Genomic DNA, 128,261 nt, shown 5'->3' with positions numbered 1-128,261 from the left:
CTTTATTCATGCTCTTTGACCTGTATGGAACAGCTCAGCATGATACATACACTGACTGTAAAAAAAAAAAAAAGAAAAAGAAAAAAAAGAAAATAAGGGTCTGTTTTCAATAATCTATAAGTATCCAAACAAAGCCCATTTTATCATTTTTTTATAATATTATGAAACAATAGGTATGTGTGTGACTACCCGGAAGTTATGCGGGTTGGTAACACCTAGTGAGGGTAAAACAGAAACGACTTTCTGGCTGTGACAGCCCATACAACCAAACAGAAAAGTCCTATCTGATTGCATTAAACAACGTTAAACAAATAAGCTCACTTTGCCTCTATGCATACCCTCTACAATTAACATGTGTTCATCACAGTGTTTCTTTATTTTAAAATTGTCAAACAGTGCAAAAGCAATCCATCATCACCTTCCCTCATAGATTAGCCTGGCTAATAAACCAGAAGCGAATCAGCCGTTGTCAAAAAAAAATGCAGTGTGATTTGAGTCTGGCTTATTAGCCAGGCTACTCATAGATAGCCTGCTGCCTATAGAAGCAGGTGAGGACAGCGGCTCACCAGGATGAATGCGTGTTCATGGTGCAACACACGCACGCACGCACTCAGACAACGCGCGCACACACACACACACACAGTCATACACACACACACACACACACACACACACACACACACACACACTGCACTCACACACACATGCCACTTAGCACCTCCATCTCCCTCGGCAGGCTCTTCAGAGAAGCCATTATCACAGTCACATGGATAATGTAGGATAGCCATCGATGGTCCATCCCGATGCATCACACTATTCAGACTTTTCGTGGGCATAAAGGTCAACTCCACAGAAGAGGACCCCTCCCTGTGTCACCACAAATTGTCATCTCAGAAATTTAGAGTAGGGATAACATGCTGTCCTCTCTCTGGCTGCTAAATAGCCAATCTACTTTTTCTTTAATGTTAAACTGTCCGCAAATCAGTTTTTAATTCTTATTTATTTATTTAGCCTATTTATTCATCCATCCATCCATCCATCCTCTTCTTTCCAGTTGACCTCTTTGAAAGCCTGCTCTAACAGATCCACGTCCACAGTCAGTTACAAAAGCTACTTTCTGCATTATGAAGTTTCCCCTGCTAATCATTATTATTTTATTTTTTTAATATATCTTTTATCCCACGATTTTGTAACCCAGTTTTCTTTTCACCCAGTGCCAATTATCTAATGTAATCCTGGGCGCTACACTTCCTCTGCCAACCTGGGGGGGCAGCGGACTGACCTCATGCCTCCTTCTATGCATGAGGAGTCCAAGCTGCTTCTTTTCACCTGACAGAGGGGAATTTCCCCGGCCGGACGTAGCGCGTGGAAGGGACACGTTATTCCGACCAGTTCCTTTCCCCTCCATCAGGCGCTCCGGCTGGCCAGGGGGAGGTAGTTTTAGAGACCAGGATTACGGCATGTTTTTGTGAGGGTATCTACCCTAGGGGACACGGGGAGAACATGCAAACTCCACACAGAAAGGCCCTATCACCAACCCCCGCCTCGGGTATGGGCAATCAATCAATCATCAATTATCTAATGTGATCGTGGGCTCTACACACCCTCCACCAACCTAGTTCCCATATATGGGGACATGGGGAGAGCAACGGACTTGAACTCATGCTTCCTTCATGCCTGAGTGTCCAAGTTGCTCCTTTACACCTGACAGGGGGGAGTTTCCCTGGTTGGACGTAGCGCGTGGAAGGAACATGTTATTCCAACCAGTTCCTTTCCCCTCCATCAGGCGCCCCGGCTGGCCAGGGGGAGGCAGTAGGGTACCTACCCTAGGGACACAGGGAGAACATGCAAACTCCACACAGAAAGGCCCTTTTGCCAACCCCGCCTTCGGGTATGGGCACTGATGACGCGGAGGAGGAAACACGCCGCCAGCACCCACAGCGTCCCGAGCGGGAATCGAACCCAGGACCTTCTAGCTGTGAGGCGACAGCACTACCAACTGTGCCACCGTGCCCCTCTAATCATTATTTTCATGATTTTGATAGACAAACAACCGCACATATACCCCACCCTCCCCGGTTCCCTCACAAAAGAAGAAGACCATGAGGATTTAATCAAAACTGAAATCCTAAATTTGGAAGTGGACGAGTGTTGCTCCCTTGCCGTCCCCTTCCCCTTCTCAAGCTAAATGAGGATAAGACAGAAGTTCTCATAATCGGTTCTAGTGAGCAGAAAAGATCAATAATAATCAGACTTGGCAACCTGACTGTATAAAGTAACAGTACAGTAAAGAACCTGGGGGTCATTATTGATTCTGAATTGAATTTTAATTCACACATTAATCATGTTAACAAGATTGCCTTTTTTCACCTTAGAAATATTGCACGAATCAGAGCCTATTTGTCTGGACGATGCAGAAACGCTAATCCACTTTGTTTTTTCTCGGCTTGATTAATGCAATGCACTTTTTTTTGGACTGCCTAAGAAAACAACTGACAGATTACAACCAAAATGCAGCAGCCAGAGTTTTAACTAGAACTAAGAGAGAGAACATATTACTCCAGTTTTGGCTTCACTGCACTGGCTTCCGGTTGTTTTTAGGATTGATTTTAAAATTATTTTACTTGTGTATAAAGCTCTCAATGGTCTCGCACCTTCCTACCTACATGACTGCCTGCCTAAATATGTCCCAAACCGCCCCCTAAGGTCTTCCACTGCTGGCCTGCTCGCTTTGCCTAAAAAAATGGCAACAAAAAAATACGGGGAAGCAGCAACTCCCACTGTACCTTCGACAGGCAGCCTCTGTAGACATTTTTAAAGCACAGCTCAAGACCCACTTCTACAACATTGCTTTTAATTGATCTTTTATATTTTGTTATTCATGTCCTCACTGTATTGCATTACTGCTTGTTTTTTAATGTCTTTGCCTTGCTTTTCTTTTTTTTCTCCATTGCTCTGTAAAGCACTTTGAGCTGCATTTCATGTCATGAAAGGTGCTATACATATATTATTACATCATATATTAGAATACTGATATATTATTGATTTCAGCCGTTACAATTCCAAACATGACTCGCTTTAATTACTAATGACTACTATTAAAATGTTGTCTTTTTGTCCAATGTATTTGTATATTTAGTTGATAAGGTTTGGTTAACATAACTAACTAAATGCATTTGAAATGAAATAAAAAAAGGTTACTTTTCAGGATTCCAATTCAAAAATAGCAAAAAACTATTCAGGATTTCAATTCAAATATAGCAAAAAATAGCTGCTCTACAAGCTCAAAATGCGTCGCAATGCAATGCGTTTTCAGCTTGTAGCTATTTTTGCTATGACAGTATGGCCCTGTGGAGTGAGTATGGAAATATAGTGGCACTCTCCATCACCAAAGTTGTCCACCCCTGTACTACATGATCTCAGTATACAGTAGGCTGCATTCTGTGCATTGAATGATCACGGCTACTGTTTTTACAGCGACGCCGACGACGCGCATTGTCCGACATTACTAAACCTAACACTGAATCTAACTCTAACCCTAACCCTAACCTCAGTCTTAACCGGCCATGTAAATCCCCTAACCTCATATCAGTCTTAACCGGCGCAATCCCTGAAACTCCGTAAATCAGTTGACAACGTCACTGTTAAAACAGCAGCCATCAACTCACAGAATGCAGCTACTGAGATCATGGTAGGTCAGTAGACGGCTACTGAGAGCAGTCAATGCTCTGATTAAATGTGATGTTGTCCCTTTCGATGCATTGATAGCATTCAAAGCGGGAGTACATTGCCTGGTACTTTTGGCCACAGAGAGATTGTGCTGTTTGACTTCAAATGTGTGATATCACAATGGCACCCATGGCCTTGTAGCATCACAGTGCTCAAGATGGAGTTGCTATAGCAACGGATGATCAAAGGGTTATGTTTCTGCTTTTGTGAACATATACAGTATAGGGGATGACAGAGAAAAGACCATCATGTTATAATAGCACACCAATAGACGTCATCATTTTAGACACAGCAGCAGGTCTTTAAAGGCCTGTATAATAATTAGCGCGCGCGCGCGCACACACACACACACACACACACACACACACACACACACACACACACACACCCGATACGGTTTCCTTTTAAGTTTCTATTCTCACAAACAGCTGAACATTTTAAAAATCTAAGTCATTACCTCTTCAGTGGCTCTTAGGGATACCTTTAGTCAAAGCTTAATACATTTTGTGTTATTTATACCAGACCCCATTCAAGGAAATAATTTCATGACATTATTACCTAAGCCATTTCACATCCATCATGGGGGTAGGATGAATGTTCCCATTCAAATTCATCACAGCACTTAAAGACCAATTCATGTCATGTGGATTCCTCCTGGGGCTTGCACTGACAGGAAACTTTTCAGTATTCCACAGCACATGCAGAAATAAAATAGCAAATAATAACTTTATTCGTACTGCACCACAGGAGGCAGGAATTATGCCCCACAATGTTTGTTAACTGACAGCAGAACAGTGTGGCTGACAAGAGACTAGAGCAGCGGTGCCCAAACCTTTTTGTCCGTGCACCCCCTGTTACCTCCCGACCTAGCTGATGCACCCCCTGTTACCTCCCGACCTAGCTGATGCACCCCCTGTTACCTCCCGACCTAGCTGATGCACCCCCTGTTACCTCCCGACCTAGCTGATGCACCCCCTGTTACCTCCCGACCTAGCTGATGCACCCCCTGTTACCTCCAGACCTAGCTGATGCACCCCCTGTTACCTCCAGACCTAGCTGATGCACCCCCTGTTACCTCCAGACCTAGCTGATGCACCCCCTGTTACCTCCAGACCTAGTTGATGCACCCCCTGTTACCTCCAGACCTAGCTGATGCACCCCCTGTTACCTCCAGACCTAGCTGATGCACCCCCTGTTACCTCCAGACCTAGCTGATGCACCCCCTGTTACCTCCAGACCTAGCTGATGCACCCCCTGTTACCTCCAGACCTAGCTGATGCACCCCCTGTTACCTCCAGACCTAGCTGACGCACCCCCCGACATGGAAATATAAATTGCATAAGCTATATAGAGACATATATTTCCTATTTATCCACATATATGCACATATATGAACCTGAATATGGAATATATATGCAGCATAGGCAATATTCTGCATATACTTGCCATATATTGGCATCATATGTCAATACATTTAATATAAAACCATAGCACCACCATTAGCCTTTTCATGCCACGCACCCCCTAGAAGGCACTCGCGCACCACAAGGGGTGCACGCACCACAGTTTGGGAACCACTTGACTAGAGAGAACACAAAGAGAACACAAAGCTTTGCCAAAAGACACTATACTAAAATGAATGTTACACTTTATAGTATGACTTGTCTTCATCATTGTTTGTTGAAGCACCTTTGTTATTATGCCACAAAAGAGACAGTCACCACAATATACAGTAGGACAGGCACACAAGCAGCCAAGGTGTATAGCACTGTTTTACCACTGAGCACAGCATTGCCATTTGTGCGACTTAATTCATAAAGTGCATACATGCAGTATACCGTTGTCTTTATAGTTTCCATGTCTAGACGTTGCGTTTTTGTTCACAGTTTGTCCAAAGCTTTCAACTATATTAAACTTATCTGAATAATGTAATCAATGTTGACCAAACAGCTGTGTGGTTAATTGTGGTTAACAAGTGATGGGTGTTTGAATTGAGTTTGTTCCGCTTTTCCAGGCAGTGGATTACACTATCTATGATGAATAACCCGCTTTAGACTAAACATGCCAAACCACTCTGGGTGCCCCGTTTGTCCATTTGTACAACACTGGTCTCAAACACTGGTCTCAAACAAGATATTGTTTATGTTTATGACGTAAATCGTTTGCCAGCCAAGTCTATGGACTTTGAGGATATTACAATGTTTGTTTAGCGCAGTTATGACGTAAATCGTTTGCCACTGGCAAATCATTTGCCACTGGCTCCAGCTCATGAGGCTTCATACTGTAGAATAGATGATCCAACTTGAACTACTTCCACATCACAGGCGCTTCAACAACAGAGCTAGTACTTCACAGACAGATGTTTCCATGACAACATTATTTGATGAGTTCTCACAAAGTGACCAAAAGGGGAGCGTGCAACTATTTAAATAAGTCATAGGCTGGTGAAAGAAACCCCTTATATTGTTCTGAACAATTTGATTGTCAGTTTCTTTTACACAATGACAACGGTTTAGGGCAATTATGCCTTTGTACAGTAGATGAAAAATCAATGGCATTACACTGCAGTACACTGCAGTATTCTGTTCAAACCAATTAAGGCAGTGGCACTGATGTACTCCCATAAACTGTCACTATGCCTGTACAGTAGTAGATCAGTTGTTCTCCAACTTGTCAATGTCTCTTAAATTACTGTATGCATTTTGTATTTTGGCTACAGACTCCCATCTGAAAATAATTTGTGGCAGGGACACCCCCATACAAGATCTTTATAGGCAATCTACAGGCTCACGCGCTGCATTGTAACAGTAACGTGTTGTGTACTGTAGGGTTAAAGTGGTAAAAGTGCTTTTGATGCTATACTCATTTAGCTGGGGACCCCGTGGATCCGCTGTCCAGAGCCGTGCGTGTCCAAGGACAAAATGTGGACAGGAGGAGCTGGGATTCGAACCGCCGACCCACGTATCCTTGGACAACCTGCTCTACCTCCTCAGCCGCCCATCAGGCTTTTGTGAACACCCCGGACAGTTTTTAAGTTGTTTGATTCAGTAGGTCTATATATTTGATATTCATTTTAGCTGCCCCACCCCCTTCCTATACAAACTTTGTACTTCAAACTTAACCTGCATGATAGATTAATCGAAAGTAATTGAAAAAAACACGGCCCTTCATATTAGGAGGGAAGTATGAGTCACCAACCAAGGACAGGTGTTTGATGAATCTAACATGGTTAAAATAGAGTTTGAAGTTACAATGGGTTTGTATAGGAAGGGGGCAGCTAAAATGAATATCAAATATCTACATACTGAATCAAGCAACTTAAAATGTTTTCCTGGGTGTGCCGAGTAGACGATGAAAGGACCCAAACCTTTTTGAAAGTGAAATATCACATTTAGGTTTGGTATTTAACTTTTCCCCCCCAAATGTCTTGGTTGTTTGTTATGTAAATGATCTCTCCTTCTTCTACATCAGCTCTATGGTACAGTTTATCTGATACGTTATACCAGAATTACAGGAAAGCTACAGCATATTAAAGGGATCGTGACATAAGAAAAAGTTCAATTGCACCCAAAAAAACGATGAACCTTTAATATTCAGTAGATTTTCTGTGTTCTGGGGTTTTCTGGCTCAAACAAGTGCTCTGATTTGCCTGTGGACTGTAAGGTAGGAGTCCACAAATCCCATACGGTATATGACATAAGAATTTGCCAGCATCTCATTGTCATTGTTGAGGGATTTTGCCTGTTTTCATTGCAGCTCAAAAGGCTTCAGAACACACAGAGAAAACCCCAGACCACAGAAAAGCCATTGAATGTTCAAAGTTCAGGTTGTCTGGGTGTAATTGAGGTCATAAAACCTAAAAGAAAAACGAAAAATAAAAATGAATGAAACTTAATGTCATGAAACCTTTAAAGTTACAGGTGGTAAAATGCATGCATGCTTGCAGCATCTCATGGTGTGATCGATATGGCATACTGTAAATGTCAGCACAGTGCATTCAAAACCAATATCCATTAATGGAGTACATCTGTACAGTTGTATTACAGAACAGAGGTTCCGCATCAACAATTTAATGTACTGATCAGATCAAAGCACCTGATGCAACCATGGTAACCTATGGAGATTCTAGGTTCCGTCATAACACAGTTGCATAATCACTAAGACTTAGACTTCTCTTTACAGCATATATTTGGACGTGCAATAACACTAATGCTATTCAGTATTGCGGTGCAATGCATGCAGGCAGATGTCTGCAATACCGCAATCGACATCGTATACTGTGTGTGAATTTGCAATCTGTGTTTGTGTGAGCTTCTAGGTAGTGTTTATAAATGTGTGGGTGTGTGAAAAGGGCGAAAGGGGGATTATTCAACCTTAAAACTTTGTTAAGTGTCTCAACTGACTCCTTTGGCAGAATGTGGCAGGTTTACATTCATAGACGCCATCTGGTTCTTGCAGTAATACAGTGTATTTGAGCTCCTTATCATACAACACAGAGTATAGTACATTGTAGAGAGAGAACACATTGCCGCATTGAAATAAACGGATATGGAAAGAGACAGAGAGGGTTGGGGGAGAACACTTGAATCGATGGTGTGCAGAGAACAAAATATATTAAAAAATTGCATTTTAATACACCTGCTGACATATGCATTTAACTGTCAAATGATTTAATACAAATCTGTCAATATATCAGAGAGTAAATGTGATGAATGATTAATAATTCGTTTCTTCGGAGTTACGATGATGATGATCTGTGCTAGTGATGATTTGATATGATTGATGAGTTCTTGCAGTTGACCACTTTGGGTATACTGTATGCAATGGATGTACAATAAGAGTCATCCATGCATGGGTCTTTGACAACTTTTACAGCACACATTTATGTCTGTATGTGTGTGCATGCACATTTGCGTGTGCATGTGTGTGTGTGTGTGTGTGTGTGCTTGCGTTTGTGCGTGTGTAGCTGGGCGCAAATTTGTGTGTGTGGTTTGTACTGTACGTGTGCATGCATGCGTGCATGTGTGCGTGTTCGTGTGCGTGTCTGTGTGCGTGCGTGCGTGCGTGTACTACAGGTCTTCAGAGGTGAAGAGGAAGTCGGGGGTAGAGGAACCAGCATTATAGGAGAGGGCACTTTTTCTGCTACTTAATTACCCACAATTCCTCAGAGAGAGATCTACATTTACACGCCTCTCTATCTCCCACACTCTGCAGCTAGCCTGAAACTACCCCTCACCCCTTTTGTCTCCTGCTCTTTTAATTAAGCTGCAGTGCAGGAGACAAATTCTTCAATCGCCCATGCTTCCAAGAAAAGCAATGAATATTTCAGTGTGTTGGCGATGAGGCAGGGGAGTGGTCTCTGCGTGCCTGCATGCCTGGGTAGAGAGGTGTGACACGGCTGGTATAGAACTGGCAAAGAAGAGGTGCTGGATCAGCACTTCAGCCCCGCCACCCGTTCTCACCAGCCACCGCTCTGCACTGTACTACTGCACCACGCCACACACATACTGTACACTCACTCACACACACTCACTCACTCAGCGCCACACACACACACACACACACACACATCCACACACACACACACATACGTGTGAATGCTAGATAATTTCACATTCAGGTTGTGTGCTATATGAGTCTTGAACAGTCATTCTCAAGATTTGTCATTTCATTTCAATCCAATTAAATTTGATATATGCATTAGGCCACGGACCCCCATTTGATACGATTATGTCTGTTAATTTAGTTACAGACCCGAATTGACACGGTCAATTTGGTTCCTATAGGAGCCCAATGCAGGGACCCTCTCATGAGGAGCCATGGTCTAGAATAGCGACTAGCCTACATGCAGGCTCCGGCAGCAGAGTTGGGTTGCCTGTGGACACGAAACCATAATGCTTTATGCTTCATAATGCTTCATACTGTCAGGAATTCCATATGTCCTTAAGTGGAATCAATGCGTGAGCAGGTTATAGTGATGATGCTATATCTAATCAATATCCATTTCCACGAACAGCCCCTTGAGGTAAGATATAACTCAGATAAACCCCCCCACACACACACACACACACACACACACACACACACACACACACACACACACACACACACACACACACACACACACACACACACACACACACACACACACACACACACACACACACACACACACACACACACACACACACACACACACACACACACACACACACACACACACACAGGGGGAGAGAGAGAGAGAGCATGCCAAGAGAGAGGGTTCCATATGGTATTCCTAAAGGCTACATAGAATAGAACAATATATTTGTTGCCTCTTCTGTCATAATGCCACCTTTGCTAAACAGCATCCGTGTGCAACGGATTCTTCCAATATCAATCACCAGTCAGGTGTGACTCAACACTATCCCGTTCCCGTCAATCTTCATTGGTCAGTTAATCCAATCCACCACCATGGAGCCTCCATGTTATATTTAAGAATGCAGATCCCAGGGGTCTCTTACTATAAAAACCACACGCATGCACGCACACGCATGCACGCACACGCACACGCACACACGGCAATGAGGAAAGAAAATATATTCTGTCCAGCTAAGAGCATGCTGTTTTCTAGTCTGGGAGACAGAACATGTACTGGTGATGTGAGTATGATCAAATGGAATAGAAAATGCAAAAATGAAAGGGAAAATATGTACAGCAGTATGAGTGACATCTGAAGTTATTGTTGCCTGCTATCCTGCTGCCTAGCTCCTGTTAAGAGGTTACATACATACATGCATACATTAATGAAAAATACACACAGGCATACAGTACACAAACACCAAAACAAATCCACACCAAATGCAACCATTATAATCTAATCACAAGCACTAATCAGTCTTTATTCACATCAATCCTCTCTGTTCAGCAATTAAAGTTTAGATATTAATTAAGATGCATGGATACAGCATAGTCACCAGCCAGGAAGTCATCTGCATTGACTTATGCAACCATTAATCAAGTGTACTGTACAGTAGCCTATATCTGTCTGTGTATTGGGCAAACTCTGAAACTCAGTCCTGCAGTCTCTGCTCAGGCCAAAAGCACTTCCAGGCAACTTGCTCAGGACTACAGAAGGGGCGAGGTGGATGTGTTGGGTAACGGGTTGTAATTCTAGGATAAAATGTATCACATACATATTAATTTTTTTTGGCTTCTTCTGCCTTTTTATTGATATAGGTTGAAAGTAGACTGGCAGCATTCAAATCCATATAGTAAGTCCCAGAGAAGGAGAGGGGGGGGGGAGATTATGACTGGCTGGTAGGTTGATTGTTTCTGACCCATTTGACGCCATGTCATCCACTAAAGTCTTTGACATAAATCTGTCAACAAACATACAGTATATGTACCTAACAATCATTTGATTGATTGATTGATTGATTGATTGAGATTCATTGAATACTTTAGCCATTGAATACGTTAGCCGGCAGTTAACATAATCTATCCATTACTTCCTTAATTGGCCTAGTGGGAATATGCGTGCAAAGTGTCACGGCAATCGGAAGCTGCGTTCAAGACTTGTGGCATTTTACTCAAAATGGGCCATTCCTGCAAACTTTCGAACTTTCGAATCTTAGCCAATCAGGATGGAATACGACAAATCGGACAGATACATCTTGATCACATGAATATAGAGCTAATGTGTACCTATTTGCATGAGGTTTGAACAAAATCTGTAGGAGTAATATCAGAAAATGTGTTTCACAAAAATCGGCCTCGTGGTGGCGCTATAACAGGCTGATGTGAACAATTCAGGGCAGAGGTTCTGCTCTGGCCTCCAGGGAGAATGCATACAGTTTCTTGCCGATCAGTCCAACAGTTACACCCGGACGGATGGGGGCGAAAACATATTCTCCGGCCTTCGACCATTCAGCCTGGCGGACACAATTAGTGATGCACTGATGCCATATCTAACCCGGCAGCTTGTACACCATTGCTTTGGGCTCTGACTGAAGCCACTGTGATTCGTCATCACTGAAAGGCTAAAACACTGAGGGAAGCTGCAGTTCCACAAACACTACAGCAGCTTAGTCGACGAAGCCCCAGGGTGAGCCATGTCAGTCAGCAGCAGCATGCAGAGAGCAGAGACCCATTGGACCTCAACACACTCCCTACTGGGAACATTACAAAACCCAAGCCTTGTGGCTAGACAGACATGAACACACACTCTGGTTAGAACAGGAGGAAGAAAACAGGATATTGGGGAGTGTTGGGCGTTTTGAAAAATTCAGTTCCATGCTGGCGAGCGTCAATTGTGCAGATATTTCCGATTATGGCTCAGTATGAGCACAGACAATAATTACTCGCACTGATTGAGAATGCACTGATTCTGAAAAAGTAAGCACTGGATTTTGTAACAGGGGATATAGAGAATACATCCATCCTTTCAGGATACTGTATCACTAGGTTAAAAAGTAAAATAATATTTTTTTGCATAGAGTGAAGCCACGAATAAAAAGGAAAAAAAAGGAAACATTCAAATAAAAGTACTGTATGTAATGTACTGTATGTACTGTATCCAAGAAATGGATGTTATCCCTCATGCTTCAGTGTAAAATGATAATTTTCTTTCTTTCTTTCACCCGTCCTTACTTGTTATCTCTCTTTCAATTTCTCTCTTTCTCTCCCTTAGCTAATCAGTTCTTGCACATGAATGCCTGCACTAAGCATGCATGCAGGAATTCAGTCCCTCACATACATGGAAGAAGTATGTTATTTAATTCTATCTCATATATATACGGCCCACAGGCAGTCTATATTGCTTGTGCCCAGTCAGTCTCATAACAACAACAAAACTCAACACTGCAGCAGATATGGTTCTGTTGGCTTGCTGTCTTTTTCTCTTGCAGCTTGACTGTTGGCCACAAATAAATACTGTTTATGCCTCAGGCTGCCCGGCTGCTCATTGACTGGTGGTGGGAGAACATACAGTATCTCAAAAACATATTTTTGGTAAGAGCAAAAGCCATATCCTGTTTATTCTGTTGATTGTTTGTATAACAATGTTCAACTGTAGGCAGATAGAAATCAAGGTAACACTTGCAGATAATGGTTCTGAAATAATGATTAACTAATGAATAACTAATATATTAGTTAAGCAAATGAACACCAACAGTAACACAACTGTTTGATTGTTAATTTAACTCTGAGAGTGTACTGTACAAAATATTTTGTTTTGTTTTGTTTTACATTTGCACACTCTTTACAAAAGGATAAATGAATACTGAGGATTTTCCTGTGTTTACAAGGTTGACCCAAAACACATATGGACGGCCGATGGTATGTCCATATGGCCGGTGCCATATGGACGGCCGGTAGTATGAGTTCATATGCTAACAAGTAAGATCATGGTCACAAAAACACTACTTGCATTCACATGTGTCTGTAAAAGCAGTACAAAGAATAATGAAAGTAGCAAATCTGTAACAGTAGAGATGCAGGCCATTAAAATTGCATGCATTGCAAACGTGTGTACTGAGCCTTTTTTTAAGCTACCACTTGTGCAGTGTGGGATTCCTCATGGTGCATTCATCAATCATGGACTTTAAATGTGTTAATGACTTTCTCTTCTTCTTAACGTATTTTACTAATATTATTCCTTAATATTAGTATAACGTAAACATAATTCAGCCTTGGTGAAAACGTCCAGAGCTACAATGTCATTAATGAGGAACTTAACTCTGAGCACATCAATTAGACCTTTGCCCAATGCAGCACTCTGAAATAATAAGCTTAAAGCTGTTAAAATGTAAACCTGAAACATTTATAATGAGATAAAACATAAGTTGGAATTGAAGATGCAGCATGGCTGTTTAATACCGACAACTAATGAGGACATTGTTTATATGAGCAACTATTACCCCTCTGGCCACAGGATGAGGATTTGTGCATAATTTGCTGTGCTGTTTCAGCAAAATCACATTTGTTGGAAAATAAAATTGTAAAATATTAAACATAACATGAATATTCATTAAGCAGTTACAACATGTAACAATGACAATAATGGCTATGTACTGTTATGAGTCATATGGTAGCAGCCCACACGACTGCATAGTGGCAACTGGCAACGGACTCAGCTTTGACCTTAGAACTTTGCATTTATGAATTATTCCAGTACAGCATATTCCATTATCCTGTACTGTCAATCTTTCCCGTAGATGTAAATGAGTAAACATTTTGGCCATGCACATCTGCATTGCTGACTTGGAGTCAGTGATATTGCGTTGCCATCCATGTCACTTTCACACCTTCGGGTGCCATGCCAGTGACCTCTCATTCGCTGTCTTGGGGTTGGATTTGATCTTAGGGAAAGCCTCCCTGTGTTGGCCCAAGAGGATCCCTGTGTGTCGATGACATCTCACAGAAATGTCAGCAGCTCCACCAGGACTTTCTTTTCCCTGTCAATTGACCCCCTGCCATTTGTGAAAGCTCTGATGTATATCAGTGGTTGAATGTTATGTTACCAGGCGCTCCCTAATTATTAGCGGGCGAAGCTGCCACTTGCTAGGGCTCTGCATCGATAAGTGGCTGTGTCAGGTCACATGCATGATGGGGTTACACTCTTGGCATTTCATCAAAATATGGATGAAAAACATTTGAGTATGACAACACCAAATGAAAGACACAAGACAAATAAAGATGCTTACATGGTATAGGGAGATACTGTATATTGTAGAAAGGAATGAAGCAAATGGGAATTGATATTTTCCTACAGTAGCATCCCTGCTGCCACACAGTGTCTGCATTACAAGCAGCTTGTGGGTGGTGAGATTCCTGGTTGACGTCTGCTCGTGGGCAGATTGTCTGTAAAGTTGTTGTTTTTTCACAGATCGAGATGAGAGGCTCTCCATTGACTGGGAAGATGGACTGCCTTCATGCATAAGTGAACGAACATATGCTGTTAGAGAGAATCAGACTTCTTTCCTCCCTCACAAGTCACAATAGACCCAGACTCTCCTCAAGACTTTTCACTCGGTTGCCATAGTTATGGGAGGCAGTGGAAAAACACAGCTGAACGATGTGGAAATTATTAATAAATTAACAAAACAAGTCTTTGGCACGGGTCAAGCCTGCTACGCACAAACGCACATGCACTGCAGAGTAGGCTTAATAACATCCTGCCTAAATACAGACAATATATGTGGGTGCACAAATTACATGACTCATTTTAATACACTGCTCCATTTGTTGTTCTGGCCATTCGTGTTTCATGAGCAGAATAGCAGATTAATGTTTTTTTTTGTGACGGCACATTTTCCATCCTGGAAACTGAAACTCTCATTATCTCTTCTGCCACTGAAACATTTTTTTTGTGATAGTGTCAACAGTCCTAAATCCTGGATTAACAACTGTGTGGTTATTCATTCAGTATCCATTGCCTCTTTCATTTAGGGCTTATGTTTACAACTGATAATCGCACCCGTGTGAAGTGAGGGGTGATCTTAACATCGTACATCATCATGATGTAAAAATAGACACTATGCCTATTTGCTCAGACACTATGATGTAAAATTCTCCATTAATTGTCAATGGGAATTTAATGTTTGTGTAGGACAAAGTTTGTGAACATACACTAAAAGCTTGATATAGGAGGTAGCTAGCGCCCCTCAAAAAAGTCAGCAAACAATTCACCAAGGATCTTCCTGAGGTCTATCTGAGGATATTAGTGTGTAATGAATTGCATTTTATGGCGCTTTTCTATGCACTACGTGCCTACTCAAAGCGCTTACAATGTTTCATTTATTTCATACATATATATGGGAGGTGAAGCGGCGAACAGTCGACGCCAGCGTCCTCACTTCACACATTCACACACCAATGGTGGCAAGCTCACACCGACCAACTCATTGGAGTGTGTAGGCAAACCTGCGACTGCACATGAGCCTTTTTGATGTCCTCATCTGTACAATTGAGCATAAATGGTAATCAAGTGTGCTCTGCTACCTCAGGAACATCCATTTTCCATGATGGCTTACTTTCTCACATCAAGAGGCTCTCACATGAAATATAATGAAGTGGCCACTCGAGATCAGCGTCTTATGAATCTCACATTCATAGTGAAACTCTGGCAAATGAGCCATTTTCCTATTTGGGGCATGTCATCATTATAGGTGAACATAAAAAAATATGTAAACCGAGACTGAGGAGGAGAAGGAGGAGGAGGAGGAGGAGGAGGAGGAGAAGAAAGAGGAGCAGGATGGCGATTAGCTTGACAGGGTTTTTTTTCCTTTTTTTGAAAGCTGCTTATCCCACCACAATTTAGGAATATCAGGATGGATGGATGTTATCCATTACATGCTGCCATGGCAACAGCTGGCATGCAATATGTCTAAAGGTGTGCATAGGCTGGATGGGGAGGTTGGAGAGGTTGGGGAGTTAGTGGCTGCAATGCACGGTGGGAATTGGACCATAGTAGGTTGAGTCGTAGAGCGGAGGTGGTGATGGTGGTTAGGTAAGGGTTGAGGTGAGGCCTCTTCATTACACTTGAATCAGAAATGATTTCACAGCGTGATTACTCAGGTTAGTCACACACACGGTTACATAAAGCACCACACACGTCATTATGTTTAAACAAGGTTACGTTGTTGACTCTTGACACACCTAAATAATGTCTTGTTTTATATGGATAAGTTTGGTAAAGCCTAATTTATACTCCCTAATGTTGTTACCTAAAAAATCTGAAACTTCAAAATGATGTATTATTGGAGGAAAGAGATGTGGATTCATTTAAAATGTGCATTTTGTCTTACTCCAAATTAAAGGAGAATTCCATGCTAGAAGGCTTTCATACCTTTATTTGTAATTATTACGTCCCCACCAAAGAGGTCCAGGTGTTATTTTGTGCAAAAGCTCCTTATTGGCTATTTCCCCTACCCCATAAGCCCTAAATGAATTGCATTGAATTGAATGGGAATTGAATGGGGCTATGGGGTGTTGTGCTAATTAGCTTATTTCCATCGCTCAAAATTATAATTATTTTGTATATATCCTCTCTTCATAATCATCATACTATAATTCATCGAATGTCTGAATGTCTGAATTTCTGAATGTCACTGACAGAGCATTATCTCATCATTAACTGCACGAATCACTCCCACTTTTCACACAGGCATGGACCATGATTATATGGAGGTCTTAACAGAGCCCTTTTCGATTTGACACATTAATGATTAATAATGAATTTATTAGTGAATAAAAACAGCCGTTTACAGCCGTTTACAGCCGTGGTCTTTGTACGTGGTCTATCTCCGACCGAGCCACACTATTAGCACACATCTCTCCATGCCAAAAAAATTCTGCACACTCCCAGAAGTATGACCTAGGCTACTTTTTACAGACGCAACTGTCATATTTACTGTACAAATATTGTTTTTACATCACCACACGATCCCATGGGCAATGCGCCTGGGTGCAGTACCCCCCGTGGCCACAAGATGGGGCAAATATCTCACAACGGGTAAGGGCTAGTGTAAATAATATCCCAAGCGGCACACTTTACTACATATTTCGATGGAAATAAGTGAATTAGCACAACACCCCATAGCCCCATTCAATTCCCATTCAATTCAATGCAATTCATTGAGGGCTTATGGTAGGGGAAATAAAAAGGAGTTTTTGCAAAAAAAAACACCTGGACCTCTTTGGTGGGGACGTAACAACTACAAAGAAAGGTAAGAAAGGTAAGAAAGTCTTCTAGCATGGAATTCTCCTTTAAGCATAAAATGTCAACTAGTCAAAACTGTCAACGTAGTCTGAAAACCCACCTTTTCAGACTCCATCATGGCCCATAGCACTTACCCCACCCCCTTAGATAGCATTTCTGTAGACTTAGATAGCATTTGATACAGACTTATAGGCTAGCATGTTATGTAGACAGCACTATAATTGCATTGTATGTAGTCATAGTACAGATGTATAGCATAGTAGTATAGATGTATAGTTTACATGTATAGTTTAATTATATAGATATTCCACTGTTACTTTCTTAGCTTACGCATGTTTCATGATAAATGTTTTGTGTGATGTATTCCCATGATTTTTTGTTCTTGCTTAATGTAAGTCGCTCTGGATTAAGAGCGTTTGCTAAATGCCTAAATTGTAAATTGTAACTATTGGGTCAGATCCCTATGGGAGTAGGATTATGCATGTTCACACATTAGTGCTGCGCTCATCATGGGTCATAATATCCAATGAACTGTTTTTATTTTTGTTGAGGACCATGGAGATTTAAGCAGAGAAATGATAAAAGTTAAATTCCGCTTACATATCTCAGAGCTGCTTTACATTAAAAAGGTCGTAGCTCATTATGTTATGGAATTTAGACTCCATTTACGTACATTAGACATGATTTTGTGATACATATATAAAAGGCACAGATTTGCAAATTAAAAAAATAAGATAATAATAATAATCTAGCTATTTTTGATGACACTGAAAACTCTACATTGAATACAGCATGGTTACTTTGAAAGGAACTGCTATTCCTTACATGTTTTGTTAATCAGCTACTGAATATTGAATATCCCTGGGAAAGCTTGTGCAAACTCACACAGTAATATCATTCTTAATCAAAATTCAGTAGGCCTATTACACATCTTGTTCTCTATAATCTCCATGAGAAAGCCCAAATATAAATATTGTTGTATAAAGTTAATGATACATACAACATAAGCCATCGTGTTTAACTATCTTTTTTTTGTAATAACCCTGTTTAAAATAGTGGTACTCCCTCTATAAAGTCTGACTGTGCCACTGTTCTCATTCTCTTACAACCAGCTGTGTTTCAAGAGAACTCTATCTCTTTAATTGGACTTCTGCTGGACAAGACTTTGCAATTAGAGGTCCCCTCAATTGTGCCTGCCCCTAGGGAGGTGCCCGGAGGTACTCCCATGCCCATTAATGTTTAAACTGGCTTGATTGAGCTGAATAATTCAGTGAATCACTGCTCTTCTGAGTGTAAGGAGCACTTCCTTGTTGATATGGCCCCTAGGCCCCAATCCACTGATTCTACCATCCTCTGCTTCTAATGGAGACAAGAGATCTTAAGTCCAATTTTTACTTGGTTGTGAATCATGTCGACGTCCTGCACTGAAAATAGACAATCTACAAGCTCACAATGACACATTTGTGAGCTTGTAGATCGTTTATTTTCAGTGTGAGACACGAGTATAAATCAGGTATTACTGAGTGGGACCCACCATCAGCTCAGTTAGCTATGGGTGGAGTACCCGTTCCACCCATCTGTCTGTGTCCCTTTATTCCTATGGAGTTCTGTGTCAGGCACGCCCAAATATGGAGTGTTTTGATGTCAGAACAGGCCAGCTTTATCAGTGATATAAATAGGTTTTCAATGTAATGGGTCCCGGGACCCAGGAGGTGGTCTTTTAGGTGGGTCCCAGGGACATTTTATGAGTCCTATTTCAACAATGTTAGATTACAGAGCTGAGTACAGTATTTCATCCCAGGAACCCCGGATGTTGCGTCCTTTCTCAATTTAGTGCGTCTAGGGATGCAAGATGCAGGCTATTTGCATCACTGAGATACAGATTACAGAAAAAGGTAAGAATTTATTGCGCCGATCGTCCCCTCTTAACAACAACAGCTTGAACACAGAGTGAGAGTAGCGCAGTAGAGCAGAGTGGGGAAGAAAAAAGAACAGCCAACCTAAAACTACTCCTCAGATCCTCAGAATCTGTACTTAAGTACATATACTTAAATTTGGTGGACTTGGTGGACTTATTAGTCCACATCTGATTTGTTTGTATGAACTATTATCATGTTTTGAAGATAAATAGCTCAACAATTTTAATTAAAGTCAATTGCTCTTGCTCGTTACAAGTCAACAGCTCGTTTGCTGAATGTATCCGTTTTTAGTTTTTTTACAAATCTCTGCTGTAATGTACAAGCCTTGTTTATTTACACTGAACCAAATTCTGGCATTGCTTTTGGCATCCTACACATCTCCATTGTGAAAACAGCAGTTACCTTGGTAACAAGGACACCACAATAAGGGCATCTTAGGAGACAAATGAATCGTGCTGTGCAGTGGAAACTGCGGTTGTGCAATAGATTTACGCAATCAAGGACATTTACTGTACAGACATCATGATCTTCCGTGGAAAATCTCCACAGCAACACAGCTCGCTTTCTTTCACAGACTCCACTGCTGTTCAGACAGAAGGCTGACGCAACCTTGAGTTGCTCAGGCCTTCTTAGAACCTGGGAAATACAGAAATGGAATAGCACCACTGATAGTGACTGAAATGTTCGAAAGTCGTAACCCACAAACTGATGCCCCTTTCCTCGTGGGAAAGCTGCATGGGGCATCTTGATGTGGATAATTGGATAATTGCTTGCACTACAGTCAACAGATGTTCACATGCAATAGTGGCCTTATTTGGCATCTGAATACACACATTTCTCCTTCGTTGCCATGTCACTTGGTGGCTGAAACCAACCATACTTTCTAGATGTGTGACTTGTGGGCATGTGACTGGAAGTGGGCACAGCCAAGCCGAGCCTCAACTCCTGTCCCATGATTACTGGGATATGTGCTATAGCCTACAACAGGCTTCATTACATGCTCTGGACCCACTGCGTCATGTGTCCTCATGCCCAAACACAGACCCTAAAGGCTCATACATAGTCTGGATTTTCGGTGGTGGGGTCACCACCGAACTACAACATGACGTCACGAGCCGCGGTGAAGAGCAAACCACCGCCACCGCTCAAGCCCTTCTCTCTGTTTTTACTCACCACCGCTCAACGTTATTTCAGCTCTGGTGGTCAGCTCACCCCGGTGGTCACCTCGCCACCGAAAATCCAGACTATGAATAGGCCTTAAGAAGGAAGCTATGACTCTGGCTCTGTGCCACAGCAACAGTCTTGGTCAAATGTTGAATGTTGACGACGCATTCATAGGACGAGGACGGGTGGATAGTTTCCTCTAAAGGCACAATATCGCCGAAGAAACACAGCCGAAAGCCGTACAACAAAAATGTTGTGTCAAACCATGTGAATTCCATTGAAAATGCATTGACACTTTGTTTACATCTAGCATGCATCTAGCATGCATCAATGTTGTATGCTAGATCGAAAGGTGTGAGTGAAGCCTTAGGCATATCATTAATTATAATGTTGATATAAACTCTTGTTTCAACATATTTCAACTTTGATTTCAAAGTAAGCTTACTGATTGTAGCAAACTTCAATTCATGTTAAGAATTAAAGTGAAGGATTATAGGGGACAATATATTATGCTTGTGACAATACAGTACATTGATGCAATAAGAAAGGAGGTGGTTTTACAATGTATTGATTTGTTGTACAAGGTAGAATTATATTACATGTAAGATCTTGTAGTCTATCCTGTCCGAGTCCTAAACACAACAGGCATGGATAAATACTGTTTTCACCACAGTGAAACTGATAACTGATAAAATGATTCTGTCACTCATATATGATTTCCCCCCACTGTATTTTCCTAGTGAACTGTGCCATACCCATACTGTACTGTACTGTACTCTACAGTGCTGTATTTTTCCATCATGTTTTATGCATTTGCAGGTATGGTACTAGGATTGTGCTTACAAGGCACCAAACCTACAGTATGATTTCTAATGCAGGTTACCTCTGCATATTCTTTTAAAATTAACCATGCTTGCTTAGTATTCAAATGAGAGGTATTGTGTAGTGATCTGTGCAATAAGCCCACTAAAGATAGAGTAGATTATACAATTTGTGGTGCAGAGAGAAAACATTGTTCTCAGTACTGTACTGTATACTGTACTGTATTGAATTGTAGCCTACTATACAGTAAGTTAACTTAACTGAAAGTATCTAGTGAGGGAATTAGGGAATGATGAATGCAGGTGAATGGAACATTAATGTATGTGTCACTGTTTGTTTATAGCTCAATTATTGTCCTCTGAAAGATTACTCATTTGCATATCTGTTGGATGCTCATGAACTTAGAATGTTTGCATATTTTTCTGTTATTCCACTCCATTGCTAATTATTCTTGGGGATGGTACTTGAGTGCACTCGTGAATGAGACCTCGAGTGGAGGTGGTGGTTTGTTTCAAAGTCATATTTCCAAACACAAGATTAAGAGGTTAGGGTGGGGAAATAATGTGCAACCAATAATCACACATCATAGGATGTTGAATCTGTTCTTTTTCCAAAATTCCAATTACCAGTAACATACCAACCAGCTTAGTTGCATGTCTGGGAACAAACAATAATGGAAAAGAAAGTGATCGTACAGCAAGAATGCCCAGATGAGTTACTGTAAAGGAGTGAGGGGAATAGTTTGTCATTCTGTTTATTTCTACTTCAAGCCATGGATGAAAGACCACCATGAAGCTGTCCATGGTGCTGAAATTGCTAGCTTTGAAACTGGAAGACTGACTGGTCACATCATTGCTATTCTCATTCTTGTGACAAATACATGTTGTTATTACAACCAACAAGGCTTATTGGACACACAGAATACATTATGTGTTAATAAAGAACTATTGTCTTTCTGTCCATTTTGTGAGAATGTTCCACATTAATCCACAATGTTTCAATGAAATACAGTACATTTACAGTGTCAGAATTAGTCGCACAAGAGATTGTTCATATAACTTTGTTTTAGTGATGCACTGAATATTCGGCCGCAGAAAATGTTCGGCAGAAAATGGCTAAAAATGTATTTTCGGCCTATTCGGTTTCGGCCCAAATAGGCAGAAAATATATCACCGAATAGTGTATGCAATTAATGCATTCAAAAGAGCTGAATAAATGTTTTATGGATCCATAATAGTGATTATTATTTAAGTTAAGTTTTGCCATAACCATAACATAACATTTGTAGAATCAAACTCAGGTTAATGGGTTAAGTGGGGATACTAAAACAGCGATATTCAGTTACACTTCATACCAATGATACTGTGTGGGTGTAGGTATGTTAAGTGATAACCACTTTCAACATGACATTATAGGCAAAAGCTTTCTAAATCTTTCAAATTTTCCAAACATCTACAAGCTTGTAGATCAACAATCTTTGCTATTTGTTGTACAACAAAGTATATAGTGCTTAAGTGGCATTCTGGACTAGACCTGTCTGTCTGGAAACATTGTGGTTGCAAGGACTGACCTTCTGACCTTTCAGCTACAGGACTGTGTCACAGCCATTACCCGGTGATTGAGAGATAATTTATTCTGTACTTACTCTGTATGAACATACTATTTTAACTAGTGATGCCCCGAATATACAGCCGCAGAAAATGTTCGGCAGAAAATGGCTAAAATGCATTTTCGGCCATTCGGTTTCGACCCGAATAAGCAGAAAATATATCACCGAATAGTGTATGCAATTAATGCATTCAAAAGGGCTGAATAAATGTTTTATGGACCCATAATAGTGATTATTATTTAAGTTACGTTTTGCCATAAACATTTATTATAAATCAGGTAGCTTTAAGGTACGGCCATGACAGCAATGGTAGGAAAAAAGATGTATAATATTAATCATATTCGGATATTCGGTATTCGGTTTTCGGCCAACCGTTTCCTATATTCGGTATTCGGTTTCGGCCAAGAATTTCCCTTTCGGTGCATCCCTACTTTGTTTTCTTGCAAAGAAAACAACTGAGAGACAGTTTTAAGCAGTACTCGAGAGAGGAGGATTGTTATACAGAATGTGTAAAGATGATGTCTGCTACTTACAGAGTCAATGGGATATGTCCAACCCAATTCAGAAGATTTCTCCGTGATTGATCCTGTGGTGAGTGGCGACAGCGCACACACATCTGATATGACAGTCCTGGAAAACACATGGTTGGTGTTTTTGTGGATTGAAATTTTGGATCAAAGATCGTATCAAAGGATCATTCCTCATGGGAGCCACTATAATACCACTAATAGCTTTGATTAATTTAGCATTTCCCTGGATTCCCAGGAAGCTGAAGCTTTTTTGAAACACATGGGAGCCATTCAACCAGACTCATTTGACTCTAAGCCTGATCTTCATCTGTGGTTAATATGCCGATTGTAGTCTGCCAAATACTACATTTAGGGCTTGTCCTAATGTCACACCAACATTCCACTGCACATACCAGTTTGAGTAACAAATAAAACCTCTTGAATTTTTGTCAATTTTTGTCAGCCAAGGTGCCTAGACCTAGGCCCAGGCCAAACCTCTTGAATCTTAAATGCAATCATGATATAAATATGATATATGTTTATAATCTGATACTGTTATGCACAGTTCAAATCTTTTATCATACCTTTTTCCTCCATTGTCACATGCACCACACAGGTAGAAGTAGGATGGTGAGTAGCCTCGGTCCCAGCCTCATCTGCAAAGAGAAAAGCCTGGTCAGAACCTTTGATTGATTGATATGTTTATTGACAATGTTTACATGTACAGAAAAAAGCACGTAGTTATACATCACCATCAAAAGGATAAATGCAAGAAAGCCAATGGCTTATTTCCATTGCAGTCCCTTAGTTAAAAAGAAACACAACAATGAATGTGTATGAGTGTATGAGTGAGTGTGTCCATGAGAGTGTTTTAGGAATGTGTTCTTCGTGTGAGTGTGTATGTGTGCTTAAGGCATAGAGAATGTATCAGCCGGAACAACCGTCAGATATACAGGTATTTCCCCCGGATATACGATATTTTTCAACCAATCACAACCAATCACAACAACATTTGTAAAGCATCAACGTCATTCCTCCATTTCTTTGAGTGTCACAAAAATCCTGTTACTTCCGCCAATACACTCTACAGCTTAAGTCTTGCCCAGCGTGGGCAGTGAGCTGTCTGGTGGAGATTTTGGCTCCACTGAGCAAGTTGGGACATTGGTTTGCCTAATATAATTAACGCATTGTGTTCATCTTGGCCCATTGTGGCATTTATTTTATCTTCATCTTAATCTAACTGCATTGGGCTTTCATTGCCCTGTGTATTCAATTGTGGTTAAACATTTTTCAGTATCTGTACTTTACTTGACTATAGGAATTAGGAGCAGGGCATGGGAGTGACAGAGGAAAATCATGGACAAACAGGCAGCTAGGGGCTGCATGAGGCCGTGACCATAACATGAGTCAATGTTCACATCCAATGCATGTACATTATTGGTTGCGAGAAAGAGCTTTGTGAGGCCCCAGTGATATTCTCAGTGTTATAGTCTAAATCCTGAGCATAAAAATGGACCCCTAAGAATGCCGAATTGGACAACAGAATCAAGACATTTCCCAAGTTGCAACTACAGTAGCTAAACCTATTGAACCTATTTAGAGCTCAACACCGGTTCGCACATGTACAGTACAGACACAAAGATAACCCAGGACCTAAGGCAATATAATTTCCCGGCCTGTGAAGTGTATATCCTCACAATTTTATGAAACTTGTATATGTTCGAGCTGCAATTGAATTCCTGTGTAGTGCTGCTGCATTACCCCTGGCTGATAAGGCTCTGTGAGCCTGGCTGCATAATATGCCTTTCCTTCCCATGGGAGCCAAACCGTAGCTCCCTGTAGGCAAGATTTAGAAGAGCAGAAATCAAAAACATCACACCCGTGTGAAGTGAGGGGCGCTCTTATCATTATACATCATCATACATCATCTCATTAATAACTGAATTTATGTGATAGGTAAGCCGATTTGCTTGTCTACATATGACGTAAATGTTCCCTTCATTGTCAATGGCATTTAATGTTTGTGTTGACACAAATTTACGTCATATTTGGGCGGTCATTTGACCAGGTCTTTTTTTACTTCAATTTACTGATGTAACAGTAAAACAAATTTCCTTCGGGATCAATAAAGTATCTATCTATCTATTCTAATTTCTCCTTTCATTGTCAATGGCAAATATGAGACGTGGGGACAGAAGCTGTATATAGGTCATAGGAGGGGCTAGACTAGCCACGCAAAAATAAGTTTGTATTTGATTCGAACTGTGATTATGATATTTAACAATAAAAAATGTAAAAATAAATAAATATACTTGAGGGGGGTCAACATGTGTCACGTGGTAGCGGCCGCCATACTTGTTTACATTGTTGGTTTGTTTACATTGAGCGACTATCCAGTGTGCTTGTATACGTTATTTTTTTAAACTGACCTCAAAATGGTGCAGACTTGCTCAGTAAATGAGTGCCACAGCATGTCACGTCGAGGGAATGGGCCAGCTTTCCAGCATGTAGACAGCATCAAGGAACCCAGATTGACGAGTTTACAAAAAGACGTAGAATGGCTTGGATCTCGGCTGTACAGCGCACGGGCGCAGAGACATAACGTTCAAAGTATCTAGCACAGCCGTGTTTGTTCACGTCATTTTCCTTGTCCTTGTAAGGTATTTGGGACCGACGTTCTTTCTATCCATCCTGGTGTTGCTTCACTATGTTGTCGCCAAGAACGAGCACAATATTTACAAAAACATACCAACGTCACGGTCACACTATTCTGAGTGATGTGGGCTAGAATTTAAAGCCAACAAGAATGGCGCCGCTAGCTTTTCAGACACCGCCCCCTCTTGGTGACGTACACGTTTTTATTGGGGTACCAATTTGATCCAACCAGGAGAGAGAACTCACACAGGATAAAGATGAAACAAGTGAATTTGTAAGCGAACACTATACATTTGAAGCTGATAGCGCTATGCACCAGGTGAGGGAGTGGCAATATTATTTTTCATTTTCACATTACTTTTGATATCAGAATATTGTGCAATTGATAAACAGATGTATTGGCAGGAGATGCACCGGGAAATGTTTCCCCACTGTCAAATTAACTTTTCATTTCATTTAGATGGTATTGGCTAATTGACATAATAACTTTGTTCACAAAGCAATTGAGATTTCTTTAATTAAAATACAGGGCTGCTCTGATGCTCAAGAAACCAACTAACATACACACAATCACAAATAGTAATTCAGCTATGTATGAATCATTAAAGGACAAAAAGGCCTTTTGCAAGATTATTTGAATGATGTTTAGGACACAAGAAACACTTTCATGTGTTTTTTATGTGTGTATTTTTGTCATGAAAATGTGGTCTCACTTCCTTCCTGGACTACAACTACAAGTCACACCTCCATGCAGCCTGGCAGTGCACTAAAGCATTATGGTCATTGTAGGAATTCAGCTATCCAGTCAAACCCTAGTCAAACACACAGACGTCATTCTTTTTCTGGCCATATAGGATGCAAATTTAAAATTGTGCTACTGTTATCTACTACACATATTGACATTGAGTGACTGCAGTTTCTTCCAACTTGCCATATAGGATGCAAATTTAAAATTGTGCTACTGTTATCGACTACACATACTATTGACATTGAGTGACTGCAGTTTCTTCCAGCGGTATAATGTCCCTTTAATGGATGAAGAGTAATGATACAATTGATCAGTTTTATTCAATTCAATGAAACAGCATAGTAGGTATACTTTTCCTGCTGTGAACATAGTGGATAATTTATTTCAGCTGTAGTCATACTGTATATACTGTATATTTACAACAAGGAAATTCATTCATGCTAAGATTAGATGAAGAGCAATAAAGCCATAAGTCCCTACTTTGGGTACAATAGTCCAATGGATTTAAACTGGTTTGCCAGTCACAATAAAGTTGCCTTTACTGTATTGATGTGCTTGTGATCGAGTCCTACCCATAATATAGCGTTTAGACAAGACCAAGTCTTGGAATTACTCCGTAGCGTTCCATTTTCACAAATACAGCCAGTACAAGGAGGCCCAGATGACATTGATGTGACATGTCCTCCTGGACCTACTGTAGTCAGTATCCTGGTAGAATAGTGTACATTTAGTTGTATTTTTTTTTTTTATTAGACATCATGGTTAAAAGAAAAAACACATGCTTCTCAGAGAAATGTCAAGTCAATATAGCCACAATAGAGTAAAGCCTCCCCAGTGCCTCCACAGTGCCTCTTCCGGGGGGGGGGGGGGAGTGGGGGACCCCCACACGGAGTTGCACCACTCACTTCTCATTGATTTTCATGAGATGTATGCCATAATCATCGAGATTAAAACTAAAAAAGTTTTAAATATTTCACTTCATGCACAATTAATTGAGAATATATGAAAGTTTCACTTTTTGAATTATATTTCGGAAGAAAATGAACTTTTACACAAGGCATTATTAAGTCACTAAATATCCACCGTCATTGCCACATTGTCAAATATAGAGCTAGGCTGAAAGCAAATGTAATTTAAAGGGTTAATCTCAACACACTAATTATATTCTTGATGACTGATTGAACACGTTCAGTGGTAGACAGGAGATGAGATTACATGAAGCAAGGTATCATTAATTGAAGCTAACTATGTTTTAGTCCAACATGGGAGATGGAGGACTAATTACAACACTGCACGCATGCATGGCAATAGACAGGGCTGAGAGGGCTACCACTATTGTACAACCAAGGTGAGTGACTCATTTCACCCATGATGTGATAACATCTGGTTTCACTGGTGCAATCACAGATCACATTGATTGCTTTAGAAAGATCATTTAATATTGATTTTTGTAATTCAGGTGGTCAGTAATGTAAGACATGAGTTGGACGTTCTGGAGCCCTGGAGTGGCTGTAGAGAAAAATATATTTCTAATATATTACAGTCTAACTCATGTTGATTTGGTGATAACCATTGGTGTAATGGTGATGTAAAACAAACGGTGCCAACACAAACATTAAACGCCATTAACAATAAAAAGACAATATGACATACGTAAACGACACATTATGACGTAAATTTTCCCTTCATTATCAATGCGTTTACTAAACAAACTTTGAACTAAAGACAAACATTAAACCTGTGTATAGGAGGGGCTATAGCACCCCTCAAAAATGGCCACACAAGATACACTACTCCTCACATTAATACGTTTGTGGCCACAAATTGCATAGATTGTTTGCACAAATTAACAAAAACCTGGTAACAAATTATATAGTGAGTTATATCACGTGGACACAAAATACTAGAATAGTACAGTATGTGGCCTCAATATAGTGTGTTCTCTCTGTCTCTCCCTCTGTCTGTCTCTCCCTCGGTCTGTCTCTCTCTCTCTCTCTCTCTCTCTCTCTCTCTCTCTCTCTCTCTCTGGCTACTCTGGGGCTCCGTAATGCCTGAGGCGTTGAAAAGCTTTCGTTTAAGTACTGTGGGAATAGTAATGGCCGATGGCTGCTGTCCTTGGTCCTGATTCATTATTTGCCGGTCAGGAGAACAACCATGGCTGCGGTAGCTGTCCATGGTGCTGGCTGATTGATTGGTTGTTTATTATTTCGAATGTTATTATGACCTTGCCTTGTCTATTTGACTTAAGTTGAATTAAGTTCTTCTAACTTTCATTAGAGTAAACACACCCACCACTATTCCCCTTTATGCCCGCCTCTTCGTGGACTATACATTAGAGTACAGTAATGGTATCCCTTTGCATTCCATATTGACAAGGACTGAAATTCAGACACAAACAGTACCCTATTAATGTACCATATTGATGAGGAGGGATCATGATTACTGGTATCGGTATGCAACTCGAATGGAGCAGACATTCTAGGCCCTAACGTAAATTTTAAGTTTTAAAGATGGGGTGCCATAGTTTTATACTTTTCTTTTTATACTTTATACTTTTATGTGTCTATGATGGATTTAATATTACTCTAGACCCCCTTGTGTGGTTATAATATGCACACATGTCTGTGTATTTTTGGTTTATCCTAAAACCAATCGAAATACACAGCTTTAACCCTCTAGCACCCAGAGTTGCTTTTTAGCTACAATTTTATTTTAATTAATTACTAAATTATTATTATTTTTTTCTGTTCTTTTTTCACCTAAATGTCATCAGTGATGTTCATTGCAATGCCAATTCAATGCCATTAGTCATGATATTTGCATATAAATACCCCCCACAGAGGCTGAAATTCACACAAATAAAAAATGTTTGGACTCTGTGCAATTTTGAATTTTTTTTAACCTAAAACTTTTGACCTTTACCCTAATAAAAGTAGGTAAAATAATTGTAATATATGTTTTTTTGTGATCATTAGAATGTCTAGAACATGTTTTATTCATTATTGTGAAAGATATCCCCCAAATGTAAATTATTAATTTATTATATTATTATATAATTATTATAAATTTTTCATCAAACTTTATTTTTTTATTTTTTTTAACATCTTTTTTTAGTGTCAGTGCTAGTAGTACAAAGTAGTAGTAAGGTTGAAATCTATTTTTTGCAAGTAGAAATTAATGCGGGTGTTAGAGGGTTAATGACACATTAAAAGCACCTACTCCCCTTCGGGCCCATAGCGGCCACCCATGTGGTGCTTCTAACTTATAATTCTCACAATTTCACAGAAGGAAAAAGTGGATTGGAGGATTTTAGCCGCTCTGATGCCATACACACCACCTCTACACTATACGGTACATATTACATAATGTAGAGTGCTGACAGCTTTCTCCGCTGCATGTTTAATCATGGTTGTTTATCTGGCAGGGTTTTGTTTTACTGTCCTCCCCCACTGTCATTGCAATGTTGTAATTAAATATTATGTTAATTGCAGTTGGGGGGATTGAAGAGCCTTGGGTTTTCATTAACTGTCATGATGAGTGCTAATGTTTTAAGGGGCGTATAAGGATACAGCATTGTACATTGAACATGTGGGTGCCTGGATCCTGGAATTGTTTCTCATGACACCGTCGGTGGGCCATTACTGATCCTAAACAGCAGATCTTTGAATACGGAAATATAATGCATCTACTACTGTATACAGCATACAATAAATGATATTCAGTCAGTGGTTTTTTATATGGATTAAGGATTTGGATGATGGAGTCATGGAGATGACCGTTGCAAAGATAAGGGAACGGAGGTAAGGAGTTTGGATTTATTTTAAACAGACTAAGGAATTTGCAACATATGACTCAACTTCACAGACTGTGAGTTTTTGGCCAAGCTATGTTGTCATTATGTGGGTTTCTATGCCGTTGCGTCATAGTGCCAGTAGTAATTACAAACCCACAGAGATCCTTTGAGATGTCAGTGTATTCTCTGTTCTCTATTGTCATTCCCCATCATTCAGCTCATCATGTCTTTCACTGCCTTCCCTTTCTAGCCCAGCTACCTGCAGCAGCACTCTAATAAGGATGGCTTTCAGTCAGTCAGTCGGTTGGTTTGTCGGTCCAAACAGGATATTTCAAAAACTTCTGGCAGGATTACCACAGAATTAACTGAGAACCATACTGATGTTGGTGACCCCAAAGCTTTTCCTCTAGTCTAGCGCCATACACCCTTGGCCAAAAAAATTCCACTTGCATGGAATCAACAAATTGTAATGGTAAATAAAACATATACTGACATCATCAGTGTTGTAAGCTGGTATCACTGGATGTTTCTGGGTCTTGCAACAGACACCCTCCTCCAGGCAACCCGACCAAGGCTGATCAGACCCCGGGCCTGTGTACAAGTGGCATGCTACAGCCCCCCACTGTCTCTTGGGGGTTCAGACTCAGAGACAGTGGGGAAGATGTCTGATGAGATGTTGGCGACTTTAGCCCCGCTAGACTGCAGGGCTTTATGGATGGTTAAGGAAATTAAGATTGAAAACATATTTTACAAACAAGGCCTATACCCAAGTATGAAGCAGTCTGCATGGCCTCTAGGGGCGGCTAGTGGAACTTTGATTGTTACTGTCTATGTTGGCTGGCAGAAGACATAGTATTGAATGAATTATCTCCACAAGGCCCAAGGCAGAATGGGAGATCATATTTTCATCCATCTGTTTTTGTCTGGCGTGTGCGTGCAATGTATGTTTGTACACTATTTTAAGTCGGATGCACAATAACCCATGCAGTGACTATGAAAATGTGGTATGTCACAATTACTTGGTTGTTACTTGGTTGTTTTCTGTCATGTCACATGAACCATATCAGAACATTGTTTTTGTAACTTGGCTTGAACGCTGTTTCAGTGCGATATGCACATATAATCAATCATATATGGTATTATATATGGTGGTAAGCAACAACGTGCATTTACTCAACACACACATGTCACGTACATGTAAGGTTTTGAGATACTTTTACGGTGGTCTGTAATGGGGCTGGTAATTATGTTCCACAGTCTGCTCAGACTCATCGCACTCTGCGCTGTCTGTCTGCCAAGCCCAACTTTTTCATAGATGATTTCAAGTGGCCGACCCCAGTAAGTAGGTGGTTCAGCTGGCTCCATTCCTGGCGTCATAGGTCACCTTCACCTTTGACGCCGAATATGTAGAGATGGATTTGTGTGGGCTTGGCTGGCTCCCACTACTTCTTCCATGATTCCGCCAGTGATGCGTTTGTTAGAGAGGTCTTCCCTGTGGGGAAAGAACTCTCCCATCGGAGGCCGACCGGGGTGACTCCCACTATATGACAGATGGAACACAGGGTGGGCTTCAAGCAGCCAGCTTATCAACCTTTTTATTTAATGTGCTTCTGCTCTAGGCTGTGTCGCAGGATTTGTCTGCGGAAAAGACCAGGGCTTGCTTGGATATTCGTAGCAGAGGCAGAGGCTCACCATACTCATACCAGAAAGATGTGGGAAGAAGACCCTTGATGTCATCTTGGCCGTAAATAAGTATTGCTTGAAGGACAGTGTCCGATCCAGAGAGACGCAGAGGTAGGCTTTCCTTGGCCAGTTCCTTTTTCGCTTCTGGTCTTGTTAATGCTTTGCTGCAGACGCCACCTCTGTAGGTATATAGGCTACCAGGGTGCTCATGTCTTGGTTGTACCTGGCTTGAGTTTGCTGACACCACACATGACGTTTAGCGGGCAAAGTTCCTGTCTGCACATGGGAATCAAATGCCCGTTTTTGGGACACGATGGCGTCTGTTAATTGTCACCGGGCACGTGAAGCGATCAATTGCTACAGACTGAACTTTTGTTCAACACCGTGAAACGTCGTTCATATAGTATAGACAGAGTGCACTTTAAATTCATTATATAAATAAAGTGAGTGACAAATCACAAATGTTTTGATATGTTATATCAATAAAGGAAATAGAGCATGCACCTCCACTCTAGCCCAGGTGCTAGACAAAAAGGCAGTACAAGATGAAAATAGAGTCTGCAACACATGGTATGAAACTCAGCTCCACTGGTTTATTAGATTCTACGTTTCGATCACTTATAGGATCTTCTTCAGGAATGATACATATCAATAAACTCACCAAACCCTATCACAAAACTAAACTTCCTGGTGAACCAAAGTAGCAACTGCAAATTCTTATACTGAAAAGGTTGTTGTGTGGGGAGAAGAGCACCTTTTGAATGCCTTATGTAATAGTCGCCTAGCATTGCCACTTCACAGATGGCCCATAGGAGAGGTAGGCAGTACACAGCAGCACATCTATTTCCACCATAACAGCAGTAAGAGCTCTTATACCTCTCTGTAAGCCCACACTCTGACAGGAGGCTAAGGCACTTGACGAGCAGTCCAGATACCATGATTAAAAATGCATGCTGATGCAAACGGAGAGAGAATGTCAGATTGATGTTGCCGTAACACACACATATATATATATAGGAAAGAATGTTGCTGTTATAATTTTGTCTCTGTATATAGTTCCTGACGGTGGGTCATTGATTATGGCGGGACTCAGAGCAGAGTGTTATATAAGAGCCAGCCCAGGGCCAGGCCCACTCCCCCCAGAGGACATCTGCATGATTGATGTTTGCTTTACCAAGCCCTCTTCCTCTGCTTGTCAATCAGTCGCCTCAGCAGAAAAAGACACAAATAGTACCTGCTGATAAATGGGACCTCGTTGAGATGTAATCTCTAAAATATTGAATACCCTTAAGACCTGCATACTGTACATGGCAGTATACAGTATGTATAGAAGATACAATTGGCATTCAATAAAAAAAGTGAAAGTGCAGGAAATTATGGAAGCCTGGAGGCTTAAGAGTCCTCTCCTCTGCACCAATCATCTACCAATTCACGGATATGGAGGGTATTCTCTTTGAAAAATCTATGCAGATTTTTTATAACACCAAAGATTAAGAGCAAACAGTTGAAGCAACGGATACAATGTTGGAGAGGTTGTGGAGATGTAAATGTGGATCATTCACATGTGTTTTGGAAATGTCCCAAAATGGATGATTTTTGGAAAATGATACATGATCAGATACAAAAGATATTGGGATATGAGGTGCCTATGAAGTGTGAAGTTTTGTATTTAAGAAACTTGATGGGGGGGAAAGATACGAGGAGAGGATAGATATCTATCACCAGATATCTGGCGGCAGGAAATAAATCTATCACAAGAAAATTGGGACAGATAGAACCTCCAACACAGGGACAATGGGAGGAGTTGATTCAGGAGATGCATCTCATGGAGAAACACCGTCTGAGACTGCAGGAAGAACAGATGGAGGACAAAATAATGGTCCAAATGGACAACATTTAAGACGGAACAGAAAGAATAAGGGAATGGGGGAATGAGGAGCAAGTATGCCTAGGAATATGTAAAGTTTGAAACGCAATGTCGACTTCATGTTTGTTTGTACTGTATGCGTTTTTCTTTCTTTTGCTATTGTTCAGAAAATTAATACAATTTATAAAATTGTAATTTTATTGTAATAATATATTTTTTATATTTTTTATATATTTCTTGTAAATACTATTTATATTGTAATAATAAAAAGAGTCCTCTCCTCATTAAAGAAATGATGAAGAAATGAACACAATTACGAACACAGATGTACCAACTATCAACTTGATATAAACACTATTATGTAAAACACAAATCACACATACAGGCATGACATTTTTTGTTATTTTATGTCCAGGATAAACTGGGGAATTATGAAGACAAATTTCTTGCCCCAGGAAACAACGCTAATAAAGAGCAAGACTTTGAGGGGAGACAGCTGAGTCTTCTATCTGTTCGATGTTGCTTTATTACCATAGGGCCTTGGCATTCACAGAGCTCTGTATGAAGTGGTTGTTGTCTGTGGGCAGATATTTCCAATGGCTGACAATAATGGTGAGACATAATTGGAGTCTAGCCTCTTCAGATAATAAGCAACAACAACATCCCTCCTTACTGTGCTGCCTCCAGGATAAGAAAACCAAAGCTGCTTCCATATTTATTCAGGTGGAATGGGAACATTGTAACCTTGAGTTGTATGGACGATAACAGACCTTTTACTAAATTCAGTCTTCCGGGCAAAACTTCTATTGTCCATTCATCATTTTGTGCAGACTGTGGCATACAATGTCCAACCTTTTTCCTCAGCCTTTACCAGGCAGTCTTTTTGTAGTAGTGTGTCTACTTAAATTGACACACTACATTGAAATGATTTACACAGCTTTATGGCAGAGAGCTAATTACTTCAGCCACATAGCGGTTCTGGACAACCGCCTATCCAATAAACTTGACACTGTGCAGTGCACTACCTCGGGTTGTCTGTGATCCGGGTGCCGAATTAGACGTCGGTCAGTTATATCAGGAACAAAGGGGTTTCACCACACCTAAAACCAAGTTCAGGCTGGTCCGGTGCATCTCAGGAGTGGGACTGGTATGTACAGTATCCTGGTCCGTATACGTCAGTATCCTGGTCACTGGTGTCAGTATCCTGGTATCTATGAAGTACAGGCGTATAGAAGCAGCACTGTGCAGGATTGTGAATATACAGTCTCATGTCATAGTTGATGATAACGAGGTCACTCTGCCCTGCGCCCTCAAACACAGTGGTAAACATTGTAGCTGCCTGCTCCAAACACCATGAAAAAAAACTCTCTGCTTTATAATCAATTAATACCATATTGCCAGTCAATCTATGAATTGACTAATCATTGCATCAGTTTTTATGAATTTCATTAAATTAATTTTCAAAATACGTACCGGTATTTGTTTCTCAAAGTTTCATTATTTCTCAGACCAGTGTTTTGTAATTGCATTGTGATCCATTTTGGCCTAATATTTGTAATCTGTATCAAAATACTTTTTGGTGTATTTCGCCCATCAGACATGCCCATCAGACACGGTGGCACAGTTGGTAGTGCTGTCGCCTCACAGCTAGAAGCTCCTGGGTTCGATTCCCGCTGGGGACGCTGTGGGCACTGGCGGCGTGTTCCCTCCTCCGCGTCATCAGTGCCCATACCCGAGGCGGGGGTTGGCGAAAGGGCCTTTCTGTGTGGAGTTTGCATGTTCTCTCCGTGTCCCCTAGGGTAGATACCCTCACAAAAACATGCAGTAATCCTGGTCTCTAAAACTACCTCCCCCTGGCCAGCCGGGGCGCCTGATGGAGGGGAAAGGAACTGGTCGGAATAACGTGTCCCTTCCTCGCGCTACGTCCGGCCGGGGAAATTCCCCTCTGTCAGGTGAAAAGAAGCAGCTTGGACTCCTCATGCATAGAAGGAGGCATGAGGTCAGTCCCCCCCAGGTTGGCAGAGGAAGTGTAGCACCCAGTATTACATTAGATAATTGGCACTGGGTGAAAAGAAAACTGGGTTACAAAATCGTGGGATAAAAATGTAATTAAAAGAAATGTCCATCAGTTACATGGAAAGCAATCGGTGACCCATTTGTGTGTGGTTATGGGACCTCTCGTCCCTTATCACAGCTCAGTCAATTCCTACCTACAGCTAAGATATCCCAGAAGAGAAGGACGCACGCACGCACGCACGCACGCACGCACACACACACACACACACACACACCCACCCCCACCACATTCCCTTACCGCATAGTTCTACACCTCAGTGATTTAACAGTACACTAACGCTAGATGTGTGAATGGAACTGAATGACTCTACACTCCCCTGTTTACAATTTACTACTGTCCAGGGAGAACCCAGCAGTCCTGCCATGGCTTGATAAAGATTAATGGCGGCAGGAAATCATTAATCCCCATCCTCCATTTTCAATCACAAAATAGCTTAAAGCCTCAGACCAAGTACTGATTGGTAAATCTTATTTCCAACTCTTTTTCTTTTTGCACAGAAAGGGGAAAGTTGGGTGTAACAGTACAATTGAAGGAGCTTGGGGCTTCCCCCCCCCCCCCCAAAAGTATCCTGCCTGCATCTACAAATTTGACAAATAAGTCAAGATAAATGAGCACAACTTGTGGTTATTTTACTAGAGGGCAAGACGGAACTGAATTTGTCTGGCAGCAATTTCAGAGTTTTCTTTTAGTGGGAAAGAATACAGAACCATATTTGTTTGATGGTATAGGGCTCTTTCATTCAAGTTTCCCAGTCCAACTTCTTCAAATCTATGCAAAGAAAAAGAAAAAAAATCAATAGTATTTCTTGCTCTCATGGTCACCTAGTAAAAATTATTCAGGCACATTGCTGTGAAATCAATAGCTTTTAGCACTGCAATATTTCACGTCCATCTTTACTGGATGGTGCGAGCTTGTCAGCATGTGTCTCCCTTCTGTCATCAGCACAGCGTGTAGAGAAAAGATTTTATTTTTCTGCTCCTCGTTGAAGAAACCTGGAGTGAATTATTTATGACTTTTATAAAAGATGTACGCCAGATCTCTTTGGGGAGTCTGCCAGGCCCCAGTCAGCAGAGCTACTGTAGGTAGGAGCTATAGGACTGTTCAGAGACCTGCTGCTGTATGGATAGCTTACATCAATGTTTTCAGCAAGATAGCAGGATATTATTATAATTAGTAGTAGTAGTAGTAGTAGTAGTAGTATTAATTATAAAAGTACAATAAATACAAAAGTTATGGAAAATTAAATTAAATTAAATTAAACATTGTGAGAAATAGTGCTACAAATGGTTAGGTTAGGTTTAAAATATATATGTTTGAAGTGTAATTTAAAGAGAGCCTGCATGCCTCTCTAATCTCGAGGTGAAGCGTTCCATTAGGAAGGCCAGAAAAAGTTGTCCAACCTACATGTACAGTACCTGAGATAAAAGCATGAGTTAGTTTTTCAGCATCTTGCTGAGTTATGAATAGTCATACTTATTAACTTAAACCCTATCAGTTGGCCAGGCTCACGCAGGGCTCTATGCTAGGTCTGCTAGTATTTCCCATATAAAACAAATCTCCTCTACAAAAAAATCTACAAGCTCACTACATGTCCCAACACGAGTGTATACCATACCAACCTCTATAGCCTATACTACGAAAAAGCATTGCATGGATGCACCTGGGACGTATCCTCAGTGATGTATCCCACGGTCATCAGGGTTCCGGGTCTCTCGAACATCATACCCCTCACTCAGGTGACCCAGCCGGGGTGATCAAGTCCCCTTAGACCCGCACACGTCCCAGTAGCTACCCTCGATCAGTCCATTAGGGAAAGACCAGGGCTGCACAATCCGTTGCTACGGAACTACTCTGCCGGGACTGGGAGGTAGACCAATCTGTCGTGTGTAAGGACTAGGCTCTGTGGGTTGACTCCTGTCCAAGCCCCTCTACGTCTCACCAGGTCCTCTCCTGCTCTCACCAGGTCCAGGATCTGTGCGTTGCACCAGACGCCCAGCACCAGACACTTCATTCAGGAATGGCGGATTCTTGAGCCACAGGCTCCACCTGGGCAAACGGTGGTGCTGCAGGCTCCGCTTGCGGCTTGGATGGCCACCCTAAAGGCCTCACTGTGGGTTTGTTGGGCCTCCTAGGCTCCTCCTCACAGAATACACAGACTGGGGCGCCAACCCATACTGCTCCTGGGTGTCGTCTACATTCCGGCTTCCACCCGTCTCACCGGTGGTCACAAGACTATTCCTGGTTGTCACGTAGTCTATTCCTATGAGTCACTATAAATAGACGAACTAGACCTATACTGTAGTATACAATATACATTGTAATTGTAAATCATTTCTAGCTTATTTTTGCCTAACTTTAGATTTTTGAGTGGTGCAACCACTCCAAGGAACAGCAATGTCCGTGTTGTTCACCTATGTGTCCGCCTATGTATGTGACGTTAATGAGCACGAGTATGACTATTAGTACCAGTAGGGGCGCTGTTGTGCCAGAAACAGAGAGAGATAGTGCTGTACTGTTGCCTGCTATGAGAGAGAGAGAGAGAGAGAGAGAGGGGGGAGAGAGAGGGGAGTTGCACCACTCAGTTCACACAGGTGTGATTTTAATAAATAATTGAATGTTCACTGTGACAAATTCCTCATTACAGCAAGTACAGTGGCAATAAAAATAATTCTGATTCTAATAAAGTGTCTACCAAATGGTTATCGGCACTCTGATATATATGTGATGTATGTATTTATTTTATTTTTTAAATATTATAATATACAGGTTTTTCCATAGGGTGATTTGGCCTTTTCTTGCCTTAATTGCCTTGGTAATCTCTAGCAAAGAAAAAGAGGGTTTGTTTTCTGGTTTACAATTGGAACAAAAAAATATATGTTAATGCGTTTAGATTCTAAACGCATTAACATATATTTTTTTGTTCTAAATCTTCTAAACTTTAGAAGATTTAGAACACTTTCCTGGGGGTCTTTATGTGTGTAATATGTGGTTTTAGATCTTTTAGATTTTAGCAGTGAGCCCAGTGTCTCTGATGTCATGGACAGTGGGCTCACGTACTTCTTGGACTACATTGTCCAAGACAGCCCTCCCCCTATCCACAAGGAGGAGCAGTGCACCAAAGCATTATGGGCACTGTAGTCCATGAAGGAAGTGAGCCCAGTGTCCATGACATCAGAGGCACTGGGCTCACTGCTAAAATCTAAAATATCTAAAACCACATATTATATTACACACATAAAACGTCTGGGTTTCCGAGGCTATACATAAAGACTCCCAGGAAAGTCTTCTAAATCTTCTACTAAACGTCATTAACATATATTATTTTGTGTCCCTTTAACAATTATTTGGTGCTCACTGCTGCCATCTCTTGTATATAATTGACTAGTTATAATTTCCTAAATCCCTGATAAGACAGGACATCACATAGATTGTGTGTTTACCATCCCCACTCCCCATTTAAAACAAATGAACCCTGGTTATTCACATTCGCACTGAGCAGTCATAGAAATCATTAGTCAAAAAGATTGGAGGAAGATTTTCAAATTATGCCTAGCCATTTGTCATCTCTATGAAAATATCACCATAGCTTTCAGGTGCAAAGGAAACTACTACTGTACATTGTATAATGTACAGGACATATTAATAAGACAGGTACAATTATGTAGGCCTAATGATGTACAGTATTCCTATTCATGTTATAATGCGAGACCTCACACTGAACCCATCTTACGGGAAGATGAGAGAGAGCGAGCTATGCAAGTAGAGATGCTTTGTAGCAGTCATCACATCTGCACAGTATACATGGCACATTGAGAGAGAGAGAGAGAGAGAGAGAGATCCCCCCCTTGTCCTTCGAATGTTCCCAGAAATACATACTACACACAGATGCTCACACATGTGCACATGCTCTCTCTCTATATCTCTCTCTCACTCTCTCTCGCTTCTCTCTCTCTCGCTCTCTCTCTCTCACACACACACACACTCTCACATGGTCTCCTACACACGCTTACATTTGAACAATGTAAGCTCATACATTCTCTATCAAAGGCCTCTACAAAAGTTTGTGCTTGAAGCCCCACAATATGGTTTCACCTACGGAAATTGGTACACAGTACTACACACCTGGCCCGGTCATCAGTACTACACACCTGGCCCGGTCATCAGTACTACACACCTGGCCCGGTCATCAGTACTACACACCTGGCCCGGTCATCAGTACTACACACCTGGCCCGGTCATCAGTACTACACACCTGGCCCGGTCATCGCTGCTTGTAGCTTTAGTTTATTTCCCTCAGGATTTATTCTAATTTTATTTTGGTTTCAATACATGAATGCTGAATGTGCCTCGACAGAGGAACTATTTGCTTTCTGTCATGTGTCATGTGAGCGTATAGAAGAAATGGGCCTGCTCATTTGTAATATATGGGTAGGGCTTAATTCATGAATGTTACTATGCTAATGTCAAGTGTAGGCAATATACACAAAAGCTGCTGTATCTTCTTCTCCACAATATTGCCAAGAATTTGTGTGCATCTAGGTCCAGTGGAAATCTTACAAAATGGTGACCTCTAGTGGATCGCCTCAGCACGGAGGCAGATTATTGAGTCTTTTAAAACCTTGGTGAGCATACAGACCCCAACAACATTTTTAGATCGTTGATCTAATTTGTCTTAGCTTTTTTGTAAACCTATATCATTCTGTATACCTTTTGTTTTTCTTTTCCTGATCTTCTGATGTATTGTGATGTTTTCTATATGATATTGTATTGCTCAACGACACTGACAATGAGTTTAATTATTCTGTAATTTCGAGAATAAATAAAACTTGAATGAAAGGTTCAGTAAATGTAGCGCTCTATTTTGACCAGCATGCACACGTGCTTATACGTGTTATATTAGTATCACATTTCAGCACTATTGTATTGACCACAATGAAAATGTTATCTTTAGCATAACTTTATTTTATTTTTTTATTTTATTTTCAGAGATACATCACATATATACATTTCCTGCTAGATTTACCAGCTAATTATATTTGTCAGTGCTTTCTTATTTATTGTAAAAACCAGGCCCGGATTTACCGTTGGGCTGCAGATCCAAAAAGCATATTGTATATGCTGAGCAGCAGGCGTAAAGTAAACACAATGCTATTATTATTATTATTAGGGTTCAAGGGCCGTGAGGATCCCTGGACACTCATTCGTCAACAGACCTTTAGATATCCCGATGAGTATATTGTTTTGTGATTTGCTCGATCCACTTTTGGGCATTTTTTGGCCACGTTAAAGAAATCTCATTTCCATAAATGCGAATGGAGTCTGACTGGTTACGGGACTACAGCGTTGACAGACAATCCCTTGTATGATGCATGATGAATGATGTATGATGAGAGCTCCCCTCACTTCACACAAGTGTGACTTTTTATTTTTGGGCATGACGCTGTCTTATAGCTGCTTGCAGCTATATTTATTATTATTATTATATGTTATTATTATTTGCAAAAATGGTGATGATTAATTGATGATGAGATAGCACCACAGCATAATACTTCTATAAACAAATAAATATAGATTAAATACTATAATATATATCTGAAAGGGTAACAGGGTTGTGTCAGATGGGGTTGACATTGTGATGTTGCTTTGCAGAAACATGATCTAAAATATACAATCACTACAAAGCAATCACTACTTCGCAATGACAATACAAAAACTAAAATGGGGAGTTCTCACATCCAATCTTCACTACAGTATGAAAATGTAGGGAGGTTTTTAAGTTCTTTCAGATAGTCAAGCACAGTGAAATTTCAGTCGCAGACAGTTATGTTATTGTCAAAGTTACATGTGTTTAATGCAGGTTTTTAAAAGCTAGCCAAAAATAGTCCGTGGCGTGGGGAAATATTGATTTATAAATTTAATTCAGTTGTCTATGGCTTCCTAACAGAAACAGAAGTCTCTTCTTTACTTGACGCCAGTTCCTCATTGACCACAACAAGGACCAATGTCCAACAACTTTACACTGAATGGCTCACTGTCAGCTGCTTCTTAGCAGCATTATACTGTAGCTAGCTCAGTCAAAAAGACATTGGTTTGTCCTTCTGACAGAGCTCAGTGTGCGTTTGCAGCAACACCAGTTGCAGTCAAACTGTAAGCAAGAGTAAAAAAAAGTGCATCAGGAAGAGACAGAGTCTGTGTCTTCAGAATCAGAGGAACTATACTCATCAGCAGACTCCGTGAGGGCTGGATAGGGCCGCGGCTGGTCCAGGTTCACATAAGTGACCTTCAAGCTGATGTAATGCTCTCCCTCCATGCTCGACAGGATCGTGGAAACGGCTGACACCAGTGTTGCAAAACTGGGCCTCAACTCTGAGTCAGGGTCCCAGCACTGGAGCATGATGGCATACCTGGGGAGAGTGGACACAGAGCCTTAATATATGACTGAATAAAATGGCCACCATTGATAGATTATTAGTGTTTAAGTTAGTACTTTCACAATCAAAACAACAGGATGTACAGTAAAAGAGGAGGTGTGTGTTTTGAATGAAGCTTGATTAAGAAAGGAAGGCTCGGAACTCACTATTAATGCTCGGTGCAAAATGTTTATTTCACAACAGCAGCATTAAAGTTTGAACCTTCTGTCCAATGAAATGGGTTTATTTATTTTTTGTTTTGTTTTCACAAAACAAAACAAGAAAACTATGTACTGTACATGTAGATGAAACTCTAAACTTTGATCGAAGGAAAGAATGAGTTATTAGTATTACGAGTCATATTTGTTTGTTTTTCACACATAAAAACTGAACCAAGACATTCTGTTCTTTCTTCACAGTCCTTCCCTGAATGGTTGATGTATTCCCCAGAGCCTCCCAGAGCTCCCAGACTATGGTGTTCATCATTAAAGTTTGTCCAAAAACAGGAAAAGCATGTTGACTTTCACTTGTACCGCAACACCTGTCTCTGTGTGTGTGTGTGTGTGTGTGTGTGTGTGTGTGTGTGTGTGTATGTGCTTGCGTGCGTACATGCGTGCGTGCGTGCGTGCCTGCGTGCATGCATGCCTGCCTTGCGTGCATGCATGCGTGCGTGCGTGTGTGTGTGTGTGTGTGTGTGTGTGTGCACATGCGTGCGTGTGTGTGTGTGTGTGTGCGTGTGCGTGTGCGTGTGTGTGTGTGTGTGTGTGTGTGTGTGTGTGTGTGTGTCAGGTATATGAACATTAACTTCTATTATTGTATTGCTTAACCAGGCCAGGATACAAAGTAGTAGCCAATTCACATCTTTACCACTTGTCTTACATTGACCATTTCAACACCCTGTTACTACAAGGACTTTGTGTCGGGACAAGCTTTTTCCTCCTCCCCTACCTTGCAGATTGAAACTTCAGCCTAGGATATTCATAATAAATAACTTTGCATTCAGAAGCCTCGCTGAGCATACAGCAAGAGTGAGAGGGAAGACTGTACAGTAAGCCTATAGGACGGTTGGTAGACCAGCCATGCTTTACGGCTTGGAAACGGGAAACGGTGCCACTGAAGAAAACACTGGAGGCAGAGCTGCAGGTGGTACAGTAGAGTTGAGGATGCTACAGTACGATTCTCACTATACGACGGAAGGACATGATCATACATTAATACATTAGAGGGTTAGCCCAGGTTAGAGGGTTTGGGGATAAAACCAGAGAGGCGAGGGTTGAGATGTTTTGAAAAGGAGGGATGAGGGGTACAATGGGATAAGGATGCTGAGGAGGAAGGCCAAAGAGGAGGTTTATGGATGCAGTGAGAGATGACATGCAGGTGGCAGGAGTCCGACGAAAACGTAGAAAACAGAACCAGATGAAAATTGATTATCCGCTGTGGCGACTGGCGACCCCAATTAAATGGGAATTTGCCAAAAGAAGAAGAAGCTGAGCATATACTGTAGATAATCTACAAGCTCATAGCACGTCGCGTTGTGAGTTTGTATATCGGCATTTCTTTTTTTAATTTTCGGTTCTTTCATTTTTCGGTCGGGCTCTATCTATATATAATCACAACTTACAGAGGGGCAGGACAGTATTGCGGCTGTGGAAGTCTCCTCCCCTTCATTAAGAAATGTGTGATGTCATAAGGGTCCACCTCTGGGTAGGGGCTAGCTCCTCTCGTCAGCATCTCCCACATCAGTACCCCGAAGGACCACTGGAATGACAAATTTAAGAACAACATGCACATTTTTCAACCGCCAAGCACGCTCAGCTCATAGGCTTGAGAAGAAAAAAGACCATCACCACTAGCAAAAGATGCCACAAAGTAATTACAATAACATTGTTTAAATTAAATTATTAGCCTTTCTTTGTTGTTCATGTTCATGGAAATGGAATGATGCATTTGATCTGCAACACAAATAATACTACTACTACTAATAATAATAATTATGCTCACCACATCTGACTTGGATGTAAATTTCTGTGTCTGCAGACTCTCAATGGCCATCCATTTAACAGGTAGCTTTGCCTTTCGATGGTCCTGCACACTGTAGTACTCCTTATCAAAAACATCTCTGGCCATGCCGAAGTCTGCCACCTTGACTGTATACGACTCATCCAGCCTAAGAACACAACACAGTTAACCACTTAAACCAGTCAGGCTTCGTACACACCTATCACCTACACAACAAATGTTCGGTCCGTGTGCAATGTCTGAATGTTTGACCAAACATTTTTGTTTGATGAGGGGGGAGCAATCAGCAATCAAACACAAATGTTTGATCAAACCATGTGACTCCCATTGGAAAAGCATTGTGGTCCATTGTGGCCCAAAAAAACGACCAAACATTGCTTGATTGCTGTTTGGTACGTGTGAATGAGGCCTTAGGCATCATGATTCATGAATCAATCCGGCGAGGAGTCCATGGAAAATAAATGAAGAGATATAGGTCAAGCGAGCTGTTAAATCAACACCAAGAGTCTGATTTGAAAGGTTTGGAGTGGTGGTTCTTCCTCATTAGTGTGTGAGCAAAGTGTCATGGCAATCAGACACTGCTTAACCCATTCTGAACGGGAACCCATTTTGGTGTCGGCATCATGTTATGCTTTAGCTATTGAAAAATAGCAGATCTACAAGCTCATAGAGCGCCACCGAGTGGCGCGCTACGAGCTTGTAGGTCTGCTATTTTTTGAAAAATCGAAGAACGACTGACATTTTTAGAATCTGATCTCGGGTCAGAATGGGTTAATCAGACCAGTGTGTGTCCAGTGGAAACCTCGTATGAATCTGATCTCAGGTCAGAATGGGTTAATGATTTGTGTCATTTTGTCACTGGGCGGACAGGGGCGGAAACATTTCCAGGTACTATGTGAATAAAGGCTAATTTATACTCGTGCGACGAGGCCCAGTGGCAGTGAATTAATTGCTGACTCGACCTCCTCAGATGGCCTCCTCGGGTGACTCACATGCAGTTTCGTGCTGCAAGGTCCCTGTGCACAAATTTCTTCTGAGCCAAGTACTCCATTCCCTTGGCGACCTGGAGCCCAAAGCCAATCAGGTCCTTCACAGTGGGGTTCTGAAAGAAAGTCATACAGGGAGAGGTGCTAAATTAGGTCCACTGGAAATTGTGCATGGCAAATTGGAGGCAGATGGTTGCGCATAAATCTGTAAACAAATCATTAACTGTAGTTAATGACCATACCACCGGTACTGCATATTTAGCCCAATGATTTGACAAGTAATGCTTTAATTTACATTACTGACAACAATTTTCCTAATTGTTTTAAGGCGGACTCTGCAGGAGGCTAACTGTTTATCCACAGTTGGTCTGTGTGTGTGTGTGTGTGTGTGTGTGTGTGTGTGTGTGTGTGTGTGTGCGCGCTAATCTTTCTAACATCTGGGCCGTTCAGCACAAAATGTCTTGTGTACACTGCCAGTAGTAATTAGTACCTCCAGTTTTTTACACGTATACATGAAATTTTATAATGAAAGACATATGAATTGTGTTTGTGATTCAGTCCAATTGCATTTAAAATGCAATGATATCACTTGTTAACACTCACCAAAAATGAAAAATAAACAGCAACAGAAGTAAATTGTATTGGATTACTTATCTTAAGCAGGTTCCAACTTCCAATGAAGTCTCTACATGTTGATTTCAGTACTGAAATGAATGGAAGCCAGCTGCTTCCTCCAAAATCTAAATAAGTACAGCATGCTTTGTCTGCAATGTAAAGTGAACTGTACCATGACTCGTAGTCAATGGCCTAAATATGCAGTATCACTGGTATGGTCATTTAAACACATCCATGCCATCAAAAAGCTTTGTTTTAAGGTATCCTAAAGTTGAATATGAACATAATGCATACAGGACCACCTGAGAAGTCTGGACACTTTGAAATTGGCATTTATTTTCCAAAATGTGAAAAAAGTTAAGAATAATATTTGACCCTGAAGAGCCGAAACACGTTGGTCGTATTTTAACCTGTCTTTTTGCTGATGCCATTATTATAAAGGCTTTTTAAACTTCATGGAAACAGAGTGCCTTGCATTTTTTATATATATTTTATATATTATATATTATATTATCAAACCCTCTCCTAAGAGCACCTGGTTTCTGAGATACCACACGGACCACACAGCGCTTCTTCTTTGTATTCATTCTTAAGAATAATATTCTTTGGAAATGGTCTGAAATAATACATGATTTGAACATGCACTGTACATCATTATCAGACTTGGACAGGCATTATCAGAGAATAAGGTATGCTTTACCTTCTTTTTTACCCTTTCCCAAAGCATATTCTTTACTTTTTGACATTTTGGAGAAGACAATTTGGGGGGAAATAATAATATTGAGGGACCAGACTTCTCACATACTCTTCAGGTTGCCAACCTAATGTGTTGGCAATGTCCCTGCATCTCACCCGCTTCTCGCAGCGAATGAAGTGACGGAGGTCCCCATGCTTCATGTACGGCAGAACCACTAGAGGGAGCCCTTCCTGAGGTAGCAGGATGCCCAGCAGCGAAAGCACGTTGCTGTGATGGAAACCCTTCATTATGATGCCCTCCTTCAGAAACTGCTCCACTTCCTCCACATCCGTTATTCCTTGGACCCCACACACACACACACACACACACACACACACACACACACACACACACACACACACACACACACACACACACACATAGAAGGGGATTGGCAAAGAGAACAAACGAAAGGCAGAGAGAGAGAGAGGGGGAGAGATATACAGCAGTGGTTCTCAAAGTGGGGTCCAGGGACCCTCAGCTCAGTGTTCCTTGAAGGTGTTCTAAATCTAAATGGACCCTTACAGTTCTGTAATTCTGAGAGTGTACAATAGTAATAATAATAATAATACACACACACACACACACACACACACACAATACATACAATTTATATAGCGTTATTCTAAATACTATATAGTCATTTTACAAAAACAGAAACAACCAAATCAACGGTTTAGATTGGCCTTAGAATCCAAGAGAAGATTACTTTATTCATACTTATATGGACATGAAAATTATGTTTGTCCATTAGCCAACATCAATAACTCTCCGGAACAGCGCTCGATAATGAACATATTTACCCACCCCCTGGTTATATTGGATCTTGTGGCTTAAGAAGGATTTACTCACTGTTCAATGACTTTACAGCACAGTGGATTTCTCTGTTGTTGTGGTCTGTGAAGTAGCCATGATAAACCGTACCAAAATGACCTAGAGAGATGAGAGAGACAAAGGTGGAGACAGAGTAATGCCTAATTTATCCTCCGTCGTATGGTGTGACATGTTGTGAGTTTCTACTGCAGATTGGCTCTTTTTAGAGCAGGAAGCCAAAGTATAAAATCATTCTTATGATTAAAATAAGAAATATCCTAGATATGATTTTCCACTGTGACTCTAACAGATGCACACACAGTGATGTAGAGTACCCTTCCCTATGATGACTCTAACGGATGCACACACAGTGATGTAGAGTACCCTTCCCTATGATGACTCTAACGGATGCACACACAGTGATGTAGAGTACCCTTCCCTATGATGCGATGGTGTTGAACGATGAGCATCTCCGCAGGGATGAGAACGTCTTTCACCTCCTCCAGCAGCTCAGGCCTGAAGCTGGAGATGGAGATCTTCTCTGGGGGCATGAGTGGGGTGAGGGTGGGGTCCATGCTGCCCACAGCATAGGCCAGGCAGGGAAACACCACAGGGCCAGCCAGCAGAGGGGAAGGATTCCGAGATGCTGCTAGAAGTGGTCAAACAATAATTACAATTGATTAATTTATGAACAGAAAAATAATGCCAGTTCCATTTTACTGTAATTTTATAGTCTAATGTAATTGTATAGAATAGATGAATAAATAATCAGATGATAAATCTCTACTAACCCTAACTGCTATTATATTTTAGACAGGAAACACTCGTGTCAAAGTAGATTAACCATTTATCGCAATAAATGGAATACAGTTAAACTTGGCGTTAAAAGCTCCGCTTTGGAATATATTCTCTGAATTTTGTCAAAGCAGCATGCTAAGCAAAATCAGACAACGTTAGCAATAACCCCCATGGGTATACAAGACCAAGCATATATCAAGACAGTTAGTGAGATTAACTTGAATCGTGCAAACTTGAAACATACAATTTGAATGCATTTTAATGTTAAAGCCATAGAACATTGAATCAGATTAGAGCTATGGAACATTTAATTCTAGATTACGTCACAGCCATGCACACAAGAATTTCAGTTCAACATTCAGTTTACACGTTTTCGGTTTGAGCAATACATTAGATTGACATTGATATTTAGCTTGAATCAGCAGACATAAATTTGCAAGTATTTGAGCCTATGCCAGTCTCTGATCAAAAGGGATGGGGTGATCATATAGGCAAGCTTGACAGCAGCAGTGTCTGAAGCAATGGAAGCAGAGCTATTGTGTAGCAGAGAGTCGTATTTAAACGGACCGCCTTGTCGAGGGAATGAGGCATGTTTTTTTCTTACTGTACCTCTCCTGTAGTCCCCAACAGGCGACAGCTCGACACTGTTTGTACCAGTGTGGTTCGGGTTATGAGCCAATCGGGAATCTATCATGGAGGCTAAAAAACATTTCACAACACCTTTCAAAGATCACCCATAAAAAAACATATTGTACAAGCCATGATACAACATGTGTGTAAGCAGAAAGATTTGTGAAATCAACCTAATCTCCCAACCACTGACGAATACATTCTTCTCAGGTCAATGTCCAAGCTGTACGAAAGAAGAAGCCTACCTTTCTTCTTCTTTCTCAAGTGCTTCATGAAAACAAAGGCCAACACAGCACCAGCCACCAACGCAGCCAGGATGCCCAGAACAATGCCCACCATGTAGTGGTTACTGACTCTCACTACCGTGCCTACGTTGTGGACCTGCCCATTGATGGAGATCTGGAGAAAAATGGAAGCCAACAAGCTTCATCATATTGTTGTGTGCATAAAGTTTTAATTTGTATATAAGTGGTTGCACGAGGTGTCATTCATGCTTGCTACTTGGAGACTAGACAAATGAAGCTAACTAACTGCTCTCCAATCTGAGAGCTTTTGAGCCCAACTTTTGATTTGGAGCAAGTGATTATTCAATCAGTCAGTGCCATGTGCTGAAAAGTACATAATTTGTGAAAAATGTAGTATCCCCACTTTCTTACAGAACACAAGCTTAACCCCTACTTTTTGTCTAGAGATTGTTAAAGATTAAAGAACAAAGAAAGCTGTTGATGCCCCTGCATCTGATCGAGACCCACGTCAAGGTATTCCCTGGGACTAAAGTCTATGCTGCCCCCTACATACAAACATATGCCAGTCTGTCTGTCAGTAACTGAATGACTGCCCTGACCAACCTTCACGGGCAGCCCTTCACTTGGGATGGTCATGTTTTTGGGTATCCTGCAGGTGATCTCATTGTCCAGGACTTTGGCATCACAGTCAACTCCTGCCACGGTCATGATAATAGTCATACAGGAGCTCACAAGGTTAAGCTTTTGATGCTGTGTATGGAGAAAGGCATCATAATTGAGAAATGGTAAATACAAATAGTTTTGTTTATTTTAAACTCAGCTTAAAAAGTACAACCTTCGGGTGACAGAACAGTCCTTACATGTAGTGACACCTCATCAAACCCGGGGTACAGTTTTAATACATGGCCATCTGCCTCAAATGGTATGGGCTCGCCGTAAGGGTGGTAAGAAAACTCTCCATTCCAGAGTCCCACTGCCCCATCCATGTCAAAGGAGAGCTGTCCCTCTTCTGTCTCGTCCCTGGGTAACATGGGAGTGATACACTCCATCCTTGTGGGCAATGACTTGCCTTTGCACTCCTGGAACAAAAAAAGGACTGCACATGAACCTTTAACTGAACTGCTAGGGTATTATAGACTTTAATTTAAAAAAGTTACGCAGTATGTTAGTTAATGGTTAACCAATCAAATAACCAATAAATAGTAACATGTAAATCTCAACAAATAAAAGTGTTTGGACCCGCAAAACCTCGCTCAAATAGAGACTCTGCAAGCGAATATAGGAGGGGTGGACAACCTCACTGCACAGTGCGTTATCGCTCACGGTACGTCAGGACAGTCTCATTGAAAACCATGATTGAAAAACATGTATTTTGACCCAGGCGGCTGGTGTAGCCATCATGGCACAGCGTGTTGTTGGTTCGAGTCCCGATCCCGACAACCTTTGCTGCGTGTCTCCCCCCCCCCCCCCCCCATCTCACTCCATTTCCTGTCAACCTACTGTATATCTATCAATAAAGGGCAACAAACCCCAAAAATATCTTATATATATTTTTTTTATGAGATTCCCTCGTTCGCTCGCATCGCTGGCAGTGCGGATGAGGTGTAAAAACCTCAATATAGTATTACAAAACAAATACAGCACAGGTGTTTAACTGCTGCACCGTCACTCTCTCTGTGGGCAACCACAAACAATTCCTACTACACAGTACTGACAACCAAATATGATCAATACAATAGATAAATAGTAAAAAGAATTGAGTAAATATTATACCCTATTCACTGGTTTCAGGTGACTCTCGTTGGGGTTGAAGCGTAAAATGGTCCGGTAAACAGAGTCCAGATTCTTCCCTTCGATCACAATCTTCGAACCTCTGAAGTTCACAGAGAGACATACAAAATAACTCATTTTGTAACTCAACTCAACTACACTCACGTGAGTGTGGATGTGTCGTGCATGCATAAGAGAAAGACTACTTACTGTATATGCATGTGTGACTGCATGTGATGGAATTCTACAGAAATGCATGAATGAATTCACCATATGGCTATGATGAAGGTGTCATTTGCCTTACCTGTCAAAGCTACAATCCGGCAGCACAGCTGTGATCTCAGGGTTCTCTTTGTAGTAGAATACCTTGGTAGTGAGGACTGGTGATTTGTCAATAAAGACACTCAGGGGTACATCCCTGACCTCAGAAATAGGCTGGGACAGACAGATGATGGATGACACGTTGCCCTTAGGGGCCGAGACACTGTAGAGTGGAAAGTGGACAACATATATTGTCATGGCGGTTTTCATGCTTTATTATTCATTCATTGTATTAATTAATATAAATACAAAATATGTATGTGCCTACACTAGTGTATATATATACTGTATGTGCATATCATCGCTGTCCGACCTTATGTCCTTATGTCAATGTAGTTAGAATTTAGTCACAAGCGCTTAATAATACTTTTAATAATACTTTTCATTGATAAATATTTTTAAAACCCACAGACAGACCTAATCACTTTCAACCTGGTTTCTAATGGCCAAAGAAATAGTAATTTTCACTACTTTTGCACAACACTGTCATACAACAAAGTATAAAATAGGGCTGGGTGGTTAGATGATGACCAATAGAATTAATTCATGAAAAGAATATAAGTTGTCTGTGGCAGACGGGCAGACAAATTATTCCAGTAAGTATGACATAAACGTAAATTGGCATTGATAGGCAACAGCTAAGTAAGATTATGCCCATATGGAGATTTGCACTTAAGTGCAAATCTCTGTTGTTAGACAAAGGTATATGTTGTGTGTGTGTGACAGAGAGAGGGTGAGAGAGAGGAAGAGAGGGAGAGGTATAGAGATGGAGAGAGGGGGATGGAAACAGGGAGAGGGAGAGAGAGGGAGCGAGCCTATTTCCCCACACAATAACCCAGAGAGGGAGAGATGGGGGGAAGAGCCTATTTCACCCACGCAATAACCCCAGGCAATGCTGGGTGTCAAACCTCAACAAAATGATCTATGTATACATGTAAACAGTACGCAATAACATGTATTGCAATAAAAGACTATCATGTGTCATCATCATTTCTGCAATAGAAAGCTCTGAGGTATAGGACAGCATTGCATGCCTGAGTTTGCCAATGTCATAATTACTCTACACATGCTGAAACAAGTATTAGCAACTGGCAATACCAAATAGTCCTAGTTGCTGTGACACACTCTCAGAAGAAATGTATGCCTTCTGTTCATTATACTCTACCCATCTAGCAGATAGAGTTGTTGGTTGGTCAGAGTTTGAGGCTAAGAAGTTCTGGATGTAAAAAGTAGAATGCAAACTAAGTCGTACAGTACCTCTTTATTGGACAGGGCTCTCCATTGAGGGTTACCTTCCTAGCCGTGCCGGCATCCAGATGAGGCCCTGTAACAGTGATCAGTGTACCCCCTACACGAGGTCCATAGTTGGGCTGAATTTCTGTGATGTTGGGAATCTGCGAGGAATGTTTACTTTTTAAGTGTAAAAAGGCTATATAAATAAACCAATATCTAGTAATGACAAACATAAAAAAGGGTATAGAATATTGTCATACTGTATAATAAGGGGGATGCATCATCAAAACATTACCACAAATGTGAACCCCTGCATCTCTGCCTTCCCATCAATAGAGTAGCGTCCCTCCACCTTGCCCTCATGCACTTCCACTGTAATGTTGACAGGTTTGGACAGCTCAATGGCCCCAGAACGAATCTTACACACCAAGCTAAAGGAGTGGCACAATAAAAAACGAATCAGCATGTGAGCAGAAAATGAATATCTACCTGTATACGCCACAAGCTGATTTCAAGATCATTAAAGCATTAAGAAACAAAACGCCTTCTTCTCTACTATTAGAAACACACAAATGGGCGGAGAGGAGCGAAAACATAATCTCCACCTCCGGCCATTCCGGTCTGACAAATTATTTTTGTACACACCATGCAGTATGCATGCAGTGCAACCTATACTAACTAAAGAGTGAGCATCATGCAGATACTTACTGTGTGTTGTTGCTCTTTGATGACAGTACAACACAGGGTGTTATTCCTAATCGGACCTGATGGGTTCTGTAGGTGATAGCAGGCCTGGAAGGAGACTGGAACTCCCAGCCACACACCGTTAGCTCTGTTTGGCCATCAGGGGGTGCGGTTCTTGGGGAGAACTGTATAGATACAAAATATATATATACATACTATATAAGATAGTGTCACTTTTAAATTGAAATGCTATTCATTGTTGCGACCGAAGGCCGCAGTTAACTATGGAATCGAGCATTTCCCGTCAGTCGGGCACCCAGGTCTCGTGACATCATGTGACATCATCAAGTATGGAGATGCAAAGGGAGTGTATGAGTCTCACTAGCGTATCACAGTTTAAGCCCATATATGTATGATAAATATAACTCAAGTACACTAGAGGTGTAGAGAGGTTTTATAAACATCATCATCCAACATATTTTACCGCTTTTGTTTACATGCTAGTAGCGCTGTGTTTGTTGGGTTCAAAAACGGGTTAGCCATATCCTCATGATTGACAACAACGTCATCTGCTTTCCTACTATTCTGATTGGTTGGTATGAATCAATCACCGAAGACTGCCGCTTTGACAACGCCCATCCCATAAACTGCTGCTACTACATCTGACCTCAAACCCTTAGATCTAATTAGATCTATTCTGACATTCCATATATTGATCCTTCCCCATCCATCCATTCCCCGTCCATTCACATTTTAAACTCTAGACAGGCCTGCCTCAAAGTTATTAGTTCAGCCGCGCCCAGCAGCCGTTCTCAACAGGCCCACCTGTCCATTCAAACTCTAGACGGGCCTGCCCCAAAGTTATTAGTGCCCAGCAGCCGGCGAAAAGAGAGTTCTCAACAGTCCCGAAAATTAAGAACCGGCCCTACCTGGGCCCTTATCAAACCCTGTACACTCAAGAGAATGTCCCCGCTACCACCTTTAGTCTAGATCTCCATATACTGTATGGAGCTGACCTGTTCGGACATTCCATATGTTGATCTGACCTCATCGAACCCTGTACACTCAAGACATGCTCCTTATATGGCCAGTACAGAATAAATTCCATGTTGATCTGACCCCCCATGCAAAAGTGCCAGCGCTTGCACAGCAGTCTGCCGTCAACGAGGCGGATGCGTGCACGCGACGTCGCCCGAGGTTATATTATATTATATTATATTATATTATACAATAAACATACAGTAAGAGCTAAATGTGAATGTGGTCAACAGGAATACTGTCGTATAGATCTTACCCCACTGATGCCTGGTGGACAGGACTCGTTTCTCCAGCCACTGTGACACTCACTCTCCCAGGAACATTCACCAGAGCACCAGCCACAGCCCATGAACTCAGGGGCTGTCAGACACGTGGCGCAGGTGAGGAAGTGTTGACAGCCTGGCCCTCTTTGAGGCACCTGGATCATCTGGAACCAAGAAACAACACATTCTTATCATGATGTTCTGCGTTGTGAGCTTGTAGATCCTGTAAGGCCTGCTGTTTCCATAATGTACCTTGTCTCCAACCACAAAGAGAAGATATTCAGAGGAGTACACCGCGGAAATAGAGGATACTCTTTGGTTCTTTGCCAAAGAGTAATTGGCGAAGATAATAGGGCTTGATCGTCTCAACACATACTGCCAAAAGAAACACAACAGAGCGTCAGAGCTGACAATTAAAAGTGACAGCTGTAACATTCGTCTTTCCACATCTGATTCCTTTCATAACGCACGTACAGTATATGCAGGTTTATATGAAAATATCTATGTCTTTGTAGGTGCATTTGTGCATACACATATACACAGATATAATTGATGTCCAGCTTTTGGTGCGTGTGCACAAACTTGGTCCTACACAAACATTAAAATGCCGGACAATGAACTTTGAGTCTTTGTGTAAACACAAACATTGCGTAACACAAACATTGATGACGAAGGTGAGGACGCAAATTGTTATAAATTATGTATAATGATGTACGATGATAAGAGCGCCCTCACTTCACACATTTTTCTCCAAAATACCGTATGCTCAATTGAAAATTGAACGTACTGCATAGTGTATGTTTAATGTTATAAATACATATTTTGAGCTTGCTCTGTAGATCTTGGGCAAAACACTGTCACTCTGTTAGCGTACATAAAACACATTGTAGCACCTGCAGCAGACGTCCAGTGGAGGTGCCGATGTGGGCCACGGTCTTGTTCTCTATGGTGGTGACCAACAGGGAGGTTAGGAGGATATCATTCATCTGTCTGTTGAACAGGTCCACTCTGTAACAGGGTTTGGAAACCATGGTGGGCTGGTCCCGGCATGTAGCGTTGTTCTCTGAACTGAACTGGACATAAATAGATGATGTGAAATAAAAGGTATTGTCTTAAGAGCTCCCTTTTTGTTTGTGTCACTGCAAAATCTCCAAGCATTACTCCAAAAGCTGCTTGACAACTTTTGATTACACATGTGAATAATTGTGTGCCCTTACATTTGATTACATGTTCTAGATTTCCATAAAATATAGTGTGAAAGGTAACAGAGCAACTGGTTTTGACTTTGTCAACTGGCTGTGTTGCAGTGTAATGTACGATGTACATATGTATGTTCTGAATGAACAGAGGTGAATGTAGAGTTTACTCTACGACACCACAGGACCATGAGACCCATTTTGAATTCAATAGACTGTAGAATGTAGAATAATTGATGGTAAGCCGACACACATAAATTCTCCTTTACATCACATCTTTATTTGTGATAATGCAATGACAGACCCGGATCCAGGCATCTTGTCAGATCAGTCCTTTCAGTTATTCAAATCGACATGATTCATCGCTCGGTCCAGCACCTGCGACTTGGATAATAATTTTATTATCTACAAAAACATTTGCAGAATGTGCCACCACAGCCTCCAGGCACCGCCCTACACATAAAGTTCTATATAGAGCCTGAAGCACAACCTGAATCTGCTGACAATTTGCTGCCGACATATTTATATTTATTTATTTATATTTATACTAAAGGACTAAAAGGCTTTACTTCACCAAGATTTTGTGAATTTATAGAACATTTGTCGAAAATGATGTAAGTCGGGAATGTATTATTATTACAATTACAATTTTGAGAAAATATGCATCCTCCACCTCTTTGGTCTCCACCTTGAGCAGTGAAGAGCAGTTTTATTTTGAGGACAACATTTAACATTGTTGATTCTATTAGCAATGTAATTGACTGTTGTCACTCACGTATCCCTGGGGGGCAAAAACATGTTGTGAATTCTGTTTCCTGATCAAGCCCAAGGAAGATTACGATCAAGCCTCAGTGGTTTCTGTCCTCAGGGGAAATCTAGCTGATTAGTTAGCCGAACGGCAAATGCTGTCATTTATGCTGAAGGCTAAGGTTCAAAAGGTCAAGAGGAAGAAGGAGGAAGAGAAGGATAGAAGAGAAAAGTACATTCGTAGGCTGTGCTCAGTAAAAATGAATCTGATAAAAATAGTTTATATTTCACCATATAATCCCACAAAACCTTTTTCAACAATACTACGACGAATGTACAGTACAGTATAGAATTGTTCATAACTGTCAACTAACACAGATGGGAAATGGAAACTCTAAGGTTTCTCAACATGAGAAGAGACTGCAGCATTGGCATTTCAGCATAATCCATTCTCTACTCGAGGTCCACGTGAGTTGTGGACGATGTAAATTGGGAACGATGCAAGTTGGGAATACATGCTCAACCCGGTTATGCATTACCCATTCCTTTGTTAACTCAAGAATGATGCAAGTCGGGAACGAAGCAATTTGGAAAAGCAAAGCCCATCAGTGAATTGGCTTTGGTCAGTTTTGGCCTATCAGGGTAGCTGTGGTGGATGGTGCCCTAGTTACTATGCCCAGGATAGTACGCACACGCACACACACACACACACACACACACACACACACACACACACACACACACACACACACACACACACACACACACACACACACACACACACACACACACACACACACACACACACACACACACACACACAGTTTTGGTGACTGCAATGACAGATTCATGTTGCTGTCATGGACCCGAGATAAGTAAATATGCATGAGGCACAGTCGATAATGCAGCATTTTGTTTTTCAGAATCTGGGAGATGGAACAACCAGGATTTCAGATTCTTGGACATTCCTGTGGCAAGACACAATGCACTGAGACGAGCAGCCAAGCAGAGGTGTTGGTAGCCAGAGTTCACTGCTCCAATTGGAAGCTGCACATGCTAAAGTAACACATGTTTTTAATATAATATTACAATTGTTTATCTACTTCCAAACTTCCATCACCTGTAAGAAATAGAACAATAGAAACCAGCATGTTTCAAACCAGAAGAAAATGGTGATCAGAATAATAGAGCATCGCTATTGTCTTACTGTAGCCTATACTAGCCTTTCCGAATGGTAACAAGCATCTGTTTAGTTTCTTCTACCATTGAAAATGTACCTAATTATTTCACAAACCGCATCCATCTCCAAACTACAATTTTATGATATAATTCAATACTTAGTTTACTGCCATGTCAACACAGTTGATAGGAATTTGTTATTGGGTCTCATATTTCAAACTGACAATCATCCGACCACTGTTAGTAAAAATGTAATGTCCAGCCACCCTCTCCCCCATATATATATATATATATAGTTTTTATTAACCAATAATCTATATATATATATATATATATATATATAATGATTATTGGTTAATAAAAACAAACTCCATAAAATCATCATTGTATCCATATCTGGGGAACGTACGACTTGAGAGTAATAACAGCAATGTACATTATGAGACCTGGGTACTCGGTAAGGGAAAAGCTATAGGGATCAAAGAACGCCAAGATGATGGTACGATGCACCAATGTTGCAGGCTAGGGCTTCAAGATTATTTGTCCCCATAATTATGGACTTCTGAAGAAACAGGCCCCATCTCAGTTCTGTGCATAAAATGTAATGTAATATGGTGCTCTTGGAACAATGTCCGGTAGCCTTTTCTATTTGAGGGGTGCTAGCCCCTCCTATGCCCAGATTTGTATGTGCATGTGTACTCCATAGCGATGATTTAATTGGCTGAGGGCTTAAAAAGTGAAGATAAAAAGTGAGGACGCCAAAAGTGATTTGCTGGAATTTGATGATGTATGATGATTTATGATGATCACTTCTCACAAGTGTTCTTTTTTCCTCTGCAAGAGGAGCTGTGTAGTATTGTCTATGTATTCTATTATTGTGTATTATGTGTTGTGATTTTTTGTACCCTGATGAGATGGCTGCTTGTTACAAAATGAATTTCCGCAAGGACAATAAAGCATCTGTATATGTCTGATTTGAATTGAGTTGACTATGTGGCTCACCTCATGAGGACAGTTCTCACAGGGCTGGAAGTGACAGAGCCCTCTGGATAGTTGCTCTGGACCAGATTTGCAGCAGACATCCACACCGGCATCGATGGCTTTGTTTACATGGACCATGGGGAAGGCGCACAAGGCAGAGTCATGCTCCGTCACCCCGTTGTCATCAGTAACAGCAAAAACCCCATAAAGGATGTCACCATTCTCCTCGGCTCCCAACTCCTCTGCCAGTTCCCTGCCTGCCTTGCCAAAGTGGGCTGCCTGAACCACATTGTACACCACATCCTTATAGGGCTCAATTACCACGTTCCTTCTTCTCCGACGCTTTGGTTCAAAGCGGCACTCCAGAATCACCTCGCGATACCTCCTCATCTCCCACTCGTTCCGGGGAAGCCGGCCCAGGCGAGTCTGAAACGGAGAGAATTCCTGGTCGGGGCTCTCCCTCTGGACAGACAGGAAGTAGACAAACTCCTGGGTGAAGAAGCTGTAGACATATTCTATATTGTAGGTTCTCCGCAAGCCTGGAAGAACAGTCAGTCCGCGGACGTCTCTGTAGAACCCGTCTTCTGTCGCCAATGGACGGCGCACCGATATGGACTTTCTGCCATAGCGTTGTGTCACACTGTCATTGACTGTAGCTGCAACAAAAAAGTAGACAGTCTGACCTTCCTCCACCAAGGTCACTTTGGTACCTAAAGGGCTGGCCAGACAGTCGGGGCAGTAAGCAGCAGAGTTTGATTCCTTTCTGAATAAACATTTAGAAGGAAAAGGCGGTTTCCCATCTGTGTTAAGTTGGTGGAAATAGCACACGCCATATTGAGAACTTCCGCAAGAGTATAAATACATGAAGAAGGTATCCAGCAACAACACCTCATTGTCTGTGTTCTCTAATAGGTTTGGATCCTTGTCAGTGTCACATAAATCACATATGTTGCATTCTGGGCTTCCAACAGGTCCAGTGTGAAGCTCCCAAACCTTCTCCAGGCTCCTGTTGACGGCTTCGATCACATTCTGAGAAGCCACATACACCTCCTGATACATTGAGTTGTTGACTATGTTTTGGATGGTGCCACGGGCGTGGAAGAAGGGCATGGTGTAAACGACTGAGAAGTTGACAGAGTTGGGGGCCATTGAAGGACAGTTGGCCACAGCAAAAGCCAGCATAGTATGGAGCCAGACACATGTCCCCCATCCTACGGCCCAATGGACCATGTCCACTCTCAGGGGGAAACGGTACAGACAATAATTATGCTACCTCCAAGACCGACACCGGGACAAAACCATCCTTAAGACCTGCAGCCACTGATGATCCTGAGGAGAGATAACAAGAAAATCAGAAGGTCTCCTACAAAATTACTGTATTATTAGTTCATCAGGATTACAATCATTCTAATATAATTGGTGAAATAAATTATTATGTGTCAATACTATTGATTGAATTAAGTGACGATTGCCAGGTAGCTATCTGAGTCTAAGGATATTGTTGAATGAACAAGGTTTGAAATAATAGCTTTCTGCATAATGCAATAATGCTGAAAAACATTTCATATAACATGGCCAAAACTCTAGTAGTATTGCGTGTACTTAGATTAGCCAAATCAGAGAAAGATAAAGGGACATGCGTTCATAAAGTGCCTAAGCTTCCATTGACTCACCACAAACAGAGGGGAAATATTTAAATGTACATAATCATGGCAAATGCTCAAGTGATGTGTTGGTATTAAGCAACATAGTATCGTGTATGAAGTGGTATTATGGGTCCCTGCACAGTCTAGAATATCATCCATAACTGTGTTCCCGTGTTTTAGCAATTCCAGATGTTAATGTGTTACCCTTAATCTGCCTGTTTCTATTTCTGCCAAAGTGAGTCAAGGAAAAGGAAAGTGCTAGTCATCTATCTAGTCATTGTCCACCATTCTGTCACACACACACACACACACGTAGTGGTGGGAAATGACTTGATCTATGGTTATATAACTAATATTAGGCGCTGTCCTATCCACTTTTATTTACACAATCCATCTTGGTCAGACTCATAGCAGGAACCAAAATGAACTGTGTTCTAAAATCTGAGCATTGTGTTAGCACTATACAGAAGCTACTGGGTAGATCATTGACTATACACATCACAGTTAGGTTGCACTCAAGGGGCCCTGTCCTTTCTACTCTGCATTCTAGTCACAACCACTACGTGCCTTTCTGGTGAAAAGATGCACACGCACTGGTGGTCATACACTCTGAATCGCCTCTTAAAGTCAGGAGAAGAATCAACTGCTTTGATGTACGTGTGTCACATCATATATTTAATCAATGATCTTAAAGATGAATAGAAAAGGGGTTTTAAATTAAACTGGATTTTTACGTAAACATGACAAAACTTTTCACTCTATATGAGCAGTCTTGCAAGATAGCCAAGTGTCTTGAATCAATAATTCATAGAATCCGACCAATGGCGTGTTACATTTTAACATTTGCAGTTGCATGTCAAACCAATTCAAGGTTAGAGTTTAAAAGCAGCACGGACATGGGTACACATAGTAATGGCACTGATTGACTTTCTTCATGTTCAAGGTTAATAAAGCTTAGTTTGAAACGTTTCAAAGTGATTTTCCATTCATTATCCTATTGTGCTATTTACAGCATGCAAGTATAGTTTGGACATTTAACACTGAAGTTCACTTTTATAATGGCAAATAGCCTAGTTTTAGCAATAGACCTAGTCTATCAAATTACTTCCCAGATTTTCTCACTGATTCAATTTAGCAATAAATGCAAAATGAATGATCTAGCCCTTTTTTCTTTTTGCCTTTATTGATAGATACACAGTAAGTTGACAGGAAATGGGTAGAGAGATAGGGGGAAGACACGGGGATCGGGACTCGAACCCGCAACACACTGTCAGACTGGATTACCAGCCTACTTGGACCAGGCCCATGCCCCTGCATGCTTTTTAATGAAATTAATTGAGATTATGTGAAATTGTTACCACTGTCCACACCACCACTAAAGAGAATGTTGGATTTTCTTTATTAGTATGTTCTTTATTTGATACTGCATGTTTGTTGATGGTGATGATTATATTATGTGTTTTTTATGCGTCTTTCATCTTCAAAGAGACTATAGTCTGTGTGTGTAGTCATATCTAACAGTTGGATAAGTTTGAACGCAGTTGAGTGCAGTATTTATGGAATTGGAAACTATGAATGATACTATACTACTATATAATTTCACTGTCAGTACTGTGCACGTTATTCTAACTGTCGCCACTCGCCAGGATAAAGCTGCCCTGAACGGATACAGGGCAACAATTACAGCACCTATGTATTTAGCATAGCAGCACTTTCATGTACACATTTTAACTATTCATAAACTACAGTTTTTACTTTTTAGACAGCTCATAAATTATTTGGCACAGCACAGCCCAATGCAAACGAAGCACGTATGGCAATTGCTTGTGTGACACACACGGCATAGATAGACTATTAAGTGTTGCTTACCTGTACAGGTCAACGGGATAGTATGCCTACTTAATTTATCCAGTGCAAGGTCGATTTGGTTGTAGAATCGTGTAAATTAGGTCGGATTTTCTATCTAGGACATAAACTAAAATATCACCAGTGTTTGAAATTAGCGTATACGCATCTCTTCTTCTCTCAGTCTCAGGTCTAACTTCAACTGTACCTTGGAAGTCGCATTCGCATCTCTGGCTGGTCAGAGCGTGACTGCATGGTGCTCCTTTGCTCCTCCCCATGGCGTATTTCCGCATGTGTTCTCAAGTTCCTATTGCTACAGATATAAATAATATTAATAACATATCATAATTTTCATAATAATAATTACACTACTACTAGGCTACTATAGAAACAATAAGGTTGTATAGATCACTTATAAAGCTTAAGAATAAAACAATTTTTTTTTTTAAGAATTTAAAAGACAGGAGCCTGGTACCACCTCAAATCAGGTTCCTGTCACAAAGCTTGTCAGGGGTTAACTGAAATGTAATTAGGGCCTAGAAGTTCTAGGCCCTAATTACATTTCAGTTAACCCCTGACAATCAATCAAAACATGTTCTAGGCTAGAACATGTTTTGATTGATTTATTGACACGCATGTGTACAAAAAGATTTGTCAAAAAGATCAGCAGCAAAAAATTAAATACAAAGTATTTGAATACTTTAGTGCCTTATTTTTAACAATCCTGTGAACCATACACATTTTCATGAACAACACTCTGTTAGTCTGTTTCACACAGACAACCAAGGCTACCAACATGAGTCGGAAGGAGATGAGTTCTGGGGTGCAGTGTCTAAATAAAACACAAGTGTCCAAAAGCAAAAAGTTAAAGCTTTAAAACTATCCAAAAATCGACAAGTCAACCAGTGTAAGGAAGTGAACATAGTAAAGTTCTATACATTTATTGAAAGCATCAAAGACCAACACAGCAACAATTTCCAGCTGTTACACACCTAGAACAAGTCACGACATGGTCATTGCAGCCAAATACAGTATGCGAATGTTAATTTATCTTAGCAAACAACAAACTTCTATAATTAGTAACTTGTGTATTTCCACATTATAACTATAAATATAAACACTAAGAAATAGAATGTCAAAATGTTCCAATCATCATTAATGTGCAAGGAAATAAGGCTAGGAATATCATTACCACCAGTAAACCACCATCAAAGAGGTTAGTACTTTTGCATAGCAATTAAGATATATGGCGCATAACCATTAATTGAAAAGTGCTGTGACAAGACATAACCTTGCATCACCAGACTTGGACAAGACATAGCAACAGGTGATTATGTTTTTGTGGAATTCATACATTCTCCCCAAGAGTGCATTATTGGCAACAAACTGAGGCAAGAAATTATGGCGTTAACTTAAAACACAATATTTTAACTCATAACATAACAAAATAAAGTAAATACAGGATCTTTAGAGAATTCCAGTCATTTTGTTTTCAAAATATTTTGCCGTATTCTAAATAACTAGAATGATGGCATTAATAAAATGTGAAAGACAGCATTTTTGATTTCCAGAAACAAGATGGAAAAACTACATTACGAATGTTTTGATGCAATTTAAACAGCATCATGGTTATGGTCATTGTGCTTTCATCTAAAGCAGCGTGCCGTGCATCAGTGCATCAACCGGAAAATGTAATGAAAAGTCTACTACTTTTGTCAAATCATTTTGGCCCAGATGAATAGCATCATTATTCCATATAAAGATGCCCGATTGGGTAGTACCATACAATATTTTGCCTCGCATACCACACATCCAGAAGGTGTTAGCTGAAAGGAGCTTTAAAAAATAACAGTTGGTATTGCACGTTAGCTCATTAACTACGACTCACAATATATTTCCAAAGAAGTCATTTCAGTACAGTACATAAATAGCTGCTGAACTCTACGATAGCCTCATAGCCATGCAGCCATCCTTGACCATGTCACATTGAACAACGCAAGATTCAAAATAGTTTTGCCACATGTATGCCTTGATGTGGAAATTGTATCTGGGAGTACATTAAGACGAACAGTGTGGGTGAGGTCACCTAAAATCAGTAGGGTTCATTCCCCAGGGAACATGAATGTGCTACTCAGCAAATATCATTGCAATTACAATTTCAGACATCTAGATCCGAGCGCAGGAATCAGCTCATGACGGGGCTCACGTGATTTATTAAACGGTCAAATTGACACACTGCCAATAACAACGTAAGAATGGTCAATGATCAATATGTAAGCCCTGTATTTCCAATTACCTTTTGATGTTGGGGTTATGTTAGATATTAGATGTCAGGTTACATTAATTTAAGTTAATAGCGGCTGCTGCATATGTTTAGAGTGACGCTTGTCAGATTTTCAGACTCTATACGGTTGTGACTATACGTGTACCAAGTATACCATACAAGCTGAGACCTGACATGAGATTTGAGTGTTGGCTACAATCACATCATACTGACGACAGATTTATAGTATACCGTTGAGATGAGCGGTCTACGCAAGTTCGATAAATTAAGGCTCTAGTGTCTGAGTGAACATTTTGGTCTAACATTGGCACTAGAGGTAAGGCCAGGAAACAAGAACATCAGCAGGTTGGACAGGGGGTGTACACTGTACACTATCCTAATAATTTGACAATCCAGCCTTCAAGTGACAAATAAAGATTGAAGTGGCAAAATGGCACAACAAACAATAGTGCAATCTGGTATTTTTTCCCAAAACGAAAAAATGTCCGTATTCTTTGGTATTCTCATGAGTAGGGCTGTAACTATCCATTATTCTCTTTCCGAGCGGTTCTATCCTGGGTTTAAGTTATGTACCGTATAACATTGCTGTTAGGTAGAACTTTGTGTTTTTTCATACATCAACGTTCTACTTGATCATATTATAGCGGCATACAAAAGTATCAAAGGTCCGCGCTGCGTTTAGAGCCTATAGATCTGCTATTTGTTTATTTGAATCCTGAAAAGTTACAGTTTTCAGACATATGAGGTTTCCACCCGGAAGAGACGATATCCTGGATTTAAGTTATATTGTGTTCAAATGTAATCGAATCTGTGTATTTTTTTTATATTTTATTTGTATTATTAATTTGTATCAATGAATCTAGAAGATTTTATTTTCTTCAGTGATATCCTTTTGGACGTGTGTTTGACTGTACTCTACCAATAAAGTATTTAATCAATTATTTGTATAATCAATAGGTTTGATTAACTTTTGCATCCCTACTCATTAGTCCTAATTAATGGGTTGAGCATGCAATTCCATCGGTATCTCAGCGGTGAGCTGTGTAGAGGGCTCAGTATAAGCAGTGAGCTGTGTAGAGGGCTCAGTATGTGAAGGGACTAAGGATGAAGAGGCGGTCCTCTTCCTTCCTGATCCACTTCAGCAGTTTGTTAACAGCCGATACAGCCATGGCTTTGGTCCCCAGGGGACTGAAGCAAAGGTAAAGCTCAAAGCCACTTGTCACCTGCGGAAAGAAGCGGTGCACAAGGACATGATGAGGGATGATACATGGGCTAAAACAAGCATTTTGGAGGGGAAATAAGAATACTCACAGACAGAACTAATTAAATACAAATACATTTTAGTAGCGAGTATAAAATCCGATGTCAGACCAAATGAGCAGTGCTGAGAAGGATGCTGCATACATTTTGGTAGATTAATGCAGCATCTCATCTCACACACGGTACAGAGCAGCAAATTTACCCATGTCATTAGGTTTTCAGTCTCCCCACAGCGATAGTAATTACGGAGCGGCCTGGTTGTGTGGTGTAGCCGGCCATGAAGCTCCTGGTACAACTCCATCAGCCTTTCATGCTCTTCTTCAGACTGGTAGACAATGGGCAATTCAGGGCTTCCATGGAAGACACAGACAAAGACAAAGAGAAATATGATCATTCCCGTTCGCTGTGCCCCAAAATCAACAAGACACTAGTCCAGAATTTGCAGCCTATGCGAAAACTAATAATTGTAAAGTAACATCAAAGAAGCAAGTAGCAAATTCCTGGTGTTGAAAATCCTATTAACATGTAATAAAGGTAATTGCATTTGCAACTGTTCAGGCAAGGTTACTTGTAAACCAATAGTTGTCCTACCAAACACCAGGATCTAAATGTCTTAACGGAGTATAGAGTCCTACAGTAACTAGCCCTGCAGATGTGCTAGTTACATTGTATACTCTACCATACAGATTGGTTAAAATAATGTTTTATCCATTACAATTCATCCTAGATTTTAGCTTTATATCAAATGAAGAATAAGCAGTAAGTAAGCACATTTTTGTTTTATATCCTACTCACCTGGTGTACAATCCAGAGCTTTTGGATTTATAAAGAAAGTGCCTGAGCTCTGGGATGCCAACCTGGTCCACCGAATAGCTTGGACATTTAAGCGCCTCCTTCAGGGTCTGGTAGGCACTGCGCTTGCTCAGTCTCTCCAGGAAGCGACGCTTGCAGTCAGACAAGTTAAAAAAGTCCTCGCGATCAGTGGAGACCAGGATGAGACAGAGGTCCGATCCAGGTTCAAGGTAAGAGATGTGAGCGTGGAAGAAGCCTGCGGTATTGAACTTTGGCAGGCAGATGGGCGTCCAGCCCTCACCCTCTCGAAACGACGAAGATGAGCCCACAAGGTTGACGACCAGGTGCAGGTCCATGTGATGCAGGTATTGGTCCTTTTTCCTTACCAGGGTTACCAAGCGGTCACCTGCCAGCAGGATGGAGAAGACCAGGCTCTTGGCTTTAGCAGCTTGCAGGCTAGAAGACACCACATCCCTGGCAGAGCTATTCAGAGGGAGGCAGGTGACAGCACTGAGGAGCAGGCCAGGGTCGCGGTCCAGGCGACGCAGCAGGTTATCAGTGAGGTGCTCAGAGCCGGCCAGCAGGCGTCGAAGGTCATAGTTCTGCTTGTGCTGGAAGAGGTGGATGAGCTGGGTGAGGGTGAACAGGCTGACGATCTGGTAGTAGATGTAATGCAGTTCACGCAACAGCTCCTTTTCTGACTGACAGGTACGAGACGCACCCACCAAGACCAGGGGACTTTTGCTGAGGAACACCACCTTGTATCCATCTGAGACAGTATCGTGGAAAGGCAACAATTCAAAACATTAGCCATGGTATGATGTAGTAAATATTACTACATAATGTGTAAGAGCCATGAATTGGAAATGATGTGCGATGAGTTCAATGAGTGGGCTGTCACGGGTGATTGATGTGGTTGATTGACAGGCAGAGGGGAGGACCTGTTTCATGGAGTACTTTACCCATAGTTCACCTGTTTCACACACAGTGAGAGAGAGGGGGTGTGTGGGAAGCCGCACTTTTGTTGACCGCTTTATTTGCTTTATTTATTTACTTTATCTAAGTTGGATCGCTGTGACTTATTTTCTTTATGTTTGAGCACCGTTTCAGTTATGTACCTACCTTCAATAAAAACACATTTAACGCATTATTTTGGACCCAGCGAGATCCCTTTGTTTGGAGCGCGTCTGACAACCCGGCCCATCCCATCGCCTCTCAGCGACTTATTTATACATCGATATCTCTCATAGTCGCTCAACATTGTCAACAAAAACGGTATTGTCAACGGCGGCATTACACAGCAGAAGATTTAGGATCAAGTGGACAAGAAGGAAAGACGGTCGGAGTCGAGACAAGGACGGAGGATCCGGCTGACACAAACATTCCGAGTCACGTTCAAAGTCAACCACTAAAGTCAGGTATGAGTGTAAACTGCATAATGGAAGGAACGCGACGAGTGATCAGCCTACCTGTCCTAATCCTGGTTTGAGTTGACGCTCAGAATAAAGTTCATATATAAGGATCCTCCCGTAGCATGTCAATAAAGGAATCCGTTGTCCGCTTGTCATGTTTAAACTGCTGCGCGGCATATGAAAAGTACTGAATACTAAATGGATGATGATGTCTGAATAGCCTACGTTTCCTTTCAATGGGTGGATTGTGGATGTGTTGATGGCACAAATAATTTGAATGGAAAAGTAAGAGGAAAAATGAGTTTAATAAATGCGGGGGAGGTCACCAGTTCTGAGTCTGAAATGGAGCGTGGAAAGCGAGAAATTGTGCTCACTGCTAAAGCTGCGCTTAATAAAATTGACAAGCATGAACGGGAGCGCCGCCTTCATGTGAATAAAATGAAATCCATTATACCACAAATGAAATCATTGATGAAAAAAAAGGGAAATGTTTTGACAGTGGAGTCTTTGTTGGTTACATTGAATGAACATCATGCACATGCCACAATGTCTCACGACACATTGTTGCCTTTACTGCCTGACGATGAGGAAAGGCAAAGACAAAACGAATGGTTTTGCAGCATTGCAAAATACAGCAATACGTTTAAAGGTGATGTGGAAAATTGGCTGAATGAGCCAGAGGAAATGGTTCATGTTGAGAGTATCGATCAAACTGAATTTGAAGTGAGTTCGCAATTGCACGTGGACGCTCCTCCCACAGTGTATAAATCTCCCTCGGTGACGCAAGCGGCATCAATAAGTATGTCCATAACACATGACATTCTAGATGATGTGCAACCAAGTGACAGTGTGTCAAACGTGGGAAGAAAATCTGGTACACAAAACTCCATCACTTCTAGGGTTTCCTCTGCATGTCTGTTAGCTCAATTGGACTTGGCAGCCATGCAAGTCAAACAGAAACACTTAAAGGACAAACATGAACTTGAAGCTCAGGAGGAAGCGTTGCGCAAGAGAAAGGAGCAATGGAAATTAGATGAGGACATTGCCGCACAAATAGCAAAATTAAATGTATTAAAATCTCAAAGTGTCGTAAGTGGAAGATCCTCAAACCCAAAGACTGTGGATGGCATGAATTCTTATGTGGAAAAGGCACAAGGAAAACTACCAACTCTCAATGTTGATGCCAATCCATTCATACCCACAATACAAAATCAGGGGGATACAGGAACAAGGCCTAAAGACAAAAACAACACTCAATTCATTCATTTACAATCCCAGCCTCTGTCCGTTATGCACCAGGAATCTATTCAACCAACGCAATATGTTTTCAATGGTTCAAATGCAACTAATCATGACAATACAAGGGCTCATTCTCAAAATCCAACTGCTCATTCTGAAAATGCAAATGCTCATTTTGAAAATGTTAACTGTGGAAATACAAACGCAAATGACTGTCAAAGGGAGATGCTTGGCATCATGAGAAAGCAAAACGAAATAACCACATTGTTGATCCAGCAGCATTGCCTCTCCTCTTTGCCAAAAAGAGAGGTGCCAATCTTTAATGGGGATCCATTGAAATACCATTCTTTCGTGAAGGCTTTTGAAAATGGAGTAGAAAATAATTCTCAAAGGGACAGTGATCGTCTTTATTACCTGGAGCAGCATACAACGGGCCTCCCTAGGGAACTGGTCAGGAGCTGCCAGCACTTAGACCCAGAGAGGGGGTATGCTAAGGCCAAGGCTCTGTTAAAAGAGGAGTTTGGAAACGAGCAGAAAATAGCATCCGCCTACATGGACAAGGCTCTTTCATGGCCGCTCATTAAAATCGAAGATGTCAAATCGCTTCAAGAGTACAGTCTTTTCCTCAAAGGCTGCTGTAACGCCATGGAGGAAGTCCAATATTTACATGAGCTAGACATGCCCACAAATATGATGATCATCATACGAAAGTTGCCATACAAGTTCAGAGACACGTGGAGAAATGTAGCCTGTGAACTACAGGAAAAGTTCAAACGTAGAGCTACATTTACAGACATTACCGCTTTTATTGGGAAACAGGTGCGAATTTTAACTGACCCAATATTTGGAAACATACAGGATGCCCCGCCACCAACTACACCTAAAGGCGTGAGCAAATACCCATACCCATCTGGACTGAGAGGAACTAGCTATGCCACCACTGTGACCCCCGTGGAAACCATGACCCAGGTTGGACTTGAAGAGGAACATGTTCAAGAAGCAATTAAAACATGTCTGTGCTGTGGAGAAGAACACCCATTGGATATGTGTCCCCAGTTGGAGAAAAGACCCCATGAAGAGAAGATAGGCTTCTTAAGAGAAAATGGAGTCTGTTTCGGATGCCTGAGTGTTGGACATGTCAATAAATTCTGTAGACAAAAGATTACCTGTCAAACTTGTGGTCGGAAACATCCAACTGTACTTCACATCACTCAGAGAGAATGGAACAAAGGGTCTGACCTATCGGATCGGAAGTCAAGGGTATCAGTGGATGGCACAGTGATATCTAGTGGCCTTACTGGGGCTGGTGACGACTGTAAACTGCCCATCGTTCCAGTGCAGGTTAAGTCCAAAAGGGGGAGCAAGATTATTACCACCTACGCTTTCTTGGACCCGGGAAGCTCTGCCGTGTTCTGCACTGAAGCCTTGATGCACAAACTGGACCTCACAGGGAGGAAGACAAACATTATGTTAAGGACGATGGGCCAAGAGAAAGCGGTTTCTAGCTACAGTGTGTCCGGACTGGAAGTGGCTGGTTTGAATGAGGAGCACTTCTGTAACCTTCCCAATGCTTACACACAGAAGTGCATGCCTGTCCGCAAGCAGAATATTCCAAAACAAAAGGATCTCCTGAGATGGCCTCATTTAAGACACGTTCAACTGCCTGAGATCGATGGGGACATTGAGCTGTTGATAGGGACTAATGTTCCTGAGGCATTAGAACCATTGCAGGTCATTCGCAGTGTAAATAGTGGTCCCTATGCCATCAGGACGATGCTTGGCTGGACTGTGAACGGACCGCTTAAAGGGGAGAGCAACAATGCAATGGATTGTCGGCAGCCAAAGTTGTTGGTGAACAGGGTGTCTGTCGTGAACTTAGATGAACAGAGGCAGAAACAGCCGTTGAACAGAAGACCGGTCGTTCGGACGACCAAGGAAGCAGTGACAGACTGTGGCAAAGACCCAGAAAGAGACTTCTTTGACATTTGGGGAGGAGAGTTTAAAGAGACGGAGGACAAAGGGGACCAATGGTACCTTCAGCGAACTGGCAAGAAACGTGTCAAGCGTCCAGAGAAGATTAATGCGGAGCCCTCTGGTCTCCCCGCAGTAGAAGTGATCACTCCTGAAGGTTCTTACAACCCAGACTTCTTCGACAATCAGGCCCTGCTAAAGGAGGCTCATGAAGTCGAGGTGAAAAAGGAAAAGGTGGCGACAAGATTAAAACAGTTGGCTGTGGACAGGGACAGCAAAGCCACAGAGGAGTCCAGGCTTCAGGAGCAGGTGGAAGGACGGGTAGAGGACGAGGAAGAGGAGGCAAAGGATGAAGAGTCGTCTTCTAGGCAGAGAAAAAGACTGAGAAACAGGAAAAAAAGGAGAAGGCACTGAAGTTCAATGCACAGCGGCGGAGAATGGCCCAGCAGGTGTCGGGACGACGGCAGCAGCTGTTCCCGCTGGAAAAAGGATTACAATGACTTTTCCTTGGATTACAATGACTTTTCCTTGGATTACAAATACAGTCACTTGAGTGTTTTTCATCTCTACTGTTTTTGGCTTTGGATATTGACTTAACGAGCGTGTTACCCGGAAAATGACTTTGCGCAGAAACAATTACTCGTGTTTTGCGTTCGGTTGAAGAAAGACTTTCATACAATGCATGAAGAAAAGTTTGGGAATTTGAGTACTGTTATTTCATGCCTCCTATTACGTTGATTTAATTATTATGTGATAACCTAATAATTAGGGGCTGGCGTGTAAGAGCCATGAATTGGAAATGATGTGCGATGAGTTCAATGAGTGGGCTGTCACGGGTGATTGATGTGGTTGATTGACAGGCAGAGGGGAGGACCTGTTTCATGGAGTACTTTACCCATAGTTCACCTGTTTCACACACAGTGAGAGAGAGGGGGTGTGTGGGAAGCCGCACTTTTGTTGACCGCTTTATTTGCTTTATTTATTTACTTTATCTAAGTTGGATCGCTGTGACTTATTTTCTTTATGTTTGAGCACCGTTTCAGTTATGTACCTACCTTCAATAAAAACACATTTAACGCATTATTTTGGACCCAGCGAGATCCCTTTGTTTGGAGCGCGTCTGACAACCCGGCCCATCCCATCGCCTCTCAGCGACTTATTTATACATCGATATCTCTCATAGTCGCTCAACATAATGTGATTGTCACATATGGAAATCACTGCAGTTTAGGGCAAAGAACCACACCAACAGTTTTACATCTTCTGCTTCCTCTTCCACGCTTCTCTTGGTTTCGCTCTCTTTAGATTACTCATATGGCTTGTGGGGGATTGCAAGCCAAATAGTTCAAAGTTAACTGCTCATTCCAACAAACAAACTGACTGACCAGCCAACTAACCTAAATCTTGTACAAAGTTACATATTCTCTATTGCTGATCACTTTTCCAGCCCATTCTGTACTATTGGTCAGTTTTTCATCCTATTCTGTACTACTGACCATTGTTCACTATTCTTTTACATCAGTAAACGGTCTCAAGTAATAAGTCAACACATGCACAGTCACACTTAAAACTGTTTGATGCACAACATCGCCCCAAAAATATTTTCTGACCTGCGTGAATGGAGCGGATGATGTTTTTGTCAGCCTCAAGAACTGAGACGAGGGCCATCATCACCCCCATGGTGCTGGACAGGGCCTCTTCTGTACCATAGCGGGAATAAATGGGCTTACCCGCCTCGCTAAGTACAAACACGTGTTTCCGGTGGCTACGCCATGCCTCACTGGAGATATCCTCATCTTTGGACTTGCTTTCTGTCCAAGACGCTCCTTGCTGTTCCTTCGCTGCAGGGTTCTCCCCGATCACCACGCAGAGCTCCTCTGCAGACTCTCCAGAGATCCCCAGCTCAGGGTCTACCTTGGCCTGCTCTTCAGCGTCGGCAGTGAGGTCCTCAAAGGACTGGGTATGGACAAACATGGCACTCTTCTGGCCAGCACCTGCAGAAACAACACGTCAAAAACACACACACACACACACACACACACTTTCTTTTATTTTTATGTCACAAACATGATGCTGTGTACTGCTCTGTGTACTGGCCATAATGATGTCACACAGATTTATTTAGTAAAGGTCCTTGCAGACTGAGACTTTACAGGAAAAAACAAATGCATCAAATGCATTTAAGGACCTTAAATATTACTTTACGAAGAGTTCTATTCATAAAGGTTGCATGGTAAAAGAAGCCATATCAAACTGGTTAGTCTACATGGAATGGGGAACTAATCAAATGGCACATGACAAGGCATTTTGTTCCTCTTTTATGTGTTACATACCAAACACTTAAGGTGGCTTTACCATGACAGGGAGCTCTAGTTATTGTTGTCCAATATCTGTAGATCCAAGCTTATATTTGATGTCCAGAGTAAGGCTTTCAAAGTTAGTTGAAATAGCTTGACAAATTATACACCTACCTACTAGTATACATTTACAAAAATAGCTTACTGGAAGCACTTTCAACTTCCACTTTCATTGTGAAAGGCACTTCTAGTACAACAAACAATGCATCTGTTTCACAGACTGAGACTGCAATGGAGTTTAGGAAATTCTAAACTTTTCAGGTGACTGTGTGATCCCAGGTCCTGCCAAAGGCATATTTTGTCATCAACGGCTACATCAGTCTCTCTCACCTGGCTCGGTCCCTTCCACCATGCCTGGTGTGGGACTGTCTGCCCTTGTGGGACTGTCAGACCGGTCTATGCGAAGGTGCTCCATAGAGGCCAGGGTACCATTCGGGACCTCCCATGATACTCTTGCCTTTTGGACGTCTCCGTCCATCACTGCTACTCAAGACAGGGGACAGCACCTGAAAGTAAACATTGGGATCCAAAGGTCAGCTGTTTCTAAAGGTAATTTGTTGAAGTGAACAGCTTTATTATATGGCATTGCCTGCCCAGCTCTAAACGTTGCAGCATGACTGTTTTTAACGTCAAAGGTAGATTTTAATTCGAACTGTATAATATCTGACACAATCACTCAGTGAGTGCAAGGGGTCCTGCACAGGCTCCACATAATCATTTGTATGTTGAATGATAAAACATAATGACAGTTCTCTCAGCGAAAGCCAGATGAGTTTCTTTTAGGCATAGAAATGTACAATAACTTTGTTTCTCTCTCATCTCGGTGCCCCGTCAGCGTCAATCAAGTGCTATGCACACTATGCATGCAGCTGCAGTAGCCCTGGTCCAGGGTTTACAGCGAGCCCTGGACTAGGGCTACAGCTGCAGGCAGCAGCAGAACTATGGCTTGCTAACTTTATCTGATTTACTTATAGCTATTTGTTTATTTATCAAACTTCGCCCTCCTAAAAAACGAACCGATTTCGGTTGCATTTCCCCTCCAAAGACATACCTTTCATTTCCGCAACAGGTATTCAGCATTCGTGGTCCGCAAATGACTTTTTTCGGCTAGCTCGCTAACAGTAAAAAGAGGAATAGTTTTGTCTTGTCAGACGTCACCCTGTGACCCTTGGCCTGTCACAAGTTGGAAATGAATTGTGGGAAATGAAGTTTTCTTTTAGTGAACGGTTGTTGATTTTATTTGGGGAATGAATTATGTTGATTGTTGAATATCCCATTCCCGATATACACAGTGGATCAGTGGATCCACACAAACTGGAAAGAGAAAAAGATCAGCCTTTAGTTCCTAAAACAATTTTACATGTACATTTCTGAAAGTTCTGATTCAAGCCAATTAAGGTCAAAGGTCTCCTGATAGATGATTTTTAAGGCTAGTTTGGAAAGAAACCAGATCTTTTTAATGGATCTGGTGTCAGGGCATTCCACATTTTGGTGACAGTATAAACCTGTCTTCTATAGTAACCTAGCAGCAGACAAACACATAAGTGACCCTATAAATCAATACAGGTCAGTATAGTCAGTTTTTGATTGATTGAAATCTTTATTAACAGTTTGCAGAATTACAGTACATTTCAAGCACAAACTCAATACAAAGACTGTTAACTGTGAGTGGACGACCCAATTAAGCCTTACACTTGTTTACAACAGGGTCCACATTGTTCAATTCATCAAAACATTTAGAGACAAACAAATAGACACTTCTATGTAGTTAAAGAACAGAACAGGAATTCATCATATAGGAAGCGAAAAGGGAAAAAAAGTATATATACAGTGAGGGGAACAGGGGGATAAAAGAAAAGAAAACGAAAGACAGAGTGTAGGGCGCCTGCACACAACACCATGCGTTGATGCCATGTGTGCATATGTGCAGGCACCCAACACCACGTCCATACAAAAACATAGTACAATCCATAGTACAAAGACAGAGTGTAGGGCGCCTGCACACAACACCATGCGTTGATGCCATGTGTGCATATGTGCAGGCACCCAACACCACGTCCATACAAAAACATAGTACAATCCAGATACAAATTCAGCTTTTACAGAGGCCAGTTTCGAATTGCAGCCATCCGTAGGTGCCCTTTGAGAGCAGTTTTGAAGGAGCCAAGGGATTCACATGTCTTAATGACTGTTGGTAGGGCGTTCCACATTTTGGTCGCATAGGAGCGAAAAGAATTTAGTCCCTTGTTTGTGCCGAATCTGGGTTGTACATGGTTTGTTGCACTCCCTCTGGTGTTGTGGGTGTGGACTTCGTTTACATTAAGGAAGTATTTAGACAGGTACATGGGTATCTTGGTGGTGTATCTAATCTTGTGGACCAGACCCATTGCAAGATGCTGTACTCTGTCGTCGACCCTAAGCCATCCCAGCCTGTCAAAGTGGGCAGGGGTGAGGTGGGTTCGGGGGGTGAGGCCAAGTAGGAGCCTGACCAGTTTGTTTTGGGAGGTCTGGAGCCTTGTTTTAAGGGCCTTTGAGGTGCTGTGGTACCAGGAGGTGGATGCATAGTCAAAGAAACCTTGTACAAGGGCTCCTGTTAAGGTCTTCAAGGTGTTTTTGTCGACCAGTGAGGAGATCCTGTAGAGGAATCTTGTTCTTTGATTGACTTTTTTGATTACGTTGGTGGCCATCTTATCACCGGAAAGATTGGCCTCCAGGATGGAACCTAGGTAGGTAATTTGATCCTTCCGTGTGATAATATCATCACCAACTCTAACCAAGAAGCCATCTGCCTTTTTGAGATTACTATTTGATCCGAAGAGAATGGATTCAGTTTTTCCCAGGTGTAAGGATAGTTTGTTATCAGCGAGCCAGGTGCAGATTCTACCGAGTTCAGAGCTGAGGGTCTTTTCAACCTGCAGTTTGTTCCTGTCCGAGACCAGCAGTGCTGAGTCGTCTGCGAACAGGAACAAGTTGCAGTCACAAGCTGAAGTCATGTCGTTTACATATATTAGGAACAGTAAAGGCCCTAGTATGCTTCCTTGTGGGACGCCACAGCTCACTGGGAGGGGGGGGGACAGTGTTCCGTTCACTTCCACCATCTGTTCTCTCCCCTCCAGGTAGGATTGCATCCAGCTCACTGATGTGCTATCAAAACCAATAGCTTTAAGCTTGTTAACCAGTATGGAGTGGTTCACGGTGTCAAAAGCCTTTTGGAGGTCCAGCATGACCATGCCGCAGTATTTTCCAGCATCCACCTCGTGTTTGATGTGGTCGCTCAAATAGAGAAGGCATGTGTCAGTGGAGTGGGATGTTCTGAAACCAGATTGGAACTCGTACAACAATTTATTAGTGGCAAGATACTTTTCAACCTGTTCATAGACTATTTTTTCCATCACTTTCGAGATGGAGCTTAGAATAGAAATAGGGCGGTAGTTGCCGGGTTCTAATTTGCTCCCTTTTTTGTACAGGGGGGTTACTTTGGCCAGTTTAAAATCTCTGGGGACCAGTCAGTACACATTTGTACACTCGATCAGTTATGGAAATTAAACGTTTTAGAACAACTGTCCAGTGGACTCATAATGAGCCATAGCATAGCCCAGACTACTGAGACTATTGGAATTAGGTGTGCGTGCGTATGGGCTTTAGCTTTAGGCAGAGAAGTAGTCGAATCAGTTTATTTTGGGAGGTCACCGTCTGAAGCTTAGTTTTTAGTGACACTGACAATTAAATGTTGTAGACAGAGTATAGAGTGGCATTGAATTTGTACAAATGGACCCATATGGATCCATTTGTACACTCTCAGAGTTATGGGGGTACTAAAATGTTTGAGTCTTGACTTGAGAACTATCCATCTGGCATAAAATGTAATTATGTCCTCCGAGAGGCGAGCTAAACAGAAGGTGGCAGTAATGCAACAATACTGGATACCAACCGAGAAGAAGGAGCGGGTCTATTAATTTTTCGAACACGCGCAGCGCGGAAACCCCGGAAACAGTAGCCCTGCAACAGAAAGAAACACAAACAGCTGTATTTGGAGAAAAACAATTCTAATGTCATCGATTTTCATTTGATTTTATTTGGGTAGTATATTATGAAGCACTATAGAGATGCATAACATTAATATTACGCATTCAAGGGTTTCATCATTTTCATGATTGTAGTAACGTTCGGTAAGTACTAAGTACTACTCGATGGTTTATATAGTACAAAAGAAGCAGTAGCAATCTGCTAACGCTAGCCAGAGCCACGTAACGTTCATGATGTAATGCTGTGACTGTACGAATGTATTTACTTTCATCATTTTACAATTGGGTTTTTTTGCAGAGCGAGAGATTCCAAAATGCCCATCCGAGCGTATTGCACGATTTGCTCGGATTTCTTTGATCACAACAGAGATGTTGCTGCTATCCACTGCGGGCATACCTTCCACTATGAATGGTGACTGAAAAATGAATGACTATTATGACTATGTTGTTGATCAAAAATGCCACTCCTGATTATAAGCCACATATATTCACTGGGTATTGTTTTCTTTCAGTCTTCTTCAGTGGTTCCAGACAGCTCCCACCAAAACCTGCCCACAATGTCGAAAACAGGTGCAGTACTGTACAGTACATAGTATGTGTGACTGCACTAAGCAAGCCGTGGCCACTATAATTCAACTACAGCTTATAAGGATCATGTAAACAATGTTTTTCTCGTCTATAGGTCAGCACCCGACACATTATCAACAAGCTGTTCTTTGACATCGGTGGAGAAGAGGAAGGGTCAGCAGCTGACCCAGAGAGTTTGCAGGTAAGAAATGGAAGACCTAGACCGTCACCTGACCTTGTTAACCCTACTGGGGACATTCAGTTTAACATTTTCTTTTTCTTGTTTTTTTTTATTTGCAGAATGAAATTGATCGAATGAAAGCCGCTTTAAGTTGTAAAGGTAAGAGTATTTTTAGGACATGACATTAAATGCGACTGCCAGTGTGTGCAGCTGGCAGGTCGCTCAAAATGAGAGCGATTACCACAAATATATCTGGGGATTTTGATTTAAAAGCTGGAAGCATTGTGTGTGTTGAATTTACAGAAAGAGATTGGCGGGACAAACAGAAGTTGATGGACACCTTTAAGGACACTATGGATAGACAGAAGAGAGACCTGGGCAATTTGCTGAAGGACACTGCAGAAAAGGAGATGGTCAATTCTGCTCTCAGAGTAAGATGAATATGCTACACAATTTAAATCCAAATATTGAAGATTGTCTCCACTTGGTTGATGCTGTGTGTATGTTGATGCTGTGTGTGCGTTTTATTAATTTTTCTTTATAGAAACAGATGAATTACCTGGAGAAAAAAAATTATGATGCTGAGATTGACAAGGAGGAGGTTCGGAAACTCAGGACCAAAGTGAAAACCTACGAAACGTAGGTTCCACCATTTGTATTTGTAATATTAAGCCACATTTTTATTTCAGTGTATTTAATTTGTCTAGATTTCGCTGCCTTACCTCAATTCCAGCCACACTTTGCAGTCCACTAACATTGTTGTCTGTGTTGGCCCAGTCTTCATGTCCTGTTAGAGGGCCAACAAGCTGAGGTAGAGTCCATGGTCACTGACATGGGCATCGGCCAGGCTGCTGTGGAGCAGCTCTCCATCTACTGCATCTCCCTCAAAAAGTAAGGTACAACCCATGCACTCCCATCACTTGCTCACCCAAATGACTCTTTGTATTTTGTCCAGATTTCAGACCAGTGGTGTTAAAACCTTCTTGTGCTCAAGGCACAACAAAAGGCAAGTCGTAATTCCTAGGCACAGCTATTGTAGTGCCCAGGTCCTATACTCTGCCACTACTGGTTGCCGACGGCTAATTATTTTTGTACATACGCCAACATGGATAAAAATTCTGTCTACTCATATGTTCTCTATCCTGATTGGATACAATTGGTATCACAACCCCTTTCTGTTTTATTAAGAGCTGAAGAAACATAGAGACTCCTTATTGAACCAACATACAGAATATAGAGCTATTTAACAGTTATTTTAGCCTAAGAAAACCACTTGTAACTTGCCCTAGCTTTTTAAATATTTTACGAAACGCCATTACAACTCACGATTTAATGAGAATGGAAAAAATCACTTGTATCCCCAAAGGGAGAAATGTGTCTTGTGATATCTCTAAGGCTTCAAAATCCTTCCACAATCAACCTCAGTGACGGCATTTCACGCAAAGCCTCGTGGAATGCGTGACATCTGGAATGACCCATATCTATCTATTTAATAAATTAAAAGATAATTCATAACATTTTGTATAGTTATATTGCAACAGGGCAGGCACATTAACCCATTCTGAACGGGAACCCATTTTGGGGTTTAGCATCATGTTATGCTTTAGCTATTGAAAAACAGCAGATCTACAAGCTCATAGCGTGCCACCGAGTGGCGCGCTACGAGCTTGTAGGTCTGCTATTTTTGAAAAATCGAAGGAACGACTGACATTTTTAGAATCTGATCTCAGGTCAGAATGGGTTAATCAGACCAGTGTGTGTCCAGTGGAAACCTTGTATGAATCTGATCTCAGGTCAGAATGGGTTATGTCACTGTGCTACACCCTCTGCCTTCACAAATGCATTTCCCTCATGAGCTACTGCCTGACCTACTGTCCCATGGTTCTTTTTATAGAGAATATGAGAAATTGAAATTAAAGGAAAGGTCTTCAAATGAAATGTGTGAAAAGTTGAAGAAGGAGGTTTTTGCCACAATCAACAAGGTAACTACTTTCGAAGCTTTTATGCTATTAACTGGCAGAGAACATGTGCTAAATACGGAGAAAAATATGTTAACTTATGCACTGTTGAATTAAGTTTAAAAAAAAAAGGTTTTGGTGTCATTGCAGTTACAGAAAGCCTCAGTGGAGATGAATAGGACCAAGGATGACATGAGGTCTCTACAGAAGGACCTGGCCAATGCTGACAAAGAAATCACTGTAAGAATCTGTTTTGCTCACTTTGCCCTTTAAAAGGTTTTGTATTATTATTGCTGTTACAAGAAGGTACATTTAAACAATACCATTCATTGTCAAACAGCACGATTACAAAAGGAGATTACAATTGAAAGATCACAATCAAAATTTGGGATGCATTAATTAGAATCAAAAATACTTTTGCCAAGTAAGGCATTGCATGTAAGGAAATTGCTTCTTCATGTGATGCAATAAACAACAAGCAACACAACCGAACATAAATTAATGATTTCATGATTATGCATGAAATATGGGTCATATAAAATGTTTGCATGCAGGACTTCGATTAGTGCAACAACACATTGCAGATTGTACATTATTTTCACAGAGTCTGAAGAAGAAGGTTGAGATTCTTCAGAGGACATTGAGCACGCCAACACGCACAAATGAAGCCCTGAGTCGCCTAGTCTTTGAAAGGTTGACAAAGCTGCCACACTAGATTCTCCTTAAGTTCACTGATATTCAATAAAGGTACACCATGTTTCTATGTGTGATCCACTGATGAGTTTTCTCTACCTCCCTTTCAGCCCCGCTCCAATGGAGCTAAAGCATCCCCGTCTCCACCAGCCTTCACATAGTGAGGACATTGACCTCAACATTACCTACGACATCTCCACACCTGATGAGTTAAACAAAAAGCAAATGTCACGAGTCCCATCCAAGAAAATGCGCCTGGATTCTGCTACGTGAGTCTACGTATCATTCTTTATGCAGTGGTTCTCAAACTTTTTAGAGCTCAGAGTTTAGAAATGTCAAAACTCTTGAGTCTGTGAAAACTATGGATCACCACAACCTTTCGGACAGATAACGAGCTACTACAACATTGTAGAAAACACTATTAAAATGCCTAGAGGGTTGGTAGATTGAAAAAACATCCTGCAAGGCGCACAGTTGCTCCGATCCACACCAAACTTGGTTCAAGGGTCTGCAATCAGAATACTCATATAGTCAATAGGCCACAGTCACAAAATGCTGTCCAGGGGCTTGCATTGACAATATAAATTTGTTTTGGGATGCTTTGATGTCACACTGAATCCTTGTTTATCTTACAGGTCACCTTCAAAAAGAGACATCGAGAAGAACACCTCCAAGGTAGTTAAGAAATATTTAATAATGCCAGAGGAAGTTTGGTGTTCATGCTGTGTGTTTGCATATTGGAAAATTATGTATGCCTTTCCGTAGGCCCTAGATGGGGATCCCTTCTTCCCGAACTCGATCCTTTTTAGGAAGAAGGCTTTCGGCAGCATGTTGGATCCTCAGAGCAGCAAACCAGGAGCTGTATGTACAAAATCACCAATCTAGCATGGTTTAATCTCACATGATTTAACTAAAGATCAAAAATATACTGTTATGAAAAATCTCACTGCAATACAGCCTTGTTCTGTTTTTCTTGTTTCAACTTTCTTATGTATTTATATAATTTATATATTCCTGCTGGCCTGAGGTATATGCATTTCTCTTTTTTTGAGCTGGGAAGCCGATGAGATCCTTGTTACAGAACCAACACTATAGCGAACAACGAACATTACCATCAGAATGTAGAGCTTTAACTTCAAAATAGTATTGCTTACAGCACCTTTTAATTATTGGCCCAAGTTTGGTCAAGCACAGCTAACAATATTTACCTTTTACTCAAATTTCTCAATAACAAGGTCTCATTTCTAATCTGGCTATTTGTTTTGTCATTTCAGATGAGAAGTGGCTATGACGGATTAGGAGGACGTACTAAATTCTTCCAGCCTGTATCCTTTACTCACTGCCTTTGGACAAGTTGTTTATAGGAAATCTGACATGTTGCAGGCTTTCAATTACATACAAGTATAGCTTCAGTTCTGACAGGATACAACGGTGCCCCGTTTGAAATATTTTGGGGCTGTGGAGATCCCACAGAGCCATGCCACCAAACATAAATCTCTAGAGACCTCTAGAGAGTCCTGAACTGAGCTCATGCTTCCTTCAATGCGTGAGGAGTGTACATGCCGCTTCGGCAGTAGAGACCATGATTACTGAATGTTTTCTTTCGATTACCTTCCCTAGGGGACTCGGGGAGAACATGCAAACTCCACACAGAAAGGCCCTTTTGCCAACCCCACTGAGGTGCCCATACCCATACACCCTTTATTTTGATGTAAAAATAAATAAAGCTAACAACAACAAAGAGGCAGACAAATGCCTATTGTGGACAATGCCTATATCCATAGTTGTGAAAAGGTGGTGGCATGGCATCATTCTCAGAAGCTTGGCTAATGGGATAATAACATTTCCAGTGTAAATTGTGGTGTCATTCCTTAACCCTTCCATCCACTCCAGTCTCCCTTGTCAGAGATTCGTCCCCTGATGAAGGCTAAAAGGAAAAAAGTGACCAGGCCTCCTTCTAAAATGTCTACTACTTTCACGTTGGACAATTACTTTGACTGAGCATTGGCTTTTTAAGCAGAACTTAGGGAGACGAAAAGTCACGTGCGGTACTGCCGTGTACCGCACGGCAGTACCAAACAGCACTGTACTTTGAATCATATTGTAATTTACCTTTTCTAAATTAAGTAAATTTGGTAGTGTGACCAGTTGGTTTGTCTTCATGAGAGCTCTATTTCATCCTGAGGTAAAAGCTACATTTTGTTGGGATGGAATGCCAGTGTGTATACATTGTATTAGTGTCCTGCATCATGTCATTGAGCAGCAGTCATTTTTGCATTTAGCAACAGCTGTTTGTCCTAAATCTATCTGGTAGTCACCAGTTTTTCAGTGTTTTTTTTTTATAAAGCCTCATTTAGTTATTTGTTTTCAAAGTATTGGACAATAACTACATAGATCTACTTTCTTTTTGCACCTGCTTATGGTTGTGATGATTTCAGATTTTAAGCTTAAATAATAAACTATTTTGTAATAAATCTTTGTGTTTGATATAAACTAAAGTGTGTTCTTCAGTTCTTTTTCTATGCTTTGATTCATGGTGAGGTATCCTCTCCTCCTGAAGAGGGCAGTATTGGCCATGTGATGACCTGAAGGAGTTGAATAGACCTGGTTCAGTTAGCTTTGAAAAGGCTGTAAAGACAGAATTGGTAAAAATATTTATTTGTATGACTTTCTGTAACACCTGAGTTGTACATTGATCAAGTTTGTAAAATTATACTTATATAAGTAAGTTCCAGTTTGAAAAGAATGTGTGGCCAGGCTAAACTAGGATAAAAAATAGGGTGATTTTCTTGGAATAAAGTATTGTAATTTAGGCAGACCTTTACTATTATGGCACATTATGAGGAGCAGACGGATGAGCTTTCTGACAATGATTCCAAGAATATCAAAGTATTACGATAGCTTTCGTCAGTGGTGGACAGTATGTAAAGTACATTTGTTTGTTTCTTTGCAACCTGATTACTTTAACTAGGCTACATTTAAAATAATATTTTTTCATCATACTATACATACTACATGTATAGCGCGCCGTTTTTCATCATTTTTGAAGATTTGAAAAAAATGACGAAATGACAAAAACGATGGGTTATAGCCCATGTTTTTTGAAATTTTGGAAAAAAAAGTTAGCCTCGTTTCTCATCATTTTGGACCATGGGCTATAGCCCATATCGTACGGCATACTATAGCGCGCCGTTTTTCATAATTTTTAAGGGATTTGAAAAAAATGGGAAAAAAATTCCGCAATTTCCGCAATTACCATTTTCCGCAATTACCATTTTCGCAATTTCCACACTTTCCGCAATTCCGCAATTTGACAAAAACGATGTATTTAAATAATATTTCGAAATATTGTACTTTAGATTACGCTACATTTCTAGGAAGGGACTCTTGGGACCAAAACATACAAAAATATTATGAATGAACCACTTAAGCCCCATTTCAAATATAGTGAAAATAGCGATCTACAAGCACATGGCAATTTTTACTATTTGACAGTTTCTGAAAATGTACTAATTGTACATTTGAATACTTGAGTAAATACTTTGTTCCACCACTGGCTTTTGTTACCACACAAATAAGTAGGGCAGCTTGGTAGACATTACTATTTAACAATATGGGGAAATGCCACCCATTGTTCTCCAAAGTACTTTACCATTCTAGCAAAGTAAAAATCATGTAGAACAGGATACCATTCTAGCAAAGTAAAAATCATGTAGAACACAAATATCCTGTTCAAAATCACTTGTATCCTGTTCACACCCATGTAATCTGTTGACGCAGTCAGTACCGTGGTGATTACATACATGTACATATACCATGAGGCTGTGATCTAATTAAAATAAAATGCTATATTTGTGTTATCGATTGGTGAGCTAGTGACATTGTTGTGTTAAGTGATTATACGTTAAAATTGTCTTCCCACAGGACTTCAGTTATAATAACAGGTGGACAAGGATCGAGGTGATACAAAAGTCAGTTCCTTCCACAGTAATCAGCAGAAATAGGTCTCAATCACAACAACCCATACAAACAATACAGTAGAAACATTCATGTACACATACAACACAATCCATGCAGTGCCGTGGGACCCATTGAACAACAAAGCTTCACTGGTCCCAAGAGGTTCCACTATACAGTACGTGAAGTTCCTGGAGGGGAAAGCAAGTGCCAACGTGTTTTTAAATCAAGTACTTTATAGGAAATGAAGCAAACTGTTCATTTGTTCATTTGAGATATTTAATGACTTGACATTATCTAAAAACAGTCCAATATGTCCCTTGTAGTCCACTCAGGAGAACTCGGCATCCTTTAGGTTCCTTGTGCAATGGAGAAGTTTACAAATTGTCCAACTCTTGTCTGTTCTGGACACAATGAGTTCAGTTGACACTAGGCAGGTGGGCAGTACAGTCTGTGTTCCATTCCATATTTTACAGCCCAGCTGGGTTGAGAGTTGATCTCGTGAGCATTCTCCCTGTGCTTACAAAGAATGATCCTCCCAGAAGAATCACAACTCTCTGAACTTAACTGGTTTCATGATCCATGTTTCTTGTTTATCTACAATTGTGGAGGAGAAAAACAGTCAGTGCCTTAAAAGTATTAAAGTCTTTGTTTACACTGGGCCATTATAAAACATGTAGGCCTAATGAACGTTTCTCCCATGGAAATAAACGTGATCTGATCTTACTCACTGTGATCTGTCCGGCACTATTCCACTCGGTTTGGACTCTCCATTCGGTTTGTCATTGGCCTTTACGGACACAGTGGCTGCTACCGGCTTCCCTGCGCGTTTCTGGACATTCTGCTCTGGGTGGAATATAATGGTATACACCTTGGGAATGTAGAGCATTCCGAGAGAAACCGTGGCACTCAGACTCATGGATACGGTCAGTGTCATGGTTTGAATATACATCTGAAACAAAGAACAGGATGGAGGTGTTCTCAGTCAGTTACCTGTGTGATTTATTGATTTGTATTCTTCCCCAAGCCTACATTGGATTAGGGTTATTGATTAATATCCGTCATTGTGCAAGTACATTTGTACATCTGTGGTATTCGTCTATTTATGCTTTCATTATACACAGGTTTAAGAAAATCCTCAAAGGTACTTGAATGCATTTCTTTTACATTCATTCATTTGAAAGCACAGAAGGTAGTGTTTGTTGCCTGCAGTGAATGATTTATGTAAACCTGAGTATGTGCACTCAGGAGTTGGGTCTATTTCTGGACTTTGATAATGTCTACCATTCACTGCTCTTCATGTACTTTAAGCCCTGCAATAATAATAAAATAATAATAATGATAATGATAATAATCAGAACTGACTTATCTGATAAATTATAAACATATTAGCTAAGCAAACTTGTGTATTACAGGAAAAGAAAAAGGCACAAGCCATTAGTCAAGACATGCTTGTGCCATGAATAAACTATTGAATGTATAAGCACAGATCCTCTGCACCAGAGTCAATGAGTACCCATCTCACAAACTACTCGTCTACATATTTTTCTTTATCATGTTTGTCAGTCTTTCACTGGACCTCTCCATTTATAAAAGGAGATACAGTGATGCATATATGCATTGTGCAAGTGGTCCAATGGCCATATACAGTATTCATGTCTGGCCCCATGCTAGTGATGATGTAGTCTAGACTCTACATCTTAAACATTTTTATGTCGAGGACCCCCAAATTGATTGATGATCAATTGATGTATTTGGCTGCAGAAAGTTCTCCATCTGAAAATACTTTGTGCCAGGGAGCCCCAATAAGAGAAGATTTGTAGGGATTTATTTTATTCAAAATGATTCCAACATTTTCACAATTTTTAAAGATTTTTCAAATATTTACTAAAGCTATTTTTGAATAGCCAATTAAAGTGTAAATTGAGTTAAAGTGGTTAAACTGACTTTAATGCTATGTATAAAATGTTTGCCTTGGACCCCGTGGAACCCCCCAGTTCTGCCTGGTAGTATGTTCCAAAACCTCCACCGGTTTTATGAGACCCATAGAAGTTACTGTTGCTATATTTAAGTCTTTTCTAAGTTGTGTTTGATTTAACAGAAGGAGGGCTCTGAGAGGCCTTGCTCATCTGACCTTAATTTTCTTCATGTCCATTAGGAGGGAAGTGAAAAGAAGTTAAAGCACTTCAGGGTTTGATCATTTCAGCATGGCTGATTCTTAATACAGCTCTACATTAGTCCTATTTTTCAACTCCTTCACATTGTCCTAGTGTTTTGTGACTGCCCAGCCTGTAAGAAAACTTGCCCTCCGCCAGAGGGGACAACAGATACCAGATGTACCAGTGTGTGTACCGGCTGAACATAAAGGCAACATACATTACTCTATAGTCTCTCTTCTGTCACATTGTTAGCTTGAAAATCAGTTATGTTTGCATTTGCATTACATAATCATCATGTGGCAGTTACGTTATTCAAGAGAATGTACTTAAAATTATGTTCATGAAAAGAAAAACCAAACCGTTTCTCACCTTAGACTCAGACTGGGCTGTGCCGAAGAAAATGGGAACAAATGCCAACCAGATGATGCATGTAGTGTACATGGCGAAACCAATGGGTTTGGCCTCATTGAAGTTCTCCGGCACTCCCCTGCTCTTTATGGCAAATGTTGTGCATGTGATCATCAGTATCAGAGCGTAACTCAGACACAGAATGAGGGACAGGTCTGACATGTCACATTTGAGGAGGCCACGGGCAAACTCTGGGTTGGGTGGTTTCTGCTCCTCATAGTCTATGATGGCATGGGGGGGCATCACGCCGAACCAGATGAACACACCAAGAAGCTGCAGCCCAGGAAGAAGCACAGAGTTACTTTTTCTCACACACACACACACAATTTACAATTTAGGCATTTAGCAGAGTACAGACTTAATCCAGAGCGATTTACATTAAGCAAGAACACACACACACACACACACACACACACACACACACACACACACACACACACACACACACACACACACACACACACACGGGTGTAAAGTAACAAAGTACTCAAGTAGGCTACTGTACTCAACTAACATTTTGATGTATCTTTACTTGATATAGGCCTAGTATAGTTACTTTGTAGATTTGGATTATGAGAAAAAAAACATGCATGAAACACTTCAGCCCTATGGCTATTTGAACCAATTTACAAGCTCACAACGCGCTGTGAGCTTGTAGATCTGCTATAAAAGATTTTGAACACTTGTGAAATGGATAATGAGTACTTTTACTTTTGGTACTTTATTAAATAATTTCATTTGCAAATACTTTTGTACTTTTACTCAAGTACATTTTTAATACCTGACCTTTACTTTTTTCCACCACTGCGCACACACACACACACACACACACACACACACACACACACACACACACACACACACACACACACACACACACACACACACACACACACACACACAATGTACCTGGACTGAAATTAGTATGAAGGTGATGATTATCTGCGATGTGGGGCTGATGAACTTTGGGGGAGTGACAGACTTCTTGCCCTGTTCAAAGATGCGATAGATGCGATTGGTCTTGGTGAGCATGGCCGAGTAGCTGATGGCCATGCCCAGCCCCAGCAGCAGCCTGCGCATGGCACACACGCCTATGCTGGGCTCGGCGATCATGAGGAAGGTGATGAAGTAGATGAGGAAGATGCCCGTCAGCAGCACGTAGCTGAGCTCCCGGCCGGAGGCGCGGACGATGGGCGTGTCATTGAAGCGAATGAAGGTGATGATGACTCCAGAGGTAGCCAGGATGCCCAGGATGGCAAGGAAGAGGGGGAACAAGGCCCACCCAGAGGCCCACTCCAGCTTGACGATGGGCGTCGGCCGGCAACCCGTGCGGTTCTTGAAGGGCCTCATGTCGTAGGGGCAGGTGTCACAGCTGAACTCGTCCAGCTGGTACTGGTAGCCGTCACACAGCTCACAGTGCCAGCAGCAGGGCACGCCCTTCACCATCCTCTTCATTTGTCCCGGGTAACACGGGTAACTGCACACCGAGTCAGGGACCGTACGTTCACCACCTGACCACTGCATGTCCTCAGGCTGGATGTGCGCACACACACACACACACACACACACACACACACACACACACACACACACACACACACACACACACACACACACACACACACACACACACACACACACACACACACACACACACACACACACACACACACACACACACACACACACACACACACACACACACACACACACACACACACACACACACACACACACACACACACACACACACACACACACACACAAATATGAGCTCACTGAAGACTCTTCAAAGCTAAATATGAAAATGAAACATGCTTAGGATTATATTGAAAATATCAGGTGGCCCGGGCAAAGCTTAGTGATATTCATAACATATGGTTAATGGTTCAGCCCACCCAGTACATACAGTATATAAGGTGTCAAAGTGTCCCTGAGCAACACATTTCACCCCTAACAGTCTCCCTGTTTGGCTGACAAAAGGCCATTTTTAAAGTGCAAGTTATGCATCAAATAAACAGGAAAAATAATTACATTGAGTCGTAGGTGGTTTGTCCACTGGCCAATGACTTTGTAGCCAGGGTTGCTCACATTAGACAGTTGATACTGGAAGATGTCATATCGACCGGGAGCATCTCCATTCTCATTGAACATCACACCAGTTCCTGCACTGCCTGTTTGATGGAGACACAACAAGGATTTAATGACAATAACTCAATCAAATATGTGTACAATAGTTGAAAAGGGATTAGTATTGTAATGGAAAAGTATTGTACTCTAATTCATACTTTATCACACAAAGCCAGGTGTTGCTTTGCCGAATGATAGTTATATTATTTTCAGTGAGCCAGAAGTCTGCGTTCCTATCTTATGGAGAAAACACCCACACATCATCATCAAACACAACCTGTATTTACTTGGTCTTACCCAACCATGTCAAAGCTGAGTGCAAGATGCTTTCTCCATGAAGGCGTATACAGTCTTCTCAGTGCTCTCTGGTCTGTTGCCCTAACATGATTGAATGTTCCTCTCAGCTCCCTTCAGGCATTCAATTTGAAAGGCTTCCCATACAAAGGTCAGCCAGCAAAAAGGGAGATGTAAATAGGAATGCCTTCATAGAAAGCTTCTTCCATTCCAAACAGAAACAGAAGAGAAGAAAAGAAAAGAAAGAAAGGCATGGACTAAAAGAGGAACAAGTACTGGGTGGATGGTAGAGAGCAGAGATGCAGCCCTAGGGAGAACGTGTGGGTACATTAGCAGCAGTAGCATCATCAAACTGACCGCTCTACCTCTCTGCCATGTGATGGAGAACTGGAGTCAAAACCAATGTAAACTTCAACTGTTATCTGCAGCTACTTACAGTACTGTTATCTTCAGCTAGTTTGATTGCTGCATTGTACTGTATACTGTACGTTATATAGTGTGTAGCTGCCATCAGAATTACATTTTTTAGTTAAGTTCATAATATTTTTGTTTTGGTCAATTTCATGTTTCTATGTTTCTCTACTTTGTTTCAATGTGTATTGAGGTGATTTATGTTGATTGATTGATTGATTGATTAAGGTCACAGTAACTAACCTCTAAACAGCTGAAGCCTGATCTGTTAATAAGCAAGGGTAGTTTGGACTTTGGATCACTGTTAATTAGCAGAGCTGGGCAGAGGCCGTTCATTCTGAACAGAGCTCCAGGTACAACAGCCATTGCTGCTGCCTCATGTAAAGTCAAGATATGCTGTTTAAGAGTCAAGATACTGATAAGTTTCCCCCCGTTTATTCCCCCCAAAGTGGATGCGGCCAATGAGGTTGTTTGTCTGTTTATTGTAACTTGTGTGAGTTGTCAGCAGCGGTTGTTGCTGTTCGTACAAGTGACCTGCTCAGAAAAGAGTTGGATATAGAAGATGTCCAGGAGTTCTTCTGGACCGACTCAAAGGTCGTCCTGGGGTATGTCAATAATGACACCAGGCGATTTCATGTTTTCATGGCAAACCGCATTACACGAATCAAGGAAAGTACCAATCCAAGTCAATGGAGACATGTAAGCTCTTAAGAAAATCCAGCGAACCATGTGTCAAGAGAACTCAAGGCAAAAGCCTCATTGCTTCCAACTGGTTTACTGGTCCAGATTTTCTCTGGTGCGACAAGCTTCCCAGCAGAGATATTAAAGTGGGAGACATAGCAGTTGAAGACCCAGAAGTTCGTAAGACCATCGTACATAAGACCTTGGCAACAGAAGTTGCTTGATCGTTTCCTGAAGTTCTCCAGCTGGACAAGTTCAGTCAAAGCCATTGCAAGACTCATGCATCGTCTCAAGGAGCTTAAAGATTTGACGTCAAGAACCAATTAATTCACAAGTCTGGAAGAGAGAAAGGATGCTGAACTTACCATCATAGGTATTGTCCTGTCCAGAGAGCAACCTTCTCTGAGGAAATCCGCAAGGATAAGACCTGCAGACTGCACCGACTGAATCCCTTCTTGGATGAGCGAGCCATCCTCAGGGTGGGAGGATGACTAGAGGATGACTGTGATCTTATCTATCTACCGGAGGGGACTACATAGTGTGTGTGTGTGTGTGTGTGTGTGTGTGTGTGTGTGTGTGTGTGTGTGTGTGTGTGTGTGTGTGTGTGCGTGTGTGTGTGCGAGCATGCGTGCGTGCGTAAAATTTACTTGACCACTCTCACCCCATATAACATAAAATGTTTCATTTCAAAAGAATGGCATAGTGCAGTGGTTCTCAAAGTGGGGTCCAGGGACCCCCAGGGGTCCTTGAGGGTGTTCCAGGGGGTCCCCAGAAATGTATCATCAAAATCATTTTAACTAAACCTTACATTTTGAAAATAAGCCATCTACAAGCTCACAACGCGTCGTGAAGATATGACGTGTTATGAGCTTGTAGAGCTGCTATTTTAGAGAAATCTTGAAGAAAATGTGAAATATCTTTACAAATACATTTGGGGGTCCTTGACATGAAGATGTTTGAGAACCACTGGCATAATGGAACCAGGAGCGTTACTCCACATTGTCAGCTCACCATTGAAATTGACACTGTGAATGTAATGGAGTAAATTCTTTCCTTCCACAGGATCCATCTTGTCACAGACACCCATGTAGCCAGGACACAGGTCTATGTGCATGCTGTGCAAAGCATGGGCCATGGCATACACTGCATCAATTACAAACTGCACCTTCCCCTCTTGTTCGTACTGGGATTCTTGACTGATTCGTTCCTCACCTGAAGGACAAATGGATTGATTGGTAAATATGAAATATAAAACTATGAATATTGTACTATGTATGTGTGTGTGTGTGTGTGTGTGTGTGTAGTAGTAGTATATTTTCTGACATACAGGTTAATAACCAGCACTGACCTGTACATTTTCTTCTACTAAGGTCTTCACCACCCCGAGTTAATTTACATTTGAAGTCATCCTCCCAGAACTCTCCAAACCAGATATTTCTTCTGTTGTTTTCCAGAGATCTTGAAGTGAAATACTGGTCGAAACCTGAAACAATGAATGCATCCAACGAAACATGTCACAAAGGCAAGGCAAGGCAGGTTTATCTACTGTGTTGTGTACAGTACATACACAAAGACAATGCTTTACATAAGGCATGAAAAGTCATCTCTTTATGAATGTGAAGAAGAATAGAAGAACAAAAAATAAATAAGAGAGGCACAGAGTAATGGTCAAAGCACATTTATAGTTGTAGATTTTCTACTCTACAACCTTTTTCGTGAATAAAACATTATTTTGACCAATCATTATGGTAGAGTAGGCTATATGTTAATAAAACAACTGCAGTGGATGTAGTTGGTATACTGTACGTCTGTACGTGCTCTTCGATTGAGAAATTTAGATCCTGTGGTCAGGTGGGATCACTACTGGTTGACAAGTGGTATTGCATCAAGGTCAAAATGCAATTTATTTCTGCATTTATTTCTGAGATAGAATTCCCAGCATGCCTCAGGTAGCACATACATGTTTAGTGTTTTATTTCTTTATTGTGTCATTGTTTGCTATGAGGAATGCATTGGGAGATCTATTATGAATGCAGTGGGAGAACGATTATGATCGATGTTTGTGTGAGTAATGCCATTGACTTGACTTTATTTAATATATAGGTGATTATATGTGTATTCATTTTGGGGAAAATGTGTGTGATGTGAGGGTGAGGATTAGCCAACACCAACTCCCCCTATCCAGCATGCAGGCTTCAGAGCTCTGCAGTATTACTGGCTCCGCTGTCACACCCCCTTTCCCCTCAGCTGTGCCTTTGGTTGGCTCCCATACTGTCAGTGGACCTTCAGATCCTGTTCTGTCAAGGCAGTCTGGGCACCAAGTCATCAACTACCTCAAGCACCATCCTGTTGGCAATGGTTCTGACCTCTGTGTTGAATGACATTTGTTTTTGTTTTCTTGGCATTGAGCTTGAGGCCGATCTTTCTACACTAGAATTCTACTGGTAGAATTGGTAGTTCTCTTCCTTTCTCTGCTGTGTCCGAGACTAGGGCCATGTCATCTACATAGTCGAGGTCAGTGATTGTGATGGGATGTCCTCGTTGACTCTTCCTCTGTAAACAGCGTTAAACACAATGTCTCCTCCCTGCCACTGATTGCAAGTCTCAGGGCATGGTCCATCGCCACAATACACAGGAAGGGGAACAGCTAGGATATCACCCTGTAGGAATGCCTTGAATATCTTAAAGTCTCCATCATGGGTCAGAGCTTGGCTCGAGTCTGACTAATAGCTTGCCACCACTATCATCCATTTATTTGTGGGTCGCGGATCCATTTTCTTGGATCACGACTCACGAGTGAATATCCCTTTGTTTTTTGTTTTCTATTATAATTTTAAAAGATTTTCTAAAGATTTGTATGACAAATTCACACATTTTCATGAGTTCAGTTCAGACTATCCAGCATGTATTTTCCACCTCGGAGGAAACTCTGGTAAGGCCAGCAGTGTCGGTAGGCCAATCAGAGGCAGGCGGGGCGTTACCATGTCTATGCTCGGACGTAGAAAAGATGTACGCCTGGGGACCCCAGAGCCTCCGAGCCCTGAGAAGAGAAGGAGGTGTCTGCCTCGGCACCTTTGTGCTGTATTAAGAAGGGTTACTGGGACGGTAAAACCCATTAGGTGGAGGCTGTGTAGCAGCCCCTGGGGTGCATATAGGACGTGAGAGGAACTCCCAAGCATGCCTTGGGCTTGGGGCACACACACATGCTATATTGTTCTGTTATTGTATTTTCTTCGCTATGGGGAACGCATTGGGGGGGATTTACGTGTTTGGGATGTGATGTCGCTGTTTTTATTTTATTTAACCCATTCGGGAATGCCTTTTGGCGTTTTAAGCATTATGTTATACCTTAGCTATTGAAAAATAGCAGATCGGTGCCGCGCTACGAGCGTGTAGATCTGCCATTTTAGAAAAATCTTGAAAATGTGGCACAAATCTTTGAATACCGGTACAGTATATATTCTTACACAGTGAACGTTTTTAACTCAAAGCTTTGCTTCCGGGGAGGCCCCTGGAACAACATTTTCAGATGGGAGTCCGTGACCAAATGCAGATAATTCTGGGGTCCTTGACATGAAAAGGGTTGAGCACCACTGACATAGAAACATAGGGTTTTTCAGAAAACTGTCAGGATTTAGAAGCCATTTAAAAAAAATCTAAATGGGTTATTAGAGGGTATGCACATGTATACAGTAAAGTGAGTGGCAAAGTGAGTTTAATGTCGTTTAACGTCGTTTAATGCAATCAGATAGGACTTTTCTGTTTGGATGTATGCAAGTAGTTTTTTGCCACTCAGTAGGCATTCCCGCATAACTCATCAACTAATCAAATGATTCCCGAGCGCAGTATGGCTGCAGCTCACCGCTCCTTGGCTGCGGCTCACCGTTCCAAGAGAGATGTGTTCAAATGCGGAGAACAAATCTCACTGTGGTAACGTGTGTGACACATACGACTTTGACTTGACTTTGAACTTCCGGGTATGATGATGTCACGTTACATAACGACCGTTACGCAACACTGGTCACGTGCATACCCTCTAATTCTATTGTTTATATGTGTTGAGTTGAGATGGTTTGGTTTGGTAATGATCAAGCATGCTTGATCATTACAACATTGATCAGAAAATATGCTACAGGTACCGCTGTAGAGGCTCCACTGGGCACCGCTCTAGTATCTATAAAGGTAACGGGTACGCTCGCCCCTTTTCCATCTCACCCCACTACTCTACCTAGCTGTAAATAACAAACATAATGCATGTTTGTGATTATTTAAAAGGTATTATCATATTCATTTATCATTGTTAAGTTCACTCTGTATATCCACGGGCATAATAGCATGATGTTGCCATTACAAAACATGGGCTGCATGGAAGAAATGTGATTAATAAAACGAAATGAACTGCTAGACGGTCCTAAATTAACTTAATTAAGCAGTCACCGTCTCTGTGACATGTTGTTCTTTCTAAATTTTACAGAGTATATCGATCGACTACTATGCAATCAAATAAATCTGTATACAAGAGAATTTCAGATTTCAGAGAGGGAGGGAAATACTATTTAACTGTTAACTACATTTAGAAAAATGGCGGGGGGCGAGTTGGTAAAGGGGCGAGCAGTCTCGTATTCTCTATAAATGCACAAAGTCTGCACGTCTGTACGTCTGTACGTACGTACGTCTGTACGTCTGTAATCCACGTAACTCGAGAACCGTTCGCCCCACCGATTGCAAATTCGACACACGCGTTCCACCCCACCACAGGGGGTGCAGTGCCCGGTGTCAAGTTGGTCGGACCCACGGTTGTCCAGAACCGCCCCAAAAAGGCCTCTGCCCGGGCTCTGGACAGGGCCCCTGCCCATGGTCCATATATAGAGCTGACCTGTTCTGACATCACATCACTCAATATTTGGACATCCATAAGCTGGCCTGCCCTGTTCTGACACCCCATATTTGGGTGTGCCTGACAGAGAGACACATACAGAAATATCCATATATGGGCATAAAAGGGACACAGACAGATGGGTGGAAAGGATACTCTGCATTTCCAGTTGTCCAGAACCAGCACAAAAGCCTCATTTGACACGCTTGACAACTTGACTCCATATATGGGCATAATAGGGAGTAGGGACACGTACATAATAACTGGGTGGGGCATTCATTTTCGGTTGTCCAGAACCAGCACAAAAGCCTCTGGCCTGTTCTGACATCACAACACGGGCACCGCTCTAGTTGATATTAAACAAAAGAATGTGTATAAACTTCTGGATCTCCTAAATATGAATTAGATCTTCATATAGTTAGTCTTACCATCGATGGAAGCTCTTTTAGGCAGGATTGTGACAGCGCCCTCTGCCACGTCTTCCTGGTCTAGAATGGGTGAACTTTTGGCCCCCCAGCTGTCAGAGCCCACAAATAGGAAGTGACCCGTTAGGTTGGCCTTCTTCGCTGCCTCCAGCACCCGTCTGGAAGACGACAGAATATGGCTTAGAACAAACAGTACACAAGGTCCGCTTTGTTCTTCAGCATAACAATAACAGCTGAATGTACAAATGAGAAATCCAGGTGGTTCGGTACTTAATTAAGTTGAGGAAATAATGCATTAATTTTAATTTATACTACGCCGTCTGATGGTGTCGTGTTCTGGAAATAGCAGGTCTATACAATCATAAGACAAAGTGTTATTTAAAGCAGGCTTCTGGAAATCACTGGCTGTATGTCATAGTAGCTTACAATAAAACATATTTTGTATAATTGTAAAAGAGGCACATTTCAATATATGTGACCTGCTCTACTAAATTCAGTCAAATGTGGATGAAAGCATATTTTGATATTAATTATTGCATACGTTTTTAACTCCCACTTAATTATTTAGATATATATTACAGCATCTCTGGCTTTTTAAGAAAAAACAAATCTGGTTCATGTCTGTCCTCTGGCGCTAAGTGAAACAGAGTGTGACTCACTTGATGTCATCCTCATTGGCAAATATTATAACCCCACGAGCATTGGAAGTCTCCATCAGTCTCTTGACAACCTTATCAAATTCCCCTGGCCTGGGTTCTCTGGGAATCTTTATGGACTGTGCTATACACAGCCCTCCTGTGGAGCACACATAGAAAATCCGTCATCACTTCACATAATATTCTGCATCATAACTGAGGGAATGTCATGCAATGCAGTGGACTAAATAATATGCATCAACTGCTTTTGTAAAGCTTTTTGAGTTGAGTGTTGACAAGGACTACTACTACTACTACTACTACTACAATATAGTTACTGCAAGAGTGAGGTCTAGCCAACACCAACTCAGTAAACCGGGCTCACAGTTGGCCCGGGCGGTTAGCTCAACCGTCTGGGCACCTAGGCTGCTGAGCCAGCCTGACTGTGTGCCGCGGGTTCGACTCCCGATCCCGGCGGCCTTTGCCGTGTGTCTTCCCCCCATCTCTCTCCCCATTTCCTCTCAATCTACTTAAGTTATAACCAATCAATAAAGGCAAAAGAAATAGACCAACCTGCTTCTCTGCATATCTGCTGGAAAGCATCAACACCACTCTCTCCGTAGTTGCCCTCAGAAGCTATGGTGGAAACATAGTTCCAGTCCATGGCCTTGACGATGTCATACATGGCTTGGGCCTGGTAGGAGTCAGGAGGCACTACCCTGGTGAAGAACTCATAGCGGCTTTTGTCACTCAGCTCTGGAGCCGTGGAAGCATAGCTGATTTGGGGGATCTGCAGTAATAGAGGGTCAAGTGGAAAATCAGCTAATGGGTGATTTTTAGGTCAATAATGGAATACAGAATAAGAGAACATCAACAACAAGGACAGGCATTGAAGCATATGGGTGGGTTCCGGGTGCCAGTGTAGCAGAGTAGGCGAGATTTGTCTTTGGATGAGTGGGACCTGGGAGATGGGTTTGAATCCAGGTGGTTACATTAACATGCAGCACCAGGCCACTGGTCTAGGGTGGGCTGTATTGCAATCCAATTCAAGTGAGATTTGTGTTTAGTACTGACATTTTCGTGTCGCATGGCCATAAGGGCCCGGGGCCTAAAAAATTACTCTAGCCCAGGGGCCTCATATAAATCCGGCACTGACCAGGCTCCATTCATTCCATTCTATTCATCGCATTGTCTAGAGACAAAGAAACAGCGTGTTAACATAATGCTCACACATAATACCTTTTAGATGACAAGTTGTCAGACATTAAAAAAAGAAAAGAAAAAACTGCACTATCATGAGGGAATGTTCATCTCTTGCATGACCACTGTTCTCAGTGTTCTGTATAATCCACACAGGATGGGGGCAACCTTGCAGTGTGATCTGATTCTTTCCCGAGCTGGTTTGTACTGAGGATACAGCCAACATCATAGTGAAATACAGATGGTACAGACCTCTGCTGTAAAAGCATTTGTTTAAAAAAATGGATGAGAAGATTAATTTAGTGGTGCGTTACTTCCTTAATGACACAGTTTATGTCGACAGGCTCAACCCTGACCCTGTTAATGCCAGGACTCGTGGCTTAACGGTAGGCCCTCTAGAGAGGAGGACAGAAAGGTAGACACAAGGGGTTGTGGGAGAAGGAGAGAAGGAGAGAGGAACGAGAGAACCATTTCACAGATTATCAGGAAGGATTATGGGGTTTTTAGTCAAATTACGTTAAGCACAGTGGGAGAGAAATAGAGATCAGGAGACTAGAGAAAGGTTAGCATTTCTCAGCTGTAAGCCATACAATATATTTAATTCTGATGGCCACGTGCAGCTTAATTTTTCCTCTCTGCGTTAACCCCGTCCTGTCGAGCTCAAATGTCGCGGCCGGCCTACACATTATGAACCATATGATGTTCTAGTATCGAGGAAAGTCCATGTCAGATATGGCCCTCCCTCATTGTGAAACACATACATTTAAAGAGCAATGACGTCAACTATGTCAGGCAGAGTCATCACACCATTTAAATGTACCGAATGCAGACACAATCGTGACAAGACAACACATCCTCCCAAAATTAATCCTACAGATGAGATAGCAGCTTTTCTCATTTATCTTTAGAAATCAACAAGCTAGATCTGCTATTTTCACTATTTCATATATATATATATATATATATATATATATATATATATATATATATATATATATATATATGGTTCTGTGGCCCATTGTTTGGAAAACACTGCCCTAGAGCCTAGATTATATGAACTGTCAAACAAAGCAAACTAAATTGCAACCCAAGAGCAAGCATTATGTCACAGTCTAGCACAGTATCTCCTTATATCAAACAATGCCAAACAAAAGAAAAATTGACAAACTTATTTTGTTCATTAAAAATAAAATAACACTTTGGGGGAGTGTTAATGGTTCACTTTTAAGGGAGGGGGTTTTGTGCAAGTGGCACTAAATAGTGTTAAGTAGTTGTTTATTCCCAGTTTTGTTTGAACTGTTTTGCTTTAAATTCCTAATATAAATCTAATAAAATCAACAGTAAACTCATTCTTATTATTTGTATTAGTTTATAAAATTTGGTCATTAAAAGAGGAAAAAACTTTTTTTTTTAAAGAAAAGAAACATGGACCGAAAAAGGTGTAGGCTGAAGCCTTAGTTTATTGTGCTCATCACCACATAGTTAACTAGATAAAGTGCCCCTCGGGGCACAGGTCTCCACCAGGGCAGGTCAGGTTGTGGCCTCCTGGTGGTGCTATAATAGGCCAATGTGAAAAGGGTGCCATTTCTTCTTACGGCAATTGGATGATTTGGCATTTTGTTCCAAAAATGTGTTTTGCAAAAATACACCTGTTGGTGGCGCTATAACAGGCCAATGTGAAAAGGGTGGGATATATTCCTCAGCCTAGTAGGAAAGTCAGTGAAAGATTTCACGTAAATTGCATGCTGCGTTCATGATTTGAGGCTTTTTGTTCAAAACAGGCCAATCCTGCAAATTTTGAAAGCCAATGTTAGCCAATTAGGATGGAATATGAAATATCGGACAGATCCAGCGTGATCACATGGCTATAGAGATAGTGTGTAACGATTTGCGGGATTTTTGGACATAATCTGGATGAGTAATATCAAGAAATGTGTTTTTCAAAAGTCGGCCTCCTGGTGGCACTATAACAGGTCGTTCTGGAAATGTTGGCTTTTACGGTGCCAGAGATTAGCTGGTAACAGACGGACGGACACACGGACGGAGTGCAAAACATACTTGAACCTGGTTTCCTACGCTAGTGCTATTGAGCTAATAGAGCCTGCCTTTTTGCTCAGGGGATAAATAGAATCTTTACCATCAGGTCAAAATTTGTGTCAGATCCTAATCTGTATTCTGTAACATGACCTTTGACACAATCTAAATGTCTCAATATAAGAGCAGGGAGACAAAATACAACCACCCGAATTGTATAAGTTATATTGTATGAACATATTCTACGATAGAGTGGACTATCTGTATAAAATTACATTGTTCATTCAAAAGAAAAAGTTACTTAGTGCCGCTTTAACCCGTCAAACAATATCATAGACTGTCATGCCAAAATGACATGAATACAATCAAAGCTGCACATTTTCAAATTATAATTTTCAAAATTCTCTAAATTATAATTCAATAATATTGAACAGTAGACTGATCATTTTGAAGGTGTGGGTGTGTGGCTGCAGTAAATTGAGTTTGTGCTCTCTAGCAGTGATCCACATTAAAGTCAACATTGACTAAATTACTAACTGGTTGTTAGAGTAATTCATCCAATCTTAAATTGTTACCGTTGCATATTTGTTTACAATGACAAACAGCAGTGTGTGAATGGTGATATTTAGAACATTTATTTCAAATCTCCTGTCACACCAAAAGTTGCCAGTGTCAGATTTTTTTTTTTATGCTACTCATGTTTGAGATATGAACTCTGACTCAGTCATAACTAGATCAAGTTGGAGTCGGATGCAGATGCTCTGCACAAGGTCAATAGGAAGTTGAGGAATTGAGAATCATCCACAGTCCGGAGTAGCACATATGGACCCTACCATTTAGTATAAATCTGCCTCACACCAGCTAGCCTACAAGTTACTGATATCCTCAAACCGATGTCATTCCTCTGCTCTGATGCTCTATTTTCAGCCCTGGGTCCTGAGCTGCTGAGAGGGGCTTAATGGAGGATGGTAACTCTAATTCTGTAGTTAACATCTGCCCCATGTGTAAGCCACCTCCTTCTCAACTAATATCCACACCATAAAGAATATTGCAACAACTACAGCCCTGGAACGTAGGAAAGGGGGATGACCAGTTCAACCCACTTTGGACCATTCATTTTTCAACCAGAAACATTACTATGGGGCCATGTTGCTAATTCATGCAGTGAGAACATGACATTATGAGGGATTTACACCGTGTCCTATCACTGAATAAGCTGTGCAATCAATTATCACAGGTCAATCATCTCTGATCTCTCCAACAGAATACTGAATGCATGATGGATGTTGTTACGGATTGTGAGTCCATTATCAACAGTATCAACATCCATCAACATAACTGAAGTGTTGCTGACAAAGTGTCTATTTTGTTATGCTAAATAACTGTAGAGGTACTTTCCTCTTATTTGTAATTGTCCATTATGTGAAAATTTAAAGTACAAGCAGTATACTGTACGTACATTTGAAGCCAATATATGCATGCATTGTATGTGGTTGTATACAGTGGAGGTTAGCAGGACTGTGGTGTACTGTGTAGTTCCTTGGCCTATCCTATATGAAATAGCCAATTTACAAGCTCATAACGTGTTGCAATGCATAGTGAGCTCGTAGATTTTGCCAAATATTCACCTATTATGACATGCCCAGAATAAGGATACCAGGATTCATATGGTTAAGAGAGGTGAATGATAGGAGAGCAGGGCAGCTCGCAAGCAAAGTCATCATCAAACCACAAGGATAGCTTCATGTGAAATGTTCTATTTATAAAGCCTTAAAGCTGATGTTTTGGGAGCATTTTTGTAAATAGAAATATTTGCTATAGACTTACAGTATTTACATAACACCTATAGGGCTGTATTTTGCGTGTCTTAAGCACCAGGTCTTATTCCCTAACTTGAGTAAACTAAAGACCTGGAGGCGTGATCAATGCCATTTGGCTATTCTGAGTGGCCAAAGAGCATTGATCACGCCTCCAGGTCTTTAGTTTACTCAAGTTAGGGAATAAGACCTGGTACTTAAGACACGCAAAATACAGCCCTATATAATGTCCAAATTTCCACATGTTTGACAACTGGTTCTATTCTGTTCTACAATATTCTAAAGAGTGTGTGTGTGTGTGTGTGTGTGTGTGTGTGTGTGTGTGTGTGTGTGTGTGTGTGTGTGTGTGTGTGTGTGTATGTGTATGTGTATGTGTGTGTGTGTGTGTGTGTAACACATTTCTCACCGCAAATAGTCGGAGGACATTGGCCACCATGATGGACACAGAGCTGCCAGACGCCCCAATGACCCCAACCACCCTCTCTGGTTTGGGGATGATGGGGGGCTCTCCATTGGAGCAGCGTACATCAGAGTTGTCCTTCTGGATGAGGGCCTGGACAAACGTGAGAGACTGCTCCAGGGCATAGGTATCTCTAGAGCAGGTGTCCAGGATGCGGGCCCCCAGAGTAATATTGGGCAACAGGTCAGGGTCACTGTTGATCTGGTCCAGGGCATACAGCATGGCCTCCATGCGGTGAACTCCCTTCTCCCTCTTGATCTCTCCACAGGGCACACCAGCCGGCCCCCGAGAGTGCACAGGGAACAGGCCGCCCACTATGATGTCTCCCTCGATCTTGATGGAGTGCGGCTGGGTGCCCTGGGTAGCCGTCGAGCAGGTATCTAGACCAAGGAGCAGCATCCACAGAACCCAAAGCCACGTCTTCAAGTGAAACATTGCACCATGTCGACAGCACGGCATGGGCAACTGGGTCCGTAGGGTTGTCATGGCAATATTCACCAGAGGTAACTGCATTACAGCACCAGGCTTCCCCCTTATTTACCTTGGACCCCTAGTGACAATCACATAATATTATGTAAATACATTTAATTATAATTATACATGGGATAAGTATTTAGTTAAAGCCTCACTATTTCACTTTTTATGAATAAAATGTAATTGTGTCCAACCTGTATCATAAGAGCATGTTAATAAAACTATAACTTAATAAAACTATAACTATAACTGCATTTTGTCTCCCTGCTTTTCTATTGAGACATTTAGATCTTTTACATCTTTTAGCGCAACGGTAATAATGTCAGCGCTTCAGCAGGAAACCAGGTTCAAAACTGGGGTAGAAGAGGAAAGTTACATAGTGCTGCTTTAATAATTTAGCTAATTTAGTTTAATTAATATAATTAATTATGAATTATAGAAATCAATAAATGATGTGATGACAGAGTGCATCAATTCACAAGTGCACTCTTTAACATGATTTCTTATTAAAGATTGTTTCTATAGATGTAAAACATTATCTACCCTTTAGAAGTTATTAGACATAAGTGCAAATGTGGAACACATTTTGGCGCACCAGAAAGCACCAGCAAATGTAATATATATAATAAAGAAATAAATATAAAAGAGAGACAAAACAAAATATTAAATATTAAATAGAGCTGTCCAGCTGAGGCTAATAAAAGAGAATATTTCACACAGCATGCAGGATGACACAGAATAAATATTTCAAAGCAGACATCAAGTGATGAGACATATATATCAGCTACAAATGGTTATACCCATAATTAAGAGTAACAATCCAGCTCATTACAGTCTAATATTCCCTGGTTTTGCAGAGATTAAATAATGTTTGGAAAGACCGAATTAGTCAAACCCCAAGCAGTATTAGTAAATGATATACCATATGTGTGTGTGTGTGTGTGTGTGTGTGTGTGTGTGTGTGTGTGTGTGTGTGTGTGTGTGTGTGTGTGTGTGTGTGTGTGTGTGTGTGTGTGTGTGTGGTGGGGATTAAAACTCTTACTGTGTAAAATAATACATTTTTTTTAGTGTTTCCTGGAAGAGATAAAACAAAATTCTTACCTTCCCGTCCCACACTTACTGGTCCCGATGTCATCCATGTGATGAGCACTCACTCTGATACAGGCCTTTATCCACAGTCCAATAGTTGAACCCATTTAGAGGCAATGCTCTCCTCTCCTTTGGAATAGTAAGTCCTCTGTCATGTCAGGGCGGTATATGGGCTTTCTCAAAAAAAGTGAAAATTGTCTAAAAAGTATGAAAATGTTATTTAAACATCCTTGGTTAAGTTTAGTTCATGAAAACAAAATTAAAATGCTGAGGTATAGCATCATGGCAGAATCACGGACAAGTGGAAGAAAAGCACAACATTATAGCAGTGAGATTCTACAAATTGCTGCCAAATCCCTTAAAAGCCCCCCCTCACTCACTCACTCACTCTCTCTCTCTCTCTGTCTCTCTATGACACTCCCCCTCTCTCTTTCCCTCTGTCTGTCTAGTGGAACCTCTCTCGCTCTCTCTCAGTGCACTAATGGCCACAGATTGGGATTATCATGTGGCCGTCTGTGAAGAAAGCTCTAGGTGGACTAGCCCATATTTTTTTCATACAGTGACATCAAACACAGAGCCACAGACCCCCCCCCAACACACACACACACACACAGAGAGATTAGATGAGCAGTGATTTGATTCACGCTGGAACACACACACACACACACACACACACACACACACACACACACACACACACACACACACACACACACACACACACACACACACACACACGTTAAGGTTGTTGTACACACTATCAGAGCAGCAGAAATGTTTCAGAACAGTAGGCCTATATATAAAAATGGCTCAGTCAGCCAATTATTCAGAAATGTGTGTACATGCACTACAAAATACCATGTGTTCATCTAACCCTGGATTTGAGAATTTAAACATTTAAAACACATTTATCAATATGAATTGTTCAAATCAATCTGCTACTGACACCCACTGGATGAATGTATAAATAACATCACAGCTCCTTCAATCTATAGTAAGTGATAGCAGACATATTGTACTAATATAAATTAATACAAACATATAGACAGTTAAATTGGTGAATATATTATTACATAATTGGCATAAGTACTGACTTCTTGCCTTAAATCGTAAGTGATAATCTTTTTTTTTTTTTTTTTTACAAAAACTGAATTCACATTACAAAGCTATATATTGTATTGATAAATCTAAATCCTTTGTTTGTTAAATATTTTAATAATTTGGCATTCTATGACACACAAATCCCACAAAATAAGCTACCGGTACTTGATAAGAATCCTTTTTGCCCCAAGAAGACCTTTATTCCATCTTCTGTTCTTACAGAATGCCTTGGTTTTAGTGGATACATTTGTGTTCTCTATGTTCAGTACTAGATATCCAACTGTTTTGTAAGTGGATGTTGTGTAAGGGATGTCCCGATCACCTTCATTTGCTCCCGATTACGATTATTTTATTTTATTTTGAGTATCTGCCGATAGCGATTTTTCCCGATCCAATATTTATATTTCTATAGAACACTTGTGCCATATCACAATAGTACAATATCCAAACATCACAGACAATATCCAGTCTAATATTGATAATGGATATAATATTGATACTAAGGGTGTCCCGATCACGTTTTTTTCCTCCCGATCTGATTCTGATTCTGATCGGCCCAGATTTCTGATTACGGGATCGGGACAACCCTATATACTGTATATCCCCTTCTAAATAAAGCACACACAACACGAGTGATGTTTTTTCCAATACATTTTTTACTGTCTGTGTTATGCTTTATACAAATGCAAAAAGGGGAGTTTTCCCCATCCAAATTGGTCTAAATTACCCAGTTTAACAAGACAGAAAATGCAATGTTCACTTTCAGTTGAGTCGTCATAAACTGAGGAGTGACAATATTTCTTTAGCTACCCTAAGAAAACAGACTTCTCCAAGCCATCCTCTACTTTGGTGTACTCCAGGTGAGCTTTGAAGTAGCGGCTTTCATAGCGTGGGGATCCTCGGACGTACGCCAGATAGTCAGGTGTTCCTGGGCAAATGACGTTGTCTGCCAATAGCACACTACCCTCCCTGAGTAGACCAGACTCCTGGGGTAATGGAAAGTTGGTGTCACAAAATGTATGTGGGTGAAAAGTGAAGAGTTCAATATAATATAAGCTTTTAGACTTGCCTCCAGCAATTTGGTGTCAGGAAGGTAGCGATCCTTCCAGTGATCGATGAACACCAAGTCAAGCGTGTCGATTCCAAAGTGTTCTTTCATCCTAGGGATCCAATCTCCAGATGCCCCTTCAATTAAATGGACCTGTAGTATAAACAAATTGGTAGGTTTACTTTACAACAGTGGTATTATAAAGTCAACGTTGAAAGTCAAATACAGTCTATTCTATGGAATATGAAGACATGTAGACTATTCAGTGTGCACTGTGCATGCAAGCTATTTCTGTTCTGAAAGTTTTCGTGTATTCAAAGTTAAGCCCAAATCAAGTCACAAGCCATTAAATCCATATCAAGTATCAAATAATTGTATTCATAGTAAAGTTTCACAATTCATAGTAAAGTTTCAATTGTGAAACCAAAAAATCAATACAAAAAAAAGTCATTTTACTCACTCCCCACATCTCTCTGCATTGAAAATGCATTACAGTATAGGCTGTAGGCACTAGGCAATAGCATATACTTTAAAGGACCACTTCACCACTTTTCAACCCATCTTCATATAATTGGTCCTCACTAATAATCATGATAAAATGGCACCATTTTTTTCTACTCTGCTTCTCATAGGAGGACTGTGGGCAGTTCAGAAACCCGTCCACCAGTGACATCATCTTTAGGCAGCTTTTTTTAAAACAATATTCTTTTACAAAAATGTTTAGATTTTTATTATCGTGAGAACGATGGCTTCCATTTTCGCATTGCAACTTTTCAGGACTAGAAAGCCTGCCGTTTCTAATAGCTTGGATTCCCCATCGATGATGTCACTGGTGGACGGGTTTCTGAACTGCCCACAGTCCTCCTATGAGACACAGACTGAGTAGAAAAAAATGGTAGCCATTTTTATCATGATTATTAGTGAGGACTAGTAAATGAAGATAGGTTTAAAAGTGTTGAAGTGGTCCTTTCACTTAATTCACAATTGATTTAGTAACGTAGGCCACATCAGCTTCTTTTACCCTTTCCTCCAGTCCTGCCCAAGCAATGACTTGACGAGCAACAGCAGCGTAGTTAGGGTTAAATTCAACAGTCAACAGCCTGGCATCAGGGGGAAGCTGGCTGGCTATACGAACTGTCGAGTAGCCACAATAGGTTCCCAGTTCCAACACTGTGTTAGGAGCCACCTCGCACACCACAGAGTCTAGAATGGACCCTGTGCCAAACAACACACACAAAACAATTAAGGGTGAAGACATTAAAACATGAAAATGACTGAGGAAAAAAAACTTTAGAGGCAAATCAAATAGTAAACATGACAATACCTTTCTCATCCCCCACGTTCATGGCCCATTCTGTATGTTTGCAGTAATGGTCAATGGTATTTATCACACTCCGAGGGTCACCTCTAGTGGCATTCTTCTGTACTGCATGCAGGATCCTCTGAATGAAGCACATGTGGAAAGAATGGTGTCGTTTTTTATAGAAAGTGTGTAGGGGTAGGGGTAGTGTGCCCTATGAACCTATGTACCAGAATTCTTTACTTTTACTAGTAGAAATAGTAGTATTTTTGGCTTTTTGCACATTCAAGAAATTAGATGGTAGTGAACAGCAACAAATATTAGTGATATTCACTGTGTGCATCTATAGACAAACAAGACTCATGTGCCTTATTTAGATGATGTAACATGCATCTGGGTGCTAAAGGTCGGCCGGTGTACGGCACAAAGGGGTTGTATTTATTTATAGACTCTGAATTACTCATGGTTGTGTTTTGGGTGTTACATTAATTAAACCAGGAGTGTGGCTCCCATTTCCATTAAAAAGCAGCTGCGTCCTCATCATAGTGTGCTGTTAATTAAATGACTATTTAGCAAGTTGGAGGAGACACAAACTGCTGAGAAAAATTGCATGCCAACATGTGAATACCAATAATCCCTGGAAAGAAGATGGAAAAATACAGTGGCCGTGCTGCTGGAGGATGATTTGGTATTTAGACAACGTGGACGCTTAGTTTAAACGACGACTGCGTCAGTGGAAACTGCATCCAGTGCTGCTTTGCACCTGACAGAAGTCTCCAAAAGAGAGACTTCTTGCAGAATAAAAAGCCACGAGGCTACCAACATCTATAGGTTTTATCCAGCAAGCCTATTCAAATATGCAATATCTTGGGTGAAAACGTGAAAGTTGATTTGGCCTGAGGGCCACACAAGAAGAATGGTCAGGGGGTCATCCAAATAGTTCCTTCAGGGAGCTTGAATGCACTCAACAAGTTTCATGGCAATCCACCCCTAAGAATATTGTGTGCGGTTTGGTGGAATTTGTAGGGTTCATCCATGCTGAGCATTCTGCCCATTTCATTTTGAGGTTTTGGCCTGATAAGGCACTAAAACAAAGGCCACAGTGTCACCATAATCACTAGGGTCATCATCCTGAGCTTCATGACGCTGCAAGATTTAGTGAGAATCCCACCAGTATAGTTTTCAAGAAACGTTGTTTGGAACCAGCTGGATTTAGGGACTAACCGACTTTACCAACTCACAATAATGAAAGTGTTCACCAAATGTAAGTTAAATGTTTTCCATCTGGTTCCCTCTGTGAACTGGTCTTGTGATAGTTTACAGAGCTAATTTGAAGCATCCATGGCATGCACTCTTCTTTCAAAATGTCAAAATTAAATTACGCAGAATTCTAAAATGGACAAAGAAACATAGCACATAAATTACGTAGTAAATCAAATTCTGATTATAATTAACTACACAAAATGTTTAATTTCACAATGAAGAAAATATTGTATCAGGAAAATAGGTTGCCAAAATCTTCGGCAGTTCTCTCAGAAGTCGAATTTCTATAAAGATTTAGGAATATAGTTCACCCAAAAAAAGCTCACCCCATGGAGAATTTTAAGCCAATAATTAGATGAAGATATCTAAGCCAATAAGTCAATGACCAGCAGTGGTCATCAAATTATTGGCTTAGGAATGCGACAAAAACATTAATTTAAGACATAGTCAAACAGTGCTCAATTGCAAAAAGATTAAGACAGGGCAACAGATATTTTAAACGCTGGAAATTCAATTACTACTACTACCTAGTGTCTGACCCTCGAAGTTTAAGGTGTGGGTGAATTGTGTGTTTTTTTTTTATTTTTTTAAGTATTTTCAAAACCCACCTGTGGACGCGTCGTTCGGGTCACAGTGTCAAGCACTCGTTCGACGATGACATCGTGCCACATGAGTGCTAATCCTGCATGATGCTGTACAGCCGCGGGAATCACCCAGCGGTAGAGGGCATACAGCACGAGTGCCCCTCCAGCACAGCATTTAAGAAGAGTCAGCCACATCCTAGACAGAGTAAACAGCCACCATTCATTAGGTCATGAACATAGATACAGTTCAGCCAGGACAACTCAAGAATGGGTGGAATATATATTTATTGAATATAAGATGAGCAATACATTTATTATGGTTTGGCGATGTATTGGATCTGCTTTTTAGGTACTCAGATCAAGCGCATCAGTCCTGACTATAGGGACTCTGAATCCCCCGTATAGACAGTAGATCCAAAACGACAGGTGGTAGCTGGGGTGGAGGTGGGTGAGCAGCAAGTTTGTATACAGCGGCACGCTGATACGGCAGCAGCAGCAAGCAACCAGGCAGAGGAATGCAAACCTCCGGTTAAAGTAGCCGGTATGAAGATGGAGTGAGTGTGTGATTGGCTGAGTGAATCATGTGAATGAGAGTGTGATGCTGAGGCGGCCCAATTAACGGCCGGCAGCGACTGCACTGAGGTTCACTGACTGAACTTGCTCTGCGCATGTCTACGACAGGCACAAATGCTCATTACAGATGTATACTGTCATTTTCTTCCAAGATGCATCAATGTACAAAATAGAAACAGCAACAAAGAAATCTACATAAAGAGACAGCAGCTCCATTGCTACATTCATTGCTCCTTTTGTGCAGAGATAATGAGATGGGTGTTTACTATGCAGCATGACACTCATAGTGCTCTCCTGGTAATTATCATTCACTGCCAGAACTACTCAAAGCTTCAAACCACACACACCCCAACCGCAAACTCATCAATATCACATCATATCAACCTGCAACAGAATGCCATTTGTCAGCAAGAAATGAAACAAATTGTAGACAAACAGCAGATTGTTATCAGCAGATTCCAATAAACTGTGCCACAACGAGACTGTCTACCATTTTTAGAATTTACCATGCATGGTTTGAAGAGAGCAGGACATGGATCATTATCTCTGACCAAGTTACTGAGGTACTCTGAGGTCTGGACTTTGAGTTGCATGGCATGAACTGCCTGAGGGTATGCCAGTGGCAATGTCACAATTTTGTCTCTACAGGAAATAGAGACATCACTTGTGACAAAGACCACCTTCTTTATGAAGTTCGTTCAAATTAAGCTCCTAACAGAACTGTGGTTGGTTAACTAAAGAGTCATATCTACAAATTCCATAACTGCATTCTCTTAACCCTTCATCATAAAGCAAGGGGAGGCAGGGTGGCCAAGAGTCAAGGTAAAGAGGCTGGCCATGTAACCGAAGGTCAATGGTTCAATCCCCAGGACTGACAGGAGGGTGTATTTCAGTTATGAACTGGTTGCTGAAGAGTGGAATCTACTGTACCCACCATGTCTGACTAAATGCCCTTGAGCAAGGCACTGAATGAATGAACCCCCAAAATGCTCCAGGGGAACCAGGGGGACTGTGTATGTATACATGATAAGACAATACAGTACAATATTCTAAAGCGAAGTACCATCATGCCCAACTTCATGCCTCATACTTTCTTCATGATCAAGGAGAACATAATAAGAGACTAATAGAATTAGAAGTTTGCATGATTGCTAACTTGATGTCGCATGATGTGCATCTGAATTTAGACCACAAACCACATCATCACAGTAGAAGGCAACCATCAAATAAAAGTAGGGGGAAAGAATAGAGCATAGTAGCATACATGGTCAGCATTGAATGGTTTGAAAAGTAAACAAATCCCCCAAAGGGAGGTTTTGTGTAGCCTACTGTGGGGAAAAGTGGAGGGTTACAAAAGCTAACACTCGTGACTCATGTGTGGAGAAAAGAAATACAAGCATACAAATACAGGCTTGTGAAATTTCACAGAACCAACTTTTTCTTAATGAAACTGAACTGAAAGTTAGTGAAAAGCCTTTACCACATTACCAACACGAGACCATGTTGTCAATACTCAAGTTATAGTCTAACCAGATTTGCACTTTGGATTCTTTGCATAAAGGATAGGTTTTTAAACGTTTTCACGGGAAAATATAAGACAGGGCTTACATGTATAGGGAGGTGGCGGTCTCTGTCCTGTTCACACCCTCCTCGTGTTGCTGGTAGCCGTTTCCACAAATACAGGCACTGAGAGTTTCTAACACACCAACATATGCTCCTATTTGCATGGCACAGACTCCTCCTCCCTCCCTCCCCCTCTAGCTCTCTCTCTCTCCCTCTCTCTCTCTCTCTGTCTGCACTGCTGATTTAATATGAGCATGAAAGGAATGCGTAACAAACCAGATCTGACTGGTGAACAAGTGATCAAGATACATTGCACACCGTCAAAAGACACCAAATCTCTCACACACACACACACACACACACACACACACACAGTACACGTACACACACACACACACACACACACACACACACACACACACACACACACACACACACACACACACACACACACACACACACACACACACACACACACACACACACACACACACACACACACACTCTCTTAAGTTAAATCACAAGGGGCTGCAAACTGTGCAAAGTAGGGAGTACATTTTGGATGTTTGCCTAGACTTTAGTTTGGGTGCTTGTATTTTGCCTTTTTTTCCTACTGGTTATTCAACTTCACTGACCTGCAGCTATATGTACTGCTATAGTTGCCACCGTTACATGTTGCAATCATTACACATTTGTTCAGATCATGATCTCCTACACTGTTCGTTTTCAATTTAGTTTTGTTTCTAAAAAGCATCTGAAATAAGATTACTGTCTGCATAACAGTTAGGCTTATCTAGTGTTGTGATTAGATTATCTTGTTAACCCCCTTTCAATCCAATCCAATTACTTAGACACTTTAGAGGTACAATGCCTCAACATTTTCAAACCCTGGTCTCTACCCTTTTCAGAAATGTTAAAGGATAAAAGCACAAAAATAAAATCACATGTTGATTTATTGAGACTCAAGAAATAAGTACTTGTGACATTGTCAATGGACGTGTTCCAATAATGTTTACCTTTGTTTTTGGTCATTGGCGTGCTTCAACACGAGACTGACTGCATTAGAATATCTCAAGAACAAATTACATAATTTTTAGTGTCTTACTTGCATGAATCAAATTAAAAATAACTATGTACACGAAGTCGCCATCTGAATTCATCTCAAATCCAACATCAAGCCACACAGTAAAATCCTCTTAACTAAAAGTTGCGAAATGAGCACTGAGGATTTTACCATGCCCACTTTTGTCAGCTGCGACACGTTCGACTGAGGACTAAGCAGCTCTAGAGAGTCTTGTCTGTCTAGGTCTAGGATGTGATCCAGGGATGCTTCAGGCACTGGGCCGCTGTGGCTCGCTTCCCTGGTAGTAGCTCCAGCATTGTCTGGAGGAAAGAGCTAAACTGGACAGCCTGTTCGCGTGGCCACTCGTACTTATCCAGCAGAATCTCACACAAACTCCAAGGCTTTAGCTTTGCGATGTGCCGCAATTGTCCTGAAGAAAGTCATAAGCAGATACAGTACGATAAGCTGATGCTATCAAACTTTAGGTAAACTGATTCATGAATTAAAATTGCTCAGAGCCATCAAAGAGCTGTGAGGAATGAGGAAGGAATTACCTTTACGGTTGAAATATAATTTGGAATTTCTTGCTGAGAGTGCAAATTGGGTTGGAAGGGATCCCAGCAGCTCAATAATGTGGGCAATGTGATCTGGTGAGACACAGATCAAGAGATATGTGTTAAGTACATTTAGTTCAGTTAGAGAGGGAGGAGAACAACAAAGTAGGAAAAGTAGGAAACATAATTTACAAACCTTCCTCTCTGGAGAAGTTGTCTCCCGATTGGGGGTCAAATAGATACTCCCCTGTGGCTAGCTCAAAAGCCTACAAAAAATAAACCAGAATGACTCAGTCAGACTCATAATTGCCAGCTGCAGCAAACTCTCGTTTATGAACATCATCAGTTTGTATGCCGCAGCCTCTGCTCAGAGCTTCACGTTGCAGTGTTCAGAGTATGGGTTTTATGCCGTTCAGACTATGGGTTTTATGGGTAAGTGACAGTGAGGATGTTCACTGGGAAGACCTAACGCATGCAAAGGAACACACTAGTCTAACCTAACCCAGTTCAGCTTCCCAATGAACAGGCAAACCGGGCCAACCTGAGACTAGGAGTAGGTTGTGCAGCGAGAGAGAGATCGTCAATTGTATTCTTATGGACGCTCAGCCAAGCCAGATAATTCTAACCCTCTAATAATCTAATCCTAACCTAGTCTCCGCAGTAGCGGGCAGGAACTTTACCCCTGCGCTCAAATGCATATGTCCATTTGTCAATGAACTAGTACTAGCAGCATGCTCCTCCTTACCATGCAGGCAGTGCTCCAGATGTCAGCAGGTGTGCCATAGTCAGCGCCAATAAGGACCTCCACAGAGCGGTACTGACAAGTCTGGATGTCTTCAGTAAAATGCTTGTGCTAATGGAGAACAGCAACCAATGCTTCACAACATCATCAATTGCAACATCCACAATGGGAAATGACTTAAAATGGGAATTCTACTACAAAACATATATAACGTTTATATATTCACCTGGTCAAGAGTGAATGCCCAAGTCTGTTTATTTTATGTTTATCACATAATTCATTTTTAACATATATGTTTATTTAGTCACAAGGGCTATGCAAAATGAGAAAATTGTGTTTTCAATGTGGCCCTGCTTGAAATGCTCCTCCTGCACCCACAGTATTGCCATCCCAGAGCTAGGGCTAATAATTGTTATCAGATCTAGGTCTGATATCAGTTATTACCCTTTGTATCCAATACTCCCCTCGCCCTGGGCTGTATGGGCTTTTGTTGCAACTCTATATATTAGAAAGAAATCTATTGTAGGAAATTGTGGCTAGGGCTTGTCCATGCAGAGAACTGCAATCTGGCAGTGAATCGTCCTGGGTGCTGCAGTAATAGTAACAGTGCAAAGCTATAAAGTCAGCTAAAGCCAGTGGTGTGTGTGTTTATTAAATTATTTGTTAAGTGTGCTTTAATGCAATATTTAATCACGATAACCTGTAATATAATTGTGCTGCAGTATTGAATTTATGTCACTGGAGTAAAATCTGTGAATGTGAAAACTCCATCACATTATTTATCTGGCTGCCCACACTGTGGCCATGACATTGTTTGCCGTGTTTAGGCAAAATAGCGATTGTGACGTAAATAATATGAATCGGTGCCTGTTAAAGGCATCATCCGAGTTGTAGAAACACCATGACCGGCCGACAGAAAGTAGAATCTATGTGAAATATTGCATCATAAATGTTGTTCCTATATAGACTATAATAGTCATCAAGAAAGCACGTATTAAACATGTATGCTGGGCAATTCTAGTTTGATTTGTCATGCTTTCATAACCAATGTTGAATATTACTTTTAAATTAGCAATCTTACCGTTTTCAAATAGCATAACATTTTGGTAGTAAACAAATCATTATTATGAGCTCAGATACTAAACTGTCACTCACCACCCAGCAGGCATTTCCCAGGTCAGCGATCTTTATGAAGATGTGATCTGCATCCTGAGGATTCAGTAGGTCCACTTGTCCACCCAAGTCTCTTGTGTCTACAATGTACAAAAAGCATCATATTAGTAAACATCTACATAACATAACCTCCCTAAATATATTGCCCTCAAAGTTAAGCTTTGAGGTTTTTCATGCTTTCATCACATACCCAGCCTTCAATTACCATGTGAGGGGCAAGGCAAGTTTTTTTGCCCGTTGGGAACCAGCCTACACAGGAACGATGCAAATATGGCACCACCTCTAAAGTCCTCAACAAACTACAACACGTGCAAAACTCCGCTGCCCGCCTGCTCACCAGTACACGCTCCAGAGACCACATTACACCCGTCCTCCACGACCTACACTGGCTTCCCGTCAAACAAAGAATTCACTACAAAATCCTGCTCAGCACCTACAAAGCTCTCAATAACCTGGCTCCCCCCTACCTCTCCGACCTTCTCGAACTATATGTCCCCCCCCCCCGCTCCCTCAGGTACACTGAAGCCAACCTCCTGAAGGTCCGCAAGGCCAAGTACCGCATCTGGGGGGACAGGGCCTTCTATGTTTCGGCCCACAAACTCTGGAATGAACTCCCTACGATCTCAGAGTTGCTCCCCCTCTCCTCTCTTTCAAAACCTCACTCAAAATCCCTTCAGGATAGCTTTCCCCAGCTGAGGTCTCGTTTATCCTTTTATCTTTTTAACCCTGTACTGTTGTATCTGTTATGTTTTGCTTTGGGGTTTTTTCTTAATAAAGTCTGTTCCTAGTGTTCCCATGTAAAGCGCTTTGGGTATTTAGAAAAGCGCTATATAAATTTGAGCTATTATTATTATTAAAACAGGGAATGCATGCCCCACCCTTTAATGCAATACCCACTATACCTGTTGTCAGGGTACCTGTTGTAACCGTCTGTGTCCCTTTTGTGCCCATATAGAAAAGTAAACGTCTGTGGAGTGTGTGTCTGTGAAGAGTGCGAACTGAATGTGAAAAGTAGATTGACTAACAAAATGGCAGGTGTGGGAAGTTGCCAAATCAATCTTAGGCTGGGCGTTGGCATGGCAATCAATTGTCTCATTTGGGCCAGAGCCTTTTGTACAATGGGCATATCAGTCGGCTCGGCGGTTCTGGACAACCTGACCTGTTCACTGTTAAAACGTTGAAATAAAACCAGATAACATTACAGTTTCAGTTCAGGAGAAATGGTTGGGGAAAAGAAACACTCAAAAGGCAGTGCAGAAATGTCTTGGCCGATGTTTGAAGGACTTAGAGATTTTTCTGGGAGTTTGTTCCAGACTTGTGATGCATAAAAACATCTGCTTCTCCACATTTAGTTACGATTCTAGGTTAAAAAGCAGACTTGTCCCAGATAAAGATGTCTGGATGGTTCATGATGTAGCATAAGCTACACATCATGAACAAATTGAAGGTTGTTCTGATTGACCAAATCACTTATATTATTATATTACACTTTAATTATCATGTTCTGTATTCTCTTCTCATCTCTAATGTGATTATCAAGTATTTTGAATGATGTTGTTGATTTTATATTTTTATACAGCAATCTTTTGGGAAAAATATAAATATATCTTGTGTCTTTATTGTATCTTATATCCTCCTGGCACTTTCTCTTTTTTAATTTATTTGTATGCTTTATTATATTACTCTATAGGCCTACTGTGCTAAATCTAAGCAAATCAAGCTCAGAAATCTATTTTCCCATTAACCGTTCAGCATTCAATGCTTTAGTATTTATTTGACATGGAGACAGTATAAAGATCTGAGAACTGGACTCTGGAGTGATATGATCCACTTTCTTGGGGGTGATAAAAGGATCAAGAAGGTGATAAGCTGGGCCTAATTGGTCAGCTGCTGTACTTTCCCATGGCAAAATGACAGTTGACCAATTAGCACATGCCAAAGTGCCACTTGGCATGTGCATGTGGTTAACTATTAAATCGCGTTAGCAGGAACTTGGCATGTCAAATATACATGGCTGATCCAGCGAACATGGTTGCTGCAGATGATTTAGTAAAATCCATAGCTGAAGAGTGGAGTTTATCCGGGTGCCCAAAACATAGGGCAGAAACAAAGAATGCAGCAGTGAGTCACAAAACTGCATTAACGAACTGACATAGGATCCTGTCACAAGTTTACAGCTTCTCACTAACCGCCACAATCTTCCAAATACCTTACTTGGTGGATAGAAGAAAATCAGATGCTGCCAGGCCCGGACTTTGGGGCAGGCGGCCCGAGGTGGGACAGTTCCCCACCTAGGGCACCAGGTCGGTAAGGACGCTGTGTCGCCCTCAAAGAAATCTGTGGTGGGTGCCCAGGCGCCACCGCCCCCTCCCCATTGAACAAATAAAAAAAGAATAAATACACTTTGCATGCCTGTTCTGTTCCTCACAACAACAATGTTTTGTTTCATCTTCTGCAATGCTGGTAGTGCCTGCTTTAAGTGGGGGATGTCGTCACACACTTGACTTAACAGGCAACCCTAAAAAAGCTGTGTTGTAGTTTTCCTCCTCCGAGGTAGAAAGCGAGTTTATGTTGTAGGTAAATAAATACAGCCTCACTTCCTGGATTTATCTCGTCTTTGATCAAAACAAGCTTTTTTTTAACAGCCCAAACTAAATAAACAACGAATGATCGCATTTCAAAAAAAAAAGTATGGATCCCTCGTCTGGTTCGACAAAAGAAAATATAAGGTAAAAACACACTGGACATGGTGAATAAATGAATACCTGGCTGTCCAGTGTCCTGGCATGCTGACTTCAACAGTGAAGAGAGATGATACTATCATACTAAGAGTATTGAACAGCACTTTTTTGTGCAACTGTACTAGTGTAACTACCAAAAAAGCATGATGGACCCCATGCTTCTAGAAAGCCTGGTGTTTCAATCACTATAAAGGTTGAGGTTCACAACATTTCTACTGTTATTTCGAATAGAAGAGTGTCCAAGACAAGGAGTGGTTTGAAGGGAGAATGCCGTTTGGTTACTGTACCTCACAGGCATCACAGCCCCCAAAAATGTGATAACAAGCTAAACCTTGCACTGTTTAACATCAGGTCACTAACAAATAAGTCCTCCTCTGTAAATGATATAATCTGTAAAGAGAAGCTAGATATAATCTTTTTAACAGAGACATGGCTTAGCTCGGATGGAGCTGTTCTCCTAGCTCCAGCCTGTCCTGCAAACTATACAGTTTCATTCACTCTGTTCATGAGGCTAAGAAAGGAGGTGGACTGGCAATTATTTTTTCAGACACTTTAAAATTCTAGCTCTGACTCTTGGCAGCTTTTCATCCTTTGAATACCATGCAGGCCACAATACTGCAGGGTCAATCCTATTCCTCTATGCCAATGATTAGCATTTATCGTCCTCCAAAGTGCAGCAAAGCAGTATTTCTAACTGAAATATCAGAACTTTTATCCATCTGTTCCACTAACTATGACAGAGCTCTTATCTCAAGTGATCTTAATCTTCACTTGGACAATGCTTCAGATGCTGTGGCTTAGAGTTATTGCACTCCTTTGAGTTTATCCAACATGTTGTTGGGCCCATAGATATATATAAAGGCTAGATGGCTCAAGGCGGAATCTCTGACGTAGTCCACCCGGCGGCCATCTTACTTCGGGGCTACAGTGCAGTATATGTTCAATGGCAGCTCAAACAAAAACAGTCATAACTCGCTCTGGACGGATTTACAAACGGGTTGGTTTATTACAAACGTTGTCAACATGGCTATGATTCAGGACGCTTCTCTGCTTAATTTTGTTTTTTATATGAACGTTGTATAAAAGCACTTCTACACTCTTGCTTTTAATTGATCTTTTAATTTGTTATTCATGTCCTCACTGTATTGCATTACTGCTCTGTAAAGCACTTTGAGCTGCATTTCATGTCATGAAAGGTGCTATACAAATAAAGTTTTATTATTATTATTATTATTATTATTATTACTAATCTCGCATTGGGTGCCGAGAGGCATCGAAGCAGCCCTGGATGCTGCATTGTCACCCAGAGATACAAAGAAATTGAGCAATGACATGTTTTTCACATAATCCCTATTGCAGATACATAGATATGATTTAATATTTGAGGATTATAGAATAAAAGAAAACAGGAAGTGACATGAAACTGACCATGTAGAGGGGACGGAGGTTGAATATCTGCAGTCGGATGTAACAATAGTGATCTAGACCCAAGGTCTGGTCGTGGGTGGATGATGCGTTGTTGGCTGCGTTCCATGTGTGGCGCTGAGCCCAGCCCATCTTCCTGCAGCAGGGTCTGCCTCCTTGCAGCATGGCCTGGCCCTGGAGGCTTAGATGAACAGGGGGAGCTAGAGGTATTAGAGGGAGCAGGAACATCATCAGAGAATGACACATGATGTGCGAGTTTGCGTCTCTGATTGCTGCCAACTACACCCTCCTCTCCTCTTCGTCGACTCTTCTTCCTTGTCAACATGTTCATCTGGATCCTGGAGGCTTTGCCCGTCTATGAGAGGGTTGACAGTTAGTTTTATGGGAAACGTTATGATGTCACATGGTAGAAATCAATCCTTAGCAAATTTCCAAGAATGTTCACTGCAACTTCATGCCTGTTGTTTTTTGGGAGTGCAGTATTAGCATATCACATTTGTAAAGAGTGTCTTGCTACAAACTTTGTTGTAGGACACAGTCATGCAACAACATATCAATTAAGTATACTGCTGCAAGACAAACATGAAACAGCAACTCAAGGGAATGCCAACAAATCAACAAATGTGCAATTACAGCAATAGTGATGTTGATGATGATGCACCATGGTTAATCGTTGAACATTCCTGTAATAAGGTTTGAAGTCAACAGTAAAATCAAGATGCTTAAAATTGAGACACATGTCAAAGAAACGCTGTCTTACCCACACACCCAGTGTCTGGAATACCCCAGTCAACTTCCCCAGCAAGTTGGGCAAAATCTAGAGAAGTCATTATGGTAGAAATTATGAAGAAAAAACATATAAAAGTTCATCCAAACATTACAAAGAGTTTGATAAAAAAAAATATTGAGATAATGGTGATTAGCAGAGCCAATCAGACTGTCGTATACGTTTTTGTTCAGTGTGTTGTAGCTCCACACCTGTTTCTCTCTTGGGCTGTTGTTCCCTGACATTGGTAAGAGGTCAAGAAGTCAAGAGTTTATAAGGGGTCAAAAAGACAACAAAATATAAGCACAACAATTAAACAAATCTAACACATTTCAATTATGTTGAGCAACATTCACTTAGAAATACTATCCCTCCATCAACCAGTTGAAATTAATTTACATACAGAAGACCAATATTAAAGTGACATGATACATGCTGTGTTGTTGCTGCTGTACTAGAGCATAGCTAACCTGAGGGACCAGTGGGAGCAGGGGAATCTGGGAGTTGCCACAACTTGGTGTCAGCTGCCTGCTCCTGGATATAAACCTCACCCACTCTCAACAGGATGTTCTCTGGCTTGATGTCTGTGTGGATAATCTTGCATTTGGTGTGCAAGTAGTCTAAGCCCTGGAGAACCTGCAGTGTTGAATAGAAACCGAGTTACTGTTACTACACTGTATGTCAATGCACAGTAAACCCCCAGTGTTCATTTAACAGTGTTATAATGGACCCAAATGGACACGTAAGTGGGGAGCAGGAAAAGAGGCTTATCCGGTCATTAAAAGCCTGCTTTTGAACAGCGAAAATTGCAGAGTAGAGGATTTAAGACGGCATGGGGTGGGGGGTCACCTGTCTGACAATGCTCTTGACACAAGGCAGCGGTAGGCCGGTGTAGTTGGACTTGATTATCCACTTCAGCAGCTGGTGGCCAAGTACTTCCAGCACCATGCACACATCTGGGAAACAGTCAAGTCAAGGACTCCTGTTTGTTTGATTGATTGATTGAATACTTTATTGGTCAATAATGGTAGTAGTAGGCTACATTGTACAGTAAGACATTAAGACTAAAAAGGATAACACAAAAAGTCATGGGGACTTGTTTCTTTTGTGGTCCTATATGTGTTCAATTCATCAACGTTGCATAAAAATTAACACACACACACACACACACACACACACATCTATATATATATATATATATATATATATATAATACATGTCATACGCATAAACAAATACAAACTATAAAGGAGATGGAAGATTACATTTTGCAGTCTCCTGAAAAGAATAATAATAAATAAATAAATGTGTTTAACATCCTCTAATGGATGGTGTCAGGGCATAGTAGAATGAGAATTTTGTTCTAAATTTGGGTGATACCAGATCATGGTATCCCTATCTAGTGTTGTGACTGTGGGTGTAACTATGAGGGTATTGATCATTTCTTAACCCTGTCTTCTACCCTGAGCCATCCCAAACTAGCAAAATGTGTTGAGATTAGGTGGGTCATGGGCTCAAGGCCAAGAAGCAGTAGTATGTTTGTTTAGGGATGTCTAAAGTTTAGTTTTTAGCGAGATGTTGGAGAACCAGGTTTAACACTTACAGCTGATTCATACTAAAGCTCACGTGTCTCAGCATGACACTTTTTGAGCTTGTAGATCTGATATTTTCAGTGTACAACACGCCACACAACTAAGTATAAATCAGGCATTAGACGGAAGTCCAAGTTAACAAACATGCAACAGGCTTGATGATCATCAATAATAGTCTAGAAAGCTTCTACCAAATCAAATTAGGAGCAAATGACTTAACTTAACTTAAGTGGTTAACTAAATTAGTTAACTGCACGTAGTGTAGTCACACACACACACACACACACACACACACACACACACACACACACACACACACACACACACACACACACACACACACACACACACACACACACACACACACACACACACACACACACACACACACACGTGATTTAACATCTTTAAGCCATTTATAATATCAATAATGTCAAAACACTGTCACAATCTGGTCATCCTTTTTTTAAGGATACGTTCTCCGTTCATTCCAGATATCTTGAAGTCATCAATGAGCTGCACAACTGTTTCCCGGTTAGGATCTTTGGGGTCACTGTCCCTGACCTGATAAACAATATAGAAAGACTATAAGCACCAATATCAACCCTTTACATCAAAATGTGAATTAATGTAACTATTAGAACTCCAACTCGGGTATTGCATAACCGGGTGGGCCCGGGGCATACATTCCCAACCTGTACCGTTTACCGACTTGCATGCATGGTCCCCGAGTGTAGTCGTAACAATGGAAGGAATGACAAAATGATCACTGATGATGAGCACTGACCTTCTCTAGCTTGAAATGAATCTAACACAATTATGACTGTAGGATCTTAAAACATATCACACAATATTTTATATCTAGGAAATCATTACGTAATTATATGACTGAACAAATTAGATTGAAATACTAACATAACATAATAATACATCTCAAGATTTAATTGCAGATTGAGTAAGGTACGGGGAAATGTAGACAATGACAGCCTCCCTTATAGGGGAAATGTAGACTCACACATTTCAAAAGTTTGATTTCATCTAGTGCAGTTTCTGTGAAGGTCGGCGCACTCTTCACTACCTTCAGTGCCACAAAACGTCTCTTCCTGCACAAAAAACATCATTGTGACACGACAGGCAATTTGTGATTTCAATGCATGTACTATATTACCGTAATATACAAGTGGACCATGCAATAATTATGAAAATACCGCTGCTGATGCTACACTTACTCTATATCCCAGCAGAGCCATACAGTAGAGAAATGGCCCCATCCCAACTTCTTGACCACTTGGTAACGGTCAATGTAAATCTCTCCTATTTCCACAGGGCAGTACCCACCTTTGGGACGAAGATTATCCCCACATGTCAAAGTGCACGTTTAAACCTGTGAGGTGATATTTGGAATTGCAGCACTGCTTGCCTTACCCACACAGTATTCCGCAGCATTTTCCTGCTGCTCATCATCAGGTGAAAAATGTTCAGGTGTAGAAAGTGGCAGATCAGCAACTGGTGGGTTACAACTGGGTGTGATTGGGGCGAGACATGGTTTGGGACTACCATCTGAGGTAGAGGGAGGGTTACCGTTGGACTTCACACAGATTGGACTACCATCTGAGGTAGAGGCAGGGTTGGACTTCACACAGATTGGACTACCATCTGAGGTAGAGGGAGGAGGGTTGGACTTCACAGGTGAATTAGGAGTACTTGCTGAACTAAGGGCTGATATTGCAGCAGCATAGGAAGACATATTCTAATCATGGACCCTGTAGTACTTCTTGCACAACTGAAGAAGGGGGTCCTGATGATGATTGTAATCTCGCTGAAACATGTGAAGGGAAATGTAGTCCTTTTAGTAGGGTAGCAAAATCACGACATTAAACCAAGTAGCATCATAAATAAAATGGCACTCTCTTCACTATAACTCTGAGATCTCTTAAAATATTATCAGATATAGGCAACCATAATTTCACCATTTGTATAGTATTCCAGCAGGCGGTTTGCTATGATATTTCAAAGGGACCAGTTGATGTGTAGGCCTGAGTTTATTTTTAGCTGTTTGAATGGCATGTAAAAACGTAAATAGCCCCTGAGACCAGTCTTACTGCAACTGCACTCTCCCTAGAAGTGGACAAACTGGACATGGACAGCCCTACAATGATCAAGCCATGATTGTATTGATGTGCCCCTGACAGTGTCGTCACTGCACAAGAATATGAAAGGAGCGATTATTTGTAAACAACGTGAAAGACAATTAAAGCGTGAATGTCTTGCGCTATTATGATATGTTGTTTGTGACATATTTCACTTACTGAAGTTGTAACTGCCTAACTGGCAAAGTTATCTCAGTTTTCGTGTACATGGTAGTACTATAAACACAACTTGAACAGCTGTGGAGTTTGTTAGACGTGCGTCAGTTTTTTTTTTAAGCCAATGGGCAGATTCAAACAATAAACTTGAACACTATTATATTAGGTCTCGACTTACTTACCCTCGTGTAGGCTACGATATTGAGTCCTGTCCTGACTGAGAGTTGACTCAGCAGGCATTTGACAGCGGAAAACGTCGCAGAGCATTTCTCTCCCCAGCTTGTCCTGTGCGCGTGCGTGAGCGACTGAAAGTAGTAGTACGCGCCGCGGCTGTGATCTCTGTAACGCTACATGCAGTTTCTCACCAACTATTATTCCAAGACAATTACAGACAAACAAGACCTGTATCTACAAACGTTGTTGTGAATAGTACAATTTGCAATCAATCAATCAATTAGAAGTGATTAGGCAAAATAAACTGTTTTTTAAAGGGCTGAAGAAACAGTGAACATAAAATTTTAACCTTTTAACCTATTATTTTCAAGCTCTTTAAAAAACTGTTACCGGTATGTTGGTATTATATTGTTTGAATTATAGGCTACATGATTAATGTGATTAATGTTTAGGTCAATGAAATCTTAAGGTTTTAGTTTAGTGCTTTCAAAGAGTAGGCTATAGGTTTCGGGTTTTGTTGGTAGCTGGTTTTGTTTACAATTCTTATCAAGATTACAGATTTGTGTAAATTGTATTGATTGATTGATTGATTCAGTGCTTTCTTCACGGCCCTGTCAAAAGGAGAACACACAGAAGCTTTATTGAGATCTGATTTCCATTGTGGTGCCATCCATGGTGGTCCCATGCATGTATTTCCATACAATTCCACAATTCAGTGTAATTTAGTATCCAGATCTAACCAAATTTTACCCATATATGGGCTTGTCAATAGGCCTATATAGTGTATGCACATCCAATGACATCAGGGATCTCCATATATGGGCATAACAGGGACACAGGTAGACAGGCAGATACAGAGATCTCCTTATAATCTGGCACAAAAGAGACAGACGGGTATAATGGGTCCTAGCTCTGACAAAGCCCCCGACAGTATATGACTCAGAGACAAGACATATTGGTTGGATCAGCATTGTGATAGCTCACAAAATAAACATTTTTTTTTAATCGCAAAACGAAGCCCAGGGGAACCCCACAAGTACATTCAGTATTTGTGATTTGAATTTATTCATGTGGACAGAATGGTGCCTCAGGAGAGTGCTATGGCCCTTTAAGATTTAGTCTCAGTCCACATATCTTGATTATTAGAAAAAATCACACCCGTGTGAACTGAGTGTGGAGGTCCCCAGGCAGTCCCCAGAACTTCCAGACCCACAGGAACCGGGCCGTCCAGGGTGCCGGCCCGGTTCCGGCGAGCCGCCCCGCGTCCGAAACGGTCGAGAAATGACAGAGTTACTGTGTGGGGGAATTAGATACTGTGTATGTTCTGTGTATGAATTAACTGTGTATGAATTAATTACAGCTCAATTTAGATTATTTCAACATGACACTTTATTTAATAAAATGAATGCACCATCTCATACATATAGGGCAGCCCTATTACAGCCTATTGGCCCTCATTTCATAGGCTTAATGTTGAAGGAAAAAAGGAACAAAAGTAGGGACATGAGAAAACAGCTGCAGGCTCTAAAAAGAACAACAATTTATACAATGCATATTGCATACTTTGAAATGGTACCAACTTTCTTGCTGGTTGGAATGAGCTACATATAGCTAAAAAACTTTATAGGTTTCATAAATATACAATATAGTTTGAATAGATTTTCTTTAGAGCTAAATTTATACTATTTGTTTTCAACTTACAGAGTACATTTTATGAAAAATACATTTACTGTAAGACCCCCCCAGTGCACAGCAGTTTGGTCATTGATTTCAGGTTTCACCAGCTGGAAGAACCAATGATGTTGAAAGAATGTAAAAACAACATGTAGTAGTATCAGTAGAACAGTGGTTCTCAAAGTGGGGTCCAGGGACCCTCAGGGTTCCTTGAGGGGGTTCCAAACGGACCCTTACAGGTCTGTAACTCAAAGTGTACAAATGGTTCCATTTGTACAGTTATGAAATTAAAACCACTGTAGACGATCCACCACACTAGGATAGAATGTAAAACAATATGTGGTTGAAGAATCACTCCATGGTGTGCTACAATGAATCCATCAGTAAAAAAAATAAAAAATAAAACATGTATCATTTGAGACTTAAATATGACATTCACTTCAGTCCAAGACAAAAACAAAGTAAGCTAAATAGACAAAACAAGGCTGAAGAAATATCAATGCTTCATTCGGTTTTCAAACTGACAAAACAAGGCTAAAGAAATATGAATGCTTCATTCGGTTTTCAAACTGACAAAACAAGGCTGAAGAAATATTAACGCATCATTCAGTTTTCACAACAATTAATGTAGTACACTGCACTGTTATTTTCAGTATTCTATCCTTGTTCAAAGTTCTTACTGGTATCCGTGATTCAGAATTATGAAAACTGCTCACAAATTCCAAAATATTTTAACACAGTACAGTGGCTGTTGTGAAAAAGAAAAGGATACAGAGACACAACCTAGATGTCAACATCAGACAGGATGGGATGAACTTCTTTTCAATGGTCAGGCATGAGACCTGCTCATACCATCAATCAGTCAGACCTCCAGTAGCCCTATTCTATTCACAATTTTCCAATTTAAAACAATTAAATAGTCGTTGCACTTTATACTTCAGGGGATTATGACTACATATCTCCTATTTTGGTTAGTGTATATGGTTAATTATTATTATTATTATGGCAATGCAATATTAGCTTGAAACTCATTAAAGCAATCTATATATACACATAATCAGTCAGGTGGTAGACTATCAGCAGTCATTACCAAGACAAAGCTACCCTTTCCATATTCAAACTTGTTACCCTGTCTAACCTTCCATGTCCAAATCCTCCCGCTTGGTGACAATTTCCCCGGGCATTAAGGCTTTAGATGTTCATAAAGTGCTCTGTATGACGCTGACAAATTCTCCACAGCTGAATGTGGAATAACTGAGTTTGAAGCTACTCAAGGTGTCATACAGTAATGAGCTGCTGCAATACTGTAGGTCTCATAACAGCCATCAAGTATTCTTTAAAACTGGTCTAATTACTATGTCATGTCAGGACAAGACATTTTGACTCCAAACAAGGGGAATTTGCAATAAATGACATCATACCAACTACCCTCATTCTGTGACATCATGACCTGTTTTTATCTTTTGATTGAAGGGTAGGTAAGCTTAAAAAGGCTTAATGCTAGCATCACAAGTGATTAGAAAGCACTTAAATGTTCTTTTTTAAAACAAAGGTTTAGTTTTTGTTTATTCAAACACGTAGTCGTAGGCACTCCCATCCGCTACTCAAAAACTAATGTTCATGGCCCCTTTTGTATAACAAACATGGAAAATACATCACTGGCAAATTAATGGCAGATGGAGACTAAAACATACAGTATATTTGCGGTCTATATAGTTTAGTTTACAAACACACATTCACTGGCATGTCTAAATAGTTTTTAAATGACATATGAGTTCAAATAACATTTTTGTATATCACAAGACTAATGAGCAATAAATTACCTCTTTTAATATAATTCTTCTTTATATCTCAGAAGATACAAAATAGTAATTTAGAGCTTTATATATTCTGTAAAAAAGTATACCTTGGGAGATTTGTCAGGAAGTAACGAGGGGGAGGTTTTTCTTTTCTTCTGTTTGTTTTTTACAATAATACGATATGGTATATGAAGTTACAGTAGAGCTGTAATGTTATTCGATTTTCCAAGAAGAGTTAGTCATAAATCCAGCATAAATCCTCATAAACGTATTGGGCCTGATTCACTAAGCTGTCTACACCCATATTTTGGGTGTAAAGGAATTTTTCACACTTCCCACGTTAGTAGTCTGATTCAGTAATCTTTTTTTGTCGGTGGATTTTGCGGAGGGCCGCTCTTTCTCAAGTCTGCTCGGATGCAGGCTTACATGGAACCTACATAGACAACTAAGATGAGAAGTTCGGAAAATTCCATTACACCCAAAATATGTCTGTAAACAACTTAGTGAATCGGGCCCATTGTATCTATGTTGTTCATAAACCAATTAAATCAAGGGAATTCACAGAGGCTTTTCAGAATGTACAGCTACAGTTTATTCAT

At 41.1% G+C, this 128,261-nt stretch overlaps 6 protein-coding genes across 8 annotated transcripts; 1 reads left to right on the top strand and 5 right to left on the bottom strand.

Moving 5' to 3' along the window:
- Positions 1–41,325: 41,325 nt before the first annotated feature.
- mst1rb (macrophage stimulating 1 receptor b) lies at positions 41,326–62,705 on the bottom strand. Of its 3 annotated transcripts, none has more exons than XM_080792560.1 (21): positions 62,641–62,705; positions 58,963–60,270; positions 55,732–55,911; positions 55,091–55,213; positions 54,832–55,002; positions 53,562–53,722; positions 53,149–53,284; positions 52,878–53,014; positions 51,604–51,783; positions 51,303–51,402; positions 50,390–50,608; positions 50,133–50,279; positions 49,530–49,683; positions 49,264–49,353; positions 48,275–48,505; positions 47,896–47,976; positions 47,160–47,341; positions 45,699–45,808; positions 44,689–44,854; positions 44,309–44,445; positions 41,326–42,681 (listed from the first exon to the last, which is right to left on the bottom strand). In XM_080792560.1, exons 2-21 carry the CDS (start codon positions 60,169–60,171, stop codon positions 42,450–42,452), a joined length of 4,146 nt encoding a protein of 1,381 aa, XP_080648686.1. In that variant the 5' UTR covers positions 60,172–60,270; positions 62,641–62,705; the 3' UTR covers positions 41,326–42,449. The 3 variants fall into 3 exon arrangements, with proteins under 3 accessions (XP_080648686.1, XP_080648685.1, XP_080648687.1); XM_080792559.1 differs by having other exon boundaries at positions 62,457–62,644; XM_080792561.1 differs by having other exon boundaries at positions 48,290–48,505; positions 62,457–62,644.
- Positions 62,706–63,161: 456 nt separating this feature from the next.
- On the bottom strand, positions 63,162–74,900 carry mon1a (MON1 secretory trafficking family member A). Its single transcript, XM_080792711.1, has 6 exons — positions 74,799–74,900; positions 74,078–74,253; positions 73,001–73,384; positions 66,772–67,537; positions 66,179–66,326; positions 63,162–65,939 (listed from the first exon to the last, which is right to left on the bottom strand). The coding sequence occupies exons 2-6, from the start codon at positions 74,223–74,225 to the stop codon at positions 65,799–65,801; spliced, it is 1,587 nt and encodes a 528-aa protein (XP_080648837.1). The 5' UTR covers positions 74,226–74,253; positions 74,799–74,900; the 3' UTR covers positions 63,162–65,798.
- Positions 74,901–77,750: 2,850 nt separating this feature from the next.
- On the top strand, positions 77,751–83,669 carry traip (TRAF-interacting protein). The gene is made up of 16 exons (XM_080792721.1): positions 77,751–77,916; positions 78,071–78,184; positions 78,285–78,342; positions 78,455–78,541; positions 78,640–78,679; positions 78,824–78,951; positions 79,065–79,159; positions 79,298–79,411; positions 80,415–80,502; positions 80,629–80,718; positions 81,083–81,171; positions 81,282–81,440; positions 81,807–81,846; positions 81,937–82,032; positions 82,446–82,496; positions 83,065–83,669. Exons 2-16 carry the CDS (start codon positions 78,087–78,089, stop codon positions 83,170–83,172), a joined length of 1,341 nt encoding a protein of 446 aa, XP_080648847.1. The 5' UTR covers positions 77,751–77,916; positions 78,071–78,086; the 3' UTR covers positions 83,173–83,669.
- A 1,859-nt stretch (positions 83,670–85,528) lies between these two features.
- Positions 85,529–102,904, bottom strand: grm6b (glutamate receptor, metabotropic 6b). The gene is made up of 11 exons (XM_080792864.1): positions 102,605–102,904; positions 97,721–97,937; positions 97,172–97,307; positions 96,516–96,670; positions 92,560–92,694; positions 92,223–92,423; positions 89,730–89,869; positions 88,605–89,228; positions 87,657–87,968; positions 85,860–86,080; positions 85,529–85,725 (listed from the first exon to the last, which is right to left on the bottom strand). The coding sequence occupies exons 1-11, from the start codon at positions 102,887–102,889 to the stop codon at positions 85,722–85,724; spliced, it is 2,430 nt and encodes an 809-aa protein (XP_080648990.1). The 5' UTR covers positions 102,890–102,904; the 3' UTR covers positions 85,529–85,721.
- Positions 102,905–105,966: 3,062 nt separating this feature from the next.
- Positions 105,967–111,819, bottom strand: comtb (catechol-O-methyltransferase b). The gene is made up of 6 exons (XM_080792790.1): positions 111,699–111,819; positions 109,542–109,713; positions 107,695–107,812; positions 107,392–107,585; positions 106,392–106,523; positions 105,967–106,308 (listed from the first exon to the last, which is right to left on the bottom strand). The coding sequence occupies exons 1-6, from the start codon at positions 111,815–111,817 to the stop codon at positions 106,129–106,131; spliced, it is 915 nt and encodes a 304-aa protein (XP_080648916.1). The 5' UTR covers positions 111,818–111,819; the 3' UTR covers positions 105,967–106,128.
- A 769-nt stretch (positions 111,820–112,588) lies between these two features.
- On the bottom strand, positions 112,589–124,313 carry LOC308335593 (SRSF protein kinase 3-like). The gene is made up of 15 exons (XM_080792679.1): positions 124,198–124,313; positions 123,135–123,528; positions 122,939–123,047; positions 122,725–122,812; positions 122,186–122,273; positions 120,967–121,073; positions 120,588–120,753; positions 120,330–120,355; positions 120,112–120,168; positions 119,355–119,706; positions 115,168–115,265; positions 114,016–114,123; positions 113,467–113,536; positions 113,271–113,363; positions 112,589–113,146 (listed from the first exon to the last, which is right to left on the bottom strand). The coding sequence occupies exons 2-15, from the start codon at positions 123,454–123,456 to the stop codon at positions 112,962–112,964; spliced, it is 1,869 nt and encodes a 622-aa protein (XP_080648805.1). The 5' UTR covers positions 123,457–123,528; positions 124,198–124,313; the 3' UTR covers positions 112,589–112,961.
- Between the last annotated feature and the right edge of the window lie 3,948 nt (positions 124,314–128,261).

The sequence above is a fragment of the Protomyctophum bolini genome (assembly GCF_963924005.1).
Source record: "Protomyctophum bolini genome assembly, chromosome: 2".
Lineage (NCBI taxonomy): Eukaryota > Metazoa > Chordata > Actinopteri > Myctophiformes > Myctophidae > Protomyctophum > Protomyctophum bolini.
Note: the sequence above shows the minus strand (reverse complement) of the source record. Positions and strands in the feature narration are given on the sequence as shown.

Excerpts from the sequence above, each read along its gene's own strand:
- mst1rb (XM_080792560.1), bottom strand. The coding sequence starts at position 60,171 with ATGGTCCATTGGGCCGTAGGATGGGGGACATGTGTCTGGCTCCATACT. Across the intron at positions 49,354-49,529 it reads CTTGAGAAAGAAGAAGAAAG|CCTCCATGATAGATTCCCGA; the intron begins GTAGGCTTCTTC and ends AATGTTTTTTAG. Across the intron at positions 42,682-44,308 it reads CAATACTGTCCTGCCCCTCT|GTATGCCATCATGCTCCAGT; the intron begins GTAAGTTGTGAT and ends CACTCTCCCCAG.
- mon1a (XM_080792711.1), bottom strand. The coding sequence starts at position 74,225 with ATGGACGGAGACGTCCAAAAGGCAAGAGTATCATGGGAGGTCCCGAAT. Across the intron at positions 67,538-73,000 it reads CATCCGCTCCATTCACGCAG|ATGGATACAAGGTGGTGTTC; the intron begins GTCAGAAAATAT and ends ATACTGTCTCAG. Across the intron at positions 65,940-66,178 it reads CTGAAAACCTAATGACATGG|GTGACAAGTGGCTTTGAGCT; the intron begins GTAAATTTGCTG and ends TTCTTTCCGCAG.
- traip (XM_080792721.1), top strand. The coding sequence starts at position 78,087 with ATGCCCATCCGAGCGTATTGCACGATTTGCTCGGATTTCTTTGATCAC. Across the intron at positions 78,542-78,639 it reads CTGACCCAGAGAGTTTGCAG|AATGAAATTGATCGAATGAA; the intron begins GTAAGAAATGGA and ends TTTTATTTGCAG. Across the intron at positions 79,412-80,414 it reads TACTGCATCTCCCTCAAAAA|AGAATATGAGAAATTGAAAT; the intron begins GTAAGGTACAAC and ends TTCTTTTTATAG.
- grm6b (XM_080792864.1), bottom strand. The coding sequence starts at position 102,889 with ATGGAGGCCATGCTGTATGCCCTGGACCAGATCAACAGTGACCCTGAC. Across the intron at positions 92,695-96,515 it reads TAAAAGAGCTTCCATCGATG|GTTTCGACCAGTATTTCACT; the intron begins GTAAGACTAACT and ends TCATTGTTTCAG. Across the intron at positions 86,081-87,656 it reads CAGCCCAGTCTGAGTCTAAG|ATGTATATTCAAACCATGAC; the intron begins GTGAGAAACGGT and ends TCTTTGTTTCAG.
- comtb (XM_080792790.1), bottom strand. The coding sequence starts at position 111,817 with ATGCAAATAGGAGCATATGTTGGTGTGTTAGAAACTCTCAGTGCCTGT. Across the intron at positions 109,714-111,698 it reads ACCGCCACCTCCCTATACAT|GATGTGGCTGACTCTTCTTA; the intron begins GTAAGCCCTGTC and ends TACTCTGTCTAG. Across the intron at positions 107,813-109,541 it reads CCCGAACGACGCGTCCACAG|AGGATCCTGCATGCAGTACA; the intron begins GTGGGTTTTGAA and ends TGCTTCATTCAG.
- LOC308335593 (XM_080792679.1), bottom strand. The coding sequence starts at position 123,456 with ATGTCTTCCTATGCTGCTGCAATATCAGCCCTTAGTTCAGCAAGTACT. Across the intron at positions 114,124-115,167 it reads TGGGAAATGCCTGCTGGGTG|CACAAGCATTTTACTGAAGA; the intron begins GTGAGTGACAGT and ends GTTCTCCATTAG. Across the intron at positions 113,537-114,015 it reads TCTGGAGCACTGCCTGCATG|GCTTTTGAGCTAGCCACAGG; the intron begins GTAAGGAGGAGC and ends TATTTTTTGTAG.